We start from the raw sequence: 144,179 nt of genomic DNA, 5'->3' as shown, positions 1-144,179 counted from the left end.
TCTATCTCTTCAGGTACTAAACTATGAGAAGCATATTCATTCTTAATCTACTCTTTTTAGTAAAGTATTTATTCATTACTGGATAGAAACTGAGATAAATGGAGACGGAAGGGGGGGATTGAGAGAGAAAGAGGGACACCTGCACAGCTGCTTCACCACTTGTGAAGGTGTCCCCCTATCGGTAGGAATTGGGGCTTGAACCCAGGTCCTTGTGAAATGTAATGTGCTCAACCAGGTGTGCCACCACCCAGCCTCCCTTAATCCACTTTTCATCACCTCCGAAGACTCAAATCACTGCTCTGTGCTCACAGGTTTTATCTTTCTGATATCTATAGTCAGTCATCCTCAGGTCTCATATTGCAATTTGATACATTTTGTTTTGCCATTTAATCCTGACTGTTTACTTACTTGTGTGTTTTAGAGCTTGTTATAAAGAGTGTCACCCCTTCAGAGGTTTTTGCCTGGTATTTGCTACTTTTGAAGCTCAAGGCAACTTTACATAATGATTTGAAGTCTAAAGCTGCTCCGCTCTTTCTAATCTGAAACTGCTCATTTGTTTTCTCATGTGTTATTCTCCATCAAAGGGAAGGTAAATGGGGCCCAAGAGATGGTTCACCTGATTGGGTAGAGTGCATGCCTTCTTACTAAGGTAGCTCTTGTTGGATCCCTGCACACCCATGGAGCATTACAGAGAGTGCCAGGGATGCTTCATTGATGGTGACTAGTGCTATGGTGTACACCAGCTGTTCTATTCCTCCTTCACTCAAAACAATAAAAAGTGAAAAATAATGGCTACTAACTCATAATACACATTCCTGATAACCTAGGATCTTTTTTTTCACTTACAGAAATATTTTATTTATTTGCTTTTGATTAGAGATACACACATTATAGATAAATGTGGGGGGGTCGCAGAGCATTGCTCTGCTCTGAATTATGATGATGCTAGGAATTGCACCAGGGCCCTCACAGTCTGAGGCATGGAGTCTTTTGCATAACCATTATGCTCTCTCTCCAGCCCTACCCTAAATTCTTTCCCTGATCCGATACATTTATCAAACTTATGGTGCTCTTTCTCTGTATTATTCACTACAATATCACTGATTTCCCGAAGAACATTAAGTGTGGTTTATATCTGCCAATGGTGAACCTCGACTCATGATGGATAAGGACCCTCAGGCTGAGGTCTCACTGCTACAACTAGAAATTCCAGGAAGACCTCCTTTCAGTCTTTTTTTTTTTTTTTTTTTTTTTTGCTCCTAAGTAGGACAGTGCCTTGGGCTTATGGCTGTCTTTTTTTTTGTGTGTGTGCAGATGGCAGCTGGCAGCACAGTGGTGTGTGTATCACTGCTGGTGAGGAAGTACAGAGAGGTCTGGGTTAATGCTGGCTGACTTCAGGATTAGGGGGAAATGCTCGACCTCTTCTCAGGAGACGCTGTACCCTTCTGAGACATCTCCTTTGTCAGTGCTCTTCACACTGCCAGAATAATAAACCAGTCGCAGCCCCTGCCCTGGGTCTTGTCGATACCAGTACATGACAAAATGGTTCATATGCTGGGAGCACTCCAGAGTCATCTCGTGTCCTGCTTGTGTGATACGGTATCTTGGCTTCTGGATGACAACGGCAGCATCCAGGGAAACTGTATAGAGGAAAAATGACAAGGGTTAAGAATCCTATAAAAAGCATTAGGATCACTTGTTCCTGCAAGGAAAAAGAGAAAGGCTTGGGACCAGGATTGTGCAAAGCCCTGACAGAGGTTCCAGTTGAGCCCAGAACTAACTCACCTGCCCCCAGGAGACACAAGATGACACTAAAGAGACTGGAGCTCATGGCAGAAGCAGGTTAAGAAGGACGTTGTCCCAGCTAAATGCTCAGATCCAGGAGACAGGAGAGGGAGCTTGGAGGCTCTTCAGCAATGGGTGGGTGCCATGTCACTTCCCCTCCAGCCCCCAGATGCTCCAGGTTTTGATGCTTTGTGACTCAGCTGAGGAAGAAGGTCTACTCCACCCATCATCATGACTGAGGGCTGCCTGCAGGGGCAGTGGGGTGGGGTTTGCAAGCAATGAACTGAGGTGTGTCTCACACCCTTGGCTTCCTTGTTCTCAGGCAGTTGTGCATCTGTCTGCACCTGCCTTTGCTACCTCATACAAATCCTTCCCCAGTGGATCTCAGGAGAGATTACAGTAAGCTTCTGCCTCTTTCAGAACTGAAACTAGTCAAACCACAAAGGACATCTTCAAAGCCCTCCTGATGCAGGGTAGGCGCCTAATCTGTGTTGAACCTTCTCCTCAGGCAGTTTCTGCCAAAGCTCGGCACAGTGCCCCACATCTCTGTGGAACTTCAGCGCCATCTTGTGGGTCATCGCTGAATTTTCATCATTATTCCCTCAGCAATGACAAAGTAAAGTAGCTGTTACAAGAGTCACATGGCATCTATCAGAGGCCATGTTTAAACCAAGCATAAGTAAATGAATAATGCAGAAAGAAATAATTGTGTTTGTTTGAATTGGCACACCTCATATGTTTGTCTTAATCATTTTGTAAAGCATTTCATGTTTTGGCTATTGCAAATTGTAATGCTATAGGTGATTTCACCTTCTTCACCCCATCTTGCATGGAGCTTGAAGGAATCATGTGAAGTGACATAAGTCAGAAAGAAAAAGATGAATATGGGATGATCTCACTCATAGACAGAAGTTGAAAAACAAAATTGAAAGGGAAAACACAAAGCCAAACTTGGACTGGAGTTGGTGTCTTGCCCCAAAGTAAAAGACCTTGGCGTGGGAGGGAGAGTTCAGGTCCTGGAACATGGTGGCAGAAGAGGATCTAGTGGTGCGTTTATTGTTATGTGGAAATGTTATGCATATACAAACTATTGTATTTTACTCTTGACTGTAAACCATTAATTATCCAATAAAGAAATGTAATAAAATAAAATAAAAAATTGTGCTACTGTGAACATAGGTATACACAGATAATTTTGGGTGAATGCGATTGGTTCCTTAAGGTGTTTCCCCAGGAGAGGAATTTCAGGGTCATAGGTAGGTCCACGTCTAGATGAGAGTTCTTTTACCGTCACCTATCAGGTCTGTAATTAATGTATTCAGTCCCACTGTCCCTAGAGAACATTCATGGCTCCTGGTGGCCATTTTTTCCATTTTTTATTTGTGTAAGACAGAGGGAAACTGAAAAATTTGAGTGATAAGGGGGAAATAGTGAGTGAGAGAGAAAGACAGACACCTGCAGACCTGCTTCAATACTTGTGAAGTGTCCCCCCTGTATGTGGGGAGTGGGGACTTGAACTCTAGTCCTTGTGTTTAGTACACTGTGCATTTAATTGGATGTGCCACTGCCCAGCCCCTACAACATTTGTATTTTCAGAGTATGTGTGTGTTGCCTCAATAGGCCCATCTATGGATCTCTCAACTGTCTTGGTAGCAAGATGGTGGCTTCCATGTTGCACAAGGCCTATTATCACACAGATACACAGATATAGAATGGGGTTAGCAGGATGGAAAGACTAGAGAGTAAGATAATGATTTTAATCTTTTTTTCATTACCAGGGATCCATTGCTTCAAGCTGACTCTTTCAAATAGAGAGTGACAGAGACCAAGAGGCAGAGGGAAAGAAGGAAAGTATCACAATATTAAAGTTTTCCCTGTTGTGATGGGGTCAGGCTGGAATCCTGGGTGCATGCATGGCAAAGCAAACACTCATGTCAGGTGGGATATCTGGCTATGCCCGTGCTGTTTTTATTTTTATGTTTTATTTAATTCATCATTTGCCTTGCCAAGTACAGCATACACATTACCATGCACAAGATCAAGAGTTCAAGCTCCTTGCCCCCATCTGCAGAGGCAAAGCTTCATAAGTAGTGAAGCAGTGCTGTAGGTAACTCTCTTTTGTCTTTTTACTCCCCATCTATTTCTATCTCTACTCTATTATCTCTTACCTTCTATAAAAAAATGGCTAGGGGCCAGGTGGTGGTGCACAATGCACAAGGAGCCAGGTTCATATCCCTAGAGGTAATGCTTTGCAAGTGGTGAAGCAGTGTTTGGGTGTCTCTATCTCTCTGTCTCTCTCTCCCCTCTTAAATTCTCTCTGCCTCTACCCAATAAATAAATAAATACAATATTTAAAAATAAAAGGCTAACAGAATGGAGGACTTATGCGGACACCAAGTCCCAACAATAATCCCAGTAGCAAGAAGAGACAGAGTCATTTGCTTATTTATTTTTTATTTATTTAGAGAGAGAATCAGAACATTATTCTGAATTGGGACCTCACACTAGCCAGTCCAATGTTTTACTTACTGCACCACACCCAGGCATCTCTCAAATGTTGGTTTTGTAGAGACATCATATTCATGTGAGCTATCTGCTTGTCAGGAATGACTGCTTTTAATTGGATAAATGAATGGGGCCCAAAAATACAGTCTCCCAGACCAAATCAAATTGATGGAGTTTACTGTCAACAATATTTATACCCCTTACCCATATTAGGGAGCTACTCTCTTCCCTGATCCAGCTTTCTGTCCCTTTTCCAGCCATAACATCATCTCCCCAGACAATAACTTGGATCCACCTGCATATCAAATTTCAGACTCAGGGGGAAAAAAAACTAGTATAGCCACAGGCCCTTTGGAATATAACTAAGATATGCCTACTAGCTGTCTACAAAATGGATTACACCCCCCCCCCAATACTTAGTCTGCACTATTCCAGCCTTTAGGTTCATGATTAGTCAACAATTTGTTTGGCTTTGTACGTTAACTCTCTTTTCAGCCACCAGGTTCCAGATACTAGCATAATGTTGACCAGACTTCCTTGGACAAACGATCCCACCAATGTGTCCTGGAGCTCCACTTCTCCAGAGCCCCACTCCACTAGGGGAAGAGAGAGGCAGGCTGGGAGTATGGATCAACCTGTCAAGCCCATGTTCTGCAGGGAAGCAATTATAGAAGCCAGACCTTCCACACCTTCTGCCTCCCACAATGACCTTGGGTCCATACCCAGAGGGATAAAGAATAGGAAAGCTATCAGGGGAGGGGATGGGATACAGAGAGCTGGTAGTGGAATTGTGTGGAGTTGTGCCCCTCTTATCCTGTGGTTTTGTTAATGTCTCCCTTTTATAAATAATTAAAAAGAGAGATAAGAAATTTCAAAAATGGAAATATAAATGAATAGTCTCAGTTAAAAAAAAATAGTCTCTAGTTGCACAGAGTCTTTCACTTAGGAGAAAAGTTCTCTTAACTCCATGTTATCCTGTCATGTTTTTCAAAGATAATAGCATTTGAACCATGGGCCTCATATAGTTTACAGTCAGTCCTGTGCACATCACATTGAGTGTCAAGTCTGTGGTCTCCTTCTGAGCACAGTCTCATATCCTGTTCTGGGGGAGTCAGCAGCCCCAGAGCTGGACAGGAAGACACAGACACTCTGCCACAACCAGAGGAGGAGGCTGACATGACCACAAGCATAAACCCTTAACTGAGACTGGAGTATCCACAAGTGTCCCCACATCTGTGTCCAGAACTTCTCTCCAACAGGAAAGAGGACATACAGCATAGAGAGACTCAGCAAGGCCCAACCAGGAAGAGGGCTCTTTCTTTCCACCTCTGCTGGGAAACCCATCACTATAAATATATTCCCACAGCCTATACAGAGAGGGGAGTGATGTTCTGAATTTGAAGTCAGGTTATCACTTTTGGTGGAAGTAGACAAGAGCATTAAGCTATAGAAGCAGAACATGGATCCCAGGAAAATATTTCTGCACCATGTCTATTTCTTAATAGATATCCATCCTGCCATTTACCTGAGGTCACATGCTCTCTTCTTTAATATGTGAGTCACAATCGTGTTTTGTTTTTCTTTACCAGAGCGTTGCTCAGCTCTATATCTATCTGTCTATCTATCTAACTATCTATCTATCTATCTATCTATATGTATATATATTTGTTCTTTTCCATACTGGAAATGCAATCATTCATCTCAAATGCTCCTTGTCTTTTAAACTTCCCATTCTGTCATCTGTGTCACTGTAAACACATCGAGAATCCCGTCCCCACACACCCTCGGTGAAAGACACCCCATGGTATAGGTATAGATTCAGACGCTGGTTAGACTGCAGGAATGTGCAGCTTCTTGTCAAAGGATGGATCATGACTATTCTTTATCTTGTGTCATAAACACCCTGAGGCTGTCAGAGAAGAGAGTGGGATACTCACATAACCTGCATGGTCTTCCCTTTCTGTCTCCAGGAGCAGGAAAGAGGAGACAAGAGAAGGAGCAGTGACATGTTGTAGGAGTAGGGGGACCATAGGTGTTAAAGAAGAAAATTAATTAATTAATTAATTAAATTTTGCCTTCAGAGTTGCCACTGGGGCTCAGTGCCTGCATTATGAATCCACTGCTCCTGGTGGCCATTTTTCCCCATTTTTTTTATTGAATAAGACAGAGAGAAATTGAGACGGGATGGGAATACAGAGGGAAAGAAAGATGCAGACCTGCAGACCTGCTTCATGGCTTGTGACACAGACCCCCTGTAGGTGACAAGCAGGGGCTTGAACCCTGGTCCTTGTACACCATGATGTGTATGCTTAACTAGACCAGACTCCTCTATCAGGTTTCAGATACAGGCTTGGTTACTTCCCAATTAAACAAAAAGTAGATGGTTCCTACTTGCAAGCTGTTGAAAGTTTGGAAATATTCTATCTATGTATGCAGCAGAGAGCCTGTCCTCCCTTCCAGGCTGAGACAGTCTGCTGTCATCACTTCCTGAGCTGGGCAGGAAGGTTTTTGTGCTCCAGGCTGTGGCTGGTGCAGGGCTGTGCTATGCTGCTGGCACAGAGATACAGGGCTGAGTCCTCCAGCTCCAAGGAGCTCACAGTCAGCTCAGAGCGATGATCCTTGAGTTGTCTGAATGTGAACCTGTTAGGGACATTCCCTTTGTCTATGTCTTTCCCGTCATAATAGTGAACCAAGAACTGAGGGCCCTGGCCCTGAGTCTGTTGGTACCAGTATGCACAAAGGTATCCAGACTCATAGGAACAGTTCAGGGTCACTGGCTGTGTTTCTGCTTTGACCAGATATCGCGGCATTTGAGTAACTGCAGGACCCACTGAACCTGTTACGTAGGAGACAGAGAAGTTGAACACAGACAGATGAATAATTTATTGCTGAATTCTTACCCAGTGTAGGCTTGTGTCTAGTAGGCACAGAGTCCAAAACTCACCTGCTCCCAGGAGACACAGAGCCACACAGCAGAGAAGCCTGAAGACCATGACAGCCTCAGAAATCAGACAACTCCCTGTTCAAGGTGGACCTAAAGCTCTCCTCTTCCTGCTGTCCTGATCGGATCATTTGCCTCTGATGACAGCACTGATTCTACTCTAAATGCAGTCTGTGTCCTTCTTTTTATAGTCCCTTGGCAGGTGACAGGTTTGTCTCCTTTCTGTGTCCTTCCATGTCTGCAGAATCCTTAGCAAAGTATAAGTGGGGCTGAACACTGTCCTCATGTAATTACCTATACCTTTTTCTTTCTCCCTGTCCCAGTCTGACACTAATTTCTCCACCCCACCTGCTTGTTCTCCAGCTCCCAGACCTATCACTTTTCCTGTAGACTCAGGATGGTGGAATTCCAGACATGTCTGCCCTCTCTGGGCAGTGAGAGGTCTGCAGTTCCATGTATCCCAAGGTCCCCTCAATGAGCACAGTCTTCCTTCCTAAGCAGACATACAGACTCTACTTCACAAGTCTTTTTTTTTCTTTCTCTCTCACATACCCCAGGATGTCTGCAGTACTCTGGGTTCACAGCGCTCATTAGAACCTACTGGGAAAAAGCCCATCCTCTGAGAAGGCAGGAGAATATACCCACAGAATGAGAACATGCTCAGATTCAGGAGTAAAATAAATAAATAAATCTATAACCAACACACCCCAACTAGGGAACAACTCCCCTAAGAAGCAGGTATATTCCAAAGAAATTTGGAGATCATGTCTAGACTGAAAGAAGATTTGAGACCAATTGTCTCAATCTGTGCAAATCCATCCTGCACTGCATCAAATCAATCTTGTTAATTACATTTCCCAGAATTCACTTTCCCTTAGATTCAGGGAAATAGTTTATCAGGGAATCATCTGGTTAAATCTGGAATAAAGAATTTTTTTTTTAAGTCACCCTTATTCTATGAAGGCTGGGATTAGAGAAAGAGACATATTGACAGAAATAAAGTGTCAAAAGACCAGGGGCATCCTTGTCCTTCAACCTGCCTCCAGGTTATCTTCCCAAATGTTGGACAACAGCTACCCAAGGCAGTGAAGTCTGGGATAGCCTGTCTAAATCCCACCACAAACTGTCGCTTCCTGATCTGGGCAGGAAGGTTTTTGTGCTCCAGGCTGTGGCTGGTGCAGGGCTGTGCTAAGCTGCTGGCACAGAGATACAGGGCTGAGTCCTCCAGCTCCAAGGAGCTCACAGTCAGCTCAGAGCGATGGTCCTTGCTGACCTGCTCTACCTTGAAGTAGGCAGGGAGTTTCCCTTTGTTCCTTTCTTGGCCATCATAGTATTCAACAAGGAACTGGGGGCCCTGGCCCTGGGTCTGCTGGTACCAGTACACAGAAAGGTGTCCAGATTCATAGGAACATCTCAGGGTCACTGGCTGCCTTCTTGCTCTGACCACATATTTTGGAGTTTGAATGACTTCAGAATCCACTGATCATGGTGGGAAGAAGAGAGTCAGAAATCAGTGAGAGACACAGGGGGAAGTCTCCTTCAACAAGCATCACCCTGGAAAGTTTGTTTCTATGGCATGGAGAAGCCTACTCCAGTGTCACATGGAGCCCAGGACTTACCTGTCCCCAGGAGACACAGGACCACACAACAGAGGAGTCTGGAGCCCATGGCAGCCTCAGGGACCAGACAGCTCCCAGCTCAGGGCGGGTCTACAGCTCTCACCCTCCTGCTGCCCTGATAGGAACATTTCCTCTAAAGTCACTGCTGTGATGTCATGCTTCCTGCAGACTGTGTCCTGTTCTCTGTGGCCCTTGCAGGTACCAAGGTTTTTACTCTCTGTGTCCTTCTGTGCCTGTGTAGGCTTCAACTAGTGCTGACTGTGTTGACTGCAGCCTGGACGCTGTCCTCACATGAATACATACACCAAGTTCTCTTCTACCCAGCTACAAACCCTTGCTACTCAGTCCTGGTGTCTCCAAATCCCACTCCTCCTTCCTGTGCAGGCTCAGATTGCTGGGGGCCAGCCCCAGCCAGTTATTTAAGGTACCTTCAGGAAAAGGGGAGTTGGCATTGAAGAAATGAAGTGAGTGAGGTGTCAGCTGCTTTAAGTTCATAAGAGAAGCACCTCTGGCCTCTGCTGCAGAGGTTTATTTAAATACTTTTGCCTGGATACAGATGACATCATGTATAATTGTTTTCATTAGCACCAAGGATACAGTTGATATCATGTAAGATTGTTTTTATTAATATTAAAAATAACTCCAGACATTATTATCATTATAGGTATGTTCTTGAAAGTTTCTTTGGTCTTGAGGCAGCCAGCCCTCCCCTAAGTTTAGACCATCTGTGTAGCCTTGTTGTGACCAAAATAACTTCAAACATTGTTCCCTGTGTTTCAACTATCTGAGTTGGTTAGCATATCTTTTCTGGAGCTCCATCTAACAGCTTTTCTTCTTAACCCATTCTTGGATGAACCTAACTAAGTAACACATTTCTAATATCTAGCAAACTGTCTACCTAGAGAAATTGTCTGCTATAAAGTAAGCACACACCATGAGGACTCTCTTCTGGCTAATCTTTGTATATATGAGAGTTCACTAACTTTTGCCTACATCAGAGTTCACTAACTTTCACCCATTAACCCTTATATTAGCTATTTAACTACACAACCTTTATATTTATCACAGATATCTGTAAAGGAAGGCAGAGGGTCTATAGGTGAGGGTAAGCAATAGGGCCTTCCTATAACTAGGTGAAGACCACAGTCTGTCGCTCATACTATAAGCCACCTGTAATTCTGGCTTTTGGTCTGAGTCCAGCTAGTTGAGAAGCTGTAGTTGTGTCAAGTAGCTCTTTTTCTGAAAGCCTTTCAATGGGTACAACATATGCCATATTTTTTTCCTTTTTATTTAAGAAAGCATTAATTAACAAAACCATAGGGTAGGAAGGGTACAACTCCACACAATTTCCACCACCCAATCTCCATATCCCACCCCCTCGCCTGATAGCTTTCCCACTCTCTATCCCTCTGGGAGCATGGACCCAGGGTCATTGTGGGTTGTAGAAGGTAGAAGGTCTGGCTTCTGTAATTGCTTCCCCGCTGAACACGGGCGTTGACTGGTTGGTCCATACACCCAGTCTGCCTCTCTCTTTCCCTAGTAGGGTGGGTCTCTGGGGAAGCTGAGCTCCAGGACACATTGGTGGGGTCTTCAGTCCAGGGAAGCCTGGCCAGCATCATGATGACATCTGGAACCTGGTGACTGAAAAGAGAGTTAACATACAAAGCCAAACAAATTGTTGAGCAATCATGGACCAAAGCTTGGAATACTGGAGAGGAAGTGTTAAGGGGATACTTACTGCAAACTCTAGTGTACTTCTGCTTTCAGGTATATATTTTGTAGTAGTTTATGGATACGTGTTAACATATGATCTCTCTCACAGAAACTGGTGTATATCTAGGTTTTGGGACTTTGTTAGAAAGTGAACCACCTGAGATGGAATTAGAGAATACTATGAAAGGAAAGGTCTCACCCAAGTAATGAAGCTGAAGGGTTGTCATTCCACATGTGAAGTCTCTGGACACAGTCTGAAGTGAAGCATGTTGAGGTGGCAATCGTTGCATTGATTAGGTTGTGATTGGCAGATGCAATATTATTTGATATGGATTGGGAGAGGCATACGGGAAAGTGGGCCCTATCCAAGGGTTCCAGGACTGGGGGAAGTAGAGGCTCTATAGTGGAGATGTGAGGTTCCTGCTGTCTTAGGGTTCAAAAAGACAGTCGATAGTTAATGTTATCATCACATTAATTGGTAATTGGGTTAACTTTGAAAAGTCCTTTTGTTAGGGTTTGCTGTACAGTACCCAGTATCTTGTATATAGCTGTGCTATTGGTTGCTTCTGATCTACTTGGTCTAGGCTTTTGAGAGAGTCTGCATATCAATTACATAGCCTATATATTAAAAAGATTCAGTTTGTGTTTTAAAAAACTTTAAGACATACAATTAATTTTCCCCCTCTTGTATTAATTAACTAATGATTTATATGACTACATTTTACTAGGAGTGTACATAAACACCATTCCCACCACCGAAAGACTGTGACCCATCCCTCCCACCCACTCCCACCCCCCACTGGCCCAGGAGGCTGCATGTATACCCCTCACCACAGGGCTTTTACTTTGGTGCCCTACTTACAATTTGGTCAGGTCCTGCTTTTAGTTACCCTTTCAGATCTTCTTAACTTCTGTTGATGAGTGGGATCATCTCATACTCATCTTTATCTTTCTGACTTAGCTCACTTAACATAATTCCTTCTAGCTCTGTCCAAGATGGGTCAGAGAAGGTGGGTTCATTGTTCTTGATAGCTGCATAGTCTAGGCCGTTTTTAGTCTTGTTACATTCACTGCCATCATTGCTGACACTGTGTACTTCCCCTGGGTATCTCTTTCTATTGTCCCCAGGTGTATCTGTTTATTTTCAATATAGTCAATAAGTCCTCAAATTATAAATGCAATTGAAAACACATAGCGGGAGTCGGGCGATGGCGCAGCAGGTTAAGCACACATGGCGCAAATCGCCAGGACCTACATAAGGATCCCAGTTTGAGCCCCCGGCTCCCCACCTGCAGGGGAGTCACTTCACAAGCGGTAAAGCAGGTCTGCAGGTGTCTGTCTTTCTCTCCTCCTCTCTGTCTTCCCCTCCTCTCTCCATTTCTCTCTGTCCTATCCAACGACAACGACATTAATAACCACAACAATGTTAAACAACAAGGGCAAAAAAAAGGAAAATAAATAAATAAATAAATAAACAAATAGCTTCAGTTTAATCTAGAACTTCCTGCTCTGCAGTAGGTTGCAGCCTGTTCAGACTTTGGTAACAGACGTGACGTCACCTCCGCATTACACAAAAAGAATAGTTTCAGTTCGGTTCTTGCTTGCCTGGACTTTGTCTGACAGTGGCCATGACTCTGCCTCCATCATCAAATAACTGGTCTCCTTGGCACCTCTACCCTTCCCTGGGAAGTGAGAAGTCAGTGTTAGCTCTGTGTCTATCACCTACTCTATGAACTCAGTCACTCCTGAAACAAACAGAAAGCCTTGAGTTTCCTTAGCCTTCCCAATATGATCCAATCTCTCCACATCAAGCAGAAATCTTAGACAACTGTAGGTCCACAGTGCCCCCTAGTAGCCTACAATGTGCAATCTTATTTTGTGCAATTGTGTCAAGACTCACAAAAAGAAGAAGAAGAAAAGAAGAGAAAGAGGACGAGAAGGAAAAGGAAGAGAAGAAGGAGGAGGTGGTGAAGAAGAAGAAGAGGAGGAGGAGGAGAAATAGAAGAAGAAGAAGAAGGAGGAGGAGGAGGAGGAGGAGCAGAAGAAGGAGGAAAAGGAGAAGAAGAAGGAGGAGAAGGAGAAGGAGAAGGAGAAGGAGAAGGAGAAGAAGAAATATTTTCAAATGTTTCCATGGGTCACAAGATGAGTTTCAAAGCTAAGTTGACCACCCATCCTAGAGATTCCCTATCAAGACCCAACAAGTGTAAGAATTAAAATATTATATTTATTTTCCTGTTAGGACTTTTGTATGGATAAAATCTAACAGAGGGATTGATATAAGAGGTTCCTCTATCCATATGTCTCATTCACTGATTCAATCATGTAATAATTCAGTCTGTGTTAGGACACTCACTCTGCTCCAAGCACAATTATTGGAAAGTGTAAGAGTCACACAATTTTCTGGCAGGGCAATAGTGCAGCGGGTTAAGTGCACAAGCTCCAGCGCATAAGGATCTGGGTTCGTGCCTCTGACTCCCTGCCTGCAGGTGGGTAGGGAAGGGGGTCGCTTCACAAGTAGTAAAGCAGGTCTGTAGGTGTCTACCTTTTTCTCCCCCCCCTCTGTCTTCCCCTCCCCTCTCAACTTCTCTCTGTCCTATCCAATAACAAAAACAAAGGCAACAAGGGCAAACACAACAAAAACGGGGGGGAGGGGGAGGATGGCCTCCAGGAGCAGTGGATTTGTAGTGCAAACATAGAGCTTCAGTGATACCCTGGAGGCAATAAATAAATAAAGAACACGCTTCCCTTAAAAAAAATAGTCACAACAATTTAAAACTCAGTCAGAAATATATTAGGAAACTGTCATCTTTCAAAAATGCTGTTTTTAACAGTTAAGAGGCACAGGACACTGGGGAAGTTAGCAGAGGTAAAATAGCCTCAATGAGGTGAAGAAGCTGATAATTTATTCTAGCTGAAACTCAGGTGGGAAGGAGCACTAGCCAGGGGTAGATTCATTTCCAAAGCAGAGGTATCAGCCTTTGTAGTTCCTGATGTGGGAAGGGATGGGACATTATGGGAGAACACACTGGGCAGGTGCACCGTGTAAATGTGATGACAGCAGTGGACACAGTGCCTCAGAGGTTCTAGAATCAGGTCCAGACCTGGCTGAGATGCTCTGGAGACAATCTGGGAAGCCAAGTGTACACTGTCTGCACAGGTCACAGAGAGCTCAGAGTCCCCTGAGCTGTGCAGTCTGCAAAAACTTCAGTGAGTGCCAGGGACAGGGCCTCCATGCTGTCTTGTGCAGAAGAACATGGTGATGCAGCACCATGGGTTTCTGCTGGCACAGAAGTACACAGATATCTGGGAACGGAAGTCTATTGCATATGATCTTGTGATTCTGTACCTGCCAGGAATTCTCCTGAGTCAGTGAATCTAGTTAGGAGTCAGTAAGGAATCATCTTAAACCCATGTCCTAGATCTTCTTGATGCCAATACATAGTGTTTTGTTTCACATTCTGGAATGTGGGGCTCAGAATGATCCCAGAATAAACCAGGTCAGTGGCAGCTGGAGGTGAAATTGTTGGAGACACACTGGAATGTTTTGACAACAGGATCTTCAGTTGTCACCCAGGAAAGGAAACTCACCTAGGACTCACCTGCCCACAGAAGACAGGAGACCATGCAGCACTGGAGGGTGGCCCTAATGGCAGCACAGCTTGAAGGAGGGGTCTCCACTGTGTGTGACACTGAGGGTGAAGTGGACCTGGCAGGGAGTCATCCTGAAATGTCACTCCCCCTATTCAAACCCCAGAGCCAACTTGTCACATGGGGCCATACCCCTTCCCCTGGCTTCTTCTTCTAGCATTTGCCCTTCTTCCATAGCCAGTCAACAGCGTCAGGTTGAGCCTAATGTAAAGTTTCGAGACCTCCTTTGAATCTGGAGAGGTGGCAGTCATTGACTATGTGGGTCATAGTCTGTCTGTAGCCGCAGGGGCAGTTCGGGTCGTCTCTGGCTCCCCAGCGATGGAACATAGCGGCGCACCGGCCATGGCCTGTTCGATAGCGATTGAGGAGAGCCCAATCATAACGTGCTAGGTCAAAGCCGGGTTGACGCTTGCAGGGGTCTGTGATGAGGTGTTTGTTCTTTACCTCAGCTGACTGCCAACTCTGTTTCCAATAGTCTGGAACAGAGAAGTTCAGTGTAGGCATAGGGGACCAGATTGGGTGACGACGAGACGTCAAGCGTTGGACAGGGTGGGCGAAGATATCCACGTATATTGGCAGGTCCGGTCGAGCACAGATGTGGGAAATGAACTTAGATGATGCCGTATCCCGACGAATATCTGGCGGGGCGATGATGCTAAGAACTGGCAGCCATGGAACCGGGGTGGAACGGATGGTTCCAGAAATTATCCTCATGGAGGAATATAATTTGGAATCGACCAAGTGGACATGGGGGCTACGGAACCATACTGGGGCACAGTATTCTGCAGTGGAATAGCATAATGCCAGAGATGATGATCGTAGTGTGGAAGCGCTCGCGCCCCATGAGGAGCTGGCCAGTCTTGCAATGATGTTATTCCTCGCGCCCACCTTTGCTGCAGTTTTTATGAGATGTTTGTGAAATAACAGGGTGCGATCGAGAGTAAAACCAAGATAGACTGGCTGGGCTTCATGCCGGATTCTCGTATCGTCAAGCTGCACATTAAGCTCACGCGAGGCCGAGGCATGGTGTAGATGGAAAACAGATGATACCGTTTTTGCAGTGCTAGGGATTAGTCGCCATTTTTTACAGTAATCAGATATCAGAGACATGTCTTTCGTGAGTGTTTCCTTGAGGATGTCAAAGTTGGATGCCTGAGTTGCACAGCAGATGTCATCAGCGTAGATGAACTTCCTTGAAGAAGTTTCTGGAAGGTCATTGATGTAAATATTAAATAGCATTGAGCCAGAACAGAGCCTGATCTGTTCCCCTGGCTGATCAAATGGAAAAACGCTAATAAGCACAAAACCATGTGAAGTATGAATTCATCTGGTGGATGTCTGTTTTATCTATTTATAAAGCAGCATATACAAACTATGTTTTATATTTAATATATATTCATATTATTGCAGTGCTATCATTCTTCATTCAGGATATATTTACACACATTCCACAGTTGGTTCCAAGACTGCTATCTGATCTCAAATTATTAGTATACTTCCTAGATAGATCTCACAAAGGATGTAGCAAGGGCACTGTACCATGTTGTTGCCTTAAAAAAAAATTTATTAGTAATTTAATAATGATTAATAAGATTATAAGAAAACAGTGCTACAATTCCATACAGTTCCCACCACCAGAGTTCTGTGCCCCATCCCCTCCATTGGAAGCTTCCCTATTCTTTATCCCTCTGAAAAGTATGGACTACATTTTTTTTAATTTTTATATTTATTTATTTTCCTTTTGTTGCCCTTGTTGTTTATCATTGTTGTGGTTATTGCTGTTATTGTTGTTGGATAGGACAGAGAGGAGGGGAAGACAGAGAGTGGGAGAGAAAGACAGACACCTGCAGACATGCTTCACCGCCTGTGAGGCGACTCCCCTGCAGGTAGGGAGACAAGGGCTTGAACCAGGATCCTTACACTGGTCCTTGCTCTCTGTGCCACCTGTGCTTAACTCTCTGTGCTATGCCCGACTCCCAAACTAAAATTCTTTATGGGGTGTAGAAGGTGGAAGGTCTGACTTCAGTAATTCCTTCTCTGCTGGACCTGGACTTAGGTCAGCTGATCCATACCCCTAGCTTTCTTCCCACATAAAGTCCCCTAATTTCATCTATTCTATCCCTACCTTTGGTTTCCTGTTTATTTAAAAATTTGTCCTGCTTTATATCTTACCACCTTCCAGCCACAAAGTTGCAGATGCTACTGTGATACCATTCTGACTTCTCTGGGCAGAAGACCTCACCTATGTGTCCTGAAGTCTCACCTCTCCAGAGCCCTACCCCACTAGGCTAGATAGAGACACATTGTTGCCTTTCTAATCAGAACTCATTTCCTAATGTATTGCTTTAGCTTTGCACAACTTCAGGCCCTAGTCTGGATAATTCAGGGCCCCTGAAGGCAGGAGAAGTGGGCACGGACTCTAATGTCAGAACCACAGGAGGAAACACAAGACTTATAGTCCAAATGACCATGGCTTAATTCCCACTTTTGCATCCTTATAATTCTTTGATTTGATTAAATAACTTAATTAATGAATAAGTTCTCTCCTATTTATAATATAAAATGTAGGACCAGGTAGATAGCATGAAGATTACACAAAAAGAGTGTCGGGCAGTAGCCCACCAGGTTAAGCACACATAGTACAGAGTGCAAGGGCCCAGTTCGAGCCCCTGGCTCCCCACCTGCATGGGCGTGACTTCACAAGCAGTGAAGCAGGTCTGCAGGTGCCTATCTTTCTCTTCCCCTCTCTATCTTCCCCTCCTCTCTCAATTTCTCTCTGTCCTATCCAACAACAACAAAAATGGAAAAAATGGCCACCAGAAGCAGTGTGTTCATAGTGCTGGCACCGAGGTGTAGCCATAAACCTGGAGGCAAAAAAAAAGTATGCAAAAATATTCATGCTTGAATTGAACAGTTTTCTTTTTTTTAAGTTTACAAAAATAACTGGAAGTATATTTTCCAAAGCATATTTGGTTTTCCTCTGGCACATAGTAATTTTTTTTCCAAATTACATTCTTTAATTAGCATAAAAAATATAAAAAAAAAAACCATTCCTTCTTCTATTTATTTATTTATTTATTTATTCTCTTTTGTTGCCCTTGTTGTTTTATTGTTGTAGTTATTATTGTTGTCGTTGTTGGATAGGACAGAGAGAAATGGAGAGGGGAGGGGAAGACAGAGAGAGGGGGAGAGAAAGATAGACACCTGCAGACCTGCTTCACCACCTGTGAAACGACTCCCCTGCAGGTGGGGAGGCGCAAACCGGGATCCTTAAGCTGCTCCTTGAGCTTTGCGCCACATGCACTTAACCCACTATGCTACCTCCCAACTCCCCATTCCTTCTTCTTGTCTTTGAGTCTTCCTGTAAGATCAGTTTTGCACTGCTATAATTAATGTATAATTATGGAAAAAACATGTTTATTAGAAAATAAAAATATCTGTGTTAAATATTGCCTGTTTTATTACTGACCTTGAAACTGCCAAATGCGGGGCAAGAGAGTGACACCCAGTGGAGCACATACATTACAGTGCACAAAGACCCAGGTTTGGGTTCCCAGTCCCCATCTGCAGGGGTGATGTTTCATGAGTGGTGAAACAGTGTGGTAGGCATCTCTCTCTCTCTCTCTCTCTCTCTCTTCCTCTGTATCTCCCATTACCTCTCAATTTCTTTCTGTCCCGATCCAAAATAAATACATATTTAAAAACTTCCAAATGCAGGTTACAAAGTTATTTCCATTCTATATTTTCTTACAGAACATATGGCACCAGGGGCCTGGGCATTGGCACACCTAGATAAGTGCACTTAGTACAAGGACTTGGGTTTGAGGCCCCAGATCTGCACCTGTAGGGGGGGGGACACTTCACAAGTGGTTAAGTAGATCTTCTGGAGTCTATCTTCCTCTCTCCCTATCTCTCAACTTCTCTCTGTCCTATCTAATAAAATGGGGAAAAAATGGCTGCCAGGAGCAGTGGATTCGTAATGCCTGCACCAAGCCTCAGTGATGTGTAGGGAAATTGTGAGGATGTGGTTGAGCTTGGCAAGGTTTGACCTGATATCCTGTCAGTTTCTCTCTCTCTACTGAGAAGTCAAGCAAGGAGAGACACAACCCTTCAAGATTTGTCTCCTCTTATCAGACTCCCTGCCTCACAAAGCACCCTGCATTCCTGATACTATGGCCTGCTCCCTTATTATCTACATAGTCACTGTTTTGCCTGAAAGGTCTCCTTCCTATTTCCCTGCAGGGTATTAGTAATCCTACCAGTTAAATCCCTAACAACAGTTGCTAAGGAAGTCCCTACCTTTCCCAGCTCCCTTTCACTTTTCTTCACCCTTTTCCTAACTATGTATGGTATTTTCAAGCCACTTCCATTTCCTACTTGCCTCTTCTGTTTTCTGGCCTCAAGGAGCACGTGTGCTTGGACCAGCAGGCTTCCGGCCATTGCGGTTTGTGCCATGTGGCTTAACCAGGTGTGCTACCACTGGACTCTAGGGCGTTCTGATGAATAAAGATTTGAATGGCCTCACCACCATGAGCTTGGTTCCTGGGTTATCTCTATCTCTTGCACCACTAGCCTGACAATAATAACCCTGGAGGCAAAGAAGAAGAAAAAAGAATACACGGTACAGAAACATTTGTTGAACAAAAGCAAATAAGGATTGGGGACTGGACAGTGGTACATCTGGTAAAGCACACATTCAAGCCCCCACTCCCCACCAACAGGTGTCTATATTTCTCTGTCCCTCTCTGTCTCCCCCTCCTCTCTCAAATTTTCTGTCCTATTAAATGATAATAGAAAGGAACACACACACACAGAAATAGTGAATTTTTAGTGCTTGCGCCAAGCCCCAGAAATAACACCAGAGGGAAAGAAAGGAAGAAAGAAAGAAAGAAAGAAAGAAAGAAAGAAAGAAAGAAAGAAAGAGATAAAAAGAAAGAAGGAAATAAGGAATTGAATAAAAAAGCTTTTGATTTACTCTCACTCCAATTCACTAGAACATTTTTATTACCTATCATCCCATTCACTTTGCTGAAAAACTAGGAAAACATCTGGTAATCTGGTATCTACATAACTCCCATGAATGATTTCACAGCCTTGGACCATGCTATGGCTTCATACAGGAAACTGAGTCTTCTTGTCCCAAGGACATTTTAGGATATTCAGTATATGCAGTCTCATGGCCCTTACAGTGTTCAGGGGAGAGGTGAAAATCACAGGAGATACATGATCTTCCATGCCATGATCTGAAGCAGGAAAGAGCAAACAGATGCTCTGTGGGGGAGATCAAGGGAGATGACAGGTGTTAAGGAGCAAACTTGAGTTTGATTCTTACTCTAATTGCTTTTTTAAAAATAATGAGCCTGGAAGAGTTAGTTCTGCCTAAATATATAAATGGGAAAAGAAAACATATCTTACATGATTTATGTACCCAGAAAAACACAAAATATATGTAAGTGTCAGTGAACTTGTCCTATGTCTGGTAGGATTAATTCAGTCTGCCTTTCAACCCCCTCCCACCTACCCTGCATCATTTCCTGAGCTGGGCAGGAAGGTTTTTGTGCTCCAGGCTGTGGCTGGTTCAGGGCTGTGCTAAGCTGCTGGCACAGAGATACAGGGCTGAGTCTTCCAGCTCCAAGGAGCTTGCAGTCAGCTTAGAGTGATAGCTGTCTTTAAACTGCTGGACTGTGAACCTGTCAGGTAATTTCTCTTTGTTTCGCTCTTGGCCATCGTAATACTGAACCAAAAACTGAGGACCCTGGCCCTGGGTCTGCTGGTACCAGTACACATAAAGGTGTCCAGGCTCATAAGAACATTCCAGGTTCACTGACTGCCTTCTTGCTTTGACCATATATTTGGGGGTTTGAATGACTCCAGAATCCACTGAGCCTGTTGGGAAGAAACAGACAGGAATTGAGTACAGGCACAGGAATGTCCTTTTGCTGAGCCCTCATTCCTGGAAGGCAGGATTTCCTGCACGGCAAATCCTACCCCAGAATCACACTGTGCTCAGGACCTACCTGCTCCCAGGAGACACAGGGCCACACAGCAGAGGAGCAGGGAGCCCATGGCAGCCTCAGGGACCAGACAGTTCCCAGCTCAGGGTGCATCTATAGCTCTCACCCTCCTGCTGTCCTGACAGGACCAATTGACTCTGATGTCACTGCTTCAGTGTTTCCCTCCCTGTGGGCTGTGCCTTGGCCTCTGTTCTCCTTTAGCAGATCATAAGACTGGCTACTGTTTACATCCTCTCCGGCCAACCACAGGTGGTTGGGGTCAGAGCATTGTCTCCATGTGAACACATAAGCTTGCCCTTCTCTGCACCTGACGCTCACTATTCAACCGGAATCACTGTACCTGTACTTCACTTCTTTGCCTTACTACTCATTCACTTTTCCACTTGTATGCAGGTTCAGGAAGATGTTCTCCTAGGTGTGTAGAAGGCTAAGAAGCACCTTGCCTGCCCTCACCATTAGGGACTCCCTAGCACTCCATTATCTCAGACTTCTTACCTGAATCAGGAATGGAGCCCTTCCTGTCCAGGACCCCCCCACCCCACCCCCACCCCAAGTTACCAGTTTTATTTTGGCTTCACAGCAACTCCAAGTGTAGAGCCCATAGTCTCAGGGACTTGACTCCTAGCTAAATCTTCAACAAGTAAATGTGTTTTCCTTTTGTGTAAATTTCTATCAGATACTTCCTGCCAAGTTGAAGCCCCTGGTCTCATAGATCATGAATAACTAGAAAATAAAAGATCAAGTCACCAAGATATAAAGTCCTTCCATCAAATACTTATTCCACGGTCAAGTCAGCGTAACGTATTAGTTAGCAAGGTGCTCAGTTTATTTCTTTGAGATGAAATATTTCAAAGTGAAAATCCATTTTTTAGTTTGAAGTCATGCATTCCAATCTGTGAGTTTGGAAGTTACATTCATCATGTGTTAAACTTGCCAGACTTGGCCTAGTCAGAAGACAGAGCTCTGTAGTGAAGAGACCATTTTTAGAAGTCAATATAATGTCAGAAGAGGTTGGGTCTCCTTGCTTATGATGCGGCAACTTGAGGGATTCAGGGCAGCAGACTGCAGGCGTACATGAGTATGAGCACTGGCATCTTAATCGTAACTGACTGTAATCAGAAAAGGATTGCCCTAAGCTTTGATAACTTTTAGAAGCAACACTGCATATAATTGACCAAGAGATATATTGCCAAAAATATATGTATTAACTAAAGGACAATTATTGCCCCTATGACAACCTTTATTAGAGCCATCAAACAAGTAAATGTCTCCAATCACTGAGGCTCAGTGCTGGCACTACAAATCTACCACTCCTGGTAGCCATTTCTTTCTTTCTTTCTTTCTTTCTTTCTTTCTTTCTTTCTTTCTTTCTTTCTTTCTTTCTTCCTTCCTTCCCTTCCTTCTTTCCTTCCTTCTTTCTTTCTATCTTTCTTTCTTTCTTTCTTTCTTTACATTGGATAAGACAGAGAGAAATTTAGGGAGGAATGAGAGATAGAGAAGGAGAGAAAAAGATATACATTTGCAGTCCTGCTTCACAGCTTGTAAGGCATCCCTCCCCCGCCCCCCCCCCCCACAGGTGGAGAACAGGGACTTGAACCCAGATCTTTGCAAGGGCAACTGTGCTCAGTACTATGGGCCATTAATCAGGTGTGCGACCACCCAGCCCCCTCTCATTCTTTCTGTTTCTTTTCTCCCTCTTTGACTCACACCTATTACTAAGAGAAAAAAAATAGCCAGGAGCAGTGAGTGGAATTGTGCAGGCATGAAGGCCCAGCAATAAAATCCTGGCAAAGGAAGGAAGAAAGCAAGGGAGAGAAAGATAGAAAGGAAATTAGCCAATTAAGTCACCAGAGTTGGCATCCTCCCCTTTTGCACACCTGTTCAACATCTGGCCTTGTGCCACCAGCAGCTCCTGCCTTCTGCATGTGCACAAGCTTCCCTCCCCAGTGGAGAGGACAGAGAGGTGGGAGAGCATTATGAGACCAGGAAAAGTTCACTTTGAAGAGGGGATATGCTAACTCAGACCACATGTCCATGGAACTTGACTGCACATGTGCAGCTCACAGACTCTGATTCTCCCTGAGAACCACTCAAGCTCTTTTTAGAGAATCCACTTTTACTCAACTGTTCCTGCCCTGACTGATGACCAACAGGAATGTCCTCCACTCAGTCCCTGGGTGAGGGCCCCTGGGGACCTTGGGACCAGGGGAGAAGTCTTTTCTTTCTTTCTTTCTTTCTTTCTTTCTTTCTTTCTTTCTTTCTTTCTTCCTTCCTTCCTTCCTTCCTTCCTTCCTCTCTCTTTCTCTCTCTCTCTCTCTTTCTTTCTTTTTCTTTCTTTTACTGAGCACTGATGTTCAATTTTTGTTTTTCAGAGCTCAGGTCTATGTTTGTGTCAAGGATTGAACCTGGAACCCTGGCGTCTCTGATATGAAAGGCTTGTTTTAAAAAATAGCAATTGTGATATCTCCTTGTCATGGCTTTATCACTTTGTTTTATATTTTTCTAGAGCCCAGCAATGATTTTTACCTCATCACTAAGAATAGTTTCCTTTTTATTCTGAGGCATTATGTATCATAATTTTAAAATATTTTATTTGTTTATTTTAAATATAGACAGGGGAAAGTTGAGGGGGAGGGGGACGTAGAGAGAGAGAGAAAGATACTGGGGGGCCATGTGGTGATGCACCTGGTTAAGCACATATAGTACTAAGTACAAAAACCTGTGCAAGTATCCAGGTTCAAGTCCTCATCTCCCCACCTACAGGGGGAATGCTTCACAAGTGGCATAGCAGATCTGCAGGTATCTTTCTCTCTCCCTCTCTGACTCCTTTTTCTCTCCCAGATTAATCATTTTTAATTATTATTTATATTACTATTGATTTAGCATTTATTTACAAAATAAGAGGGGCAGGGGTAGATAGCATAATGGTTATGCAAAAAGAATCTCATGCCTGAGGCTCCATAGTCCCAAATACAATCCGCCATATCACCATAACCCAGAACTGAGCAGTGCTCTGGTAAAAAATAAAATAAAATAAAATAAAATAAAATAAAATAAAATAAAATAAATAAGAAGGATCCAATTCCACACAATTCTCACCACCGAAGTTCTGTGTCCCCATTATCTACTGGAAACTGCAGTGGCTCTCTCGAGGACACAGATTTTTTTTTCTATAGTCCTACTTTGTCTTCTTTCTAAGTCAGACATATTACTACTTCTGAACATCTTTCCTTTTTTCAATTTCTCTCTCTGGGTCCTGAAGGAATTGGAGTTCAGAGCCCTCTAGACATCTTCCTCTTGCATTTCCCCAAACTCTGAGAGTATGAACCAAAGTTATTTATGGAGTGCAGGAGGTGGGAGTTCTGGCTTCTGTAATTGTTTCTCTGCTGGGCATGGCTGTTGACAGGCCAATCTGTATTCTACTTTTTGGTTCTAGTCTACAATAGATCAACAAGGCATATCTGAAAAATCTGGGATACAGAAATAAAATACTGTTATTCTTAGAATGACTGTGTGGTCAGATAATAACAGTGACCCACAGGCATGGAAGTGTCTAATAAACCTAGGTTGACCTCTCACTTCAGAACTGGGTCTTAGTTTGCCTTATCATAAATGTGAACAAGTTCATAAATGTGAACCCCCAGAGGTGCCATTCCTCAGAGTCATAAACTCCCCACTGGACACACTCAGGCCCCTGGGTGACAGGACTCACTTGGGTAACTCGCCTGCCTGCAGCTGTAGCTGTAGCCTGCCCCCTGCACTACAGCACCCACAGCTCTATCGATGCCCTCTAACTGCTAGCATCTTCCTCCCACCGCTCCTTCCTCTGTTCCTACCACATCTGTACAAGGTTGAATTCCTGCACTAAGTAACTCTCCTCATAATAATTTTGGTGGGTCTATTTTTATTGGTGTAATTTTGACTAATAGAAGCTTTGGTACCACACATTGCTTTAAGTAAAAATTCCCTTAAACTGTGGACATTCTTTCTAAGGTTACTGGCTACATTCATCAGGGTGAAAGAACAGGGCTGAGCTGACCAGTGACATGTGGCCCCACAGCAAGAGAGTAACAGGGGAAGGTGGGAGATGAGAAAGTGCTTCCTTCTGGAGCTGATGATCCATCCACTTGTAGCACAGGCAGGAGTGAGCAGTACAGAGAAGAAGGGCCATGCCCAGGGCAGAGACCTCAAGCTCTAGAGATTCTGAGACAGGACAGGATGGGGCATGATGAGTGACAAGCAGTCTCTACCCTTCCCGGAATACAGAGGCTGGGTGAGTGGTACAAACAAGACAGAAAAAATGGAGACATCTCCACTGCAGCTCTGGGGTCACCACTAGATTTTGCTGAGACTGCCATAAGGATAATCTCAGGATCAATTCACGTAGACTGCATTAACAAGGTACTCACAGCTCTGAGATTCCCTGAACTGAGTATCTACAAAGAGACCAACTAAGCCCCAGGCGCTGGGCCTCCCTGGCTTCTTGTGCAGAGGGGAGGTGGTGGAGCAGCGCTGTGGATTCACTGCTGGCACAGAAGTACACTGATGTCTGGGAGGGAGCAGCCGACTCCAGTGTGAGGAGGAAGAGAATTGTATCTGGTCTGGAGACATTGTAGCCATCAAGGACCTCTCCTTTGTCGGTGTAAAATGCACCAGGTGAGTAGTGAATCAGCCTCATTCCCTGTCCCAGGTCTTGCCTATACCATAACATAACATTGTGGTTCATGTCCTGGAAACATCCCAGTGTCATTCTCTGTCCTCTCCTCAGGATCTGGGATTTGGGAAACTGGATGAGACCACCATTCACCAGACCTATGGAGAAGAAGGTAATATTGCAGACAGAAAAAGAGAAGTAGCAAGTTGAGGTCTTGAAACTGTCACCTGTGAAAGGAACCCCTGCCTGGGACTCACCCGTCTGTAGGAGATAAGAAGCCACACAGAGGAGTGTGATACTCATGGCTGGAGCAGAGCAAAGAGAGAGGTCTCCTGTGTGTGTGGTGCTGAGAGGGGAGCAGGCTTTGTGGGGGATCATTGTGAGATGTCATTCCCCTTGTCTGCATCCCCAAATCAGTTAGTTGTATATGGTCACTCCCACTAGTCACTTTCTGAGCTGGGCAGGAAGGTTTTTGCTAAATGTTGCTAATGCAGGGCTGTGTGTTGAGCACAGAGATACAAAGTTGAGTCTTCTAGATCCAAGAAGCTCATGTTCAGCTCAGAGCTATGATCACTGAACTGAAAACACTGGACCGAAGACAGGGCAGGGAGGTTCCCTTTGTTTCTCTCTTGGTCATTATACTAGTCAACCAGGAACTGTGGCCCCTGGCCTGGAATCTGCAGATACCAGTACACTAAGAAGTGTTCTGATGTATAGGAGCATCTCAGGGCCACTGACAGTCTTCTTGCCTTGATCACATAACTTGGGGTCTGTGTGAAACCACAATCCACTGATCCTCTTGGGAGGAGACAGAGAGAGGCTGAGCACAGAACCAAGAATAATCACCTGCTGAGCCCTCCTCCCTCAATAGGCAGTGTTTCCTGCATGACAAAGCCTATCCCAGGCTCACGTGGAGACCAGGATTCACTTCCCCCTAGGAGACACAGGGCCACACAGCAGAAGAGCCCGAAGCCTATGGCAGCCTCAAGAACCAGACAACTCCCAGGTCAGGGTGACAGCTCTCATCTGTGATGTTTTTGATTTGATGTCACCCTCCCTGAAGGCTCTTGCTTGGCCTCTGAGTCCCTTGGCAAGTCTTAAGATTGTCTAATCTTAGTGTTCTCTCTTGCCCTCACAGTCCCCAGATTCTGCATCTGCATATACATCTTCTAAGCCAATCTGTCAGTTCTGGCCTTCACTATCCATCTCTACTTACCCCACCTCCTCCTCACTTCTCACTTCCTGTGCTGTCAGACAGGTGACTTCTTGGTGAAGACTGAGGTTGCAGACTGCTCTACACTCCCTGGGCAGTGAGGAGTCTGTGTTCTCTACATATGTCTCAGAACCTGCTCAGTGAATTCTCATCTCCCCTCTGAAGCAGCCGTGATGTTTGGAGTTTCATTAAGCTATCTGAGACTCTCCATTCATGGAAAGGAACCTCTCTTTCAGCAATGTGTGCCCGCAGCACCTCCTGGTGGCCACTAACCCACAGTCTCATAGATCAGTAGAACCATCTAGTAAATTGGAAGAGGAGCTCCTCTTTTTAATGCTGTAATCCCACAGTTCTCCTGTCTGCCACACACAGCACAGAGGGAGATCTGTAGCAACTACAGAGTGCAATCAAATGTTATTTGATTTTTGAGATGGGAAAGAATGAGACAGCATAGGGAATAATGGTGTTTGTAGGGATCAATCAGGCCCCAGACAATGAATAACACTTTCTGCCTTCCACCACCACCAGGTTGCCCAATTTTGATATTCAGGTTCTTGTGATGTGCTATCCTGCACTATGTATGAACCAAAGTGCTTGGTAAGTTAAGGGTGAAAAAAAGATGATTACTGGTAGAAAGAAGCGAGGAAGTCTGCTTTAGTATGTTTATAAAACTATTTTTATTGCTTTATATCTTACTGCCTTACAGCCACCGAATTGAGAATGCTACTAGGATTCTATCCTGACTTCCCTGGGTAGAGGACCCCTCCACTGTGTCATGGAACTCCACCTCCAGAGCCCTACTCCACTAGGGAAAGATAGAGATATGCTGGGAGTATGGATCAACCTGTCAATGCCCATGTCCAATGGAAAAGCAATTACAGAAGCCAGACCTTCCATCTTCTGCACCCCCAAAATAATTTTGGTCCATACTTTCAGAGGGGCAAAGAATAGGGTATTTTTCTTTCTTTTTTTAAAATAAATGTTTTATTTTTTATTAGTGCTTTAATAATGATTAACAAGATTGTAAGATTAAAAAAAAAGATTGTAAGATAACAGGGACACAGTTTCATGCAGTTGCCATCACCAAAGGGATGAGACACAGAACTCTGTTGGTGGGAAATATATAGAACTGTACTTCTGCTATCTTACAATCTTGCTGATCATTATTAATAAAATTAATTATTTACAACTATTTGGAATTAATCAATAATGATGATCAATATTTTTAAAGAATATCTAATGACTGTTCCTCAAGCTTAAAAGTTTAGTGCTCTATCCATGGTGCTCACCACAGACCACAGCAATGCCATCTTTAAAGCAACAGAGATGAGCCAACTTGCTTGGTAGATCCCCACATCATCCCAACTGTCACTTCCTGAGCTTGGCAGGACTTTGTTTGTTTGTTTGTTTGCTTTTGTTCTCTAGTTACCTCTAATGCAGGGCTAGGCTAAGTTGCTGGCACAGAGATACCAGGCTGAATCTACCAGCTCCAAGGAGCTCACTTTTAGCTCAGAGCAGTGTTCTTTGAACTGCAGAACTGTGAATCAGGCAGGGAGTGTTCCCTTTTCTCCCTCTTCCATTATAATACTGAACTAGGAACTCAGGACACTGGCCCAGAATGTGTTGGTATCAGAACACAGAGAGATGCCCAAATTCATAGGAACATTCAGGGTCACTGGCTGTCTTCTTGTTCTGACCACATATTTTGTCATTTGAAAGACTTAAGAATCCACTGGGATTGTTGAGGAGGAATCAGAGAGCTAAGCACAGATAAAGAGGAAGCTCTTGCCAAGCCCTCATTGTGGACAAGCTGCGTTTCCTACTCCAGGCTCACACTAAGCTCAGGAATCACTTGCCCCAGATGACACAGGGCCACACAGCAGAGCAGCCTGGAGCCCATGGCAGCTCCCAGATCAGGGAAGGTCTCACCTTCCTTACATCCCTGATTGGATAACTTGATTTTGATATCACTGCTGTGATGTCACTACCCTACAGTCACAGTCCCCGCAAACTGTGCCCTGATCTCTGTAGCATTTGGCAGGTCCCAATGTTAATTACTCCTAGGCCTTTGCCTGTCTGTTCTGCTATCCAACAGGTGGTGGGTTGGTCCTCATATGACCATGTACTCCTTGTTCTCCTCTTTTTGTCACAGCTTGACACTCCGTATCCAACTCTGTTGAATCATAAGTCCTTAATCTTCACTCCCCTGCAGGTTCAGAGAGGTGACGTCTTTGTATTAACTCTGTGTGTCTCAGACTCACTCATCTATATATCTAATATCCTCTCCAAATCAAGCATGGAGTCCTTGTGTCTAAAAGGAACCAGAATCAGAAGTGTCCTCACCTCTCCCCTTGCAACCTCGAAGCACCCTTAATACCCTACTTCAATATTCAATCTGGCTGATGTAGCCAGGTACTTTCAGTCTGTCCACAGCCAGTGGAGGCATCTCTTATCTGAGCCAATAGTTGGGTCAAGCATTTATTCAATTGAGTTTAGTGTCATAAGCAGAGTGATTCAGACCAAGCTGCCTGATAATATCAGGGGTGTGCTAAGATGAGAGTGAGAGTATTTTGCAATTACCTGTCAGGAGATAGTCAGACATTGTACTCATGTGTCAGCAACTATACTGTGTCAGGCATTAAGCCAGACCCCCACACACACACTTTGCTCCATCCTCCATTGCTGACACTATGGCCTATTTATATAATCATAGTTTTGCCTGAAAGATTCACCACCCATTACTTTGATCTTTCTTTCTACCTTGAGACCAGCCCTGCCTGCAGGGTAACATCAATCACACCAGTTTAAACCATCACAACAGTTGCTAAGGAAGTTTCCAGAGTGCCTTTTTCCTTTCTCCAGTCCCTTTTCCTAGTCATTTCCATTTCCGACTTGCCACTTCAGGTTTTATCCTATAAAAGTCACTTCTGTTTCTGGTTTCTCTCTCTTTTCTGTGCCCCGACCTGGAGGAGGGCAGGCATGCAGACAGGGAGGCAGACTCCAGCCATCGCAGTTTGGCGCCATGTGGCTTAACCCACTGTGCTCACACCTGACTCTGGGGCTCCCACAGGAATAAAGAATTGTATTGCCACGCTGCCACAAGTTCCTGGTCTCTCTCCCACGACGCAAGCCCAGCAATACTGCAATGCATTAACCCACCATAATGTAAAAATTAAGGGGAGTGAGTGGTGGTGAACCCAGTTAAGTGCACATAGTACTAATCATAAGGACTCACGCAAGGATCTGGGTACAAACTCCCTGATCCCCAGCTGCAGGGAAGTCGTTTCACAAGCAGTAAAGCAGGTCTATAGCTGTCTATCTTTCTCTCTCCCTCTCTGTCTCCCTTTTCTCTTTCATTTTCTCTCTGTCCTATCCAATAAAGTGGAAAAAATAGCTGCCAGGAGCAGTGGATTTGTATTGCCAGCACCAAGTCCTATCAATAACCTTGGAGGCAAATTAATTAATTAACTGATTAATTAACTAAATAATTTAAAAGAGAAACATCCCTTCAGTTTCCAACACACACAAAACAAAGCCATAGGGCATGTAGTTATTATCACTTGAGACTCTGTGTATATAAAGAATTATATAGATATCTCTGTAATTGATTCATCCATCATATGCCATTCATTCATCCATACGTCAATTGATTCAGTTATTTATTCATTGTCCTTGTGGGCCATTCCCATGTAAGTGAAGTTGCCACAGTTTTTTTTCTAAAAGATTCAAATCAAATTAGGCAGACATGCCATACAAATGATCTGAAACATCTAGCAGTTCTCAATCACCAACTAACAGGCTCATGACACCAGGAGAGCAGATTGGAGTGAATCCAACTTCACAGGGAGGTGAGCAATGCTTCACTATGGAGCTGATTTAGATCAACGTGAAGCACAATTAGGAGTGAACACCACAAAGAGTTCAGATTCAGTGCAGAAGAATCAGCCTTTGAAATCTTTGAGATGGAAGGGATGGGGCACACTGAGAGGCTAGAATTGAGGTTGGAGTGCAGAGGGCTGGTGGGTTGTATAGACAAGACAGCAGAGATGGAGTCAGACCTGCCTGAGGAGTCCTCGATTCCCCTGGCATACCTGAGTACATGCTGCAGCACTCAAGGTTCTTTGAGCTGAGAAGCTTGCAAAAACATCTCAAGAAGTCTTACTGCAATACCTCACTTTTTGTGCAGAGAGGAAATGGTGGTGAAGCACTGTGGATAAACTGCTGGCACATAAGTACACAGATGTCTGGGAAGGGGTAGCAGACTCCACTGTGAGGGAGAAGATCTCCTTCTTTGACCGAGAGACACTGTACCCTTCAGGGACGTCTCCTTTGTCAGTGGAACCATAAACAGGGGAGTAATGGATCAGTCTCAGTCCCTGTCCTGGGTCTTGTCGATACCAGAACATAGCATCATGGTTCAAATCCTGGGTACAATTCAATGTCATGTTCTGTCCTTTCCTCAGGAGCAGGATGTTGGGGTTCTGATTGATGCCAGCATTCGTCAGACCTGTGAAGAAGAAGGTGATGTGGGAAACACAGCTGAAAGGCTTATGTTTGTGTCTAGCTATTGTCACCCATTAGAGATGTACTTCCCCTTACCTGCCTGCAGGAGACAGAAGGACATGCAGCAAAGGAAGGTGACACTCATGACAGGTGCAAAGCAGAAAGGAGGGGTCTCTTGTTTTTATGTGGTGCTGAGAAGGGAACAGGCCCTCCAGGAAGTTATTCTGAATGTCACACTTCCTGACTGTGCCCCAGAGCCATCTAGTCACGAGGGGACATGCCCCTCCCCTATAAATAAAAAAATTAAAAAATGTCAGATGAACATATTAGAATCACTTGTCTAATCTACACTGATCTTACAAGTCATTCTTAACTTTTCTGTGCAACAACTTACAACTTTGTGTATATTTTGTTCCAGTGATACAACTCTTCATAAAACAGATTTTGGGGCCTGGTGGTGGTGCACACAGTTAAATGCTCACCTTGGCATGTGCAAGGGTCAGGGATCAAGCCTCCAGCCCCTACTTGAAGAGGAGAAGCTTCACAAATGGTGAAGCCATTTTACAGGTGTATCTTCGTCTTCATTTATATTTTCTTCTCCTCTCAATTCTTTATCTGTCCTGTCAAAAAAGAAAGAAAAAAAAGGGAAAAGTGGCCAGCAGTAGTGGATCTATACTACAGGCATCCAGTCAAGCAATAACCCTCGTCGAAAAAAAAAAAAAAAAAGCAAAACACAAAGAGTTTATTCACATAAACGTTGCTATCGCTTTGAATATAAATAAATATAATTCATGGTTTCCTCATACTTAACACTCCTGTATCCCAAATAGGCCAATATATTTTTACCATTTTTTCTTTTTATTCCTTTCTTTCTTTCTTTCTTTCTTTTTTAATCACCCCTGTCTTATTCTCTTCTACCTGCATAAGTCTCTCAGAGAAAGGGTTATTCATATCCCTGTGTGTGTTTATGATGCTGGTCCTTCAAGCACATGTGATTTCATAGCACCATGTACTGATTTTTTAAAAAGTTTTATTTTAAAGAGAGTGAAAGGCAGATCTATGTATGGGGTTTCCCTTGGCTCCGAGGTGCTCCTGTGTGGTACCTGGGTCTGAAACTGGACTTTGCTCATAATTAGAGTCCCTGACACAGTATAACCTGCTTTTTGACTCATGATTATTATCTTTTGAGTCATTTTTTTTCTGTGAATGTATATTCTGAAGCTGCTGCTGATGGTCATTAGTGCATTAGATTTGGAGCACCTTCTCTTTCCTCAGAACTTTTCCTCCCTTTCACAGGTGAGATAAGAACAAGCACAGCTCCTCACACCTGTCATTCATGTTTGGGAGGAGGGTGAGATGAAGGCTTCATTGGTGCAGATTTTGTAGTGCTGCAACTGTGCACAGATGGGGGGAACTTGAGCGATAGAAAAGGACTCCTGTATGAGTGAAAAGCACTCTGTGTTTGAAATACTCATTGAATTTAGATTCTCTCTCTCTCTCTCTCTGGAAGTGAATGAGGGTGTCAAGGCACAAACAAGGCATTGATCAAATTCTCAGATAAATGATGTTTGGTCCCACTGCTGTTTTCTAATAGGTATTTGATTTGGCCAAGTTACTTGACTTGAAGCAGTCCCCCATCATTATTTTTAGGAGTTATTTTTATCTGTTTCCTAGGATAGAGAGATAGTTGTGAGTGAGAGAGAACCCGCTGCACCTCTCACATTCATGCAATGTCAATATTGAGGGAAAGGAGGTGCCTGGAAGGTACCGCCCCCAAAATGGGAGTGGTGACAGGTGTGGCTTGGAGAGGTGGAGGTGGGGCTTGAGTGTTTGAAACTAGACCTGTGGGTGTGGCTGCCTCTCTGCACAGGTCACTATGTGAGAGCATAAGCTCTCAAGGGCTTCTCTAGCTTTCTCTCTGCCTCTCTCTACCTACGTGGGCCTCCCATCAAGACGTTAGTAGGGGGCTTCTTTCTCATGATCTACTTGCATCACCAAGTGACTCTCTCTCCTTAGGTCCCAAAATGAGTAAGCTGTTTTGGGGGCTTTCTCTCTTTTTTTTCTCACTCCCCATTGGGCTTTCAGCTATAGGTGAATGTCTCATCAATGTGTGAGTAAGAGAACTCCTAGGATTCTCTCTCTCTCTCTCTCTCTCTCTCTCTCTCTCCCCCCCCCATATCTCTCTGCCTAACATGTGAATGTTCTCAATTTTCCCAAATAAAGCTTAAAATCCATGAAAAGCATGCTGTCTTCTCAAGTCTTTGTTAAGATAATGCTTGACACACTTTCCAAATGTTGGCGAAACAAGTGCCTGTGCCACCTTTCCCCCCAATGCATCAGGATTGGAACCTGAGTCTCAGACAGACAAGTGCAGTCTCCATGAACCAAACCACCTGTCTGGTCATTGCCCTTGTCCTTAAAATGTAAACTGTGACACTGGTGGTGGGTTCAGTAGGAAACCTTACTCTGTAATCTTATTGTTTTGTAAACCATGATTAAGTCACTAATAAAAAAAAAATGCAAAGTATAATTTCATCCACCATGTGAGGTTTTTACCTGAAAAATAATTAAAACATATCTAAATTAGAGGAAAAGTTAAGATGGCTGAATGAAGACAACACTTAGGGGGGCTAAGTGGTGGCCCACTTGGTTGGGCACAAATGTTACAATGCACAAGGACCCAGGTTCTAGCCCCAGGTCCACACCTGCAAGGGGAAAGCTTTTCAAGGGGTGAAGTAGTGTGGCAAGTGACTTTCTGTCTCTCTCCCTTCTCTATCACCATCTTCCCTCTATTTATTGGCTGTCTCTACTCAATAAATAAATAAATAAATAAATAAAGATTAAAAAAGAAAAAAGGCAACACCTAAGCTGACTCTCCTTAAGAAATTTCTTTAAATCCTGGCATCTCTGAATGGACCTGGGGTTTCCAGGCCAGTAGGAGAGAAACTATGGGGTGGGGTGGGGTGGGGGTGGGGGTGAGGACAAAGATAAACCAACACAGTGGAAAATATAATCATTTATGAATTGGTGAATGAGTTCTGAGAAGTACAAAGGTGAGCTGAGCAGTCAATTTTCTACTGCACCCCCAGGGCCATCCCCAAGCTCAAAAGTGATTTCTTTGTCAAGAATGAGCAGCCAGTGAAGCAAAGATCCCCTACAAAGAGAAATCCTTCTGGGAGGATTCCAGACACCTCAGACCTCAAACTCGTTTAACAACTTCTGAGACAAAAGCAGAGAAAACAAAAACAAAAAACATTCTGAGGAAGGAAGTCTTGTCAAGCAGCTTTCTGTCCCTAGAGAACTCTTTGGGGGAAGAAAATTGAAAGAATACATTGTCTGAAGAAAAAATTGCCTTGAATATTTCCTGCTGCCTGAAGCCAGAGGATTGAATTTCCCAAGGAATGCCTTTTCTGCTACATAGCCTAGTCCTGCCTAATAGATCCAGGGCAGAGACTCTCTGAGGCATCAGCCTGCCAGCAGGCCAGTCTGACTGTTAAATCAGATCACAGTGTGATCTGATTTAACACCCTCCCCCAGATGTGAGCCTCTTCATGTTCTGCTAGTTTGCTGACTCCCTTTTCGATCTCTGTGTATACTCCTTGTATTTGCAGTGGTCAGCCATTTTTTGGTTATGTTTTCTTCTTTTTTTTCCTTTTTTTTTGGTTTGTTAGTTTGTTTTTATTTTTACTACTGTAAAAGATTCAGGGTGAGGAGAGGGGCTTTCAGGTCCTAGTGCATAATGGTAGAGCAGGATCTAGTCTGGGGTGAGAGTGTTTTGCAGAAAACTGAGAAATTTACACATGGGCAAATTAGATGTACTGGAAACCACTAATCCTCCAATTAAAAAAAAAACATTTAAATTATGTACTTTGATTTGTGTAACACAAACTTTCTTTTCCTCATGTGCCCTTTGGCAGGATCAGTTTTAAACTTTTTTTCATGACCTCCAAGTATGTGCCAACGTGAGGCAGACAAGTCAGTTAACTATTGTACATTCAATGAAGAAGACCTTGAAAATAATAAAGGTGAGGCATATTAATTCTTTTACAGATGTACTGAAATGATAGAGTGGGATCAGAGTATTATTCAACTTTGGAGTATAGTCATGACCAGAACTTAACAGGGGACCCCTGTTCCTCAGGAATGCAAGTCTGGTGCTCTGTTATTGCTCAATATCCCCAATCCTTATTTTTATTCTCTATTTCATATGATAGATAATGGTGTAAAATGAAGGGAACCAGAATGCTTGTCAAATTAAATAAATTAAAGAATATATAGAGACCACTCATTAATCTCTAATTTGAGGTAATTTCTACTATAACTGTTCAATGTACTTTGCCTAGATATACCCCATGGCCTTAGCCGTTATTCAGGGAAAGAACATCTCTGGGAGTCGGGCTGTAGCACAGCGGGTTAAGCACAGGTGGCGCAAAGCACAAGGACTGGCATAAGGATCCCGGTTCGAAGCCCGGCTCCCCACTGCAGGGGAGTCGCTTCACAGGCGGTGAAGCAGGTCTGCAGGTGTCTATTTTCTCTTCTCCTCTCTGTCTTCCCCTCCTCTCTCCATTTCTCTCTGTCCTATCCAACAACGACAACAATAATAACTACAACAATAAAACAACAAGGGCAACAAAAGGGAATAAATAAATAAAATAAATATTTTTTAAAAAAGAACATCTCTGAGCAGCCTACTTGTCTATCTCTAAGAACAGCATCAGGGACTGGACAGTGGTGTATCTGGTTGAGTATACATATCAGACTGTGCAGGGTCTCAGGTTCAAGTCCCCAGGTCCTACCTTGCCCTGGCCTGTGGGGTTATCGACGGAAACCTAGGGTAGGGGGCGAGAGAATGGAGGGGACAAGAGACATGAAGAATGAGAGCAAAACAGGTTTCTGATCAAGCTCTGAAAATTTTATTTTGCAGCCGAATTTTAAGCACACACCATGAGGAAGTTCTGCTAAGGTAGTGGGGGGAGGGAGGTGGGTGAGCAACTTTCCAAACAGTTAGATGGTAATCACAGTTACAATGATCAGAATGTCCGTTCAGCGGTTATGTGAGAGACTTAGCTAAGGTTTTGGCTCCCGGCATGTCCTCCCTTTTTACAATTTAAGTGATGCGGCAATTGAGGGTAAAAGCTAGGAATCTAATCAAGAGATAAGGAGGCATTAACCAGAGAGGGGAAGTATTGACCTGATTTCTCCCACGGGGTAAATATAGAACTGATCTTCCCACATCTTATACCGCTCTTGGTGTCTTTTTCGGGAGGGGAGGAAGAGCCACTATTTCTAAGGTGAGGAAAACTCATGAAGAAGAGTTTTGATGACTGACACCAACCTCCATGAAAATCAGGTTTGCTTCACGGGGGACTCAGGCAGACTATAGGGTCCTCCCCCTGCAGTGCTTAGCCCTGCACCCCTTACCGGTGCCCACATCATGCCAAGGCTGGTGTGCATAAATCTGAGTTTTATGCAGCTCCTAAAAGAGGTGTATCACCCTCAGGTTCAGCCAAGCCTCTGTCAGCCAAATCAAGTCTGTGGTAATATATTTGTAAGGGTTTCGATGCCAAGGAGTCAATTTGTTGTTTTATAAAGCCAATAATCTTATTAAAAATAAAGGGTTCCAAGGTAATCATTAACAAAAGACTAATCAGGGGTCCCATAAGGGGCATCAAAATGTCCTAGTGCGCCACCAGCATGTTGGTATGCATGAGACCCCTTCTGTTTCATTTGGTTTAAATCCCCCCTGCTTAACACTATTCTATTTACATAACCACTTTATTCTATTTACATAACCACTGTTAACAAGTTCCACCCTCCCTCCAGGGCATTTGTGGTTCAGTGATAGGATTCTCGCCTCTGCCCCCTCTTTGTCACACTTTGATTTTCACCAGTCACTTTTCTCTCCACCCTCTCTATGTCACATCCTGTTTCCACCTTACTTGGCAAGTATATATAAAGACAGCATTGTGAGTTTTACGGTACTGTACTTTGAGTTTAACTTAGCTCGTCTTAGATTGTGCTGCGTCCTGCATGAATAAAGAGATACTGCGTACAACCCAGCCATGAGTCCCTGGCCGTCTGTTACCCGCCCGTGAAGCCAGCCCATTGAAAACAACATAACCTGTCGAAAACACCAGCAAGTCTAAGTGAAGCAGTCAGTGGATGTGATGTCCAGGGGAAGAAACACAGCACGTCTGGTCCTCTGGTGGTCAGCGCCAACTGATGAAATTTTTCTTCTTCATAGAGGGTCAGCTGTGGAACAAGCAAAACTAGGAGGCAAGGACCAGGTAGAGAAGAATTGACATGAAAATATAGGGTGGTGTTGTACCAAAACACAGAGGAGGTGCATACACATTAGAAGTCAAGGTGAGGTTCCTTGAACATGAGGAATATTTTGAGAAAAGTGAGAAGTCAATAAACATATAAGGATGAAGTCAGCAGTGGTAGGTCAGCAGAAAGAGAAGACTTGGATAGGCTGGTGAAGTTAGCTGGAGTATATGCTGCCATGGCATCCTTTGTGGTAAGGACTTGTCAACAGGGACTGTGGATTTTGCAAGATCAATAATGTCATTCACCATAATAAAAGGAAAAAAAAATGGACATCCAGTGTTGAAAAAAGAAAAAGAAGAAATGTGTCTCTATGGCTGGGAGAGTGGGTGGCTTTGTCAATGAGATATAATAAATGGACAATTCAAATTTTTATAAATATTAAAAAGGTTTAGTATAATTACTTCATTGACACTTTAGTCAACTGAATATTGGGGGGTGCATTCCCCTTCTTTTTTATTTATTTTTTGAGCTTTTAATGTTCTAAAGGAAACAAAAATACATGGATTGGATGTCTATTGAAGCAAAACAGAGCATATATGAGTCCTAAGGTTTCTGAGCTTTTTCTTGTTTGAGCTGTAGCCCACATAAATTTAGAAAAAGTACCAATTGAGAAAAAAATGTTTTTGTTTACTAAACATGGGCAGGTGAAATACATCAATCTGCCAGAGAGCATTGGCTTTTATCAATGGGGATTAATCTTAAAAGTCTGAATAGCAGGATCTTAATTAAACAATGTAGGAGCCAGTAAAGTGTTCTCACTATGACAGGTCAAGTGTTAAAATTTTAAGAGGCTTGTAAAAAAAATGAGAGAAAAAATTTTAGGATATGAGTGACTTTAGGAGTCATCACACACCCATAAATAAAAAATGAAAAATGTTTAGCTTTAAATCTTACCATATGAGCAGTCAGTTCTTCATGTATAGATGTACCGATAATTATTTACTTAGGGAGAGAACTTGTACCAAGTTAGTTGATGATCTAATGGTTAGAATTGGCTTAAGTTTTTTCATATGATTTTAGAAGGCTCTTTATTAAAATATACCAATATGTTATAGAAAGTCAATACCTAATGTGTTGACATGATAAAAATGTTTACCATTTTTTAGCATTATTTTAAACTGATTAGACAGTTTAAGCACACTATTATAACTTAGTTTATTAAGATCTTTACTCATCACAAAGCTATCATGAGTAAGCATAGATATAAAATTCTTAATAGATTTTGCTCATCCTTTGATCCAGGCTGTGGTAATCTTCCTGATAACTCCTCCTCCCCCCTTCACTGTCACTTCCTGAGCTGGGCAGGAAGATTTTTGTTCTTTAGTTGCTTCTGGTGCAGGGCTGTGCTAAGCTGCTGGCACAGAGATACAGGGCTGAGTCCTCCAGCTCCAGGGAGCTTGAAGTCAGCTCAGAGCTATGGTTGTTCTTGAACTGCTGGACTGAGAACCTCACAGGGAGAGTCTTCTTATCTCTGACTTGGCCATCAAAGTACTCAGCCAAGAATTCAGGACCCTGGCCCAGAATCTGTTGGTACCAGAATACAGAGAGGTGTCCAGATTCATAGGAACACCTGAGGGTCACTGGCTGTCTTCTTAGCTTGACCACATATTTTGGGACTTGAGTCACTTCAGAATCTACTGGGCCTGCAGAAGAGGAGACAGAGAGAAGTTGAGTAGAAACACAGATAGGAAGAGATTTCTTGGTGAGCTCTCATCATGGGCAGATTTGTGTCCCTGGAATGGAGATTCATGCCCCAGTCTCACACAGAGCCCAAGACTCAACTCACTTGTCCCCAGGAGACACAGGGCCACACAGCAGACGAGCCTGGAGCTCATGGCAGCCTCAGGGACCAGACAGCTCCCAGCTCAGGGCGGGTCTACATCTTTCACCCTCCTGTCGCCTTGGTAGGACCATTTCCTCTGATGTCACTGTTCTCATGTTCCCCTCCCTGAAGACTGTGTCCTGTTCTCTGTGCCCTATGGCCAGTCTCATTTGTTCCTTTCCCCACAGTGTACAGTTTTCTGAGATCCTCATACAAACACACAAATGTCCTCATACAAAACACAGGTGGCTTTCTCCTCTCCCTGCTCCAGTATGCCACCCATATCCCAGGCCTGGATTAACAAATTACTTTACCTACCACTTCCTGTGCAGGTGGAAGAGAGACCTCTTAAGTGCAGACTTTGATGAAAGCACATACCACTTTCCTGGACAATGAGGAGTCAGTGTAGTTCCACACACTCCACTCAGTAATCTCACATCAGGAGCTATGAATTAATTCCTTTCAACTATCCATTTTTGGTCTCTCACAGGATTTCCCATGACCCCTCCACTTCTATGGGACTACAGTGCCTCCTAGTGGCCAATATTTCACAACTTTGTTAAGTAGTATCTATCTGTATTGAGATTTAAAATCCCCTGCAACCTCCCCTCCAACTATCCTCTAACACTCAGCAGAGGTGCAGGCACAGGTACAGGTACACACACACACACACATACACACACACACACACACACACACACACACACACACATACACACACACACACACTTATTAGAATGTATACCCATACTACCTAATTTTAGGTTGATTTTCATGTTTGCCCTAGCCAGATGAGGAAAAAAAAATTACATGAACCAACATTTTGGGTTAAAGAGAAAATTGTTTCCCCACTGCGATTAACATGCTAAAGTGAAACTACTACATTGAAAAGTTTTTCTGATTTATCAAGTCTAATTACCTTCATATTTTCTATGCCCTTGTGTGCTAATAGCAGATAGTAACCTGTTGAAAAGCTTTCAAAGGAAGGTTGACACCTATCTTGAAAGGATGTAAAATTGCACCCTTGAGACAATGGTCTTGTAAAACACCAAGAACACTTCATCAACAAATAGGAGAGTTTAGATAGATTCTGTATATCTGGTTTATTGTCCCAAATATTGGTCACAGTGAGTTCTCCCTCAGGTGCTTAAGTGAGGACTCACAGAGGTGTTACCACACCATGATGGCTGCTTCTCCATCTGCAGACCTCCATACAGATTCCTCCAGATTGCAGTCACATCACAGACTTGACCCACCCTGGCCAGCTCCTCCCCTTTAACTACAGCTCGTCCCACTGCATTAGGGCCTCCAGACACACTTTTTTTTCTTTTAATTACCAATGAGGATGTCCAGGGGGCTAGGTGCCAGCACTACAAATTCACTGATCCTGGCAGCCATTTTTTTTTCCTTCTGTTTTTGTACTTCATTGGATCGAGAGAAATTGAGAGAGGAAGGGGAGGTAGAGAAGGAGAGAGAAAGATAGACAGAAACCTGCAGACCTGCCTCACCATTTGTGAAGTGCTGCTTGCTGCAGGTGGGGAGCAGGAGTTCAAACCCCAGGGTCCTTGCTTAATCTGGTATGCCACTGCCTGACCCCTCCAGACACTGTATTATTATGCAAATTTTATTTTTATGTTTGTCATTGCTGGTATTTCACTGCTCAGGGCTGACTTTGTCATATAGAAAGACAGAATGAGAGAGAAAGGCACCATAGCACTGAGGCTTCCTTCAGTAAAGTAGGAGCCAGGTTCAAATGCTAGCTTTATGCATAAGAAAGCAGAATCTCCCACTGTCCCTCAACCCAGTGAGCTATCATTCCAGCTTAATACACTAACGCTTGATTGTCCTTCTGATCACCATCTATACCTGCTTCTTCTGTCTCTCTTACTCTTGTGCAAGACTTACTTTTTGTGTGTCCCTCCTTTTTTTAAATTTCTTGTTATCTTTATTTATTTATTGGATAGAGACAGCCAGAAATAGAGAGGAAGGGGTGATAGAGAGGGAAAAAGACAGAGAGACACCTGCAACCCTGCTTCACCACTTGCAAAGCTTTCCTCTTGCTGGTGAGGAACGGGGGCTTGAACCCTGGTCCTTGTGCTTTGTAGCATGAGTACTTAACCAGGTGTGCCATCACCCAGCCCCTGTGTGTCCCTCTTAACACTATCTGTGGATCTATATTTTGTGGGTGGGCACTTGATCAATACTATATATTCTTAGTTAATTTGTTTTTCCTTTCAGTGTTACAGAAAAGCACCTTTTCAAAGAAATGTCCAAATGAGCTAACTTCTATTAATGTAAATAAGAGACTATGAGAACTTAACAGAAACCTTTGTCTTTGCTACGGAAATGATAAAGCACTTCCTTCAATAACTGACATCTTTGCTCAGGAAGGCATTAGCTATACAAAGGAAAGGTAGGTCAGTAACACCAGTCCATATCCATGAAGAGGAAGTTGACTTTGAAGTCCCCAAGATAAAAATGAAAAGACACAGATGCCTGGTAAGAAATGATGGTAGACAGCTATGACCATAGACTGTGAGTTCAGACTGACAGGGACTCAGAGTTTACACAGCTCCTATGCTAACTGTGAATGCTTATAGGCCCTGGGTTAGATCTCTGGGACAAACAGGTAAGTGTCTGTATATACTTTCTTCAAGGTTAGGAGTTACTCTTTGTCCTAACCCAGCTTTCCTGGCCTCTTCTCAGCACTGAGACCTTCTTCCCAGACCATATTTTTAGTCCACCTGCATGTTAGCTATCATACTCAAGAAAAAGTTACTAAAGTCATGGACCCCTAGAAATACCTAAAATAAACTTCTTAGCTTCTCTCTGACCTAAAGTCCCTAGTCTCATCTGCTCTATTCTTATTTTTTGGTTCCTGTTTATTGTTTGATTTGATGGTTTTTGTCTTGATTTATATCTTAGCTCTTTTCACCCACCAAGTTGCCAATGAAACTTGCAACCAAGTTGCAAATTCCCAACTTCCCTGGGCAGATGACCTTAACAATATGTCTGGGAACCTCACCTCTCCAGAGCCCTACTACTCTAGATAAAGACAGAAACAGGCTGGGAGTATGGATCAACCTTTCAACTCCCATGTTCAGCAGGGAAGCAATTACAGAAGCCAGACCTTCTACCTTCTGCACCCTAAAGAGAATTTTGTTCCACACTCCAAGAGAGGGGTAAAGAATAAGGAACTCTGAAATGTTAGGGGAAGATGACCAGAGGACTCGGAACTCTAATTACATCACAACCTGTAGAGAGAAGGGGAAAAAAGGTAAGGGACATTCAGATGTAGCAATTGACTTAATGTAGGTATGACTTAGAAAGAAGGAGGAGGCAGGGTCATAGGAAAAAAAGGGAGGGGGCAAATATATATAAATTTAGCTTTGCCGATAGCAGTACATTTGATTTAGATTTGTGTCCTGGGAACATTTCAGTGTCATGCTCTGTCCTGTCCTCAGGCTCTAGAATTTGAGGCTCTGAGTGACATCAGTATTCATCAGACCTGTGGAGAAGGGGGAGCAGATGTTACAGACACAACAGAAAAGGCTAGAAGCAAGGACTTGAAATAATCATTCCTGAGAAGGCCCTCTCTCAGGACTCAGCGGCCTGGAAGAGAAATGCGGTCACACAGCACACGAGGAGGAAGCTCATGTCAGAGGAGAATAGAAGGGTTTTCTGCATGTAAACGTTGAGTGGAAAGGAGCTGGTCTTGTGAGGAGTCATTAAGAAACATCACACTCCCTTCCTGGACTGGGTCTGTCACAATAGGCCACGCCCCTTCCATGACACCATTAATTGCATAATAAATCAAATGTCAAACATAGCACCTGTCTCAGTTCACAGATTTACACTCAGGGGAATGCTAGGTTTTAGAAAGTAGAGTCTAAGAATTTGGGGCATTGAGCATCATGCTCACCGTAGATAGAACATTATTGAAATTGTACAACTCCACACGTTCATCTTCAGACTTCCCTCCTCCTCTCTAAAAGACTAGTCCAGGGATACTAATAGAAAGACCATAGATGGATGACTCTACCTCAAGCAACAGTTTAGTGACTCTTTGCAACTGATGCCACTGGGCCTTAATAATACCATCTGCCAGGGTAACTGTACAGTAAACATCAAGGTTGAACCATGAATCATAGAGATCAAGCAGGTGGACATCTGTACAGTATATAGGGTTTCAAGATGTGCTCTCCTCCTGAGATGCTGGCTGTACTTGGTACATCTCTGTATTCTGGATTTTGATGAGTCAGGGCCCAAGGAGACAAAAGACACTACACTTTGATCCAAAGGAGGAGACTGGCACTGTTGTCATAACCAAAAAGTCTTGATTTGGGGTTCAGTAGAGTGTAATTATGATGCTGAGGTAGTTCTTCCCTCAGTTCTCTGAAGAAGTGAGGCAGGGATTAATTTACATTAAATCTTTATCATTAAATCATCTTGACTATATGCATATCAGAGAAAACATCCTATTTTATTTTATTTTATTTGCATCCTGAGCTATCACTAGAGCTTGCTGCCAGCACTACAAACACACCTCTCCTGACAGCCTTTCCCCGCTTCTATTTGCCTCCATTTTTTAAAAATAGGGCTAAAAGAAATCAAGATGGGAGGGAAAGTTACAGACTGAGAGAGAAAGATAGACACCTGTAGACCTGCTTCACTTCTTGTGAAGTGTCCCCACCACACAGGGGGAACCAGGACTTAAATGCAGGTCCTTGCTGCAAGTAGTGTTTAACAGGGGAGCCACCACCTGGTATCCAGCAGAGAAAGTGTCCTTCATCCTGGACTGAATCTGTCTACCTGCATCCACCCTCTCAACTCACACTTCCTGAGCTGGGCAGGAAGGTTTTTGTGCTCCAGGCTGTTGCTGGTGTAGGGCTGTGCTGAGATGCTGGTCAGAGCTGAGTTCTCCAGCTCTAAGGAGCTCACACTTAACTCAGTGGTGGTCATCCTTGAACAGCTGGACTGTAAATCAGTCAGGAAGGTTGTCCATACCCAACTCATGTCCATCAATATAATAAACCAGGGACTAGGGACCTTAGCCCTGGGTCTGCTGGTACCAATATACATTGAAGTGTCCAGATTCATAAGAACATTTCAGGGTCACTTGCTGACTTCTTGCTTTGACCAGGTGTTTGGGGGTTTGGATGATTCCAGCATTCCCTGGGCCTGTTGTGGAGGAGACAGGAATTGAACAAAGATACAGCTACAGAGGGAAATGTTCTGCTGAGCTCTCATCAAGGAAGGGTCATATCACAGGCAAAGTTTGCCTCAAATTGAGCCCAGGACTCACCTTCTTCTACCAGGAGACATAGGGCCACACAGTAGAGAAGCCTGGAGCCCATGGCAGCCTCAGGAACCTGATAGCTCCTAGCTCAGGGCGGGTCTATACCTCTCACAATCCTGCTTCTCTGATTGGACCATTTTCCTTTGATATCACTGCTAAGATGTCACAGGTCTGCTGTTCTACTCCATGTAGACCCTGCCCTCCTTCTGTGTCCCTTGGCAGGCTCCAGAGCTGTCTGCTCTTTTTGTCTTGCCCTATGTGCACAGCCTTCAACAAAGGTGGGTGATAACTATACACTGTCCTCTTATAAACAAATGATCTTTTTCTCCCCTGCCTAACCTAGCCTCATTTAGACTCTCAATATCCAGCCCTTGCTCCACAACTTCTTCACACCCTCCCTACCCAACTCCTGCATAGGATCAGAAGCTGGCCTCTTAAATGTAGACTCTAGTCAAGGCATATCTATGTCTCACTGTTGTTAAAATTCGGAGGCTCCAGCTGGCCAGGCTAGCTTCACGGGCGGGTAACAGAGATGACCAGAGACATACGGCTGGGCAGGGAAGCTATATTTCTTTATTCAGGAACAACGATTCATAAACTAACCCAAACTAATCACCAAACAGAACTCTGTTGCCTCTTTCCCCCGTGGCGGCGCCAAGCACTCTCTAACTCTAAAACTCTGGAACTCTCCCGGGGTTCCCTGGGGTGGGGACAAGCGGGCCCACGAAAACTAGCAGGACTGAACCAATTTTCTTGGCAGGGGGAGAGCTAGAACAACCCAATGTAAAGCATACAACATCTCACTGGATAGCAAGGAGTCTGTATAGCTCCATGTTTCCCAGAAATTGTTCAGTGAACTCAAAAGATATCCAGGTAACATTAATGTAGTTATGATATTTTTTAACTTTTTAGTAGGGCCATTAATGGCCTACAGCTTATTGTAAATACAGCAGCTGGTATATGTATAACATTTCTCAGTTTTCTGCATACTACTCTAATCTGCCACCTAGGTCCTCCTTCACCATTATGCTGTAAGACCTGAATGGACATAGTGGTGATGAAAAACAGACTCTCATGCCTAAGACTCCAAGATCACAGGTTCAATCCCCCACACCACCATAAATAAGAGCTTAGCAGTGCTCTGGTACAGATAACAAATAAATAAATGCCACCAGGGTTGTTGCTGGGGCTCAGTACCTGCACTCAAATCCACCATTCCTAATGTCCATTCATCCAGCCTTGTTTCCCTTGATTTAATGGAATAGAGAGAAACTGAGTGGTCAGGGTGCGCGTGTGCGCGCGCGCACGCGCACACACACACACACACACACACATGCACTTACAGCACTTACTTCACTACTTGTGAAGCTTCCTTCCTGCAGGTGGAGAAAGGCACTTGAATCAAGGTCTTTGTTCATAGTAACATGGATGCTCAACCTGATTCACTACTGCCTGGTCAGCTATGAATTCTTTTACACCATCTTCTCAGGGGCCTTCTCGCCATTGAAGTGCAACACTCTGATTCGGTGGGTCCACAGTGCCTCCTAGTGGCCAGCAGTCCACAATGTTATTAATAACTAAATGAAGAACAGAAATCCCCAGTAAATCACAGTCCTACAATCCTCTATCTTGCCCTTTCTCCCCTCAGAATACACTATTTATTCTCTTATATGCTATCTATGATACTCGAATGTATCTAAGATGACATTGTACCCTATGTGCACTCTGGATCTCCTCACTCTCACCAGTTGTCTTGGTTCCATGGGCTCCAGCATAATAGAAGCTCAAGAAAGTGTCAAAACCAGAAGACAGAGCCCCTGCTGTCATCCCATTTACCTGACAGAGATAGTGACCAAGAAGAGGAGAGTATATAGAATCCAGAGAGATACGTCCTAAGCAGGACTTGGATAGTCCATTATACTTTTTTCATTATGAAATAATTTGCCTAGGCAGCAGATGCACTCAGAATAGGATTGAAGAAAGCAGCTATAATGTGAAATAGACTTAACTCCAGATAACTGAATCTGTAAGAGTCCACTTTGTGGTAGGTTACATATATAAGACTGAATGAAATCAGATTTTCCCAGAATAAGGCTGATCCAGTACTCATATGGGATTGACCTCACTGACAAAGGAGAAGTCTCTGACAGGTACACAGACTTCAGATAAATCAAACTTTTCCCTTACACTGGAGTTGGCTGCCAACTCCCAGGCATCTGTGTACTTCTGTGTCAGCAATGAATTCACAGTGCTGCCCCATCACCCCTCTCTCCACACAAGAAGCCAGGGAGGCCCTGCACCTGGGCTCAGTGAGTCTAGGGTTGCTCAGTTGGGATGAACCTGCCTTCAGAGTCTCAGTGACTCTGTCTCTGTCTTTGCTGTTCTGTCTTACAGGGTTGATCTTGCCATTCTACTGCACCTGCTTCATCTTGTTTCCCTCCTCTTTGTTATTTCTTCCACTTTGATCTATGACTCGAAAGGCCCTTTCCTCTGCTATGAACATGGACAGATGTCTGTGAATTGTCCTTAATTTGTCTAGTGATAACTCCCACTCTACTTCAGCTTGAGTGAAATTATCAGCTTCTGAAGGAAGAAATTCTTTACCACCCTTGATGAGCTAATGTCTCTCAGACAAGCTCCCGTGGTCTCATGCACTTGATATCTGGTCAGAATCAGGCTATTAGGAAGAGCTCAGCCACTTCTCTGATTATTTTTTTCTGCCTGACAAGATTTTAATCTGTATGTTTCAAACTGTGACCTGCATTTAATTAAAATGTCTGGAATTACAAATGCCTATCAACCAAGAGTAAATGAGGGATGAGAATGAGTGATGAAAGATGCATGGATTGCAAAATTAAAAAGCCCAGGACCATTCTTTACATTTTCTAAGATCTAATTTACATTGTAAGAAATCTATGTCTTAATTGCCATGGTTCATGTCTTGGGAACATTTCAGTGTCAAGTTCTTTCCTGCCCTCAGGATCTGAAACATTGACAGCTGAGTGACACCAGCACTCACCAATTCTGTGGGGAAGAAATAGATGTTGCAGACACATAAACAACTAAGATATCAGGACATGAACCTGTCATTTTTTTACCGGGATCCTGCCTACAGAAGACAAGAGTTTACATAGCACAGGCAGGTGTAACCCAATGGCAGGGCCTAGCAGAAAGGAGGGATACTGAGACAGGAGAGGACTCTAACTTCCTGGGCCCCAGGAAAGTGCTGGGACAAAAGAGATATCCTTTCCACCAGAGGGTCAAAAGAATGCCCAATGAATATCTCAGATGAGGAGAATGTAATTGTCTGAAAAGACACAAGTCTAACAAAATTTAGCTCTTTCTGAGCTTGTAGTTTCATATATAGATGGCATCCTTGCCATGCAAATTTTTTAATGATACATTGACTTTATTCTCCTGAATATTTCTTAGTTTTGAGTCTTAAAGAAAATAGCTGTGGTTTCCTGAGAACTTCACAACTTCTCTCCAACACTCCAGGGTTCTATTATGATTTGATTACACCACCAACATCTTCTGTTGATGTTTTACCTACCTGGTCCTCTGTCTAGGAGCTATCCCTCAGGGGCAGGAATATGACTATTTGAGCACTTATTTTCATATCTTTCTGGTCAAGTCACTGAGGAACAGAACCAGTTTCCAGCTGTAGCACCTTCACATTCTCCACAGCCCTGCTGTTAATGGATGTCATGGTACAGCAGCAGCCATAAGAAAAATAACTCACACCTGTCACGTACCTTTCTTCATGGCAAGACAACGGCTTCAGTGTTGCAGATGACCTAATGGCACAAAGTATTCATATGTATCAAAAACTGAGGTCAGATCCCAATGTAATTTTTCTTTCTTTTTTGATACATTGTGTTGACTTCTGAAAAATGACTCCCATTAATGGAATAAAAAAACATAATGGAAATAAGATATTCAAAAACAATATTGTTTTCACAGAATCTTGCACGCAGAATACCATGCATTTGGTCCAATGATCTGCTGTCAGAATATTCAAATTCCCCATGATGTTTGAATCAAGGGACCACCAATTATGACGCAGATATGTACATAAGATACCTGACTTTCAGTGTTTCATCTTTGGTCACCTGTCATTAGGATGACTTTCCTTTGTCATAACTTCATGTCCTGGGGTAGGTGGGTGAGTGAGAGTCCACAGGGTCAGACATAAGGAGTCTGGGCTTTTCCCTATAATCACAAGTCTTAGACTGAAGTCTGGACAGTCCAGGAGTGGTTCTAGATTTTTCTTTAACAGATAAAAGAAGGTCACACAGTGGGAAGACTACCACCCAGCAAGACAAACAGAAAGAGGGTTTTTCATCTCCACTCCCATCACCAGGGGAGGGAGAGCCAGCCAGTGTGAAGTGAAGCAAGGCTACAGATCTGCAATGGAGGTAGGTATCTCCCTTCACAGAACTATCTGTCAACGTAGAATCATAAAAACAGACTTAGAGGGAGTCAGGCGGTAGGACAGCGGGTTAAGTGCATGTGGTGCAAAGTGTCAAGGGCCGGCATAAGGATCCCAGCTTGAGCCTCTGGCTCCCCACCTACAGGGGGGTAGTTGCTTCGCAAACAGTGAAGCAGGTCTGCAGGTATCTATCTTTCTCTCCCCCTCTCTGTCTTCCCCTGCTCTCTCCATTTCTCTCTGTCCTATCCAACAATGACGACAACAATAACTACAACAATAAAACAACAAGGGCAACAAAAGGGAATAAACAAATAATTATTTAAAAAAACAGATTTAGAGTTAGAAATAACAGAGTTCTGGAGTTGGGCGGTGGCACAGCTGGTTAAGCGCAGGTGGCACAAAGTGCAAGGACCGGCTTAAGGGTCCCGGTTTGAGCCCCCAGCTCCCCACCTCTAGGGGAGTCACTTCACAAGTGGTGAAACAGGTATACAGGTGTCTGTCTTTCTCTCTCCCTCTCTGTCTTCCCCTCCTCTCTCCATTTCTCTCTGTCCTATCCAACAACAATGACATCAATAACCACAGCAATGTTAAACAACAAAGTCAACAAAAGGGAAAATAAATAAATTATAAAAAACCTTATATAAAAAAAGAAATAACAGGACTAAGTTCCTAATTTTGTTATTTAATACCTGTTTGATTTGTCAAATTATTATTTTATGAACTTTCGTCACTTTTAAACATAAACCCATTGATGCAGTTTTTTTTTAATTATCTTTATTTATTGAGATAGACAGCCAGGAATCAAGAGTGGAGGGCAAGATAGATAGGGAGAGAGACACCTGCAGCACTGCTTCACCACTCGAAAAGCTTTCCCCTGCAGGTGGGAATGGGGGCTCGAACCCAGGTCCTTGCTCTTTGTAACATGTGCAGTCAACCAAGTGTGCCACCACAGGGCCCCCAGTTGATGCATTTTCTATCTCTGTTTTTCTCCGATAACTAAAGTTGAATAAAGATTGCTATTTGACATACAGAAAATTGTCACTGAGTAATTGCATTATTTGTTCTGTGAGACTTCTGTCAGCAGGTTGAAATATGTATATAGATTGAAACACTTTGCACTGCTTACTTATGTTTGACATGCATGCATTTGACAGATAGTTTCCAGAAATACAGCCAAATATCTATGGCATGGATTAGCATTTAATACTGAAGCTCTATGAGCTCTCAAAGGCAGGGAACATAACTAAGGCTATTTCCCAGGATATGCATGCCTTATTTCCTGATTGGAGCTAGAAAAATAAAATGTGTGTGAAAATTAGGATATATAAGGGAAACTGTCACTGCTAGTACACAGAGGCAGGCTGTGGTCACTTAAGGAAGTATGGTGATAAAAAGCTACAAAGTGTCAGAAGAAATAGAAATGAAAGTCACCTTGTATCTTCACTGGGTCTAGGTTATCTTCCTAATTTCTGGCCACACAAGATCACCACTTGTGATTGCCTCTGGATTAACAGAATTGTCACAGCTCAGTAACAGAAGTTTCTCCATTGGCATATTCCCTCAATACTTCCTTTATCTCTTTCCAGGGTCATACCTTTACTTGGATACACTAGTAATTTGCCTCCAGTCGTACCTTCTCCACCAAGGCCTCTACAGCACAGACTCTTGACTGTCCCTCTGACAGCCCAGTCTTCCTTCCACAGGCTTTTCTCCGGATGATCACAAACTCATGCAATGTCTATATGCTATCAGAAGAGTCTCGGAGGCCCAGTGGTAGCATGGTGGATTAAGCACACATGGTGCAAAGTGCGGACCGGCTCAAGGATCCTGGTTCAAGCCTCAGGCTCCCCACCTGCAGAGGGGGTTGCTTATAAGAGGTGAAACAGGTCTGCAGGTTATCTATCTTTCTCTCTCCCTGTCTTCCCCTCTTCTCTCGATTTCTCTCTGTCCTATCCAACATCAATGACAGCAATAACTATAATAACAAAAACATGGGCAACAAAAATGGGAAAAATGGCCTCCAGGAGCAGTGGATTTGTATTACAGGCACCAAGCCCCAGTGATAACCCTGGAGGCAAAAAAAAAAAAAAAAGAAAAGAAAAAGAGTCTCTTCTTATTATACACTTAATGGCACTATTTTTCACTCATGAAAACTGTGTGTATTTAATAAAAGTGATACTGAAGAAATAATTTTTTCCATAAGTAGATAAATTGAAGAAGTCTAGAGGGAAGAAGACACCTGGATAGTCTGTTCTTGTAGTCATGGAGATCAGAGGAGCCTTAAACTGTATGAAGCATCCTCTGCTAGAAAATTTGCATCAGGATCTTTTCTGAGCCCAGCAACTATGAGTGTATTAGATCTCAGCAAAGGGAGGTATGTCTAGGACATTTCTATCATAGGTTTCCAGATTCTGCCAGTATTCATCATCTCTCATTCATTGATCATTTCTCAAGCATTCTTGATTGATAGGTTATCACTGGCCCAAGTATTGGTAAATTCAGGACACAAGGCATAATCATGAAGTCAAATATCCAGACAAGTAGAAAAACATCCACACTTATTTACCAGAAACTTCCAGCAGGAGAAAAATTGTCTGACAAACAGTCATGTGACACCATGCACATTCATCAGAGAGTGGTGAGGAAACAAACGTTTGTGTTCAAGCTAAGACACAAGCTGGCATGAGCACTCAAAGGAAGCTCGTGGCAGTCAGCCCATGCCCAGTTCAGAGAAAATAGTCTTTCAAGTTATCAAAGATCAAAAAGGCAGTCACACAGATAAAGGACATGAGGTGTGGGTGGTATAGAGAAGGAGAAAGGGTTTCTTAACAAATCAAAGATAGAGATAATAGCAGTAAAACTCTAGGTCCAGAGCAGATTGAAATATTGAACTCAATAGTTCTCAGGCGCAGGGCCTCCCTAGCTTCTTGTGCAGAGAGGAGGTGCTGGTGAAGGGCTGTGGACGCACTACTGGCACAGAAGTACACAGATGTCTGGGAGGGGGAAGCTGACTCCAGTGTGAGGGGAAAGTTCGTTATATTAGGTCTAGAGACATGGTACCCTTCAGGGACTTCCCCCTTGCCATGGAACCCAGTGCCAACAGAGTAATGAATGAGCCTCAGTCCATGGTCCAGGTCTTGTCGATACCAGAACATTTCATCATTTTCCGTATCCTGGATACATCCCAGTGTTACACTCTGCCCGGCCTTCAGGATCTGGATTTTAGGGGACTGGGTGATACCAGCACTCATCATACCTATAGGGAAGAAGGTAATATTGCTGAAACAACAAAGGCTGCAAAGTAGGATCATGAAACTGCCACCCATAAAATGAACCCTGCCCAGGACTTACCAGTCTGCAAGAGAAAGGAGGTCACACAGCACAGGAAGGTGATGATCATGGCAGGTGCAGGGCAGAATGGAAGTCTCCTATGTGTGGCGTTCTTTAGGAAGTCATTCCGAGATGTCACTCTCCTTGACTAGGTCCCAGAGCCAACCTGTCACAATAGCCACACCCCTCCCACCAGAGTGTTAAAAAATGCACATCCCTAGTGAAAAAAAATACATCTGTCGACAACACAAGTATTACACAATTTTCTTAACCTCTTTGCATCAGGAACAACATAGTGGACCTTCTTGTGGGCCTCTACAGGACCTTGTCCTCAACGTGGGTCACCATTGGTAGGGACTGCCCCATTCTCCAAAGGGAGGGTGGGTAAACTTACTACCCCACTCCTGTACTCAGTGCAGCCTAGAATGTTTCTAGCTATGACTACAGAATGTTAGCTCAGACCTACGGGAATGCAGAGCTTACACAGGCTCCTGTGCTGAATATGGACTCCAAATCAAATTGATGGAATTTATAGTTAAAGATATTTATATACTATTCCTATAATTGGGAGCTACTCTCTTACCTGATACAGCTTTCTAGTCCTATTTCCACCTCTGACACCATCTACCCAGACAATATTTTTAGCCCACTTACATGTTAGCTTCCAAGCTCAGGCAAAGATTAAGAAAGTCATGGGCCCCTTGGAACATACCTAAAATAGACCTACTAGCCTTTTCCAAAATGGAGACTCCAACTCTCACCTGTTACATTCTTACCTTTAGATTCCTGATTATTTACCAATTTGTTCTGCTTTATATCTTAATATTTTTTCAGCCACCAAGTTGCAGACATTACCATGATGTCAACCTGATTTCCCTGGACAGATAACCTCACCAGTGCACTCTGGAACCCCACCTCTCCAGATCCCTGCTCCACTAGGGAAAGGTAGAAACAGAAACAGACTGGGAGTACGGATTGAACTGCCAATGCCCATGTTTGACTGTGAAGCAATTATAGAAGCCAGACCTTCCACCTCCTGCACCCCATAATGATCCTGGGTCTATATTCCCAGAGGTTATAAAGAACAGGAAAGTTTTCATTGAAGGCGATGGGATAAGAAGTTCCGGCAGTGCAGAATGTGTGGAATTGTACCCCTCACATTGTATGGTCTCGTTGATCATTATTAAAACAATAAACAAACAAAATAAAATTAAAGTATGTCATTAAGACTCATAAGATTTGTAAAAAAAAATAATTCTATTCAAGGAAGGGCACATATTTAGTTACACATTCTCTTTACATTTACATTATATTGCAACCTACATTGTGCACCATATCACATTCTTTACATTATATTACATCTTCATCATGAGGACCATATTTGTGTACTTGAACTTACACGCATGACTCACTAGAGGAGATGCAGATTATACTTTGGTAACCTCATGTTCTGGGTGGGCTGGTATCCGGGTGAGTGAAGATCAAAGACACAAAAGTCAGAACCAAAGGATGAATCTGGTGTTTGATTCAAAACAAAAGTGTGAGCTGGAGGACTTGTCAAGTCTATAAATGGGGTGACAAACTGGATGAAGTTACTTCCCCTCAGATGTATAAATAAGAAGGATAATGCATGATTAACGTGACCTACTGAGCATAAAGCATTTAAATCTTACAAAATCAATAAAACAAGTAAATTGAAATGATCATTCTTTTTATTTAATGTAGTCCCACTAATTCTTTGTAATCAAAATGGCATTATATTCTTTGGGACAAAATGGGTTTTTGCTCATTTGGATAATATAGGTGATTTAAATACATGAATTTACAAAATGAATTCAGACAGAAGAATAGTCAAGTATTTCTAAGGCTTTATGAGAATTGGATTGTGGATACTATCTGGGGAAGAAGTGATGATAGATATGGTATGGAACTCTACCTTGCAATCATATAATCTCATAGATCACTATTAAATAATTAATCATTAAAAAACTCATCTAGTAGACTCAGAATGAGCTTACCTAGGAGCCTATCTGCTTTGTCCACATCTAAGCCCCCAGCACACTGCATGCACCAGAGTCATGCTATGGTTTTTCTCTTTTATATGAAACTCTTACGTGTGTCACAAAACGAATCTTTAAAAATGAAGTAACAATGCAGTTGTCTGAGAGACAATGTTTCAGAGTGAAAGGAATATGGCTCAGAAGAAGGTCCAAGCTATAGCAAGCTCCCTTATTCTCTTTCTGTCTGTTTGCTTTCCTCATCTGAAAATACTGTTTGGAAGCAATGAGATAAAGCTGGCATAAGCCCCAGTGGCACCAGCACACACACACACACACACACACACACACACACACACACACACACACACACACGAGAGAGAGAGAGATCTACTCTATAAGCATCGGAGATTCTGTTTTTTCTGGCATCTCCCAACCTGACTGTCACTTCCTGGCCTGGGCAGGAAGGTTTTTGTGCTCCAGGCTGTGGCTGGTGCAGGGCTGTGCCATGCTACTGGCACAGAGATACAGGACTGAGTCCTCCAGCTCCAAGGAGCTCACAGTCAGCTCAGAGTGATGGTCCTCGGACTTCTGCTGCACTGAGAACCGGGCAGGGGTACTTCCTTTGTCCATCTCTTTCCCATCACTATACCGAAACAGGAACTGGAGACCTTGCTTCAGGGTCTGTTGGTACCAAAACACATTAAAATGTCCAGTTTCATAGGAGCAGTTCAGGGTCACTGGCTGGCTTTTTGCTTTGACCACATATTTGGGGGTTTGTGTGACTGCAGAATCTGCTGGGCCTGTTAGGAGGAGACAGACAGAAGATGAGCACAGACACAGAGGAAACCCCATCATCTTGTGCAGACTATGTTTCTTATAGTGTAAAGCCTACCAAGCCCAGGACTCATACCAAGCCCAGGACTCACCTGCTCCCAGGAGACACAGGGCCACACAGCAGAGAAGCCTGGAGCTCATGGCAGCCTCTGGAAGCAGACAGCTCCCAGGTCAAGGCGGGTCTACAGCTTTCACCTTCCTGCTGCCCTGATAGGACCATTTCCTCTAAGGTCACTATTGTGTTGTCTTTGATTTCCTTGTCCTCTTTTCTCAGGCTGTGTCCTGGCTTAAGCAGCCCTTGACAACTCAGAGTCCTCTACTTGTCATGTCCTTTCTTGCCTGTAGAGCCAGTGAAGGGCAGCATGTATACAGAGCCATCCCTGCCTTCCACACACACCTGGCTTTTCTCTGCCCAACTCATAACCCAGTCCTTCTGTCTTGGCTTTTCACCCTCCACTTCCTGTGCAGGTGACTTCCTTGGTGCAGAGGTCCTAGGCATGCCTACCCTTCCCTGGCAGAGTAGTCTTTGTTAGATCTGTGTTTCTCAGACTGATTTAACGACCTCTGATCCATCTCATGAAGCAGTTACGAACTCCTGAATTTCCTTTTTTAAAAATTGTATTAGTGACTTAATATTGATCCACAAAATTATGCGATAATAGGGATATAATTCCACACCATTCCCACCACCAGAGTCTACATCCTCTTTCCCTCCACTGGAAACTGCTGTGGTCTCCCAAGGTCACAGATATGTGCTGACTATAATTTACATTATTATTTGTATATATTCATATATACTTGCCCATTTTCCCCCCTATAATCCTGCCTTCTCTTCCCTTCTAAGTCTCAGCTACACCTATTATTACTTCATAATGTTCTTCCTTTTCCCCTCCTCTCTCCTGGTCTTGATGGAATTGGAGTTTACAAGATGCTCTAGTCATCTCCCCCTATCATTTCTCCCCCTCTCTGGGAATATAAAACAAATTCTTTTTTTGGGTGCAGAAGGTGAGAGTTCTGGCTTCTGTTATTGCTTCTCTACCGGACATGGGTGTTGGCAGGTCAATCCATACCACCATCGACCTCTTTCTGTTTTTCCCTAGAGTGGTAAGGCTCTGGAGAGGTGAGTTTCTGGAACATATTGGTGAGGTTGTCTGTCCAAGGAAGTCAGGATGGGATCATGATATAATCTTTAGCTTGGTGGTTGAAAGGCTTCAACATATAAAGTAAAACTAAATGATTGATGAACAAGAACCAAAAAGTAAGAATAGAGCAGATGAGAAAGGGAATCTTAGGGTGGAGAGAAGGTCGGGGGCCCATGACTTTCATAGTTTTTGCTTGAGTTCGTTAGTTAACGTGGAGGTGGACAAATATATTGTCTGGGAAGATGGTGTTAGCTGAGAATAGAGCTAGAAAGTTGGATCAAGTCAGACAGTAGCTCAAAATCTTGAAGAAAAATCTATGAATAAAATTAACTGTTCAAGCCCATCCATCTGATTCCAGGCCCATATATATTTATATTTATCACAGGAGTGTGTGTAACCTCTGAGTCCCTGTCAGTCTGAGCTCACAGTTCACAGCCACAGCTGGGAACATTCTAGGCTTTACTCATTTCAGGACCAGTCTTCCTCAGGGTAGAATGACCTAGTTTCCCTTCCGAGAATAGGACAGTCTCTACCTTTGCTACTTTATTGTGAGGGCATGTTCCTGGAGAGGCCCACAAGTCCTGAGTTTCCTTAAGCTGCCTGTTTGGGGCTATTCTCTCCACACTTGGCAGGAACCATCCACCAGTGTGAGTCCACAGTGCCTCCTAGTGGCTGATAATCTACAGTCACACAGATTTGCTTATGTGCTAATTTGAAGAGAAATCCCTTCATTATTCTCCCTGGAAATCATCCAGCTACCATACTCCCAAACACACTAACAATGTGGGATTGCATTTTTTTCCTTTTTTTTTCTGTTTGATATCGTTGTTGTGGTTATTATTATTCATATAACTGTTGTTGGATAGGACAGAGAGAAATGCAGAGAGGAGGGGAAGACAGAGAGGGGGAGAGAAAGATAGACACTTGCAGACCTGCTTCACCGCTTGTGAAGTGACCCTCACGGCAGGTGGGGAGCTAGGGGCTTGAACCAGTGTCCTTAAGCCAGTCCCTGTGCTTTGCATCATGTGCTCTTAACCTGCTGCGCTACCGCCCGACCCCCTGGAATTGTATTTTCAATCCACCTCATGCTAAACCATGAAGACAAATGATGTTTTAAACCTCAGTTAAATTTAGAGGAACAATAGTTTCATCACAGGAATTTGTGTCCTAAGATGAAAGGACAAGTCAGAGTAGTTAAGACCATTCACATAATAGTTGGTTCTCTCATGAGATTCCACCTGGACACACCATAAGCTGTAACTTTTCCTGGTTATTCAGATCCATGTAATTCTATGCATGTATATTTCTACACTAAGTTAACTGGGTAGGGGAAATAGCATAATGGTTATGCAAATAGATTCTCATGCCTGAGGCTCTAAGGTCCCAGGTTCAATCCCTTTGGGTAAATAAATGCCCAGCAGAGAAATTGCTGGATCACAGACAAGGTCTATTTCTAGCGTCCTGAAAAATCTCCAGTGTTTTCCACAAAGGTTGGACCAATTCACACATCCACTAGTCGTGCATGAGTGTTCCCTTTTTCTCACATTCTCTCCAACAGGTGCTGTTTCTGTCCTCTCTAATGTATGGCATCCTCCTGAGTGTAAAGTGGCATCTCACTATTGTCTGCATTTGCATCTCTCTGATAATCAGTGACTTCCAGCACTTTCTCATTTGTCTGCTGGCAATCTTGGATCTCTTCCTTGGTGAAGTTTCTGTCCATGTTCTCACTTCATTCGCTTCATTTTCTTTTTTCTTTTCTTTCTTTCTTTTTTTTTTTTTTTTTTTTGGTGCATAGCTCAGTGCGTCCTTTTTGTATTTTGATTGTTAATCCTTTGTCTCAAGTATGTCATAAAAGATATTCTCCCACTCTGTAGGGCGTCTTTCTGTTCCGGTAATGGTACCCTTTGTTATGAAGATTTGCAGTGTGATGCAGTCCTGTAGATTTATTCTTGTTTTTCTTTTCGTTGATGTTGAATTTTAGTCTTTCAAGACATTTCTGAAGCATAGATCATGAAGTGTTTTGCCAATGTGTTCTTCTATGTTATTTGATGGTTTCTTTTCTTTTTTATTTTTCTTAATGTTTATTTATTTATTCCCTTTTGTTGCCCTTGTTTTATTGTTGTAATTATTGTTGTTGTTGTTGTTACTGATGTCCTTGTTGTTGGATAGGACAGAGAGAAATGGAGAGAGAAAGGGAAGACAGAGAGGGGGAGAGAAAGATAGACACCTGCAGACCTGCTTCACCTCCTGTGAAGGGACTCCCCTGCAGGTGGGGAGCCGGGGGCTCGAACAGGGATCCTTATGCCAGTCCTTGCACTTTGCACCACCTGCGCTTAGCCCACTGCACTACCACCAGACTCCCAATAGTTTCTTGTATAATGTGTATAACTTTGATTCACTTGGAGTTGGCTTTTGTGGTTGTCCAATTTCATTCATTTGCATGTTTTAATCCAATTTTTTCATACACCATTGTTGATTTTCTTATCTCCATATAATGTTTTAAGCCCTGCTGTGAAGAAGTAGTTGTCCATAGGTATGAGGTCTTATTTCTATGATTTCAGTTCTCTTACACTGTACCTATTTTGGTTCTAGTATCAGGCAACTTTGATGACAGTAACTGTAGTATAGTGAAGTCAGGAAGTGGAATACCCCTAGACTTGTTCTTTTTTCTTAAGATTGCTTGGGCAATCCCAGTGACTTTTGGTTCTAGATGTAATTTTTTTATACTCAAAACATAGTTTAGGACTAATGAATATCTAGATCAGGCCATCCTAGATCAGAATCCATTGACAGGAAAACAAGTGTACCTGAGAAAGAAGTATGGAGACAAGTGAAAGCATGAAATGGATGTGAGATCAATGTCTCTGGCTGCATCTGGGAGGATTTGTCTGGCTCTAGATTATATTTAGTCCACCTTGATGAGACTTAAAATGGGCAGGAAAAATTGCTTATTTGGACGCTGTGCTCTTTGCCACGCATGAAACCTTGGTTAGAGCTCAGTCCTCATAACGCTATGGTCTCTTTCAGTTTCTTTTTTTAATCATATTTATTTTCCCTTTTGTTGCCCTTGTTTTCACTGTTGCTGTTGTTATTGATATTGTCGTTGTTGGATAGGACAGAGAGAGAGGAGGGGAAGTCAGAGAAGGGGAGAGAAAGACAGGCACCTTCAGACCTGCTTCATGGCCTGTGAAGCGACTCCCATGCAGGTGGGGAGCCAGGGACTGGAACCGGGATCCTTACACCGGTCCTTGTGCTTTGCGCCACGTGCACTTAACCGCTGCGCTACTGCCTGACTCCCCTAGACAAACACCTGCAGACCTGCTTCACAGTCTGTGAAGCGACTCTCCTATAGGTGGGGAGCTGGGGGCTCGAACCGTGATCCTTACGCTGGTCCTTGCACTCCATGCCACGTGTGTTTAACCCACTACGTGCCGGGATAGCCTGAGGGTACTTCTTCCCGAGCTAGTGCTCTCTGGGTTGGAGAGAACTCAACTGGAGCTGATCTAGGCTGCTGTGTGGGAGAGGGATCAGGAACTCGTGCTGCACCAACTTCCGCAGGAGATACACTCTGGAACTCTCGGAGCCGGAAAGCAATTTCCAAGTGTCTTTAATCAGAAGAGCAGCTGTTTTTATACTCTCCAAGTAGGGTGGAAACAGGATGTGATATAGAGAGGGTGGAGAGAAAAGTGACTGGTGAAAATCAGAGTGTGACAAGGAGGGGGCAGAACAGGCGAGAATCCTATAACTGAACCACCAATGCCCTGGAGTGCTTTATGTAAAAGTGATTTATGTAAATAGACCAAACCTTTGGATCAGTAAAATCCCTATATAGGCATATGGTTAAGCAGAAGCCAGGGGGAGATGGCAACTACCCAACATCTCCCCCTTTCTTTTTAACTTTTTGCCATAGTATCAGGAGTGTGGGGCACTTTGTGAGGCAGGGAGACTGATAAGAGGCACACCTTTTTTGGGGTTCTACTGTCCCTCCTTGCTCAACCTCTCCGTGGAGAGAGAGACTAACAGGATTGACACACCCCTCAGGCTCAGGCCCTTCCAAGCTCAACCATATCCTCACAATTCCCCAACATCTTCCTCTTACTTAATGGCCATATATAACTGGGTCAATGTCTGTAAAAGGCTTCATCTCTGTCAGGGCAATAGCAGTGTAGGGGTGAACGGAAACCTGTTGGGAAGAAAGCAGAATGATAGTGTGTAAGTGTCTTTAAAAAGAACTAGCACAAGACGGAGGGATAAGTAAGAGTAGCAAGAGACAGAGTGAGCCTGATGGGTGGAGGAGTGGGGGCCTGATAAGCCGAGGGGCTAGAGGGGTGATCTGGCATTGCAAAATCCCGAGTCAGCCTGCTACAGTCATTCTTCAAGAAGTCCAGGAGTATAAAAGGAGTGTCCAGCAAGTTCTATAGAAGCATCAGTCCAATGTCAACGGCCAGGAAATAAATGCCACACGTCTATCTTGATGGAGGAGGACGGCCACCGGAACTTTTCTTCTCTGTAGAGAGTGACCTGGAACCGCCAAAACATGATGGGCGAAACAGAAGCAGGAAGAGCAGACACCGATGGTTGAGAGAAAGGCAGTAGGAAAGTCTTGTCCTTCGGAGTCTGTGAATCAGGTTCTCCAGATCGTGTCAGGTCACATCACGGGTTTCTGGGGATGGCTGTAATTGTGGGTGATGTCAGAGGTCAGGGATCCAAGATGGATTTCTGTGGATTCTATATGAGCAGATGCTTCTTTATGCGAAGGCTTGTCATAGCTGTAGTCAATTACTTATGAAAAAACTTTGTAACAAATTAGAAGTTTACTACAATTGATAACTCAATGATTATAACTGGTTTAGGTATCTTTATAATTTTGTGTAAAGGTCATCTTACGTGACCTCATGTAGCAGTCTTTATATAGCAAAGTTTTCATACCGAGTTTAAGTTACATATATTGATTCTTGACTATTTTTACATTGGGTTTTTAAGCAAACTCAGGTTACTAGAGTTAACACATTTTAGTGACAATTTTTTTTTTTTTTGGTACATTTACAATATCAGATTGATGCCAAATTTGTTGTGGATTAATTTCCACAAGATAGCTTACAGGACATTTTTGGGGGCCCTCCAAAAATGTCCTGTATAGAGAATTTGTATTTTAACTTAGGAGATGATGAATTGTCACATTGAATATTTAGAGTTTTACCTTAAACACTCAGTTACTTAAATGAATTGATTTTACCTCTTCTCATAAAAATGTAACTTCGAAGTTACGATTTAACTGTCAAGTTAATGTTTACCAAACTTGAAACACGCATATTAAACATATAGTTTATAACACACAGGAGGAGAAAAACTTGTAAATAAGATATATCATTTCAAATGTGAATTTAGAACTACTGTCATAGTTGAACCATCTTTACTCACACAGTTTAAGACTAAACATTTCATATTGATATCAAGACTTAAAAAAGAAATCAAAAGGGGGAATGAACAATTTTTGGACTGTTTCTGGACGTCTCCAGAAACCATGGCTGCGTCCAGCCGTTTGATATAAAGTCAGTTAACTTTCAGAGTACTCTGAGCACAATGGGTCATACAAAAATTTTGGTCACTCAACTCACTCAATTTTTTTTTTTTTTTCACTCACTCACTCACAAAACACAACTGGCCAGTCATAGCATAAGACATTCATTCGGGGGGGGGGGGGAGAGTTCTGTGAATCAGATTTTTTTTTTGATTCTGCCATGCTGTATTATGGATCCTGGGGTGCATCCTGTAGCCAGTCCTCTTGCAGCCAGTCTTCTTGCAGTGTTTCTTGTTCTTCAGGGATATCAGCACCATCATGTGGGTATTGCCGGACATGGCGGGCAGGAACCCAAACAGGCTTGGAGTAATTTTGTGGAAAAATACATGCGAAACCCCTCCCCATAGTCAACAGGGGGTCAGGTCCTTTCCAAATTTTATCAAGTGGGTCTTTCCATTTGACTTTAATAGCTGGGAGGGTGGGTGGTGTTTGCCAATGAAGAATTATAGGAGGTTGGTCGGAGTTTTTGTAAATATTAAAGAGATTTAATGTAGTTAAGGCTTTTGCCAGCTGGATATTAGGGGGGTACATTTCCCCTTTTTCTTTATTTAATTGAGCCTTAAGAGTTTGATGGGCCCTCTCAACAATGCCTTGTCCCTGTGGATTATACGGAATGCCTGTAGTATGAGTAATGTTCCAGAGGGAACAAAAATCTTTAAATTGTTTGCTGGTAAAAGCAGGTCCATTATCCGTTTTAAGTTGAAGAGGTAAGCCCATTACAGCAAAACAGGAGAGCATATGGCTTATAAGCTTTTTTGAGTTTTCTCCAGTCTGAGCTGTAGCCCACATAAACTTAGAGAAGGTATCAATTGAGACGAACACATATTTTTGTTTGCCAAAGTTAGGTATGTGGGTAACATCAATTTGCCAAAGAGCATTGGCTTTTAAACCTCGAGGATTAACCCCTAGAGTCTGAATAGCAGGTGTTTTGATTAGACCTGCACAGGAGGAACATGTAGCAAGAATACGTTTTAACTGTGGCAGAGGAATATCAGGAAATCGAGCTCGAAGACCTTTAAGATTAACATGGGTTAGGGAATGAAAGTCAGCAGGATTAGAGACAGAGGCTAGGAGAATTCCTGTGGAGGCAAGGCGGTCAGCTGCAGCATTCCCTTCGGACAGGGGACCAGGAAGAGGGCTGTGGGAACGTAGGTGCTGAACATACAGTGGATGGGTTCGAGAACAGAGCATAGAGGCAATTTGAATTAAAAGAGGAGAAAGTGGGTTGTCATCAATTCTTACATAAGATCACGCAAGCCATGGAAGTAAGTTAACAGTATACACACTGTCAGAAAAAAGGTTGAAGGATTCTGGTACAGCTTTTAATGCAAGGAAAACAGCATAAAGTTCTTTGTACTGAGGGGAATTATCAGGAAGTTCAGTAAAGAGAGGTTTGGGGTATTGCTGGTCTGGATAATATATAAGGGCAGCAGCTCCCTTTTTCCACCATCAGTGAACACTGTAGGAGCAGAGGGGATGGGATCTCGAGAGAAAAGTTTAGGTACTAGTAGAGGCAACAGAGGTAAAGAAGCTATCAAATTATTAGAGGGAAAATGATTATCTAATTGTCCTGGAAAACCCATTAAACTTATGGCAAAACGAGAATGGTGGCGTATGAGCCATTCTGTATCAGTGAGAGAAAAGGGAAGAATGATTGAATCTGGTTCCCTTCCTAAGACCTGAACCGATCTGTTTCTTCCTTGGCGAACCATAAATGCTAAGGCATCAATCTCAGTAAGGAGTCTTGGAGCTCCGCCTACTGGCGTATGAAGCCATTCGAGAACGCCATGTTTCTGCCACAATGCCCCCACTACCGTGGGGGTGGAGTTAAAGATTAGAAGATTTACTGGAGAGGAGGGGGAGAATCGAACGAGGTGCATGTCCTGGAGAGCCTGGTTAACTTTTTCCAGTGCCAAGGATGCTTCGGGGGTTAACATACGCTTTGAGGAGGGCTGTTTGTTTCCTTTTAACAGATCGAACAGTGGTTGCAGGCAGCTCGTAGGCAGATAAAGATACTGCCTAAGCCAATTCAAATTTCCAAGAAAACTTTGTAAAGAAGCAAGAGTGAGATTAGAAGGAAAAGTAACACAAGGTTTTAAAGGACGAATCTGCGTTAGGGAAATCTCTGAGCCTAAGAAAGATATTGGAGGGATTAGCTGTATCTTCTCAGGAGCTACATTAAGTCCACTTCTCTTTAAGGCAGGGATTAGAAAATCACGTAGGGCGGAGAGATCTGTATCTAATTCTCCCCATATTAACACGTCATCCATATAATGAAAAACCTTAAGGCCCTTATGAATATATGGAAAAAGGGCAGATTTAACAACCTCTTGACAAATAGTAGGACTATTAGCCATGCCCTGGGGCAGTACCACCCATTCAAATCTATCGGCAGGGCTGGCATTATTAATAGAAGGAACAGAGAAAGCAAAATGTTTACAATCTTGTGGGTGTAAGGGAATAGAGAAAAAACAATCCTGTATATCAATAGCTATGATTGGAATTCCTGTGGGAATTGCGGAAGCAAGAGGCAAACCCCTTTGGGGGGAGCCCCAAACCTGCATGGTTTTATTAACTGCACGAAGATCTTGGAGGAGGCGCCATTTTCCTGAGCGCTTTTTAATTACAAAGACTGGAGTATTCCATGGGCTCCGAGAATGACGAATGTGTCCCAACGATAACTGCTCTTGGACGAGTTTTTTTAAAATTTCTAGCTTCTCCCTAGGCAAAGGCCACTGTTCCACCCAGACAGGCTCATTAGAAAGCCAATCTAAGCGGGGAGTTCTGTTACGAACAGTGGCAGTTAGTATTGGGGGTGCTGGTTGGGTCTAGCAGTCTCACAGGAGTGAGTGTGGTGTCCTGCAGAGGTGTCTGAGGATATCACTACATCTAAAGATTCCAGCAAGTCTCTTCCCAATAAATTGGTGCTTATATCAGCTATTAAAGGCTGAAAGCGTCCGGTAGTCCCTTCTGGATCTTCCCACACAAGGGAATCTCGTGTGCGGAATGCCTGAGTCAATCCTCCAACACCATGTAAGCGTGGTCCTGGGAGGAGTTCCCAACTCTGGGGAACCTCTGCTTGTCTTAATATTGTCTTATCTGCTCCCGTGTCAATCAAACACTTAAAAGTAATATTACCAATCTTTACTGTCATAGTTGGGTGACCCCTTTCTAAAACAGGGGTGGTCCATAAAATCTCAGGCTCTGAATTCAAGCTGTTCTCTTGCTCCAGCCGGTTATTTCTATGCTGGAAGTTCCCACATACCACGGGTTCCTCCTTCTGCTCACCCTCTGTTATTGTTACTTGGCGTGGTGGGTATAGCGACGGATTGGGTCCCAAGCTGGGCTTCTGTTTGTGGAAGAAGGGCACAGCACCAAGCGGGCGACCTGCTTCCTTCCCTCTTGGGGGCGGGGCTAAGGGAAGCCCCATACCTAGTTTAAATCCCTGTTTACATTTGGCAGAGGCGTGCCGTTCCTATGGAACCTCGACCAACAATCTCTCCTCCAGTGAAATCCTTTCTGGCATCTGGGACAAGGCATTCGTGGTCTCTGATTCCCTGTCTGGAGGCGGGGTTGCCCTGATTGGAGGTGGGGTCGCCCTGACTGGAGGCGGGGTCGCGGTCTATTTTCTGGACATTGGTTACGCCAATGCCCTTGGCGACCGCACTGAAAGCAAGCTCCTTTTTGCTTATGTAAGGTAGCTGCATAGGCCTGTAACATAGGTCCTTGAAAAGAGCTTGATCTGAGTTCCTGTGTAGCTAGAATCCAAGTATCTGGGTGTTCGTTTTTAAGAGTGATACAGGCCTGTCGAAAATGCGGAAGCATTCCATCCCAGACTATGGATCGCAGAAGGAGAAAACGAGCGTCAGGATTATAAATCTTCCTTTCCAAACTCGACTGGACCCTGGCAATGAATTTAGCGAGGGATTCATCAGGTTCTTGTTGCAGGGAGAGAATGGGGGCTGAGGCTGCTCCCATGGGTGGTGTTAATCGCTCCCATGCTTTTAATGCACACAGGCGTACTTGATCAAAATACCCCGCTGGAAACTTGGCTTCCGCCTGTTGAATCCCTGTTTCTAATTGGCCTGTTCCAAACAATGCATCAAAATTACCCTCTGGCTGATTTTGAATATTTTTCCGCGATTGTTGTAAACATTCATCGCGAAAGAATGCCTCCCATTGCAGGAAGAGGGGGCCTGGGAGCGTAGCACGAGTCATATCTCTCCAATCTTGAGGGGTATTAAGGTTCTGAAGCAGGCCTTGTAAAATGGACTTGGTCCATGGGGCATGAACACCGTCATCTTTGATAGCCTGGCGTAGTTCCTTCAGGTCTGTGGCGGAATATGGATACCAGGCCTGAGGTTTTTGTCTATTGGGGGCAACATTGACCGGAAATGTGTGGACTTCCTCTGATAAGTGTGTAGTGGTAGGAGGAGTCACTGAAGTGGAAGCTTCTGGACAAGTGGCCGAAGAAGTGGTTTTGGAGGCTACAGGAGAATTCGGACATGTGTCTATCAAAACAGGGTGGGGTGAAGAAGCAGCCGTGGAGGCAGCAGGAGGTTCCGGACACGTTTCTGCCAAAATGGGGGTGGCCGAAGAAGTGGCTGTGGAGTCCAAAGGAGAATTTGGACACGTGTCTGCCAAAATAGGGGCCTCAGGGCAAGATGCCAAAATAGGGGCCTCAGGGCAAGATGCAGAGGAATTAGGGTGGGTCAAGATCACGACAGGCCTTTGCTTCTTCTTGTTTTTAAGGTGCTGGTTAAGTTCTATGATTACTTCCTTTATCTCTTGGACCTCAGCCTCCAGGTCCTTAAGCCTTTTGAGAGGTTGCCCTATATATCCCTTAAAAGCTGCTATGATGATCAACAGGATATAAGGTGAAGCCCCGAGAAAAATGTCCCAGATATATAAAAATTGTATACTGGAAAAAGAATGCAGGATTTGGAAAAGATTTTCCATGGTGGAAAGATCTCCGGAAAACAATAAAAAAGAAAAAAAATCACAGTGCCTTAACACAATATTGCAGATACCCAAAAGGTGTGTACTTATCTAAGATGTCTTCTTGTAAATCTGCTGCTTACGGGTCCCTGTTCCGGGCGCCAGATGCCGGGATAGCCTGAGGGTACTTCTTCCCGAGCTAGTGCTCTCTGGGTTGGAGAGAACTCAACTGGAGCTGATCTAGGCTGCTGTGTGGGAGAGGGATCAGGAACTCGTGCTGCACCAACTTCCGCAGGAGATACACTCTGGAACTCTCGGAGCCGGAAAGCAATTTCCAAGTGTCTTTAATCAGAAGAGCAGCTGTTTTTATACTCTCCAAGTAGGGTGGAAACAGGATGTGATATAGAGAGGGTGGAGAGAAAAGTGACTGGTGAAAATCAGAGTGTGACAAGGAGGGGGCAGAACAGGCGAGAATCCTATAACTGAACCACCAATGCCCTGGAGTGCTTTATGTAAAAGTGATTTATGTAAATAGACCAAACCTTTGGATCAGTAAAATCCCTATATAGGCATATGGTTAAGCAGAAGCCAGGGGGAGATGGCAACTACCCAACAACTACGCTACTGCCTGACTCCTCTTTCAGTTTCTATCTTTGCATCTCTGTTTCTCTCTATCTTATAATAAAAGTGGGTCAAGGGCACGCCCAGCAGAGTGCACACATTACCATGCACAAGGACCCAGGATCAAGTCACTAGTACCCACTTGCATGGAGGAAGTTTCACAACCTGTGAAGAAGTATTTCAGGTGTTTCTCATCCTCTTACCCTTTCTGTCACTCCCTCCCTTTCAATTTCTTTCTATCTATACCAAGAACTAAAATGAAGCGGGGGGGGGGGAGGGGAGATAAAGGAAGAGTGGCTGCAAGAAACACTGGATTTACCATATAGGCTTGGAGCCTCAGTGGTAACACTTGTGCCAAAAAAAAGAAAGAAAGAAAGAGAACAAGGAGGAGGGAGAGAAGGAGAGGAGAAGAAAAAAGAAAAGAAAAACGCCAGGGAGTCGGGCGGTAGCACAGCGGGTTAAGCGCATGTGGCGCAAAGCACAAGGACCTGCTAAGGATCCAGTTCGAGGCCCTGGCTCCCCACCTGCAGAGGAGTCACATCACAGGCAGTGAAACAGGTCTGCAGGTGTCTATCTTTCTTTCCACCGCCCCCCCATCTTCTCCTCCTCTCTCCATTTCTCTCTGTCCTAACAATGACATCAACAACAACAATAATAATAATAAACAAGGGCAATAAAAGGGAATAAATAAATGAAAAAAAAAGAAAAAACCTGAAAATTGCAGTTCTCAGAATATTCATTCTTCTGTGTTTCTTGCTATATTGACAATGAGATATTGATGTCAGTTTTGGGACGGGACTATGCAATAGAACATTCACCAACTTCTATTTACAGTTATGTATGTAGACCATGAGATATGGGTGAAGATAAGTACAGAGGCTTTTAAACGCCAAGGATGTCCTGTCACTCAGTGTTTGCTGTGGGCCCATTTTCTCTTTTCAAATCTTATTTTTCATTCATTTTTTAATGTATTAGTAGCTTAACATTGATCCACAAAATTATGAGATAATAGGGGTCTAATTCCACATTATTCCCGCCACCAGAGTTCTGTGTCCACATTCCCTCCATTGGAAGCTACAGTAGTTCTCCCAAGGTCACAGATATGAGTTGAATATTATTTTTTTTACAACTACCTGTCTGTATTTACATATATTTGCCCTTTTTTTTTTCATGTTTGCAGTCTCTCTTTCTTTCTAAGTTACACCTACAACTATTACTACTTTTGAATGTCTTTCTTTTTTCCCTCTTCTTTCTCTGGGTCCAGGTGCAATTGGAGTTCAGAATCCTGTTTATCTTTCCCCTGTCATGTCTCTTCCAGTGGGAGTATGGAACAAAAATCTTTTGGGGCTGCAGAAGGTAGATGTTCTTGCTTCTGTTATTGCTCCTCTGCTGGATATGGACATTGGCAGGCAGATCCATACTGTTTGCCTGTTTCCTTCCTTCCCTAGTGGGACAGGGCCCTGGCGAGGTGAGGTTCACATTGGTGAGGGACACATTGGTGAGGTCCTCTGCCCAGGGAAGTTGGGATGGAATCATAGTAACATCAGCAACTTGGTGGCTGAAAGGGAGTAAGCTATAAAGCTGAACAAAATGATCGTTGAATAGGAATCAAAAAGTAGGAATAGAGCAGATGAGAATGTGGATCTTAGGTTGGAAAGAAGTGAGGAAATCTATTTTAGGTATGTTTCTAGGGGCCCATGGCTTATAATATTTTTAATATTTATTTATCTATTCCCTTTTGTTGCCCTTGTTCTTTTTTATTGTTGTTGTTATTTGATGTAGTTGTTGTTGGATAGGACAGAGAGGAATGGAGAGAGGAGGGGAAGACAGAGAGTGGGAGATAAAGTTAGACACCTGCAGACTGGCTTCACTTGTGAAGCGACCTCTGTATGTGGGGAACCCGGGGCTCGAACCAGAATCCTTATACCGGTCCTTGCTGTTTGCACCATGTGTGCTTAACCCACTGTGCTACCGCCCCACTCCTGACTTTCATAATTTTGCTTGAGTTTGATAGCTAACATGGAGGTGGACAAAAATATTGTCTAAGATGGTGTCTGAGTTGAGAATAGGGCTAGAAATTTGGATTAGGGTAGAAAGTAGCTCCCAAACTTGAAGAAAATTTATAAATAAAATGAACTGTTTACCCTATCAACCTGAGTAAGGGCCCATAGTATATATTTATATTTATGTAAAATATAACATTTATGTTAAATTTATATAAATGAGATATTGAGCACAGGAGCTTGTGTAACCTGTGAGTCCTTGTAGGTCTGAGCTCGCAGTTCATGGTCACAGCTGGGAACATTCTAGGCTGCACTCATTTTAGGGCCAGTCTTCTTCAAGTGGCAGAGTAGGATGACCCAGCACCCTTTTGAAGAGTTGAGAATAGAGCTAGAAAGTTGGATTAGGGCAGAAAGTATCTCCCAGTAACTTGAAGAAAAAAATCTATGAATAAAATGAACTCTTTACTTGAGCCAGGGTCCATAATGTGGGATCATATCCCTACTATCTTACAGTCTTATGAATCAGTATTAAATCAGTAATAAAAATTTTAGGGGAGTCAGGAGGTAGCACAGTGGGTTAAGCACAGGTGGCACAAAGTGCAAGGACTGGAGTAAGGATCCTGGTTCGAGCCCCCGGCTCCCCACCTGCAGGGGAGTCACTTCACAGGCAATGAAGCAGGTCTGCAGTTGTCTATCTTTCTCTCCTACTCTCTGTCTTCCCCTCCTCTCTCCATTTCTCTCTGCCCTATCCAACAATGACAATGACATCAATAACAACAACAATAACTACAAAAAAAAAAAAGGGCAACAAAAGGGGAAAACTTAGAAAGACAGGTATGAATTCTCACTTACTAGTTTTAACCATGTGCCTCATGTTTAATCATAGTAAGCCAAACTTAGGCAGTTTCTCTCACAGACTTTCTGGTGAAATAATATTAACCTATATAAGGCATAGTTCTGATTAACACACTGGAGCAGGTGGTTATCACTAGGGTTAAGAACACCCTCTTGGTAAGGCAATTTTGCTAACTAAACCTGAGGAATAGGGACCAAGAAATATTCACCTTGCATGACATTCCACCCAATGCAAGAAAAAAAAAAAAAAAGAGTGACTATAGCAACAATCATTCCAGTAACTTACGTTACAATTCAAAGGAAATAAAAAATTCTTTGGAGGAAAAAAATAAAAGGTGAACTCACAGGGAAGCACCCCATATAGACTAGTGTCCAACTAATGCACGTCCATGGACCTTCCTGTACTCCCAGCAAGGTCCCACATGTGTGCTAAAAACTGTGTCCTCTTACTTCCCTGTGACATTCCTCTGTTCTTTTCCAAGAACATCACAAGAAGATTTCTGGCAATCCCGTCTACCTTCTCTCTCCCCCTAGACCTCATTCAGCAATTTAGCAAGGGCTAAATCCTGTAATAAATTCCACTCCTCCAAATAATTCTGCTGGGCCTACTTTGTTGGCATGGGTTTAATAGAGATGTGGGTAGTATGAGTCATTTCAAGAAAGAATCTTGTAAAGATAAAGGAAACTGGCAAATGGTTTCTCTTAACTAACAATGTTTATTGTGGAGAAAGAACCTGAAGGAAATATAGGACCCGTGAAGGCAACTGTTCATGCATCACAAAAGGGAATTAGGTCTATAACCATGTAAGAGATACCCTGTCAGTTCCCAACATCCACTAAGCACAAAAAGAAAATGTCAGAGTGTCTAATTCTGTGTGAGTAACACATGATTTGGCAATTTCTATAATTGATTGAACCATGTATTTCATTTTACTTACATTATTCATTCATTCTTTCTTCTATCACTGATTGAGCATTCATGCTAAACCAGAGGCGTGTGTGTGTGTGTGTGTGTGTGTGTGTGTGTGTGTGTGTGTGATAAATATACTTGTCAGAAATTTTGATCTCAAAAGTTTAAATCCCAGACAGATAGAAATAAATATCAAGTTGAAAATGTCCTGCACTGCTAATTAATCATGGACAAGACACGTGGCTTCTGAGGAGAGCTCATCCAGGGAAAGTCAACTTCAGCAGGGAGGTGACAAAATATTTCTCTGGAGCTGAGGATTTGTTCTGGCTATATTCCAAGCTGTTGTGAACACTGCTCAGAGGACAGCCCATGCCCAGGTCAGAAGAATTATTCTTTGAAGGTTATGAGATGGGGAGGGATGGGGGACCATGAGTGGAAAACACTTTAACTCAAAGAGAGGACAGGTGAGCTGTGCGGATAGAAAGCAATGATGGCAACATCTCATACCCAGGTCTTGAAGTCATCCAGCCCTGACTAAAAAAGCCCTGGAGATGGCAATCACAGGCCTTACAAAGTCATAGACTCCCTTCTGCTGAAAAATCTAAAAATGAAAACCTTAAGCCCCAGATGCAGGCCCTTCCTGCCTTTTTTTTTTTTTTATGCCAAGTGGGAATGGTGGGGCAGCGCTGTGGATACACACTGCTAGCACAGAAGTACACAGATGTCTGAGAGGGGGAGCCAACTCCACTGCGAGGGGGAAGTTCTCCTTCCTTAGTCGAGAGACTTGCAGCCATCAGGGACATCTCCTTTTCTAGTGATACCAGTACCAATAGAATAATGGAGCAGGGCGGGGGAGACAGCATAATGGTTGTGCAAAGAGACTCTCATGCCTGAGGCTCCAAGGTCCCAGGTTCAATCCCCAGCACCATCATAAGCCAGAGCTGAGCAGTGCTCTGGTCTCTCTCCCTCTCTATATATCTCTCATTAAAATAAATAAATAAAATATTTTAAAAAAGATTAATGGAGAAGTCTCAGTCCACGTCCTGGATCTTGTGGATACCAGTATATAGAATCAGGGTTCATATCTTTATTTATTTTTATTTTTATGTATTTATTCCCTTTTGTTGTCCTTATTCTTGTAGTTACTGTTGTCGGATAGGAAAGAGAGAAATGGAGAGGGGGGAAATAGAGGGGGAGAGAAAGATAGACACTTGCAGATTTGCTTCACCACCTGTGAAGCAACTCCCCTGCAGGTGGGGAGCTGGGGGACATGATTCATATCTTGGGAACAACTCATTGTCACTGTCTGTTCTGTCTTCAGCAGCTGGAACTTGAGGTTCTGAGTTACTCCAGTGTTCACCAGACCTGTGGAGATAGAGAAGATTTTAACGCTCAGATGAGGAGGAAAGTCTGACTCTGGGCCCATAAAAGAGCTCTTTTTCCTCACTCACCTGCCTGCAGGAGACAGGATACCACACAGAAAAGGAGTGTGATGCCCATGGCAGGGGTAGAGCAGAAGGGAAAGGTCTCTTGAGTATATGTGGTACTATAGGCAGAGCAGGCTCTGCAGGGCGTCATTCTGATGTGTCACTCTTCCCAGACTGGGTCCCAGAGCCAACCTGTCAGAAGGACCATACCTCTTTCACCACAGGGTCCAATAGAAATCCGGGTTCTCCTCCAGATGTGCTAGCTTCTTTTTTGGTGCAACCTCATGTCTTGGTCTGGGTAAGTCTTGATCCCCAGGGCAGAAAAGGAGGACAAACACTTTCAAGTCAGAACCAACAATGTCTGGTGTCACTGTAGACATTAGCCTTGAACTAGGACTAGCAAGTCCACACGTGGTCCCATACCTGTGCCCAAGACTTCTCTATATAAGTAGCCAGGACACAAGGTGGGAGAAAAACACTGAAGCCAGGCAGGAAGAGGTATCTTCTTCTTCTCCAATCCTATCTCCTGGGAATTCCACCTCTGCCAAGACTTCACTAGAGCCTGCTAGTCTGACAGAACAACAGTGACTGACTGTGGGACAAGGAATCTCTGCGGAAGTGAGTTGCAATATCAAGTTACAAATAAGGGAGTGGGACAGACTAGGGTTTGACTTCTACTTCTGCAGCCTACTAGTTACTGGATCTGGTTAAGTTATTTAACTTAACATTGGAAACAGTTTTCGGGAGTCTGGCGGTAGCGCAGCAGACTAAGTGCACATGGAGCAAAGCGCAAGGACCCCGGCATAAGGATCCCAGTTCGAGTCCCCAGCTCCCCACCTGCAGGGGAGTCACTTCACAAGCGGTGAAGCAGGTCCGCAGGTGTCTTTCTCTCCCCCTCTCTATCTTCCCCTCCTCTCTCCATTTCTCCCTGTCCTATCCAACAAGGATGACGACAACAACAACAGCAATAATAACTACAATAATAAAAAACAACAAGGACATCAAAAGGGAAAACAAATAAATAAATATAAAAAATTTTAAAAAAGAAAACAGTTTTCACATCTTTAAAGTAGACTTGCAATGGGCTTTGAGGTTCTTCTGAGATAATCAACTAATTATTTTGAAATTACATACTTTAACTGGCATGTACCAGTTCATCCTAGCACAACTATGCTCCTTTATTTGTGTTTCTCCCCAGAAAATGAGTCTTTCAGGTCCATAGCTGCCCTAAACCATGTGGCATTTGTCCACAGTGTGACACCAGGGCAGGAAATTGTAATTGTACTTTTTTTTCCAAAGAACATATTGATTGATTGATTCTGGGTTAATAAGATTTTTTTTATGGATAAAATGGAAATATTGACAAGAGTATAGGATAAAAGGGGTACATTTCCACACAATACCCACTCCCAGAGCTCCATATCCAACCCCCTCCCCTGATAGTTTTCCCATTCTTTATCCCTCTGGGAGTATGAACCCAGGGTCATTGTGGGGTACAGAAGGTGGAAGGTTTGGCTTCTGTAATTGCTTCTCTGTTGAACATGGGTGTAGGCCGTTAGATCCATACTCCCAGCATTCCCATAGTGGAGCAGAGCTCTGGGGAGGTGGGGCTCTAAGAAACATGGTGGGGTCCTCTGCCCAAGGAAGTCTATACTTTTTGTCAGAAAGAGGTTAGTGGACATCCTTGTCCTTGAGTCATATGTTCTTTGAATTCATCATAGATGAGATCAGGATACTCACACAGAATGAATGATCTTCCCAGTCCTGTTAATTAGACCAAGAAACTGGAAGAAATTAGAGAACAGCTCTGTAGCATGAAGATAATGGAAAACTCCTGATGAGAAAAACTAATTGAGTTCAATTGATTTTTTTTTTTCGGTCAAATAAATTTAAATAGGAGCCTTAGGAAATAGCTTAATATTTTGTGTCAAGTTAAACCAATATTTACATCTATTGTTTTTATTAAGCATTAAATCTCACCAATTTCTACAAGCAGTAGAAAACTTGTCCTCTGAGTTAGTTTGTCCACTGAGTAAGTCTGCCTGACAGTCGCCCATCTTCTCCCACCTCCTCACCCCCACCCCCGCCATGTCACTTGCTAAGCTGGGCAAGAAGAGTTTTGTGCTCCAGGCTGTTGTGGGGCAGGGCTGTGCTGGGCTGCTGGCCCAGAGATACAGGGCTGAGTCCTCCAAATCCAAGGAGCTCACAGTCAGCTCAGAGCAAGGGTCACTCAATACCAGGACTGAAAACCCATCTGAAAGGTTCCCCTTCACACTCTCCTGGCCACTGAAATACCGAACCAGGAACTGGGGACCTCAGCCAAGAGTCTGTTGATACCAGAGAACAGAACGTTCAGGTGTCCCGATTTGTAGGAGCATCTCAGGGCTACTGGCTGTCTTCTTGCTTTGACCAAATATTTAGGGACTGGAATGACTGCAGAATCTGCTGGGCCTGTTGGGGAGGGGACATATAGAAGCTGAACACAATCTTTTTGAACCCTGACTGAGGCCTAATAATTAGCAGACTGGTGTCTGACATGGAAAATACACCCCAGAGTCTCACTGAGCCCAGGAATCACCTGTCTCCAGGAGACATAGGGCCACAGGGCAGAGGACCCAGGAGCCCATGGTAGCCTCAGGGACCAGACAGCTCCCAGCTCAGTGTGGGTCCACAGCTCTCACCCTCCTGCTGCCCTGATAGGATCACTGCCTCTGATGTCACTGCTCCTGTCCTTTCCCTGCTGGCTTACTTCTGTACCCCATTGGCAGGTCCCAAGATTATTCACTCTCTGTGCCCTTCCCCTCCTGCCTCAATCAAGGTGTGGGTGTCTCCACTCTGTCCTCCTATAAACACCTGTATTTGTTCTCCCCTGCCTATTCTAGCCTGACACTCCTCACCCAGCCCCTTGCCTCACCTACTCCCTTATACCCAGCTCCTGTGCAAGCTCAGGAGAGGCACATTCACTACAAATGCCGGTCAGATATTTCTATGCCTCCTTGTGGCCCAGTTACCACTGACATCAAGAGGCCTTCAGGGGACAGTCATGTAGCTCTAAATTACAGTGGAAACATTCTCTCTTGATCCCTCCACCCCCTGACAGGGCCCCTCCTGTGGTTCCACAGTGCCTCCTAGTGGTCAACAACTTACAGTCCCATGAAGTAGCTTCTATGAAAATAAAAAAAAAAAAAATGCACACACACTTACATCACTGCTTCCTGAGTTCCACACTCACAACTCCACTGCTCTACTGTTTTCCAAACTGAATCGATTTGAAGCAAAAATTCAAACTCATCCTTAACCAACAGCAGCAGCAACATATCTTATAAGCCAGCATTTTGGTTTGAAGGGGAAATTTGTGCAACATTTCAGCAATGGTATGCTGGATGAAATTGAGAAAAACTTTAAAAATTCAGGGCAGAAAATCAAATATGAAGATCTCAAGAATATCCTGCCTCTGCATACAGGGATGTGGAGGCTACATAGGTTCCTGTGCTGAATATGCCCCAGATCAAATCCATGGGGTTTACAGTTAACAATATTTAGATACTTTCCACATATTTGGGAGCTACTGTCTTCCCTCATAAAGATTTCTAGTCCTTTTCCAACTATGACACCATCTCCACAGACAATAACCTGGGTCCACCTGCATATTAGCTGTCAGGCTCAGGTAAAAACTAGTAAAGTCATGGGCCCCTTGGAATATACCTAAAGTAGACCTACTAGCTTTTTCCAAAAAGGAGACCCCAAATCTTCATCTGCAGTATTCTTGCCTTTAGGTTCAGGATTAGGCAACAATTTCTTCTGCATTATCTTAACTCTTTTTCAGCCACCAGGTTCCAGGTGCTACCATGATGCCAACTGGACTTCCTTGGGCAAACGACCCAGACCAGATGTCTTGGAGCCCTGCCTCCCCAGATTCCTGTCCCACTAGGGAAAGAGAGATACAGGCTGGAAGTTGGATAGACCTGCCAACACCCATGTTCAGTGGGGAAGAAATAACAGACCAGACCTTCTATCTTCTGCACCCCATAATGATCCTGGATCCATACTCTCAGAAGGATAAAGAATAGGAAAGCTATCAAGGGAGGGGATGGGATATGGAGCTCTGAGGATGAGCATTGTACCCCTCTTATCCTATAGTCTTGTCAAAATTTCCATTATATATATAAAAGTTAAAAAAAAAACAAAATACAAAAGAATAGCCTATGGAGTCAGGTGGTAGCTCAGCGGGTTAAGCACATGTGGTACCAATCGCAAGGACCAGCATAAGGATCCCAGTTCGAGCCTCCAGCTCCCCACCTGCAGGGGAGTTGCTTCATATGTGGTGAAGCAGGTCTGCAGGTATCTATCTTTCTCTCCTCCTCTCCTTCCCCTCCTCTCTCCATTTCTCGCTGTCCTATATAACAATGATGACATCAGTAACAATAACAATAATAAATACAACAATAAAGCAAGGGCAATAAAAGTGAATAAATAAATAAACAAATGTTTTTTAAAAGAATATCCTGCTTGCAAACACTGGAATCCAAGCTCCTTGTGATGTGTCTGATCCAAGAATTTCCAAATTCTCAATTTTATTAATTGTCAACAAATTTCAGACAGTTCATTTTTAAAAAGTGGCTTGATATATATTATTATTATATTTGAATTTGTGGGGTCTTGAAAAGATACACCCTACCAGCTATAACCAAGGTAGGTTCAGGGGGACAGGCATTTTCCAGCATGATCAAGTAGTGGCTAGTTGGCATTCTTACACTAAGATGAATCTCTCGTCTCTACTATTTTCCCTACTCAAAAATTTGAAAAATACAGGAATCACGTGGTGGCATACCTGGTTAACCGCACATAGTGCTAAGCACAAGGACCCACAGGATAATCTGGGCTCAAGCTCCTGGTTCCCCACCTGCGGGGGAGGGGGATGCTTTTCAAGAAGTTAAGCTGGTGTCTGACATGGAAAATACACCCCAGAGTCTCACTGAGCCCAGGAATCACCTGTCTCCAGGAGACATAGGGCCACAGGGCAGAGGACCCAGGAGCCCATGGTAGCCTCAGGGACCAGACAGCTCCCAGCTCAGTGTGGGTCCACAGCTCTCACCCTCCTGCTGCCCTGATAGGATCACTGCCTCTGATGTCACTGCTCCTGTCCTTTCCTTGCTGGCTTACTTCTGTACCCCATTGGCAGACCCATAAGCAGGTCTGCAGGTATCTCTCTTGCTCCCTCTCTATCTCCGCTTCCTCTTTCAATTTCTCTCTGTCCTATACAATTTAAACAAAAAATTAAAAAAGAGGGAAAAAATGGCTGCCAGGAGTGGCACTGAGCTCCAGATATAAACCTGCTGACAAAATGAAGAAAAGAAAGAAAGAAAGAAAGAAAGAAAGAGATAAAGGAAGAGAGAAAGAGATAAAGGAAGAAAGAAAGAGAGAAAGGAAGAGAGAAAGAGAGAAAGGAAGAAAGAAAGAGAGAAAGAAAGAAACAGAGAAAAGGAAGACACAACTAAAAGTCATATAATGTGTTCTCCTTACTTCCATGCTAGAGTTCTTCAAGAACACATCTGAAAATCAGATAGGCAAGAAAGTGAATGTACACTATTATAAGAAGATACTAATCATGCAGGAGATAAAATGACAGAAAAATACAAAGTGTCAAAAGAGCAAGAAAATCCACGTCACTTTGTGTCCATTTACCTGCTGAAATATTGCCCACAGCTTGTGGACCTTTACCCTGGGCCCCCAGATAGGCCGCCACACAAAATGAGCTGCATCTCTGTCTGCAGATGTCTATGGACCTAGCTCTGTCCCCATTCAAGGTCACGCCAGGGGCTGGATACAGTCTCATACATTCATTTCCCAGACACTGCAACCTCTGCTCATGTAGGTGAACTTCCAGAGGTGACATCTGACTGTCTTTCTGATAATCGGTTCATTCAATCATATTTTCCCTGGAGCCTCTTTATGCTTATGCAGGGTCAAGTTCCCCTGATAGCTGCCTCTTCTACCTGTAAATCGGGCAAACCTACTTCATCCATGACAACCAACACACGGAGTGACAGGTTTTCTTAGTTTGTTTGTCTTTTGGTGTTTTAATCAGAAACACTATTAAACAAAGTTTTAAGGAGGAATTCTAGAAATGTATTAATTATATAAGTAAATATACTGCAAAGTAGTTTTGGGGGGGGGTGGAAAAGAAACTTGTGAAGGAATCTATCCCTATCATCACACAGGGATTCTTGCAAGCAAATCAAATCTATTCAACAGGATCCAAAATAAACCCCAGTCCAGCATTTTGTATGAATTTCTCTAAGTTGATCCTGTATCAACTTGGGTGAAGTGTGAGCTAGAATATCTGTATAGCTGGCCTGGTGTATTCACTGTTCATAATTCCTCCTCTGTCCATTCTGTGCTATACATAGACACTACTATGCCAGGCATTGTTGTAGGAACAAACAAGTTATAACTTTGCACCCATGGAGTCAAAAGTCAAAGATCAAGGCAGGCATATGGATAATCAGATAACTGCAAACATTCAAGAGGACTTAAGGCAAAAAAATTGAAAAGCACATGCTAGATGCAAGTTTCAGAGGAGTTCAGCTTTAGCAGAGAGGGGAAAGATGTTTCTTTCAGGAACTAACAATTTTCTCACAATTGGAGTGAGTTCTAAAAGCAGAGCTAGTGCAAGGACCCTGCCCATGTCCTGTTGGTATGCTTCTGGGATCTCTTCTGTTAACATTGCTTGACGTTGTGGTCTTTCTGTTACATTGGTTTGGTCTCACTCCCCCTGCCTCTGGGAGATTTGGTTTAGCCCTTGCTGCTTGCTGGTTTGGAGCTTCTCCCTCCCCCCCCCCCCCCACCCTATGTACTTCCTGAGTTCCTGATGCTGGGGGGGGGCGGGGGGCGGGGAGATGGAGGAGCACATTGTGTGGTGATTAGGTTGTTTGCCCTCTGGTGAATAAAGATTAAACTGCTCAGCTCAGCCAGGAGTTTCTGGTCATCTGTTACCTGCCCATGAAGCCATCCCGGCGAAAACAACAATGTCCAATGCAGAGAAAAATCATCTGTGAAAGCATAAAGAGTAAAGGGCCAGGTGGTGGTGCACCTGGTTAAGTGCAAAGACTACAGTGTGCAAGGACCCAGGTTCAAACCCCTGGTTCCCACCTGCAGGGGGAAATATTCAGGAATAGGGGAAGTAGAACTTCAAGGTTTGTCTCCATCTCTATCTCCCCCTACCCTCTCGATTTCATTCTGTCTCTATACAATAATAAATAAAAATTTTTTAAAAATCATAAAGATGTAAAGAGCAGGGATCAGAGATGGCAGAGAGCACTAAAATTGAGTAAAATATCAAGTCTGAGCTGTGTAACTGCAGACAATAAAGCTGGAGACTTCTCCACTGAGGCTCTGGGGCAGCTCCCTGCCTGGCTGAGCAGCCCTGGACTCATGAGCCCCAGGTGCAGGGCCTCCCTGACTTCTTGTGCAGAGAGGAGGTAGTGGGGCAGCGCTGTGGATAAACTGCTGGCACAGAAATACACAGATGTCTGGGACAGGGAAGCCGATTTGACTGTGAGGGGGAAGCTCTCCATCTCTGATCGAGAGACACTGTAGCCATCAGGGGCATCTCCTTTGTCAGTGGTGTCAATCCCAAATGAGTAATGAAGCAGCCTCAGCCCATGACCTGCATCTTGTCGATACCAGTACATTCGATCGTGGTTCATGTCCTGGGCACAATCCAGTGTCACATTGAGTTCTGTCCTCAGGATCACAGATTTAGGAGTCTGAGTGACACCAGCTTTCACTAGACCTGTAGAGAAGGAGATGAGGATGAAGGTGCAGACTTAAGAGAAAAGCTGAGCTCTGGGTCTTGAAATTGTCACCCAGGACTCACCTGCCTGCAGGAGAAAAGAGACACAGCCCAGGAGGATGATACTCATGGCTGGTGTAGAGCAGACAAGAGGGGCTGCTGTGTGTGCTGAGCCTGTCGGGGACCTTAAGCTACAGGGAGTTATCTGAGGCTCCGTGTGCCTGCCTGTGCCCCAGAGTCATCCTGTCATGTGGACAGGAACCCTCCCTTCAGGGAGGCTAATGAAATGGTGTAAAAACAACACATTCAAAAGTGAAGTGTGCATTTTCCTGTTTGAGACACACCTTCCCTCTCTCTTAACCTCTTTATTAAACACTTTGCAGATCTATGCCCACTTCATTTCTATATTCTTATAATCATTAGTTTAAAATACACACATATTTCTAGGAGATGCAGCTCAGTGAAAACTCAGCTTTATTATGTATTGTAGAACTCTTGTTTCCTGTTTCCAAAATCCTTTTTTATTATTTGTTTAATTAGTCACAACCTTCTTTTTCTACTTATTTTTCTTTCTTTCTGCTTAACCAGACACAAAAAGCTCAACTCTAATTTATGATGGGGTTGGGGATTCAACCTATGACCACTGGGCCTTAGGCATGAAAGTCTGTTGTATAAACCACTGAACTATATCCGTGGTCCAGTCACAATCTCTTAGTGTCCTCCTACCTACATTGGTCTTCTGGTTATTTGCCTGCAAATCCCATGGGCAGGATCATCAGTTTTTTTTTAAGATTTTTTAATTAATATTTATTTATTTATTCCCTTTTGTTGCCCTTGTTGTTTTATTGTTATAGTTACTGATGTCCTCATTGTTGTTGGGCAGGACAGAGAGAAATGGAGAGAGGAGGGGAAGGTGAGAGGTGGAGGGGAAGGCAGAGAGGGGGAGGGGAAGACAGAGAGAGGGAAAGAAAGACAGACACCTGTAGACCTGCTTCACTGCCTGTGAAGGGACTCCCCTACAGGTGGGAAGCGAGAGCGGGGGACTCAAACCGGGATCCTTACACTGGTCCTTGCACTTAACCCGCTGTGCTACCGCCCAACTCCTGGGATCATCAGTTTTGAAGACTAACACTCACTGTTTATGGACTCCTTTCCAGGAGAGTAGGGGCATCTTCACTCATGAGAGCTCTTTCTACTTTGTGTCTTGAGACAGGAATAGAAAAGCACTCATGTTAACGACTTCCTTGCTTATTTTATATTTGGAGGGGGAATGAACAAGGTCTGGCTTGAAAGTGCATGAGGACACCAGTGTAAGCAGAAGTATAAAAATGTCAAGAGAGCAGTGAGCTGCTGGGTATCTAAAAATGATCTAAGATAACTAAGACAGCATATCTCATGGAGTGATACCAATTCATGAACAATGACACAGATCAGGATAACAACAAAAAAGTGGAGCCCACATGAATAATACCACAGGACTCATTCCACCAGTTTTGGAATGAGTCCTGTGGTATTATTTATATTATTATTTATATTATTATTTCCTGTGGTATTATAATTTATAACTCAGCAGGACACTCACTGAGTTATAAATTCTGCTGCTATTGTGTTTAAATCTTAATAATATCTGAATAATAGCTGCCACTAATTATGTAATTGAACCTGTGCACACAATTTTGGGTTTCAAAAATATCTCCTCTGGGCAGACTATTTGCCTCTGACATGATTGTTTAAAGACACCCTTTCTGGAGACAATGTGCTGGTCTCTGAACCATGTCCCATGATGTCCACTCTCTCCCCTGTCCTCCCATGGCTGCTCATCCCTCAGCTAAGGTTGCCTGGGGGCTGCCCTCTGTTCTCACTTGACACCTTGCTCTCTGTCAGACCTGCTGAACTCCTGAGCCAGATTTCAAATCCTGCTACCTTCCCAGTCTTACAGGTTCCCTCTCTGGTTACAGAGGAGTCTACATTCTCTGGGGAGTGAGGACACAATCAGTTAATTTAACCTCCTTCCTGAAAAAGCTATGATCTATGAGTTTGACAAACACCATCTCCAGGTCCTCCCAGGACTTTTTATGATGAATTTAGCTCTGTGGGTCCACAGTGCCTCCTAGTGGCCAAAAATCCAGACTGTCGAGAATTAATTGCTTTTATCTCATGCAGAACAGAAAATTCCTCTACCTTTGCCTGGCAACACTAAAGTAACCCCCAACCCCCAACCCCCGCCATACACACACCCATTCACATGTGTCCTGTACTTCTCTTCAGAGCCTAACTTACTTGAGAGTGATATTCAAATTGACCCTCAGCTAGTGGCTACAAAAACACTTGCAACATGAGCAAGCATTTCAAGTTAGAATGGAATAGTCACTGCACAGTCAATGGGTGTGTTAGGATGAAATTTGCAATACCCAGCATTCCAGGCCATAAAACAATGGCCAAGTGGGGAGGAGAGGGCTGTGCTAAAAACACTATATCACTAACATTACCTATTTTATTTTTCTGCTGTATTTTATTTTTATTTACAAGGGGGGGAGAGAGAGACAGAAAGAAAGAGAGAGAACCAGAGAGAGAGAGAATCAGGGAGAGCCAGAGCACTGTTAAGCTCTTGCTTATGGTGGTGCAGGGGATTGAACATGGAAGCTCAGATGAGCCGCAGGCATGAAAGTCTTTTGAAGAACCATTATGCTATACCCCATCATCTTCTGTTTTATTATCCTCAGATGTCAGATAGTGCAACATGAAGGATATTTTGTATATATTACTATATATGTGATTTTTTCCCCCAATTTTAAAACCAATGACTTTGTCAGTTATCACTAAGGTAATGAGGCAGATGTCTAATTCACACCAATTTCCCGGAGGATTTTCTACATCAGTTATGGATTCTAAAGACATCTCTTTTTCATTTATCCATCCAAACATGAAAGTGTATCCTTGTTGGAGATTCCCCTTAGGTCACAGATTCACCTGAGCCCAGTAATTAGAACAGAGATTTGTCCCAGGTGATGCTAGTTCTCAGCAATTATACTTCTACAATTGTCTCACAATTCAGTCACCACTCTTCATGCATTCCTGTCTTCATTCACACTCCTTCATCATCATTAAACCTTCACTTGCTTTTTGATAGATATGTGTGCACACACCAGGCATTTTTCAATTTTATTTATCTATTTATTTATTATTGTAGAGACAGAGAAAAATTGAGAAAGGAGGGAGGAGAAGGAGTGGGAGAGAGACAGAGAGACAGACACAGCACTGCTTTACCACTCATGAAGCTTTCCCCCTGCAGTTGGGGGACCTGGGGTTTGAACCCAGGTCCTTGTGCACTGTAGTATGTGTGGTTAACAAGGTGTGTCACCACCTGGCCCCCTAAAATAAGTCATAGGACTGAGAGATAGTGCAGGCTCCTAGAACATAGAGCATGTCTTTCTTGTGCCTCAATAGTCACAAGTTCAGTCTCAAATATCCCCATAAATCAGTTCTGAACAATGCTCTCTCCAATCTTGCCCCGGCCTGTGGGGTTATCAACGGAAACCTAGGGTAGGGGGCGAGAGAATGGAGGGGACAAGAGACACAAATAACTAGAGCAAGACAGGTTTCTGATCAAGCTCTGAAAATTTTATTTTGCAGCCGCATTTTAAGCACACACCATGAGGAAGTTCTGCTAAGGTAGTGGGGGGAGGGAGGTGGGTGAGCAACTTTCCAAACAGTTAGATGGTAATCACAGTTACAATGATCAGAATGTCCGTTCACAATGATCAGAATGTCCGTTCACCGGTTATGTGAGAGACTTAGCTAAGGTTTTGGCTCCCAGCATGTCCTCCCTTTTTACAATTTAAGTGAGGCGGCAATTGAGGGTAAAAGCTAGGAATCTTATCAAGAGATAAGCAGACATTAACCAGAGGGGTGAAGTATTGACCTGATTTCTCCCATGGGGTAAATATAGAACTGATCTTCCCACATCTTATACCGCTCTTGGTGTCTTTTTTGGGAGGGGAGGAAGAGCCACTATTTCTAAGGTGAGGAAAACTCATGGCGAAGAGTTTTGATGACTGACACCAACCTCCATGCAAATCAGGTTTGCTTCACGGGGGACTCAGAGGCGGACTATAGGGTCCTCCCCCTGCAGTGCTTAGCCCTGCACCCCTTACCGGTGCCCACACCATGCCAAGGCTGGCGTGCATAAATCTGAGTTTTATGCAGCTCCTAAAAGAGGTCTGTCACCCTCAGGTTCAGCCAAGCCTCTGTCAGCCAAATCAAGTCTGTGGTAATATATTTGTAAGGGTTTCGATGCCAAGGAGTCAATTTGTTGTTTTATAAAGCCAATAATCTTATTAAAAATAAAGGGTTCCAAGGTAATCATTAACAAAAGACTAATCAGGGGTCCCATAAGGGGCATCAAAATGTCCTAGCGTGCCACCAGCAAGTCTAAGGGAAGCAGTCAGTGGATGTGATGTCCAGGGGAAGAAACAGCACGTCTGGTCATCGTCGGCACCAACTGATGAAATTCTTCTTCTTCATAGAGGGTCAGCTGTGGAACAAGCAAAACTAGGAGGCAAGGACCAGGTAGAGAAGAATCGAGATGAAAATATAGGGTGGTGTTGTACCAAAACACAAACAGAGGAGGTGCATACACATTAGAAGTCAAGGTGAGGTTCCTTGAACATGAGGAATATTGGGAGAAAAGTGAGAAGTCAATAAACATATAAGGATGAAGTCAGCAGTGGTAGGTCAGCAGAAAGAGAAGACTTGGATAGGCTGGTGAGGTTAGCTGGACTATATACTGCCATGGCGTCCTTTGTGGTAAGGACTTGCCAACAGGGACTGTGGATTTTGCAAGATCAATAATGTCATCCACCATAATAAAAGGAAAACAAACATGGACATCCAGTGTTGAAAAACAGAAGAAAAAGAATATGTCTCTATGGCTGGGAGAGTGGGTGGCTTTGTCAATGAGATATAATAAATGGACAATTCAAATTTTTGTAAATATTAGTATAATTACTTCATTGACACTCTAGCCAACTGAATATTGGGGGGGTGCATTCCCCTTCTTTTTTTATTTATTTATTGAGCTTTTAATGTTCTAAAGGAAACAAAAATACATGGATTGGATGTCTATTGAAGCAAAACAGAGCATATGACTCCTAAGGTTTTTGAGCTTTTTCTTGTTTGAGCTGTAGCCCACATAAATTTAGAAAACGTACCAATTGAGAAAAAAAAAATGTTTTTGTTTACTAAACATGGGCAGGTGAATTACATCAATCTGCCAGAGAGCATTGGCTTTTATCAATGGGGATTAATCTTAAAAGTCTGAATAGGAGGATCTTAATTAAACAATGAAGGAGCCAGTAAAGTGCCCTCACTATGGCAGGTCAAGCGTTAAAATTTTAAGAGGCTTGTAAAAAAATGAGAAAAATTTTAGGATATGAGTGACTTTAGGAGTCATCACATACCCATAAATAAAAAATGAAAAATGTTTAGTTTTAAATCTTACCATATGAGCAGTCAGTTCTTCATGTGCAGATGTACCTATAATTATTTATTTAGGGAGAGAACTTGTACCAAGTTAATTGATGATCTAATGGTTAGAATTAGCTTCAGTTCTTTCATATGATTTTAGAAGGCTCTTTATTAAAATATACCAATATGTTATAGAAAGTCAATACCTAATGTGTTGACATGATAAAATGTTTACCATTTTTTAGCATTATTTTAAACTGATTAGACAGTTTAAGCACACTATTATAACTTTAGTTTACTAACATCTTTACTCATCACAAAGCTATCATGAGTAAGCATAGATATAAAACTCTTAATAGATTTTGCTCTTTAGAACTCTAATATGGCAACTTAAAAGGCTAAAATAAAACCTCATAGCTTAAATATTTAAAATAATAATTTTGTTAAATCAGGATTTGCCAAAACAAATCTATCAGACCAGAAGCACCATGTATTACCTTAATTTATCAAGAATAAACCTCTGACAGTGTCTTAAAACAAACCAGATAATTTTTTGCTCTCTAAAAGAACTGATTAAAGTTTGACATGTAGAATATGTACTCTCAAAAGCCAATTATTTCATAATTTTTGTAGTTTTTCTAAATAGGGGAGTTATCTCAGTAACAACTTTATTAGAAGGAGTAAGTCACTGTAAAAGCAAAAGTAACTAACTCATGAGTAAGATTTAAAAATCTCTTAACAAGTTTTAAAATAAAAGTTTTAACCGGAACATTTTTGTCTATATCAGACATAAAACTCTCTTAACTTTTTACCTAGTCTCTCATGTTTTAATATCTAGAGTTCATTTTCAGGGAAACCAGGGGCATACTTCTTGAATAAAATGTAAAAAGGTTAGCTAAAACATCTATACAGCTCTACATTAGGCCGCCCCATATTTATTTGATAAGTTTTATTTGGAAAAAATTTTTTTTACATATCTTATTTAAATTAAACCTCATTTTTCAGAGCAAAAGCCTCTGGTGTTAGATAATTAACATAACCATTGTGTTATCTTTTACTAACCCAAGCCAGTTTTGCCTGTTTAGTTGAGAAAGTATTTTAAAAACAATTTTAAGTAAAATGTTAAACTTTGTTTGTTAGGATCTTTGCTTATCACAAAGCTATCACACCCTTAGGGCAGCTATGAATAAGGGTGAATAAGGGCACAATTTAATTGATCTTTCACTTTGATTTGGATAGGTAACTTAAAAAGCTAAGATAAACCTCATAGCTGAAAATGTTCAAAATAAATTTTTACTGTTAACATTTCTTTTAGATGACCATTTTACTCTAAATAATTTTGTTGAATCACATCTATCAAATGAAAACTTTTTATCAGGCCAGGAATACCACATTTAACCCGTTTTTCCTGGCAAGACCACTGCTGTACACTGACTGGGTTATTAGAAAGCCAGTTCAAACATGGAATTAACAAATTAACAAACAGTGGCAGTTGGTATTGGGGTGCTGGTAAGATTTACAATTCTCACAAGAGGGAGAGAGACTGCAGGGGCATTTTACCATGCCTAGAGATCTCAGAAAATCTTTTAACTAATGAATTGAAGCTGATATTAGCTATCAGAAGGACAAAACTGTCTTATATTTTACTTTGGTAAAGGTGTGCCAACTTTATGAGTCAGGATCTTAAAAACCACATTTAGCTTAACTAAATCTTATTTAAAACTTAAAGCAAACTATTATTTTGGAGGGTTAACACATATTAGTGAAAACAAGGTTAGCACAGACTTAAAACAGACATTCTTGGTGAAAAAAAAATTTTTTCCATAGCTCACAGCCACTCCCACCCCACCCCGACCCCAGGAGGGGCGGGTGTGGCTAGAGGAATGACTGACTGCAGTCTTTGCCAATCTGTGGAGCAGGAGCTCTGTGATGTGATTGGCTGCACGGACAGAACAGGTGGGCTTAGTTTACTGCGCATGGAGAAAAATCTTTAAAATTATTTTTCTGGGCTAAGGTACATTTTTAGAGTTTTAAAGAAACAAATCATTAAATTTCTATCAGAAGTGTGTACTGGTTCTCTGATTAATAGTTTTTAAGTTAGAGCTCTGGTGGTAGCCAGAGGGAAAAGCTGGATTTTTTTTTTTTTTTTTTTTTTTTGCTGGCTACTTTTAAGATAATGCCAAATCAAGAGCCCACAGTTCTTTAACTCATTGTAAATGGTCTCGTTTTTCTTCTACTAATTTTCTAAGGGAGGCTGTTTTTTGTGCTAGTTGAGTTTTAGCCTTGGTGGTGTCGGCCAAGTCAAGGACCAGAGCACAAAACGGAGGGGTGGTGGCATAGGGAGGCGGTCTGGACAAAGAAGAGCCTAGGGGTGGCTGGTCAGGAAATATGATATTTGGCCATCTCTTCATCAAGGGATAAGGCCTCTTCAAAAGAAAGACTATCATCAGGCCCATCTTTGGCGGGGGGTCTTAAGGTTGTCAAAGAGGGGTAAATCTTAACAGGAGGGGACTTAGCAGGAGCCGTTTTGATCTCAGCAGCCTCAGGGGTGGGGTCTCCTGAATCAGGCATGGGAATAGAGACAGACTCACAAACAGAAGGTGGCCGGGAGTGTCGTTGTAAGACTTTTTCTCCCTCTCTCATGACTCCCTGTACATCAGGACAATGTTTATGGACTTTGAGTATATCATTTACTAAATTCTAATAAGAAAAAGCCTGGACTGGAATCTTTTCTGGACCAAAGGTCTCATAAAAATCTCTTAAACAGTTTCCTACTCTAGCCCATCTTTTTTCATCAATAATCTCTTCTAAGGGGAACCAAGGATAAACATCACTCACAAAATAAAAAAAAAACTTCTTGAGATCCTTTTTCTTAACCCTTACTCCTCGTGTCTTGAGGGACTCTTTGAGGCCCTTAAGCAACAAATCATGTTTATACTCAATGCTTGTCCCATAATTGCGTTGCTCTTTCTTACCTCAAAACGGATCAATCTCACAGATGGGTGAATCTGCGGCGATCACCATGCGGATCTTCACTCACTCTGGGCTAGAGCGGCGATCCAATGCGAACCTTCACTCACTCCTTCTCTGAAGTGGTGGTCGTATGCTCCTTGGTCGACCATCGGGGAGCAACGTTCTCTCGGACCCCAGACCCAAAAAGGCCCCACGTCAGGCGCCAGGTGCCCCGGCCTGCGGGGTTATCGACGGAAACCTAGGGTAGGGGGCGAGAGAATGGAGGGGACAAGAGACACGAAGAACGAGAGCAAGACAGGTTTCTGATCAAGCTCTGAAAATTTTATTTTGCAGTCACAATTTATGCACACACCATGAGGAAGTTCTGCTAAGGTAGTGGGGGGAGGGAGGTGGATGAGCAACTTTCCAAACAATTAGATGGTAATCACAGTTACAATGATCGGAATGTCCGTTCACCGGTTATGTGAGAGACTTAGCTAAGGTTTTGGCTCCCAGCACAATCTCACACTCTCTATTTCTTCTAGTTACAAAAAATGAGAAATGTAAGTAGTTCTTTTAAAATAAATTCAAGTCACTGCTTAAACACTAATGGATCATAAATCAAAACTGAATGAAAAGTAACTAGGGATTTCCAAAGGAATTAAATCCAAACACCTCGCAACAACACTGTTACATGTGAGCTTAAGAATTAAACCTGGACCTCCCGTGATACCCGAATACTTCCTTCTGGAATGAAGATTTGCTCAAGCTGAAGCAAAGGTAGCAGTGAGCACTAAACAGACACAGAGGAAACAGACTGATGTGAAGCAGTGAGGCTGGAGCGCAGAGAGCATGTGAGCTGTGTCACACTGGACAGCAAAGCTGGAGGCACCTTCACTGAGGCTCTGGGGGCAGCTCCCTGCCTGGCTGAGCAGCCCTGGACTCACTGAGCCCCAGGTGCAGGGCCTCCCTGACTTCTTGTGCAGAGGGGAGGTGGTGGGGCAGCGCTGTGGATAAACTGCTGGCACAGAAGTACACAGATGTCTGGGAGGGTGCAGCTGACTCCAGTGTGAGGGGGAAGCTCTCTGTATCTGGCCTGGAGACCCTGTAGCCCTCAGGGACCTCTCCTTTGTCAGTGACACCAGCACCAACTGAGAAGTGGATCAGTCTCAGCCCCTGTCCAGGGTCTTGCCGGTACCAGTACATGTAGTTGTGATTCATTTTCTGGCCACATTCCAATTCTGTTTCCTGTCCTGTCTTCAGGATCTGGAATTTGGGGCTCTGCATAACACTGGTTTCCACCAGGCCTGTAGAGAAGGAGAGTCAAACATTGCAGATACAGTGACCAGTCTGAGCACTTGGGACCTTGAAATGGCCCCCTTGAATGGACCCAGCCAGGAGACTCACCTGCCTGCAGGAGACAGGTGGCCACACAGCAGAGGAGGCTGATGCTCATGGCAGGGGCAGGGCAGAGAGGAGGGGTCTCCTGTATATGTGGTGCTGAGCAGGGAGCAGGCTTTGCCGAGAACCATTCTGAGGTGTCACTCTCCCTGACAGAGTCCCAGAGCCAACCTGGAATAAGGGCCACACCTCTTCCTCCACAGGGTCCAATAAAAATGTCTGCAAATTACAGTTTAGAAAGAAAGAGTGTTTGGTCAAGATGTCATGTGTCCTTCAAGTCACTCAACTTCTTTAGTAAAGAGCTTTGGAGGAAAGGAAGAAAGGAAGAGAGAAAGAAGGAAGGAAGAAAAGAAAGGAAAGAAGGAAGGAAGGAATGGAAAAAGAAATGAGTTTTGGTGCTAGGACGACTAGTCCACTGCAACTGTTGGTCATTTATTTGTAGAGACAAAGAGAAGCTGACAGTGTAGAGACAGAGATATAGAGACACCTGCCACCCTATTCCTCTGTTCAAGAAGCAATCTAGTGCAGGTAGGATCTTGGGATTGAACCTAGGTCCTTGGATATGGTATCATTATGCACACTATATCTATGTATCACTAGTCTCTCAAGAGTTGTGTCTTTATGCTTGTTTCAAGTGTAGTTTTTACACAAAATATATTTTATAGGTTTAAATGTGCTATAAAACAAAGGTCAAAGTAAATGTTACAAGTTCAATCTTCTAGACATTACACTTACAAATGGGTAGAACAGTTGTTTTCATGTTATATTTTGCATATACTGCAATTGTACATGGTATATGCCCCAAATATTTGCAGATACACTTTATGAATGAACTGTTTCTATTTCTTTCCAGTGGGGGCCAGGGTACCATTTACATTGCTTGTAAATTCCCTGTACAGCAGGAGAGCACATCTGGGAAATTCTTAACCATACAGACTCCATGAGATACATCACATTACTTGGGTTTACACAGTGGTCACAGGGAAATAAAGTGGCTCTTAACCTGAGAGGGTCAGTGGATATTTCTTGTTTTGAGTGATGTATTCCTTAAAAGTCATCGTGAAGAGGTCAGGCGGTAGTTAAGCAGTTTAAGCGCACATGGAGTGCAGCACAAGGACCGGGGTAAGGATTCCAGTTGGATCCCCTGGCTCCCCACTTGCAGGGGGGGTCGCTTCACAAGCAGTAAAGGTGAAGCAGGTCTGCAGGTGTTTATCTTTCTCTCCTCCTCCCTGTCTTCCCCTCCTCTCTCAATTTCTCTCTGTCCTATCCAACAACAACAGCAGTAAAAACAATAACAATGACAACAGCAACAAGGACAACAAAATGGGGAAAAAAATGGCCTCCAAGAGCAGTGGATTCGTGGTGCAGGCACCAAGCCCAGCAATAACGCTGGAGGCAGAATTAAATCAATCAATCCTTAAAGGCATTGTGAAAGAATTTATGCTAATCACACAAGAAGAATTATCTTCCCAGTCCAGGAGGTGGTGGCGTCCCCAGGGTAGTGCACCTGTTACCATGAATAAGGGCTGGGGCTCAAGCTCTGTACCCAACTACAGTAGAAACCTTCACAAGTGGTGAGACTATGGTGCAGGTCTCTCTCTCTCTCTGAAATTCTATTAAAATCAAAGTAAAATAAGAGATCACCAGTAACAGTGAAGTAGTTATATAGTTATTGTACTGTATCAATAACTTAGTGGCAAGAAAAATTTCTGAAGAAGAGGAAGCAGATATGGACACCCCTCTATGGAATGAATGTACCATATATGTAAACATATAGATGGGGGGAGTGGAGCACCTGGAATGATGTGCCCATAGTACTAAGCACAAGGATCTGGGTTTCAGGCATTGACTCCCCACCTGCAGGGGGCATGCTTCACAAATGGTGAAGCAGGTCTGCAAGTGTTTCTCTTTCTACCTCTCTATCTCCCCTCCTGTCTCAAATTTCTCTCTGTCCTATAAAATAAAATGGAAAAAAAATGGCAGTGAATTTGTAGTACCGGCACCGAGGCCCAGCAATAACACCGGAGGAGAAGAAAGTCAGAAAGGAAAAGAAAGAAAGAAGGAAAGAAAGAAAGGAAGGAAGGGAGGAAGGAAGGAAGAAAGAAAGAAAGAAAGAAAGAAAGAAAGAAAGAAAGAAAGAAAGAAAGAAAGAAGGAAAGAAAGAAAGAAAGAAGGAAAGAGATGGGGGGAGAGACTGTTTCATTACTTACACTGTGGATACTGAACTATGACCTTGAGGACATCAATTCTTCTAAGTTATATCAACAGGTAAAAGCCATTCTTACTTTCATGATTTCAGAAGCATTAACACATAACACCTCTATAATCAGCAGAGAGACTGTTTTCTGTCCCAGGCTGTGTCAGTCTCCTGCCACCCCCAGGCTCCCATTGTCACTTCCTGAGCTGGGCAGGAAGGTTTTTGTGTTCTAGGCTGCTGCTGGTACAGGGCTGTGCTATGCTGCTGGCACAGAGATACAGGGCTGAGTCTTCTGGTTCCAGGGAGCTCACAGTCAGCTCAGAGCGATGGTCATTGCTGAATTGCTGGACTGAGAAGTTGGCAGGGAGAATTCCCTTCTCATTCAGTTGCCCATTGTAATACTGCACCAGAAACTGGAGGCCTTGGGCCTGGGTCTGCTGGTACCAGTACAAGGCGTAATGTCCAGATTCATAGGAACACTTCAGGGTCACTGGCTGTCTTCTTGCTTTGATCAGGTGCTTGGGGATTTGGACAACTTCAGATTCCACTGGGTCTGTTGAGGAGGAGACAGAAGTTAATCACAGACACAGGAAAGCCTCCCTCAGCAGCCCACATCCCCCCCCCCCCCCCCCCCTGCATCATAGGTTTCTGAAATGGAGAGGCCTGTCACAGACTCATATGGAGCTCAGGACTCACCTGTCTCCAGGAGACACAGGGCCACACAGCAGAGGAGCCTGGAGCCCATGGCAGCTCCAGGGACCAGACAGCTCCCAGATAAGGGTGGGACTACAGTTCTCACCCTCCTGCTGCCCTGATAGGACATTTGCTTCTGATGGCACTGCTGTGATGTCACTGTTTTACTGCTCCAGTCCCTGCAGGCTGGGCTCTAGACTGTGTCCCTTGGCAAGCTCCAACATTATCTACTGTCTATTCCCTTCCTCAGCTGTACAGCCCCTCAACCAATGTTGCTTTGATTTCATTTGACCACATGTACCTTGGGGGCCTCTTTTGGCCCCTGCCTGCCATTCATTAACCAGCCCTCAGTTCTCTAATCCTTTCAGCCCTCCCTTTCACTTACCGGTTCTAGGAAATCCTTCCTGCCTAAGGGCTCCCACCCCTTTATGATGCCCACAGCTCTCTGTGTCCACAGTGCCCCCAAGTGGCTAAAAAGTCCACAGTCTCATGACAAAGAATGAATAATGGTCATTCCTATTCTTTTCCTTCCTGGAAACTGGAATGTGAATTTTCCATAAAAAGCACCAAGTGACCGAGGTCTGTAAGAGGCTACAGTGCAGAAACATTCAAAGTATCTTTCTTTGGTCACAAGGAGGGATCAAGGGATGGTCTCTACTCTTGAGTCCCATGTTCCTTGAAGTCAGTCAGGTTTGGAAAGTCACGTAAGGTGCATGATCTTCCTACTGTGATAATCTAGAGGTGGGAAGAGAGAAAGATGAGGGGTCAGCTCTGTGGGTGCTGGGGCCTGGGGTGCTTGCAGATGTAGAAAAAGAGACCTGACTCCTTTTCTTCTCTGAAAATATGCAGTTGGGCAAGTCACTTCATCTCAAGCAAACGAACGGTTAAAATAGACAGCTGCATGTCATGATTCCTCTAATTTTAAAAACCTGGCATCATAAGGGTCACAGAGGTTCTTCTTTTTTAAAATTTATTTATTTATAAAGGGTCACAGAGGTTCTTCCCCTTTCCCAGGCTGAGCCAGCACACTCACGTGACGCATCTGTCACTTCCTGAGCTGAGCAGGAAGGTTTTTGTGCTCCAGGCTGTGGCTGGTGCAGGGCTGTGCTATGCTGCTGGCACAGAGATACAGGGCTGAGTCCTCCAGATCCAAGGAGCTCACAGTCAGCTCAGAGCTGTGGTTGTTCTTGAACTGCTGGACTGAAAACCGATCTGGCAGTTTTCCTTTCTCCATCTCTTCCATATCTGTATACTGAACCATAAACTGGGGGCCCTGGCCCTGCGTCTGTTGATACCAGTAGACTGAGCGGTGTCCAGATTCATAGAAACATCTCAGGGTCACTGGCTGCCTTCTTGCTCTGACAAGGTGTTCTGGAGTTTGTGTGACTCCTGTACCCACTGGGCCTATTGGAAAGGAGACAAAAAGAGACTGTGGGACACCACAGAGGAAAGGTGTCCTGCTGAAGTCTCATCGAGGCAGGCTTGTGTCTCTGGCAGAGGTCCTACCCCAGACTCACACAGAGCCCAGGACCCACCTGACCCCAGGAGACACAGGGCCACACAGCAGAGGAGCCTGGAGCCCATGGCAGCCTTAGGGACCAGACAACTCCCAGCTCAAGGCGGGTCTACAGCTCTCACCCTTCTGCTGCCCTGATAGGACGATTTGCATCAGAAGTCACTGCTATCTCATCACTGGTCTGATATTGCCCTCCCAGCAGTCTATGTGCCTTGTTCTCTGTGCCCCCTTGGCATGTACCAAGCTTATCCTCTGTGCACTTCCCTGCCTGTACATTTCTAAATGTTTTATCATAGAGAACTTCTTAATAGTATCTGAGTCTCTAAAATAAGCTCAAAATTTATGTAAATATCCAAGATTTGTTTTTCTTTCCAATAGGAACTGACACATATTATTCTTTTATTTTTTTAAATACACCTCACCATGAATCAGGAATTTTGTTTCCACCAAATGAAAGACTTACTAAGAAGGTTGGAATCTAGATAAATTGGGTGGGAGGTTTATTAGGTAAAATTACACAGAGATTGTAAATTCCAAAATATATGGAATCAAATACATGTTATACTATTTCCAGCAACCCCCAAGGACATCTGAGACCTAGAATGGGAACGTGGATGGAATGGAAGGCTGGCAAAGTACTTATTGAAAGGGACACTGGTGGGACCAGGGACCAGATAAAGTATCTCATGAGATCTTCCCCAGTGGTATTGAGTGATTGGCAGACACTTGAAGCATTAATTAAATCTTGAACATGTCTGCCCTGCATTCTGCTGCAGGCAAGGGTTCAAGACTAAGACTAAGGGGGCCGGTGGTTGTCCATCTGGTTGAGCAACACACATTACAGAGCTCAGTGACCTGGGTTCAAGCCTTTGGTCTCCAACTGCTGGTTAAGAGGAGGATTTACCAGCCTTTCAAAGGTGTTGCTGGAGTGTTCCAGGTGGTTATGCAGCCAGTTAAGGATACATAGTCCTATATGCAAGGACCCCTCAAGAATCAAGGTTTGACCTCTCACTCCCCAGCTATAGCGAGGATGCTTCAGGAGAGGTGAAGCAGGTTTTCAGATGGTGCTCAGTCTCTCTCCCACTTTATCTTCCCATTGCCAAATTTCTCTCTGTCTCATCAAATTAAATGAAAAACAAAAACAAAAACAAAAACAATGGCCAAGAGGATTGGTGAATTATTAGTGTCTGCACCAAACCCTGGGGGGGGGGGGGGGCGTTCTGCAGGAGTCTCTCTCCTTTTCAACCTCAACCTTGACCTCTCTCACTCTCTACCTAATATTACTATCTTAGTTTCTCTGTTTCTATCCAAACAAAAAAGACTAAGCCTAGATATGACCTGTTGCTGTTAGCACATGGAATCCATGAACACACAGGCAGGATTCTGCTCAGAGATGTCTGTGTGAGGAGCTCCAGGAAATGGGGAGCTGAGCCCTACTGAGTCCTGCTTCCTGCAGCTGCCAGCAGGTTTGTGCACAGGGAGAAGTGGACTGTGTGGGGCTGTGTCTCTGTGCTGGCACAGAGGTACACAGAGGCGTCTTCTGGCTTCACGGGGTCCACTTGGAGGTTCAAGTGGGAGCTGTCTGGGCATTCAGGCAAGAAGTGACCAGGAACTGTTATTGTCAGTGAGTTTCTGATAATTGAATGTGAACATGAGTTCTAGTGGCTTCTGAGCACTCTGTCTATACCAGTACATAGCATTATGTCCCAGGTGCTGTTCACACTTCAGGGTGGCTTTTCCTGCCTTCACCATCACCAGGTATTTAGGCATCTGGGTAATTCCAGTGTCTATGGAGGCCGCTGGAAAAAAGGGACAAAATTCAGTTAATGTATAGAAAAAGGATTGTTGTTGTAGTCACAGACAAAATCCTGGCTTCTGAAGAAAGGTCATTTAAATCCAAGACTCACCTGCTCCCAGGAGACAGAGGGCCACACAGCCCAGCAGCCAGCTGTTCACGGTAAGGTCAGAACTGGGAAAGAATCATCTACCCAGGATGCCCTGGGCAGGGGCTGCACTCTGGTGTTCCTGTTCTTGGTTGGTGGTTTTGTGTGTGTGTGTGTGTGTGTGATGTTATTTGCACATCTGTAGAGGACAAGATATGCATATTAAGTATCCTAGGCCTTCTGCAAGGTTGGAAACTACCACATTTGAGAGATGCTTTGGTTTTGATTGTGTTGTCAGCCTCGTTCTCTCCTCTCTTAAAATATGTTTATTTCACTAGCAATCTACCATTCAGGGTGTACCTTTCCACCACAGCTACCGACACCTTTTTGTCTGCTTCCCTCCATACCCATTCTCACAATTAGGTTGCTTTTTTGTTTTTGTTTTTTTGTTAAGTTCATCTGTGTTGATCCTCTCTATTCCATATATCAGTTAAATGATCCAGTAATTACCTTTCACCTTACCTATTTCACCCTCACATAATCACTTCCAGTTCATCTAGTTATTCCCAAAGGATAAATTATCACCTGCTTTTTAAAAAATTATTATTATTTACTTTGTATAGAGGCATAGAGGAATTGTGAGGGAAGGGAGATAGAAAAGATGAAAAAGAAGGAGGGAGTTTAGAGGAGAGGAGGAGCGAGAAAGAGAGATAAAGACAGAGGGAGACTCCTGCAGTTGTTTCACTGCTTGTGAAGCCTTCCCGGGCAGGGGGACTTGAAGCTAGGTTCTTATGCTCCGACTGTGCTCAGACCAGGAACACCACCACCAGTCCTGTAATCTCTTTCTGCAGAGTACTAGTCTACAGTTACAGCATCACAGCTGACATGCACTTAGGTTGCTTCCATTCTTTGACTATTGTGAAGAGTATAGTTATGACTATACCCCTTCCAACTAGTGTTTTTATACACAATTAATTTAAAAAGATAAATTAGGCTCCAGGTGTGGGTGCACGTGGTTGAGGGAACATATTATAATGCACTTGAACCCTGGTTCAAGTCCTTGGTCTCCACTTGCAGGGGGGAGGCTTTCTAGTGATGACACAGTGCTGCAGGTTATCTCTCTCTCATGCATCTCCCTTATCTCTCTCAATTTCTCTCTGTCTTTATCTAATCAATCAATCAATCAATCAATCAATCAAGAATATGCTTAAAGGTGAATTAGGATTAGCCAGGCAGATGCAGCCCTTTGACTTTTGTTCTTTTGCTAGTCATACAATCTCCCATTATTTCCCCCTTGAAGTGGCTTCCATCCATTCCAGCATGGTCAAATAAAACAGTCATTCAAACTAGAGGATGGCTGTGTTTCTCAGGCCCTAAATCAATGGGCTCCCTTTGCCTGGCTACGTGGAGGAGCATGACTGGGAGGATGGTGATGACTGCCTTCTGAGCCAGTGCCCATCACCAACCATTAACCATGCTGGGTGCAGATTCTAGGAAGAGGGCAAGGGGGACTATCAAGGACTAATCCCTTCTCAGTCCCTGAAGTGAAGGGTGTGGGGTGTGGCTGGGCTTAGAGCAAGCACATGGCTGATATATATAATTTCCTTTGTAGGAAAGGGGATTTATTTGAAGATGCTTTTAGTTGGGTATCTTTGAGATGTCTGCTGGTGATACACCAGCCTAATATAAGAAAGGAGCCTCAGGGAGTTGGGCTGTAGCACAGCGGGTTAAGCGCAGGTGGCGCAAAGCACAAGGACTGGCATAAGGATCCCGGTTCGAACCCCGGCTCCCCACCTGCAGGGGAGTCGCTTCACAGGCGGTGAAGCAGGTCTGCAGGTGTCTATCTTTCTCCCCTCCTCTCTGTCTTCCCCTCCTCTCTCCATTTCTCTCTGTCCTATCCAACAACGACAACAACAATAATAACTACAACAATAAAACAACAAGGGCAACAAAAGGGAATAAATATATAAAATAAATATTAAAAAAAAAAAAGAAAGGAGCCTCAGTGCAAGGGACTTCCTCCTTCTTCCTTCCCATCTCTCTTTCCTCTCCTCCTCCCCCCCCCCCATCTCAGGTGGTTCAGTGTAGCCATAGTGTCTCCTTGTGGCCAAAGCTGAGAAGTGTGTGATTCTCTAGCTCATGTTCTTGACAGTTTAAGAATCTGGACCTACCCTTCAATCCACAGACTGTGTGCACCCAGCCATAAGAGTATGAAAAGCAAAGGAATGTGGCATCTGTAACAATGAATATAGCAGCAAAAAAAACCAGCATTCCAAGTTTATACAATAAAAATAAAAAAAGATTAATGAAGCCCCTGTGGAACTCAAGAGCATTATTTTTCTAACCAATTCTCAGTGATCAACAACTAAGAGCAAGCTTCAAAAGTGAACATGCTGGGCCCTGGGAGTGTATCACCCAGTAGCCTGGAACACACATGCTACCATTCATAAGGATCCATTTTCAAGTTCCCAACTGACCTGGGGAAACTTTACAAGGAGGGGAGCAGTACTGCAAGTTTATTTCTCTCCCCCCCCAATCACTGTGTGTGTTTGATGCCACACTCCTCACCTCTTACGTCAGGGACTGAAATGGTATCATTTCAGCAGCTCTTTTCCTCTTTTTGCAGTACTGGAATTCAGACCGAGTCCATCAGTTCTGCAGATGGCTTTCCAATCTGGGCGTAGCCTGCCTGTTCTATTGCGCTACATAAATTCTTAGTTGATATGCACAGTTCTTGGAATATCATCAGTCCTCTTAAAATGGATGCCTATGCCATTATGACGTTTTCATTCTAAGACAGGTGCAGACACAAAAACATCACAAAGAAGAATGTCTGTGATTTCTAAGTGGTTTTTAGCTGGTATTAAGTGCACAACAAAATACATTAAAACGCAGAAGTAAATATCTCCATCAGTTCCTGCACTCCAATTCCAGCACAGAGGTCACTACTAAAGGCTCTCCAGACGTCAGCTCTGATGAAAGCCATGGGAAGTGTTCTGATACACATTAGTCACTGGTCACCTTTACAAACCATCCAAATATTGGGGGAAATGCCAATAACTCAATTCAAACAGTTACATTAATTAATTGTATTGTGAATATTTCAGTAATTTCCCATCCATTTGAACAATAATTAACACAAATTTGATGCAATAGTTTTACAGGGGGATATTCTCTATTAGCTATCACAAATCAATAATGTCAACTTTTCCTGATGAGAAAAAGAGACATGATTACTGAGGGTAGGATTAAAGGAAGACCTTAGCTAGATCCGGAGTTCCAAACTTAAAATTAGTGTCAGTCTTATAAAATTATAAACATTAAGCTAAAACACGTACACTCCTATGTAGCCCTGTGTTCATAGCTGCACTATTCACAATAACTGAGAAATGGATGCAGCCTAAATGTCCAGTTAGATGAGTGGGCAAAGACTTTATGGGCCATGCATTCACTGAAGCACTGCTTCACAGTTATAAAGGTGATATTGTAGCCTTTGGAACAAGATAGATGGAACTTGAGAGACTGTGCTTACTGAAGTAAGGAAGTGAGAGACCACTGCCAAATGGTTTCACTTATGTGTAAAATATACTTAAGGGAATCACAGGAGCTTGCTGAAAAAAAAAACCCCAAAATTCAAGTCTTTTCTAATATTTTATTAGAACTATGGTGATTAAGGGGGACAGGGGAATAGGGGGAGGTTGTAAATACTTGGCGACAGGTACAGTGTGAAATTATACCCTGTGATTTTATAATTGTATAAGCCTTATTAAATCACTAAAAATCAAACTTATTTTGCTCTAAAACAGAGACACATCCAGTAAGGTAAGCTTGGACATGAATCTGTAAAATAAGCACATGGTGTCTAGTTCCGTCCTGTCCTTGAACTCACAGGCAGGATTCTGCTCAGAGATGTCTGTGTGAGGAGCTCCAGGAAATGGGGAGCTGAGCCCTGCTGAGCCCTGCTTCCTGCAGCTGCCAGCAGGTTTGTGCACAGGGAGAAGTGGACTGTGTGGGGCTGTGTCTCTGCTGCTGGCACAGAGGTACACAGAGGCGTCTTCTGGCTTCACAGGGTCCACTTGGAGGTTCATGTGGGAGCTGTCTGGGCATGCAGGCAAGAAGCGACCAGGAACTGTGCTATTGTCAATGAGTTCTTGATTGTTGTAGTAAAACATGAGTTCTAGTGAACACTAGAACTAGAGTTCTAGTGAGCACTCTGTCTATACCAGTACATAGCGTTATGTCCCAGGTGCTGTTCACACTTCAAGGTGGCTTTCCCTCCTTTCACTGTCACCAAATATTTAGGCATCTGGGTAATTTCGGGGTCCATGGAGACTGTGGGAATAAGAAGATTTAGTGTTGTCTGCGACTATTCTGTGAAGAGAGCAACATGCACAGTCCATGCACAGTGGTGTCTTCATTAGCCCCAGCACTCACCTGCTCCCAGGACACCAAAGACCACTGCACAGAGGATCCTGGAGACCATGGTGGCCTTGGACAGGAGGGGCCTCCTGTCTTATGCTCAGGTGTCTGGTCTCCTAGATGTATTTCACTGGTTGAAAGGTAAGTTATCCTCAAAATGTCACAGTCTCTGTTAGTTTCTACACCACCCCTTCCCTCTTTCCATTTCCTGCGTTGCTCTGGGACCTGACTGGTGGCTTTGACCTTGCTTGAGTGCTCAGAGGAAGTCATCCCTCTATCCGTTGCACAAAGAGGTTTCTTAGAAGGGACTGAAAGGTGGTGCACCCGGTTAAGTGTACACATTACATTGCACTAAGACCCGGTTCAAGTCCCTGGTCCTTACCTGTGGGGGGCCGGGGGGTAGGGGAGCCTCAAGAGTGGTGAAGCAGGACCTTAGATGTCTGTTTGTCTCTCTATCCCCCCCTCAATTTCTCTGTCTTTATCCAATAATAAATAAAGATAATTTTTAAAGAAGAGGTTTCTCCTCCTTCTGAGGAAGCATCTCCAACCATTTTCTATAGAAACCCACTTGGGATTTTTTTAATCCACTAGATATATATTAAATGCATACAGTATACTGTGTACTACTCAAGAATCAGGAGCAAAAACGATTAAAGATCCAAGAGTTCTTTCATAGGAAGAAAACTAACAGTATTCAATCAAATACTGCTCATCTATAAAACAGATAAAATTCTGCCATTTTCAATATGGATGACCTACAGATGATTATATTTATTAAAAGAAGTCAGACAGAGACAAAACACCACACTATACCACTTGCAGACAACGTAAAGAGAATATATTAAAGAGACTATAAACAGGTGAATTAAAGCAAAAATGAACAGCTAATGATCACGAGGACAGAATGAGAGTGTCCATAAATCAAATAAAAAGGGACAAGCTTATAATGAATGAAAGTTTTAATGATGAACTTTATGTGACATATACACATGTTGACTCTCACTAATGCCCAACTGAAACTCATTTTTGTTATGACACAATGTTAATTCAAAATGTTAGGGAGATTTATTTTTTAAAGATTTATTTATGAGAGAGAGGGAGGGGGAGGGAAAGAGAGAGAGAGAGAGAGAGATCCAGAGCATCACTCTGGCATATGTGATGCCAGGGATTGAACTCTGTAGCTCATACGTATAAATCCTGTACTTAACCATTGTGTCACCTCCCTAATTTATGGTTTTACTTTTCAGGTGAGAAAAAGAGACCATCATGGAGAGTAGAATGTGTTAATTTGTCTAATATTTTTCATCAAATTAATGCTCCAGGATTGTATGTTGAAACAGTATATCTGCATTTGGGTGTAATCGATCGTAGGTGTCTAAATCACTACATTTACATATTTCTCATGTCCTCATTCATAAAATCTAAATAAAGGGAAAACAGGAAATAATTATCTGCAAACTCCCTGAAACTCAGAAAAAAACTTGAATTGATGAAGATGAACTCCTTTCAGGTAATTTACCAGGACACAATCCCATCACAATGCTTAGTGGGTTGCTGTTACTGAATATGATTGTTCAATGAATCACTAAATGATTGAATGTAATGGAAGTAGAGAATTCATATAGCACCTATGTCTAACTGATGAAAAATTTTGACTCAGGGTCTGAGACATAATTCCTAGCATAGTGTGTGTGTGTGCCTTGTACAATGTAGGTTTGAGCCCCAGTGCCACATGGGAGATGTCATGGTAGTAGAACATAAAGAAATCTGATATATTTTCTTGTCTCTTACACCACACTATCTTTTTATATAAATGAAAAAAAAATATCAGAGTCATGAAATTGTACATATACATGGCCCTGGGAAAAGAAAGGATGGAAGGCAGAAAGGTATAAAGAAAAGAAAGGAGTGGGCCAGGAAGTAGTGCAGCGGGTTAAGTGCACATGGTGTGAAGCTCAAGGACCTGTGTAAGTATCCAGGTTTGAGCACCTGGCTCCCCACCTACAGGGGGGAATCACTTCACAAGCAGTGAAGTAGGTCTGCAAGGGTCTATCTTTCTCTTCTCCTCTCTCTGTCTTCCCCTTCTCTCTTGATTTCTCTCTGTCCTATCCAACAACAATGACAGCAGTAACAACGATGATAAACAACAAGGGAAACAGAAGGGAAAAAATAGCCTCCAGGAGCAGTGGACTCATAGTGCAGGCACCAAGCCCCAGCACTAACCCTGGAGGCAAAAATAAAAAATAAAAAAAGAAGGAAGTAAAGGAAAGAAGAGAAAGAGTGAGAGAGAGAGATCTTCAAAATAAAACATGATTTAGATTTTTATAACTCTCAGTTTGTTATCGCATGTTTGTGACCAAGTCTTTCTATGGGAAGGTGTTTCACCAGAGAGAAAGACACAAGAGGAACTCGTGGGGGCCTGGTAATACAATTCTTTATTAATGCAGATGTTCCAGAGCGGGGTGCGAGCACAGCGAGTTTAGGCTACATGGAGCTAGCAAGAGAGCCTCCTCCCACTATGCACACCAGCCCTTCTCCAGGTCTTCTCCAGGTCAGGAGGCAGAAGAGAAACAGAGCAAAACCGGAACAGCAGCAGGCTTATAGGGTAAAAACGGAAGTAGCAAGTCAGGAACGGGATTGGCTTGGAAAGGGGGTGGAGAGAGGCAAAAGGCATGCTGGGAAGGTGGAAGTATCCTTAGCAACTGTTGTGATGGTTTTAACTGAATTAACAATACCCTGAGGGGATAACATGGTGGGGATCTTTCAGACAAAACAATGATTATGTAAATGGACCATAGTGTCAGCAATGGAGCATGGAGCAGGAGGCAGGGCTGGCTTTAAAGTCAGACAGGAAGGGTCATCTCCAATCACTGTATCCTAACTGACATTAAAAATGCAATTATCCCCTGAGCACTAAGCTGCTTTTTTTGTTTGTTTGTTTTAGATCACTGATCAAATGAACTATAAATGGGTAAGAACAGACTGTTATATTGATGAATATCCCTGAGAAAGAGATTAAATCAGGTTAAGTAGAGAATATCACCACTAGACTACATAAATACAACACTCTGTGAATTTAAAACTGGTGGAGAGGAAAGATTTAGGAGAAAAAACACAAGTATTTCTCCTTGAAATATATTACATCACAATGAATGTGAGAGTGATTGGCACTGATGAGAAAGAAGAGAAGTAAAGAAGAGTAGAGGACATATTCAAAGAAATCAGAGAAGAAAGTTTTCCACACCTGGGCAACATCCAAAACAAGACATTCCAGAAGTTGATTGAACATAAAACTCATACAGCAAGAAGCATCATCCTAACTACATCCAAAAGTAAGGACAAGGATAGTAAGTGAATGGAACCCACTCATATCAGTGCAGAACATATAGTCTTTAAAACCAATAATGCACATCCCTCTAGCCACTGTCACTGGTCATCTCCATTAGGAACAACAAAATTGACCCATCTGTGGGCCCCATAGGGCCTTGTCCTCAGTGTGGATGAGCAATAGTAAGGAATGTCCCATTCTCCAGAGGGAGGATGGACAACATACTCTACCTACCACCTAAGCATGATGGGACCTGAAATTGGTGCAGCCTGGAATGTTCCTAGCCATGACCACAGAATGCAAGCTCAAACCTACAGGGATGCAGAGATTACATAGGCTCCTGTGCTGAATACAGACCCCAGACCAAATCAATGGGGTTTATAGTTAACAATATTTATACACTTCTTCCATATTTGGGAGCGACTCTCTTCCCTGATCTAGCTTTCTAGTCTTTTTTCCAACTATGACACCGTCTCCACAGACAATAACTTGGATCCACTGCATATTAGCTGTTAGGATCAGGCAAAAAATTGTAAAGTCATGGGCCCTTGGAATATGCCTAGAATAGACCTACTAGCTTTTTCCAAAATGGAGACACCAAATCATCATCTGCAACATTCCAGCCTTTAGGTTAGTGATTAGTCAACATTTTTTTCTGCTTTGTATCTTAACTCTTTTTTTTTTTTTTTTTTTTTTTTTTTTTAGTATATGTGCTGCCAAAGCGAGCACTTAACTCTTTTTTCAACCACCAGGTTTCAGGTGCTACCATGATGCCAACTGGACTTCCCTGGGCAGACGACCCCAGCTATGAATCCTGGAGCCCCACCTCCCTAAACCCTTGCCACACTAAAAAGGGAGAAAGACAGGCTGGGAGTATGGATAGATGCCAATGCCCAGGTCCAGCAGGGAAGCAATTACAGAAGCCAGACCTTTCACCTTCTGCACCCCACAGTGACCCTGGGTCCATACTCCCAGAGGGATAAAGAATAGGAAAGCTATCAAGGGAGGGGATGGGATACGGAGTTCTGATAGTGGGAATTGTGTGTACTTGTACCCCTCTTGATAGTCTTGATAGTCTTGATTGTGTGGTTGTACCCCTCTTGTTAGTCTTGTCAATATTTTCATTTTATAAGTAAAAAAAAATAAATAAAATTATATAGATCAAAAGGGCAGGGGTACTGAGATGCTGGGCAACAGTGAGGAGGGAGTAGCAGTAAAGTGGGAGCTGTGTAACATACGGACCCAAAGCTGGAGGCATCTCTACTGAGGCTCTGGGGGCAGCCCCCTGCCTGGCTGAGCAGCCCTGGACTCACTGAGCCCCAGGTGCAGGGCCTCCCTGACTTCTTGTGCAGAGGGGAGGTGGTGGGGCAGCGCTGTGGATACACTGCTGGCACAGAAATACACAGATGTCTGGGAGGGTATAGCTGACTCCAGTGTGAGGGGGAAGCTCTCTGTATCTGGCCTGGAGACCCTGTAGCCATCAGGGACCTCTCCTTTGTCAGTGATACCAGCACCAACTGAGTAATGGAGCAGTCTCAACCCATGACCTGGGTCTTGTCGATACCAGTACATTCCATCATGGTTCATATCTTGAGTACATTCCAATGTCACATTCAGTCCTGTCCTCAAGATCTGGTATGTGGGTGTCTGAGTAACACCAGCATCTAGCAGACCTGTGAAGAAAGAAGTGATGATGATATGATGATCATGATGCAGAAAGATTGAGTCATGGATCTTTAAATTCTGATCCATGCAAAAGGCACAGCCCAGGACTCACCTGCCTGCAGGAGACAGGAGACCACACAGCACAGAAGGGCAATGCTCATGGCAGGGGCAGAGCAAAAGGAGGGGTCTCGTGTGTGTGTGTGTGTGTGTGTGTGTGTGTGTGTGTGTGTGGTGCCAAGAGGGGAGTGGACTCCTCAGGAAGTTATCAAAAACGTTACTCTCTTGGTCTGTGAATCAAAGATATTGTCACATGCCCACTGTCCTGCCCCCAAAGAGGCAAATGAAAGTGTATGCAAATTATCACATAAGAAAGCAAAGAGTGCATTTCTCTAATTGGAACTATGAGAAAGCGAGTTTACCCAGAGGCTTTGCTCAGAGCTCTCTCATTTTAAAAGTTCTCCATTTTTTCAGGTGGTTAGACAGAGGCCACCTGACTCCTCAGATATTGGGAAACTCCTTCTTGCTGAGCACCCAAGGCCAGCTGGCTCTTCAGATGTTAAGAGACTCCCTCCTGCTGAATGCCCCAAGGACAACTGTTTACAAAGAGTGAGATTACAGAACTCACACAAAACAAAACAAAACAAACAAACAAACAAAAACCTTTGTCCCTCTGCCCCTTGGGATAAGAGTGGCCATCCTGTTCCTGACCATTATAAAAAGAGATGAGGTTGAAGATTCTGTCTCTCTCTCCCAGGCAATGGGACCACTTTTGGCACTCCAGCTTGGGGGGAGGAGGGAACCCCTCAGCTCTCCTGAGGTCCTGTGTGTCAGTTCCTGTGTCTTTACATGTGTAAATTGCTATAATGGCTATTCTATGTGCTTGTATAAATAAATACTTCATCTTCCTCTACGTCCTGTGTGGGCCTCAGTTTGTCTTAGTTTGTAATGGGTATGATCAGAAGCAAAGCTTAACAGAACATGCATGTCTTTTTAAGTTATTCTATTTTATGCAAGAATTTTTTGGCAGAGACAGAGATAACTCAAAAAGGAAGAATGAGAAAGAGAGGACAAGACAGAGTCTCAGGAACTGGCTCCCTTGGTTCATTGCACAAGTTACAATGTGCAAGTGCCCAGCTCAAGCACCTGTCTCTCAACTGCAAAGGAAAAGTGTCACAAGTGTGAAGCAGGGCTACAGGTGTCACTCTTTCTCTTCCCTCCCAATTTCTCTTTGTCTCCATACAATAATAGGAAAAAAACTAAGAAGATAGACATATTGGGGGGGGGGGGGAGAGAGCAAGAGGGAGAGAGAGAGGGAGAGAGAGAGAGACCTGAAGCATGGCTTCACTATTCCTGAACCTTTCTACCTGCAGGCAGGAACCAGGGGTTTGAACCTGAACCTTTACACTTTGTAACATGTATGCATTACCAGGTGCAAATTCTTGGCTCTTCACTTTCTCTCTTAACCTGTTTTGCAAAACAGTTTGTAACTATATGTACACTGTGTGTGTGTGTGTGTGTGTGTGTGTGTGTGTGTGTGTGTGAATGTTAGTGAAATGTTCAGCTTTCTAGTGCATTTTAGGAATTTTGTTCCATTACTAAAATCCTTTTATGATTTTATAAAAAATATTATTTATTTATTTGTTACTGGACATAGAGAGAAAATGATAGGGGATAAGGAGCTAGACAGGGCGGGAGACAGAGGGATACCTGCAGCCCTGCTTGACAACTTGTGTAGCTTTCCCCTTGCAGGAGGGGACCAGGGGCTTGAACTTGGATTCTGTGCACTGTAATGTGTGTGCTTAACCAGGTATGCCACCACCTGGTCCCTTCATTCATTTATTTGGTCACTACCCCCTCATCTTTTGTCCCCCCCCCTTTTTAGGAGGGCATTGTTCACTTTGGTCTTACAGTGGTGGTGGTGGGGCAGTGTTGAGCCTGAGCCTGGAACCTCTGAGCCTCAGGCATGAAAACATTTTGTAAACTACTGTGATCTCAACTATCAAGTCACCATCCTCCTAGTGTCATTCTACCTGCATTGGTTGTCTAGTTATTTTTGCCATTCTCAGGAGCAGGAATATCAGCTTTTGAAGACTCATTTGATGTGATTCCTGTCCAGCCTCTATAGAACCAGGACTGCCCAGGTCAGTGTTCACTCACCAGAACTCTCCCTTCCTCGTGTGGTGGAACAGGGCAGAATATCACTCACATCCGTTACTCTCCTATTGGTTTTTAACATTTTTCATGGAAGCATCAGACATTCTTGTTGGGTAGTTGCCATCTCCCCCTGGCTTCTTCTTATCCATATGCCTATATAGGGATTTACTGATCCAAAGGTTTGGTCTATTTACATAAATCACTTTTACATAAAGCACTCCAGGGCATTGGTGGTTCAGTTATAGGATTCTCGCCTGTTCCGCCCCCTCCTTGTCACACTCTGATTTTCACCAGTCACTTTTCTCTCCACCCTCTCTATATCACATCCTGTTTCCACCCTACTTGGATAGTATAAAAACAGCTGCTCTTCTGATTAAAGACACTTGGAAATTGCTTTCCGGCTCCGAGAGTTCCAGAGTGTATCTCCTGCGGAAGTTGGTGCAGCACGCGTTCCTGATCCCTCTCCCACACAGCAGCCTAGATCAGCTCCAGTTGAGTTCTCTCCAACCCAGAGAGCACTAGCTCGGGAAGAAGTACCCTCAGGCTATCCCGGCATCTGGCGCCCGGAACAGGGACCCATAAGCAGCAGATTTACAAGAAGACATCTTAGATAAGTACACACCTTTTGGGTATCTGCAATATTGTGTTAAGGCACTGTGATTTTTTTTTTCTTTTTTATTGTTTTCCGGAGATCTTTCCACCATGGAAAATCTTTTCCAAATCCTGCATTCTTTTTCCAGTATACAATTTTTATATATCTGGGACATTTTTCTCGGGGCTTCACCTTATATCCTGTTGATCATCATAGCAGCTTTTAAGGGATATATAGGGCAACCTCTCAAAAGGCTTAAGAAACTAGAGGCTGAGGTCCAAGAGATAAAGGAAGTAATCATAGAACTTAACCAGCACCTTAAAAACAAGAAGAAGCAAAGGCCTGTTGTGATCTTGACCCACCCTAATTCCTCTGCATCTTGCCCTGAGGCCCCTATTTTGGCATCTTGCCCTGAGGCCCCTATTTTGGCAGACACGTGTCCGAATTCTCCTTTGGACTCCACAGCCACTTCTTCGGCCACCCCCATTTTGGCAGAAACATGTCCGGAACCTCCTGCTGCCTCCACGGCTGCTTCTTCACCCCACCCTGTTTTGACAGACACATGTCCGAATTCTCCTGTAGCCTCCAAAACCACTTCTTCGGCCACTTGTCCAGAAGCTTCCACTTCAGTGACTCCTCCTACCACTACACACTTATCAGAGGAAGTCCACACATTTCCGGTCAATGTTGCCCCCAATAGACAAAAACCTCAGGCCTGGTATCCATATTCCGCCACAGACCTGAAGGAACTACGCCAGGCTATCAAAGATGACGGTGTTCATGCCCCATGGACCAGGTCCATTTTACAAGGCCTGCTTCAGAACCTTAATACCCCTCAAGATTGGAGAGATGTGACTCGTGCTACGCTCCCAGGCCCCCTCTTCCTGCAATGGGAGGCATTCTTTCGCGATGAATGTTTACAACAATCGCGGGAAAATATTCAAAATCAGCCAGAGGGTAATTTTGATGCATTGTTTGGAACAGGCCAATTAGAAACAGGGATTCAACAGGCGGAAGCCAAGTTTCCAGCGGGGTATTTTGATCAAGTACGCCTGTGTGCATTAAAAGCATGGGAGCGATTAACACCACCCATGGGAGCAGCCTCAGCCCCCATTCTCTCCCTGCAACAAGAACCTGATGAATCCCTCGCTAAATTCATTGCCAGGGTCCAGTCGAGTTTGGAAAGGAAGATTTATAATCCTGACGCTCGTTTTCTCCTTCTGCGATCCATAGTCTGGGATGGAATGCTTCCGCATTTTCGACAGGCCTGTATCACTCTTAAAAACGAACACCCAGATACTTGGATTCTAGCTACACAGGATCTCAGATCAAGCTCTTTTCAAGGACCTATGTTACAGGCCTATGCAGCTACCTTACATAAGCAAAAAGGAGCTTGCTTTCAGTGCGGTCGCCAAGGGCATTGGCGTAACCAATGTCCAGAAAATAGACCGCGACCCCGCCTCCAGTCAGGGCGACCCCACCTCCAGTCAGGGCGACCCCACCTCCAATCAGGGCAACCCCGCCTCCAGACAGGGAATCAGAGACCACGAATGCCTTGTCCCAGATGCCAGAAAGGATTTCACTGGAGGAGAGATTGTTGGTCAAGGTTCCATAGGAACGGCACGCCTCTGCCAAATGTAAACAGGGATTTAAACTAGGTATGGGGCTTCCCTTAGCCCCGCCCCCAAGAGGGAAGGAAGCAGGTCGCCCGCTTGGTGCTGTGCCCTTCTTCCACAAACAGAAGCCCAGCTTGGGACCCAATCCGTCGCTATACCCACCACGCCAAGTAACAATAACAGAGGGTGAGCAGAAGGAGGAACCCGTGGTATGTGGGAACTTCCAGCTTAGAAATAACCGGCTGGAGCAAGAGAACAGCTCGAATTCAGAGCCTGAGATTTTATGGACCACCCTGTTTTAGAAAGGGGTCACCCAACTATGACAGTAAAGATTGGTAATATTCCTTTTAAGTGTTTGATTGACACGGGAGCAGATAAGACAATATTAAGACAAGCAGAGGTTCCCCAGAGTTGGGAACTCCTCCCAGGACCACGCTTACATGGTGTTGGAGGATTGACTCAGGCATTCCGCACACGAGATTCCCTTGTGTGGGAAGATCCAGAAGGGACTACCGGACGCTTTCAGCCTTTAATAGCTGATATAAGCACCAATTTATTGGGAAGAGACTTGCTGGAATCTTTAGATGTAGTGATATCCTCAGACACCTCTGCAGGACACCACACTCACTCCTGTGAGACTGCTAGACCCAACCAGCACCCCCAATACTAACTGCCACTGTTCGTAACAGAACTCCCCGCTTAGATTGGCTTTCTAATGAGCCTGTCTGGGTGGAACAGTGGCCTTTGCCTAGGGAGAAGCTAGAAATTTTTAAAAAACTCGTCCAAGAGCAGTTATCGTTGGGACACATTCGTCATTCTCGGAGCCCATGGAATACTCCAGTCTTTGTCATTAAAAAGCGCTCAGGAAAATGGCACCTCCTCCAAGATCTTCGTGCAGTTAATAAAACCATGCAGGTTTGGGGCTCCCCCCAAAGGGGTTTGCCTCTTGCTTCCGCAATTCCCACAGGAATTCCAATCATAGCTATTGATATACAGGATTGTTTTTTCTCTATTCCCTTACACCCACAAGATTGTAAACGTTTTGCTTTCTCTGTTCCTTCTATTAATAATGCCAGCCCTGCCGATAGATTTGAATGGGTGGTAGTGCCCCAGGGCATGGCTAATAGTCCTACTATTTGTCAAGAGGTTGTTAAATCTGCCCTTTTTCCATATATTCATAAGGGCCTTAAGGTTTTTCATTATATGGATGACGTGTTAATATGGGGAGAATTAGATACAGATCTCTCCGCCCTACGTGATTTTCTAATCCCTGCCTTAAAGAGAAGTGGACTTAATGTAGCTCCTGAGAAGATACAGCTAATCCCTCCAATATCTTTCTTAGGCTCAGAGATTTCCCTAACGCAGATTCGTCCTTTAAAACCTTGTGTTACTTTTCCTTCTAATCTCACTCTTGCTTCTTTACAAAGTTTTCTTGGAAATTTGAATTGGCTTAGGCAGTATCTTTATCTGCCTACGAGCTGCCTGCAACCACTGTTCGATCTGTTAAAAGGAAACAAACAGCCCTCCTCAAAGCGTATGTTAACCCCCGAAGCATCCTTGGCTCTGGAAAAAGTTAACCAGGCTCTCCAGGACATGCACCTCGTTCGATTCTCCCCCTCCTCTCCAGTAAATCTTCTAATCTTTAACTCCATCCCCACGTAGTGGGGGCATTGTGGCAGAAACATGGCGTTCTCGAATGGCTTCATACGCCAGTAGGCGGAGCTCCAAGACTCCTTACCGAGATTGATGCCTTAGCATTTATGGTTCGCCAAGGAAGAAACAGATCGGTTCAGGTCTTAGGAAGGGAACCAGATTCAATCATTCTTCCCTTTTCTCTCACTGATACAGAATGGCTCATACGCCACCATTCTCGTTTTGCCATAAGTTTAATGGGTTTTCCAGGACAATTAGATAATCATTTTCCCTCTAATAATTTGATAGCTTCTTTACCTCTGTTGCCTCTACTAGTACCTAAACTTTTCTCTCGAGATCCCATCCCCTCTGCTCCTACAGTGTTCACTGATGGTGGAAAAAAGGGAGCTGCTGCCCTTATATATTATCCAGACCAGCAATACCCCAAACCTCTCTTTACTGAACTTCCTGATAATTCCCCTCAGTACAAAGAACTTTATGCTGTTTTCCTTGCATTAAAAGCTGTACCAGAATCCTTCAACCTTTTTTCTGACAGTGTGTATACTGTTAACTTACTTCCATGGCTTGCGCCATCTTATGTAAGAATTGATGACAACCCACTTTCTCCTCTTTTAATTCAAATTGCCTCTATGCTCTGTTCTCAAACCCATCCACTGTATGTTCAGCACCTACGTTCCCACAGCCCTCTTCCTGGTCCCCTGTCCGAAGGGAATGCTGCAGCTGACCGCCTTGCCTCCACAGGAATTCTCCTAGCCTCTGTCTCTAATCCTGCTGACTTTCATTCCCTAACCCATGTTAATCTTAAAGGTCTTCGAGCTCTATTTCCTGATATTCCTCTGCCACAGTTAAAACGTATTCTTGCTACATGTTCCTCCTGTGCAGGTCTAATCAAAACACCTGCTATTCAGACTCTAGGGGTTAATCCTCGAGGTTTAAAAGCCAACGCTCTTTGGCAAATTGATGTTACCCACATACCTAACTTTGGCAAACAAAAATATGTGTTCGTCTCAATTGATACCTTCTCTAAGTTTATGTGGGCTACAGCTCAGACTGGAGAAAACTCAAAAAAGCTTATAAGCCATATGCTCTCCTGTTTTGCTGTAATGGGCTTACCTCTTCAACTTAAAACGGATAATGGACCTGCTTTTACCAGCAAACAATTTAAAGATTTTTGTTCCCTCTGGAACATTACTCATACTACAGGCATTCCGTATAATCCACAGGGACAAGGCATTGTTGAGAGGGCCCATCAAACTCTTAAGGCTCAATTAAATAAAGAAAAAGGGGAAATGTACCCCCCTAATATCCAGCTGGCAAAAGCCTTAACTACATTAAATCTCTTTAATATTTACAAAAACTCCAACCAACCTCCTATAATTCTTCATTGGCAAACACCACCCACCCTCCCAGCTATTAAAGTCAAATGGAAAGACCCACTTGATAAAATTTGGAAAGGACCTGACCCCCTGTTGACTATGGGGAGGGGTTTCGCATGTATTTTTCCACAAAATTACTCCAAGCCTGTTTGGGTTCCTGCCCGCCATGTCAGGCAATACCAACATGATGGCGCTGATATCCCTGAAGAACAAGAAACACTGCAAGAAGACTGGCTGCAAGAGGACTGGCTACAGGATGCACCCCAGGATCCATAATACAGCATGGCAGAATCAAAAAAAAAAAAAATCTGATTCACAGAACTTCCCCCCCCCGAATGAATGTCTTATGCTATGACTGGCCAGTTGTGTTTTGTGAGTGAGTGAGTGAGTGAGTGAAAAAAAAAAAAAATTGAGTGACCAAAATTTTTGTATGACCCATTGTGCTCAGAGTACTCTGAAAGTTAACTGACTTTATATCAAACGGCTGGACGCAGCCATGGTTTCTGGAGACGTCCAGAAACAGTCCATAAATTATTCATTCCCCCTTTTGATTTCTTTTTTAAGTCTTGATACCAATATGAAATGTTTAGTCTTAAACTGTGTGAGTAAAGATGGTTCAACTATGACAGTAGTTCTAAATTCACATTTGAAATGATATATCTTATTTACAAGTTTTTCTCCTCCTGTGTGTTATAAACTATATGTTTAATATGCGTGTTTCAAATTTGGTAAACATTAACTTAACAGTTAAATTGTAACTTCGAAGTTACATTTTTACGAGAAGAGGTAAAATCAATTCATTTAAGTAACTGAGTGTTTAAGGTAAAACTCTAAATATTCAATGTGACAATTCTTCATCTCCTAAGTTAAAATACAGATTCTCTATACAGGACATTTTAGGAGGGCCCCCAAAAATGTCCTGTAAGCTATCTTGTGGAAATTAATCCACAACAAATTTGGCATCAATCTGATATTGTAAATGTACCAAAAAAAAAAAAAATTGTCACTAAAATGTGTTAACTCTAGTAACAATAGTCAAATAGTCTAGTAAAAATAGTCAAGAATCAATATATGTAACTTAAACTCGGTATGAAAACTTTGCTATATAAAGACTGCTACATGAGGTCACGTAAGATGACCTTTACACAAAATTATAAAGATACCTAAACCAGTTATAATCATTGAGTTATCAATTGTTGTAAACTTCTAATTTGTTACAAAGTTTTTTCATAAGTAATTGACTACAGCTATGACAAGCCTTCGCATAAAGAAGCATCTGCTCATATAGAATCCCCAGAAATCCATCTTGGACCCCTGACCTCTGACATCACCCACAATTACAGCCATCCCCCGAAACCCATGATGTGACCTGACACGATCTAGAGAACCTGATTCACAGACTCCGAAGGACAAGACTTTCAATCATCGGTGTCTGCTCTTCCTGCTTCTGTTTCGCCCATCATGTTTTGGCGGTTCCAGGTCACTTTCTACAGAGAAGAAAAGTTCCGGTGGCCGTCCTCCTCCATCAAGATAGACGTGTGGCATTTATTTCCTGGCCTTTGACATTGGACTGATGCTTCTATAGAACTTGCTGGACACTCCTTTTATACTGCTGGACTTCTTGAAGAATGACTATAGCAGTTCATAGAACTTACCGCCAGCTGACTCGGGATTTTGCAATACCAGATCACCCCTCTAGCCCCTCGGCTTATCAGGCCCCCACTCCTCCACCCATCAGGCTCACTCTGTCTCTTGCTACTCTTACTTATCCCTCCGTCTTGTGCTAGTTCTTTTTAAAGACACTTACACACTATCATTCTGCTTTCTTCCCAACAGGTTTCCGTTCACCCCTATACTGCTATTCCCCTGACAGAGATGAAGCCTTTTACAGACATTGACCCAGTTATATATGGCCATTAAGTAAGAGGAAGATGTTGGGAAATTGTGAGGATATGGTTGAGCTTGGAAGGGCTTGAGCCTGAGGGGTGTGTCAATCCTGTTAGTCTCTCTCTCCACGGAGAGGTTGAGCAAGGAGGGACAGTAGAACCCCAAAAAAGGTGTGCCTCTTATCAGTCTCCCTGCCTCACAAAGTGCCCCACACTCCTGATACTATGGCAAAAAGTTAAAAAGAAAGGGGGAGATGTTGGGTAGTTGCCATCTCCCCCTGGCTTCTTCTTATCCATATGCCTATATAGGGATTTACTGATCCAAAGGTTTGGTCTATTTACATAAATCACTTTTACATAAAGCACTCCAGGGCATTGGTGGTTCAGTTATAGGATTCTCGCCTGTTCCGCCCCCTCCTTGTCACACTCTGATTTTCACCAGTCACTTTTCTCTCCACCCTCTCTATATCACATCCTGTTTCCACCCTACTTGGATAGTATAAAAACAACTGCTCTTCTGATTAAAGACACTTGGAAATTGCTTTCCGGCTCCGAGAGTTCCAGAGTGTATCTCCTGCGGAAGTTGGTGCAGCACGCGTTCCTGATCCCTCTCCCACACAGCAGCCTAGATCAGCTCCAGTTGAGTTCTCTCCAACCCAGAGAGCACTAGCTCGGGAAGAAGTACCCTCAGGCTATCCCGGCAATCTCTGGCTTGAAATTACATAACGGCGAACATGAAAACAGATGTGTGGAGACACAGGGAGGTCAGTGGAGTGCAGGTACCTAAGATAAATGATCTGTGATAATTAGCGCTATCACATCTGATGGAGACATCACCTCATGGAGGATGATAGAGATGAGTATAAGAACCAAGAACGAGGAGCCCAAAGGAATATTTGTAGACTACCATATCCACCACAGACAGACATTCACTGAGTTATAAGTTATTATCCCTGGTGTTGGAATCCTAATAATATTTGAATATAGCTCCCACTCATTAGTAGCTGAATCTGTGCACACAATTTTGGGGTTTCAAAGATGTCTTCTCTGGGTAGGCAAAATAGGTCACCTGAGAAGCAAAACCAACTTATTATGAATAGGACCCAGCTTGGGTAGTAAAGCTCTATATCACTAGAGGAAGTTTAGGTGCTGTGAGATCTCTCCATATCTACCTCTCTGGCTGGGGTAGATAGCATAACAATTATGCAAAGAGACTCTCATGTTGGGACTCTGAAGTCCTAGGTTCAATCCCCTGCACCACCATAAGCCAGAGCTGAGCAGTGCTCTGGTAAATAAATAAATAAATAAATAAAACAAAAAAAAGGAAAAAAAAAACACTTATCTAATATACCTCTCTTGGTCTGAAAAAGAAAGTCTTGAATAATGAAGCACTGGCTATACAAAATTATAATGAAATACATGAACTGTCCTCTTGTTGTGCTTTACTTACTGGCCACAATCTCATCTCCCTGCTCTGGGTGAATTTGGAGCTCCTGGGATTGCATAGAGGGTCACAGACACTCAACTCAGAATCAAGGATCCTTCCTGTGTTGCAGCCTCCAACACAAGCATTGGATTGGGCAGGGGAAGCCAAGACGATTTTTTCGCAGCATGTATCTCAACAGGAATTCCAGCACCTAATTTTCATTGTATCTGCAGTATTGGCATAAATCACCCATACAAGCAGCAGAGATTCTGTCCTCTGCATCAGGCTGAAACAGTCTGCAGGCAACACTCCCCAACTGTCACTTCCTGAGCTGGGCAGGAAGAAATTTGTGCTGTAGGCTACTGCTGGCGCAGGGCTGTGCCATGCTGCTGGCACAGAGATACAGGGCTGAGTCCTCCGGCTCCAAGGAGCTCACAGTCAGCTCAGAGCGATGGTCATTGGACTGCTGCTGGACCGAGAACCGGGCAGAGGCATTTCCTTTGTTCATCTCTTTCCCATCACCATACAGAAACAGCAACTGGGGGCCCTGGTTCAGGATCTGCTGGTACCAGAACACATAAATGTGTCCAGACTCATAGGAACAATTCAAGGTCACCTGCTGTCTCCTTGCTTTGATCAGGTGCTTAGGGGTTTGAGTGACTTCAGACTCCACTTGGCCTGTTGGGAGAAGACAGAAGCTGAACACAGACACCAGGATAAACTTTTACTGAGTCCTCCTCAGAGCAGGCAAGGTGCCCTGCATGACAAAGAACTACCCCAGGCTCACAGGGAGCCCAGGACTCACCTGACCCCAGGAGACATAGGACCACACAACAGAGGAGCCTGGAGCGCATGGCAGCCTCAGGGACCAGACAGCTCCCAGCTCCTGGCAGGTCTAAAGTTCTCACCCTCCTGCTGCTCTGATAGGAACATTTTCTCTGATGCTATTGCAGTGATGTCACTGCTACGGTGCCAGCCTCCCTAGACACAACATGCTGGCCTCTGAACTCTTGTGTGTGTCCCCAGTTGTCCCCTCCTCTCTTTCTCTTCTGTGGCTGTGCACTCCTCAGCAGAGGCTGGGTGGTAGCTGAGCTCTGTCCTCATGCCACTTTGCTTTCTGTCAGATCTGCTGAAGCCCAGATGCAGACTTATCACCCTGATGTCTTCACCCTCCTACAGGCTTCTAAGGTGGCTGCAGAAGAGCCCATGAGGCATGAGGACTGTGTTAACCCAATGCACCAGGTGCACTAAGTGCATCAGTCTCCCAGCTAAAAAATGGATTCTGTCAAACACGCTATGGAGCCCCTCACCCCCACCCCACCCCAGTATGCTCCATGAAGCCCTCAGCTCTGTGGGTCTACAGTGCCTCCTAGTGGCCAAAACTCCAGAATGTCAAGAATTACTTGCTTCTATCTCACCCATAAATAAGTCCCCGCCTACCTTTACTCCCACAACCCTAAAATTCCCCTGCACCCACACCCACTCACGAGCATCCTGTAATTCGCTCCCAAAGCTGAGTGCTTTAGGATAGATCTTCAAAGGTATCCTCAGCAATCAGCAGTCAAAGACCACATGAGCAAGCACTTCCTTTAGAGTGGAATAAACACTGCACATTCTATTTTGTGCTAAATGGAAGAAGGGCTTTTTTTTTTGTCAACGTTAGAATTTTATTTATGAGCTGAATTGAGTTCCTCTTTATCTTTTTTTATTTATTTCACTGATTTTTTTTTTTTTTTTGTAATTTATAAAAAGGAAACACTGAAAAAAAACATAAGATAAGAGGGGTACAGCTCCACACAATTCCTACCACCAGAACTCCCTATCCCATCCCCTACCCTGATAGCTTTCCTATTCTTTAACTCTCTGGGAGTACAGGCCCAAGGTCATTGTGGGGTGTAGAAGGTGGAAGATCTGGTTTCTGTAATAGCTTCCCTGCTGAACATGGGAGTTGATAGGTCGATCCATATGCCCAGCCTGTCTCTCTTTCTCTAGTAGGGTGGGGTTCTGGGGAAACGGAGGTCCAGGACACATTGGTGGGGCTGTCTGTTCAGGGGTCTGGTTGGCTTCATCTGGAACCTGGTGGTTCAAAAGAGAGTTAATTATACAAAGCCAAACAAATTGTTGACCAATCATGGACCTAAAGGTTGAAATAGTGCAGATGGAGAGTTGGGGGTGGGGGTTCTCCAGTCTGTAGACAGCATATTTTAGTTATATTCCAAAGGTTCTGTGGCAATACTAGTTTGTTTGTTTTTTTTTTTCCCTGAGCCTGAAATCTGATATGCAGCTGGATCCAAGTTCTTGTCTGGGAAGAGGGGATTTCTAACAATTCAGGTCATAAAAACAAGAGATAGGTGGTGACTTCCTGTAAAGTCAGATTCACAAACATCTCCTATTTCATTTTCAAATGTCAGTTATTGAAACACATAAGATGTTTCATAGATTTCAATGTATATATGCATATATAAGTCTATAAATATATGTAAATCTTTATATACAAATATATAAATTTCTGAAATTTAGAAGCACATGACTCCACCAGTTACATATGACCTAAGAAATGAAGCAGATTTCTCATTCACACCCATTACTAAGAAGCAGCTCTGTTCTCATTCCTAATTTGACTGATATATCTTCTTTTAATTAGCCCATCCATAACACGAATGTATATCCTTGTTGGAGATTTTCTATCACGCTACTGAGTCACCTGAGTCCAGCAACTAAAACATAGATTTGCCCCAGTGAATGAGAATTCTCAGCAAGTAGATATACATTCACATAGGAGGTAACTGTCCAGAGCAAGTCACAGAGCTGAGAGACAGCTCAGGCTGTTAGAGCACAGAATGTGTCTGCCGGGCACCAGAGGTCAGTGCTTCAGTCTAGAACAACACCTGGTATCAAAGCTAAGAGTTGCTCTGGACAATATCACTCTCTCTATTTCTCCTAAACAAAATCCATAAGCAGATCTTATAAAAAGTAGGTCAAGTCATAGCTGACATATTCACAGAGTTTGAAAAATGGCTGCTGAAAAGTCATTGGAAATTTCCAAAGGACCTGAATCCAACCAATTTATAAGCACACCATTCCATGTGAGTTTAAGAGAGATTTGGACCTCATCAGGGAGGCAAAGATTACTTCCTTTAGGAGTTGAAGATTGGCTCAAGCTCAAGTACATGTAGCAGTGAGCACAACACAGAGGAAACAGACTGATGTGAAGCAGTGATGCTGGAACAGAGAGAACATGTGAGCTGCATCACACTGGACAGCAAAGCTGGAGGCATCTTCACTGAGGCTCTGGGGGCAGCTCCCTGCCTGGCTGAGCAGCCCTGGACTCATGAGCCCCAGGTGCAGGGCCTCCCTGACTTCTTGTGCAGAGGGGAGGTGGTGGGGCAGCGCTGTGGATAAACTGCTGGCACAGAAGTACACAGATGTCTGGGAGGGTGCAGCTGACTCCAGTGTGAGGGGGAAGCTCTCTGTATCTGGCCTGGAGACCCTGTAGCCCTCAGGGACCTCTCCTTTGTCAGTGACACCAGCACCAACTGAGAAGTGGATCAGTCTCAGCCCCTGTCCAGGGTCTTGCCGGTACCAGTACATGTAGTTGTGATTCATTTTCTGGCCACATTCCAATTCTGTTTCCTGTCCTGTCTTCAGGATCTGGAATTTGGGGCTCTGCATAACACTGGTTTCCACCAGGCCTGTAGAGAAGGAGAGTCAAACATTGCAGATACAGTGACCAGTCTGAGCACTTGGGACCTTGAAATGGCCCCCTTGAATGGACCCAGCCAGGAGACTCACCTGCCTGCAGGAGACAGGTGGCCACACAGCAGAGGAGGCTGATGCTCATGGCAGGGGCAGGGCAGAGAGGAGGGGGTCTCCTGTGTGTGTGGTGCTGAAAGGGGAGACAGCTATATGGAGAGTCATCTGAGATGTCACTCTCCCACACTGGGTCCTAGAGCCAGCCTGTCATAAGGGCCACACCTCTTCCCATACCTGTGCTCTGCAATTAACAGTTTAGAAAGAGAGTGTTTGATCATAATACCATCTGTCCTTCAAGTCACCGTCAACTTACATATACAATTACTACTCAGCTATTAAGAAAGAAGAATTCACCATCACCTCGTCTTGGATGGAGCTCAAGGATTTATGTAAAGTGAAATCAGCCAGAAAGATAAAGATGGGGAGTTGGGCAGTAGCGCAGCAGGTTAAGCAAGCATGGTGAAAAGTGCAAGGACCAGCTTAAGGATCTGGTTCGAGCCCCTGGCTCCCCACCTGCAGGGGAGTCACTTCACAAGTGGTGAAGCAGGTCTGCAGATGTCTGTCTTTCTCTCCCCCTCTCTGTCTTCCCCTCTTCTCTCCATTTCTCTCTGTCCTATATCTAACAATGATGACATCAATAACAACAACAATAACTACAACAATAAAATAATAAGGGCAACAAAAGGGAATAAATATTTAAATAAATAAACACATAAATAAAAAGAATGATAAGGATGAATATAGGGTGGTATCACTCATGGACACAATTTGAGAAATTTGAAGAACAGAAGGGAAAACACAAAGCAGAGCTTGAAATGGATTTGGCGTATTGCCCCCAAAGCAATGGACTCTGGGGGAAGGTTAAGGGGCTTTCGGATCCTGATGAATGATGGTGGACAGCAACCTAGGACAGGGGTGAGCATGTTTTGTAGAAAAATGATAAATTCAACCTTTGAATCATTTACTGACCACATTTACTGCATTTACTGTAAACCATTAACCCCCCTAACAAAATAGCAAAAACAAATAAATAAAACATACTAAAAATGTTAACTTTTTTTTTTTGCTTTTGCTATTGCAATTACTATTGTTTAATTCTTTATTTTCTCTCAGTTTATTACTGGGCTTTCGTGCTGGCAGAACTAATCAACTGCAACTATTGGCCTATTTTTTGATAGAGACATAAAAAGGAAAAAAAAGGGAGGTATAGGAGAGATGTAGGGGTAGTGATGATGGAGAGAAAGAGAAACCCACAGCACTGCTCCCCTGCACATGAAGCTCCACTCTGCTTGCAAGTAGGATCCAAGTATTTTCTAAATATAGTTAAAGTGTGAAGATTGTGTATGTTCTTTCAGGGCAAGTGTAACATTTATATCACATGACCGTTTTGTTACCTGCAAACCTGGAAAGCACATCTAGAAAATTCTTCCTCATGCAGACTCCATGAGCTACATCCCATAGCTTGGATCTGAACAAGGGCTACAGAGAAGAAAATTGTATCTATCTTTTCTGTACAGGAGAGGATCTGTAGATATTTTTTAACCTTGTTGGTATGCTTTTAAAAACCCCTTCTGTTTCATTTGGTTTAATCCCCCCTGCTTAACACTATTCTATTTACATAACCACTTCATTCTATTTACATAACTGCTGTTAACAAGCACCACCCTTCCTCCAGGGCATTGGTGGTTCAGTGATAGAATTCTTGCCTGCTCCGCCCCCTCTCCTTGTCATACCCTGATTCTCATCAGTCACTTTTCTCTCCACCCTCTCTGCGTCGCATCCTGTTCCCACCCTACTGGGCTAGTATATTTATAAGGACAAGATTGTTTGTAGTTTTTAGGTTAGCCTAGCTTGGTACAGATTGTGCTGTGTCCCGCATGAATAAAGAGATACTGTATACAACCCAGCCATGAGTCCCTGGTCGTCTGTTACCCGCCCATGAAGCCAGCCCGACGAAAACAACATAACCTGAGTTGTTTGTTTCTTTTTTTTCCCCTTTTGTTGCCCTTGTTGTGGTTATTATTATTGTTGTTGTTTATGTTGATGTCATTTGTTGTTGGATAGGACAGAGAGAAATGGAGAGAGGAGGGGAAGACAGAGAGGGGAGAGAAAGATAGACACCTGCAGACCTGCTTCACTGCCTGTGAAGCGACTCCCCTGCAGGTAGGGAGCCGGGGGACTCGAACCGGAATCCTTACGCCAGTCCTTCCTTGAGCTTTTTGATCCGCTGCACTACCACCCGACCCCCTGTTGTTTGTTTCTTAAAGTCACCTGGGAAGATGTTGTGATAATCACATAAGAAAATCCGTCTTCGTAGTCGTGATCTGAAGTGGGCATGTGGTGCAACACACATTCCAGTGCACGTATGACCATGTGTGAGACAGGGTTTCAAGTCCTGCTCCCAGTAGCAGGAAGGGAGAAGCTTCACAAACGTTGGAGCAGTGCTGCAGATCTACAGATCTCTCTCTCTTTCTCTCTCTCTCTCTCTCTCTCTTTCTCTCTCTCTACCGATCTATCTGTCTATCTGTCTGTCTCTCATGCTCTTTCTCCCTCTGCCTCCCCCTCTTTCAAAAGCAAAGTCAAAAAAGAAATGTTCAGAAGGAACAGAGAAGTCATCATTCAGGCACTAAGACCTTGCAACAAATGTGTTGGCAAAATAAATAAATGAATAAATAAATTAAATATATAAACTCTGAACCAGAAAAGAGGAAGGAGAGGAGGGCAACCTTTCTTTTTTCCTTTTTCAATTTATTTTTTTTAGTGATTTAATAGTGATCGACAAGATGGTGGGATAAGAGGAGTACAATTCATACAGTGTTTCCACTTTATAAATAAATTAAAATAGACTTGTTACTTGCGCTCAGGTATTGAAGTATTAACTTCTAAAACTGGTATAAGCAGGGGAGATAATTCTTATTTTCATAACTTCTGAAACATTAACACACATCACTTTAATAAGCAACAGAGATGCTGTCCTCTGTCCCAGACTGAGCCAGCCTTCCTGGATGTCCCCCCCACCCCCAACCCCAGCCTTCATCACTTCCTGAGCTGGGCAGGAAGGTTTTTGTGTTCCAGACTGCTGGTGGTGCAGGGCTGTGCTATGCTGCTGGCACAGAGATACAGGGCTGAGTCCTCCAGCTTCAAGGAGCTCACTGTCAACTCAGAGTGATGGTTCTTGGACTTCTGCTGGACTGAGAACAGGGCAGGGAGAATTCCCTTCTCATTCAACTGCCCATTATAATACTGCACCATGAACTGAGGGCCCTGGCCTTGTTTCTGCTGATACCAGTATACGTAGTTGTGTCCAGACTCATAGGAACATCTCAGAGTCACTGCTTGACTGGGTGCTTTGACCAGGTGCTTGGGGGTTTGAATGACTTCAGACTCCACTGGACCTGTTGGGTAAGAAACAGAAATTGATCACATACATAGGAAAGCCTCATTCACCAGCCTTCATGCTGGGTGGCTTGAGTTTGTGACATGGAGAGGCCTTTCACAGTCATATATGGAACCCAGGACTCACCTGCCCCCAGGAGACACAGGGCCACACAACAGAGGAGCCTGGAGCCCATGGCAGTGCCAGGAGCCAGACAGCTCCGGGAAGGTCTACAGCTCTCACCTTCCTGTTTCTCTGCTAGGATCATTTCCTCTGATGTCACTGCTATGATGCTACTCACCATTGTGCCCCAGCTGGACAACGTTTTCTAGCCTCTGTGCCCCTGGCATGCACTATTTGTTCACAGCCCTTCAACCAAAGTTGCTTTGTGTTCATTTGACCGCCTGCACCTCGCTCTCCTCTCCCTAACCATGCCTGGCACTCAGCATCCAATCTTTAGCTTCCTGACCCTTTCAGCCTTCAGGCTCTAAGAAATCTCTCCGACCCGGAAAATGATAAGGGAAGTAAACCAGAGACTCCATACCCTCATTCCACCAGGACCCAAGGCATTTGTCACCAGCTATCTTGTTTTTATACCATCACTGAAAGGGAAGGGAATCTGGAAAACATTAGAGGAAGCTAGACTCTGCTTTGCTGTTTCTCCCAGACCTTGGGAGAATAATGTGGCTTCTAACAAAGGCAATGAGATGCAGAAATAGTATAATATTACACTATTTAGTAGTGGGAACTGTATAATATTATATCCCCACTATCTTAGAATTTTGTAAATCAAGAATAGTAATGATGATGATAATTACAATATCCCTACCCTACAGGCACCCTGCTCTTTTTAAGATAGTTTAATTCTGTGCATCCACAGTGCCCCCAAGTGACTAAAAGTCCACAGTCTCAAGAACTGGAATCTTTTTTTTTAAATAGTCTTTTTTCTAATTTTAATTTATAAAAAGGAAATACTGAAAAAACATAGGATAAGAGGGGTACAACTCCATGCAGTCCCCACCACCAGAACTCTGTATCCTATCCCCTCCCCTGATAGCTTTCCTATTCTTTATTCCTCTGGGAGCATGGACCCAGGGTCATTGTGGGATGCAGAAGGTGGAAGGTCTGGCTTCTGTCATTGCTTCCCCGCTGAACATGGGCGTTGACAGGTCAATCCATACTCCCAGCCTGCCTGTCTCTTTCCCTAGTGGGGTGGATCTCTGGGGAAATGGGGCTCCAGGACATATTGGTGGAGTTCTCTGTTCAGAGAATCTTATATCTAAATGAAAAACAGAAATGTTCTCCAAAGTTTAACTATGGTAACTCCTAATCTACTCCTTCGCCACCACTACCACACATACATTGCACTCACACCCTACAATACACACATAGACACACACACAGACACACACACACATACACAGACACACACACACAGAGACACACACACACAGACACACACTCACACACAGACACACACACACACAGACACACACACACTCACACACACTCACACACACACACTCACACACACACACAGACACACACACTCATACACACTCACACACACACACACAGACACACACACACAGACACACACAGACACACCACTCTTTCATCAGATGCACTGATTTATGGCGCATGCATGTTCTATTTACCCATAAGTAATGGTGACGAAGACTGTTTGAAGAGGACTGTCTAACAAAGTTATGGGATATGTATTCCATGGAATACTACTCTGCAATCAAAAAGCTTTTGTTTCCTTTGGGAGAAAATAGATGGAATTGCAGGTGATAATACTTAACTAAATAAGTAAAGAGATGATATACAATTACCTGTTTCACTCAGATGTGGAATCTAGTCATCGGATATACTTGAACTTGCCAAAAATGCAAGTAAGTAAGTAAGTAATTTTATTCTAAGGCTTGTGAGACCTATGATGGTTACTTTTAGGAGATAGATGGATGGGGAAATAAAACTTTGGTGGTGGGTGTTATGTGGGATTATACCTTGTAAACTTACAATCTTGTAACATACTATTAATAACAAATAAAAAAAAGTTTTACGGGGGTTGGGCGGTGGCGCAGTGGGTTAAGCGCATGTGGCGCAAAGCGCAGGGACCGGAGTAAGGATCCCGGTTCGAGCCCCCGGCTCCCCACCTGCAGGGGAGTCGCTTCACAGGCGGTGAAGCAGGTCTGCAGGTGTCTATCTTTCTCTCCCCTTCTCTGTCTTCCCCTCCTCGCTCCATTTCTCTCTGTCCTATCCAACAACGAATTGCGTCAACAAGGGCAATAATAATAACCACAACGAAGCTACAACAAGGGCAACAAAAGGGGGGAAAAATGGCCTCCAGGAGTGGTGGATTCATGGTGCAGGCACCGAGACCAGCAATAACCCTGGAGGAGGAAAAAAAAAGTTTTACAAGAATTGTATGAAATAGTTTTCATCTGGGAGGACAGGCAGTGGAGCACCTGGTTAAGCGCACCCATTATAGTGCACAAGGACTCAGGTTCAAGCCCCTGGCCCCCACCTGTAGTGGGAGAGCTTCATCAGTGGTGAAACAGGGCTGCAGGTGTCTCTCTGTCTCTTTCCGTCTCTATCTCCCTCCCCTCTCAGTTCCTCTCTGTCTCTATGATTTATATATATATACATATATACAGTAAATTTATAATATAGATAAGGTTGGTGAAGTTATCTTTCAATTAATATGTTACGTATTTCATAGAATTGCAAAATTATGAAATCATAGAATCCAAAGCATTTTCTGAGATTTCTGCCATGTCTCAAAGACATTTAAAAGCATGGCTGTGATCCAGGAAGTAACATAGGTAGAAAAGAAAAAATAGCCAAGACATCTGTTAGAGGGAAAGATGGCAGGGTCAATAGGGCCAGAATAGTGTCTCATGAGAGATTCCTCCTAGCTGCTGGCTGATTGGTTGCTGATTGGAACAGGAACTAGAATGTGGTCATGTCTATGAAACTCAGCTGTAGGAACAACCCTTTCAGGACTAAGCCTGGACAGGAAGTGTTGGTATCTGCACATGGCATCTAGCACTCCTGTCCTTGAACTCACAGGCAGGATTCTGCTCAGAGATGTCTGTGTGAGGAGCTCCAGGAAATGGGAGCTGAGCCCTGCTGAGCCCTGCTTCCTGCAGCTGCCAGCAGGTTTGTGCACAGGGAGAAGTGGACTGTGTGGGGCTGTGTCTCTGCTGCTGGCACAGAGGTACACAGAGGTGTCTTCTGGCTTCACAGGGTCCACTTGGAGGTTCAAGTGGGAGCTGTCTGGGCATGCAGGCAAGAAGCGACCAGGAATTGTGTTATTGTCAAGGAGTCCCCGATTTTCATAGTAAAACATGAGTTCTGGTGGCTTCTGAGCACTCTGTCTATACCAGTACATAGCATCATGTCCCAGGTGTTGTTCACACTTCAGGGTGGCTTTTCCTGCCTTCACCATCACCAGGTATTTAGGCATCTGGGTAATTCCAGTGTCCATGGAGGCTGCTGGGAAGAAAGGGACAGATTTCAGTTAATGTCCAAAAGAGGATTGTTGCTGTAGTCACAGACAAAATCTTGGATTCTGAAGAAAGGCCATTTAAATCCAAGACTCACCCGCTCCCAAGAGACAGAGGGCCACATAGCCCAGCAGCCAACAGTCCATGATGAAGTCAGAACTGGGAAAGAGTCATCTACCCAGGATGCCCTGGGCAGGAGCTGCACTTTGGTGTCCCTGTTCTTGGTTGGTGGTTTTGCCTGTGATGTCATTTCCTTCAGTCTCCCCAGATCTTAATCATGCCTTATAGAAATTCTGACAGAAGCAGTCTTTAGAGGCAGGAGGGATAATCTTCCTGGAACACAGGAATTGTATGTACAATGTACATGCAAGATACAGCAACTACCAGATCTGCCAGTTTTGGACTCTTTCTCAAAGAATAAATTAAAATGTACTTATTTTATCAGCAATTCCTTATTACGTAACAAAAACAATAAGATTGCAGGTGTATAGATTCACAACAAACATACCACCAATATTTTGTATGTTATTCTCTATAGCCAATACAGTTCTTACAAAATCAGAGAGAATGCCACATTGCTTGATTATGTCTTTTACGTAATTTGCTTGGATTATTTATAGTCCACATATGAGTGAAGCCATCCAGTAGTTGTCTTTCACCTTCTGATTCGTTCCACCTTCACCAACCTAATCACCTCCAGTTAATCCAAATTGTTCCAAAGGATACAGTACCATCATTTTTAGCTGTGAAGTACTGGTTCAAGAATACATGAATATTTTTTTGCCCATTGATGGGCATTTAGGTTGCCTCCATAATTCAGCTATTGTGAACAGCACATATCAACATGGGTGTGCATTTACACCTTCATGTGAGTGTTCTTATATCCTTTGGATAAATAATTTTACAAAGTAAGTTAAAATTTTCCAGGGAGAGCTGCTCCCTTGATAGTTAGTATTGCTTCAAATAAAGTAGTAAAAGAAGGAAAGAAAAAATATATATATTACAGAATGTGGTGTGTGTGTGTGTGTTTCTGCGTCTATCCAGGTTACTTAGTCACACAAGGAACTCCCTCACAGGGCAGTTGGCTATGTCCCTCAGAGCCTAAGCTTCATGGAGTTCCTTTGCACAACTCTGTGGAGGGGCTTGATTAGTGGGAGGGAAAAAATGTTTTCTGGTACACTGCTCATCATTAACAATCAACATGTTGTTTAGGGAGGGTATATAGTGTGAACACGGAGTCAGTCTTTCCTGGCTCATGGTTGTTCTGATGAAAATTATCCCAAAAGATTGGCATTCAGTTGTTTAGTTTCTGAATTTGTTATTAGCCATGCAAAGTAAAGTTAAGCGAAAAGGCTCAGAGGATAGGTTTCCCGACAGTTTGGGGGCCAAAAACCCAGACTAAAACCCAAGGTCAGTGACCAAGACGAAGACCCCCCCCTTGTCTGGGATCTGCTCCCTTTATAATCCCCTTAGGCCACACTGGTGCCCACTTTTCATTGGCCCAGTGGAGTAAACTCTTCCTCCTTCATTTCGTGCAAAAGGAAGAAGGGGCACCCGTCACCAAGTGACTCTCCACTTCACACGTGCAGACTCAGTGAGAACAAACTACACTGGAAATATGCTAGCATGCACCCCAGTTCCATGTGTGCAAACCTAGCAAGAACAAGATGTACTCCCCAGGACCCCCTGTGTCCTAAATTTCCCCTCAACAATGTGAGGTTCAGACTCTGGGAAAAGGGCAGAGATGACCATCAAGGGATAAGCCCTTTCCAGTCTCTTGAATGGAAGGGTGTAGGGCTTGACTTGGTCTGGAGCAAGCTAAAATCTATCACCTGTAAGAGGAAGGGAAATTAATTTGAAAAGGATCTGCTTTGATATATTTGAGAGGTTTGCTAGGTATGCACAAGACTAATAAGAGAATGGAGCCTCAATGCACTGGCCTCCCTCCTACAAACTCCCACACTTTTTCTGCCTTCTGCCTGCCCTCAATGTGAAAAGCTCCAGGAAATGGGGAGCTGAGCCCTGCTGAACCCTGCTGAGCCCTGCTTCCTGCAGCTACCAGGAGGTTTGTGCACAGGGAGAAGTGGACTGTGTGGGGCTGTGTCTTTGCTGCTGGCACAGAGGTACACAGAGGTGTCTTCTGGCTTCACAGGGTCCACTTGCAGGTTCAAGTGGGAGCTGTCTGGGCATGCAGGCAAGAAGCGACCAGGAATTGTGTTATTGTCAGTAAGTTTCTGATAATAGTAGTGAAACATGAGTTCTGGTGGCTTCTGAGCACTCTGTCTATACCAGTACATAGCATCATGCCTCAGGTGTTGTTCACACTTCAGAGTGGCTTTCCCTGCCTTCACCATCACCAGGTATTTAGGCATCTGGGTAATTCCAGTGTCCATGGAGGCTGCTGGGAAGAAAGGGACAGATTTCAGTTAATGTCCAAAAGAGGATTGTTGCTGTAGTCACAGATAAAATCTTGGATTCTGAAGAAAGGCCATTTAAATCCAAGACTCACCCGCTCCCAGGAGACAGAGAGCCACACAGCCCAGCAGCCAACAGTCCATGGTGAAGTCAGAACTGGGAAAGAGTCATCTACCCAGGATGCCCTGAGCAGGAGCTGCACTTTGGTGTCCCTGTTCTTGGTTGGTGGTTTTGCCTGTGATGTCATTTCCTTGACAGTTTTACTCGACCATATTCATAGCTTATATAGGATTTGATTGAAGTTGTCTGTGGGAAGTCAGAGAGCTCAGCTATGCAGTGCAAGACTTATATGTTTAATGCCCCATGTTCCCTTGCCTGTCCATTCTAGGTCCCATGCAAGCAATGACAACTGCCAAATCTGAGAGATGTTTTGACCTCATTTGGTCTCTTTATATTACTAACACATATAATAAACTCATGTTATTAGTTAATTGTAAATGTTTATTATAATTCCTGGGTATAGCTTCACACCATTTGTACCACCAAAATTTTATTTGCCTCTGTCCATAACTACCAAAGTTCTCACAAAGTCTGAGAAGTTGCTAAGCTGCTTAACTTTTTTCAACTCTATTTATATGACTTGATTATATTCCACAGACTAGTGAAACCATCAGGCAACTGTCTTTCACTGTACTTCTTTCAACTTCACATACATAATCACCACCAGTCCAACAGATGCAGCATCATCCTTTTTAGCAGCGGAGTAGTTGTCCGTGGATATATCTCATCATTTATTTATCTGTTTGTCAGTTATGAGCTGGTAGGTTGATTTCTTCCTTTCCCTGTCATGAACAACACAACTCTGAGCATAGGAATACATATATCCCTTCATACTAGTGTTTTTACATTCTTTCAATAAACAAATATTGTTTATTGAAATAAGAATCCCGGTTTGAGCCCCTGGCTCCCCACCTGCAGGGGAGTAGCTTCACAGAAGGTGAAGCAGGTCTGCTGGTGTCTATCTTTCTTTTCCCTCTCTGTCTTCCCTTCTTCTCTCCATTTCTCTCTGTCCTATAATAACTACAACAATAAACTACAAGGGCAACAAAAGGGAATAAATAAATAAATAAATATTAAAAATACAAAAGAACACAGACATTTGGTGTAAAAAATTTTTAAAAAGGAAAAAAAAGAAAAAGAGCAGGGAAGACAAACAGACAGAAAGAAAGGAAGAAAGAGAAAAAAATTATATATATTCCCTGTATCTATCTACTATTTCCCTTTCAAGGGACTTCTGTCCATGCCTACCTGGTCACATTAAAAAAAAAAAAATCCCTTAAAATAGTGGTTGAACTGTGTTCCTCAGAACCTAAGCCCCATGGAGCCATTTTGTCCATCTGTGTGAAGAGGTATGACTGGAGAAAGGATATTAGTTGTATTTGGGGCCATTACCCATCATTCACCATTAACCATGAGAGGTTCAGACTCTGGGAAGAGGACAGAGATGACCATCAAGGGCTAAGCTCTTCTCAGTCTCTGAAATAGAGGGTGTGGGACTCAATTAGGCTTAGAGCAAGCTAACATTTATCCTCTGTAAGAGGACGGGAATCTGATTAGAAAAAGATTTAGTTTGGTATCTTTGAGATGTTTGCTAGCTGTGCATCAGACTGATATAAGAATGGAATCTCAATGCCCTGGCCTCCCTCTTCCCACCTTCTACTATTCCCTCACCTCCCCTGCCCCCAATACCAGAGGAGTCAGTGAAACCACTGTACCGCTTTGTGGCCCAAACTTGGAAACATGATTTCCTAGATCATAATCTGTGGTGACCCCAGCAGGAGTTTGGGACTATTAGCATACGAATAACCTCACCCTGGGGAGGTGTTTTAGAGAAGGGGCTGTATAAAAGCACTGGACTTTGAGCGCTTCACTCCCTTTGCCTGTGGCTTCTTCTCCTGCTCAGATGCTTCTCGGTGGAGGTGCTCCAGGCATCCATCTACCATGTCTACTTCTTCTGGGAACTTCTTCTTCTAGCGTTTGCCCTTCTTCCGTAGCCAGTCAACAGCGTCAGGTTGAGCCTGATGTAAAGTTTCGAGACCTCCTTTGAATCTGGAGAGGTGGCAGTCATTGACTATGTGGGTCATAGTCTGTCTGGAGCCGCAGGGGCAGTTCGGGTCGTCTCTGGGGAACTGAACACGTGTGACTCTGCTAGCAGGTAAATTTTAGACCCCTCTACAGCCATGAGCAACCTTTACCAGAGCTGATAACTGTTTATCTTATGGGACTAAACTTTGATAACCATATTCAGACTTTATAGACCTAGCATACACTTAACCTTTGATAATAAGTGCTTGTTTTGCCTTTTACCTGTTTCACCCTTATAAACTGTGTATTGTTTAAACCAGTTCCTAGCTCTCGCTATGAATCCTTTTACTCACGCAAGAAGCCCCAACCCCCAAACCTCTTTTTAAGTTAATTTACAACAATAATCTTCTTATAAACTCAGTTTTATAATAGAGACCGGCCCTTTAATCCATAGACTCGGTGCATCTAGCCATGACGGTGTGACAAGTCAAAGGAATCTGGTATTTAAGTCAATGAAAACAGCAAAAACAACTGCCCTGGACATCAGTGTTAGTAGAACTAACTCTGTCTGAACTCCAGGAATGAAAGACATAGGGTTGTCATAGCCCCCATGGAAGAGTGTGATTTTTTACAACAAATATTCATTGAGCAACGGCTTAGAGTAAAATTTAAAGAGGCTATGGGGTAGGAGGGGAGTGTGGATGATGACCAGGTAGTTTCTTCTGAGACATCTCTAGATACACAGAATGATTGGCAGGTAGTTGACTGATGATCTAACACTGTATAAGGTTTCTGATTCCAGATTCCTTGATACTTGTTGCTATTGATTTTTTTTCTAAAGCCTCCATATTTATAGTACATGCCTGGTTGATTGTCGTAGATACCCAGTAAGTAAGGCTTCAGGCTCTCTGTCTTGTCACAACTCGCTCCCCCTCCAGGTAGAAGTATGAAGAGTGTCAGAGACTTATAAGGGCAGCCCCCAAACCTTGAGATTACACAAAATGCATCTCTGTTAACACCAGGCTCTGGCTTCTTCCCTGAAGGGTTTGGGATTTGTGTACAATAGAGTGACTTAAATAGTCCTTGAGGCATCAGAGAATTGCACCGACTAATGACATTCAAACAGACACATATAGGCTTAGCACAGTCTATATGTCTCCCACACCTTGAAAGTGATTTGTACTTTGGCAGTTGTTCCATTGTGTTTACCTAGGTATCACTGATATTCCTGTTCTTTTCAATATGTTTATCAATAAATACTTTGCCTTGACTTCTGGTCACTGGCACAACTGACCTTGTCCATCCCCAGGTATCTAGGTGCTGTCCCTCTAGACTCTTAAGATAAACTAAGAAGTGACTGGAGTTATTTTCTCTCAACCTTAAGAGCATCAAATCTCAGGGTTCTGCCATCTGGATAAGTGTTGGGCTGTGCCGCGGAGAAGAGAGAGAGGAGGTCTGGAGCAAATGGGGTACACAAATCTTTATTATTGGATCAGGAGGGGGTGGCTCAGGCCACGTGGAGTCAGCCGAAAAATATGGCTGTCCCTGCTACCTCACCACCAGGGCAAGAGAGAGAGAGAGAGAACACGGAAGTGGGAGGGCTTTATTGGGCAACAACCAGGAATGACGTGTCGGGACAGGATTGGTTGAAAAGGGCACTGTGAGAGTATCACAGGGAGTGTATCTGTACAATTCTCCAACAGATAAGGTTCTCCTACCCATGTGTTAACCATAAACTAGAACTTAAGTATGTCTGTCCTGCATTCGGCTTCAGGCACAGATTCCTTCAGGAGTGAGCCTGGACAGGACCTGTTGCTATGAGCACAGAGTCTAGCACTGCCCTGTCATCCATGGGCACATAGGCAGGATTCTACTCAGAGATGTCTGTGTGAGGAGCTTCAGGAAACAGGGAGCTGAGCCCCACTGAGCCCTGCTTCCTACAGCTGCCAGCAGGTTTGTGCACAGGGAGAAGTGGACTGTGTAGGGGCTGTTTCTCTGCTGCTGGCACAGAGGTACACAGAGATGTCTTCTGGCTTCACGGGGTCCACTTGCAGGTTCAAGTGGGAGCTGTCTGGTCATACAGGTGAGAAGTGGCCAGGAACTGTGTTATTGTCAAGGAGTGCCTGATAATTGTAGTAAAACATGAGTTCTGGTGGCTTCTGAGCACCCTGTCTATACCAGTACATAGCATTATGTCCCAGGTGTTGTTCACATTTCAGGGTGGCCTTTCTTCCCTTCACTGTCACCAGGTATTTAGGCATCTGGGTAATTCCAGTGTCCCTGGAGACTGTGGGAATAAGAAGATTTAGAGTAGTCTGCGATTATTCTGTGAAGAGAGCAACATGCACAGTCCATGCACAGTGGTGTCTTCATTAGCCCCAGCACTCACCTGCTCCCAGGACACCAAAGACCACCGCACAGAGGAGTTTGGAGACAATGATGGCCTGGGGCAGGAGGGGCCTCCTCTCTTATGTTTATATGCCTGGTCCACCCCAGATGTATTTCCCTGGCTCTGAGAGAGGTTGCCCTTGGAATGTCACTTTCTTTGTTAGTTTGTACAACACAGCTTTCTTTTTTCCCTTCCCTGCTTTCCACTGGCTCCTAACTGATGGCTTTGATCTTAGTTGGCAAGACAGAGTATAAACAGGCAGACTCAGAGGAAGTGATCTATCAGTTGATCAAGACATGTCTCAGAAACTTGCCCATGTTTTTTGCTAACTTCCTTTCCCCACTCCCTAGCCAATAACTAGTCTTTTTTTTTTCCCCACTGATTTCTACTTTATAGCATTTCCTACTACTGCTACTACTAAACTTCATGTATACTCACTTTCCCTTTGGGTAAATATTACTTCCTGTGATGTCCCCCATGATTTCAGAACAATCTGCATATGGATTTAATTCAGATTACGCTTTAGCAGGATCAATAATGGAGCAACTTTTTTAAGTCATTCTGCATTGTCTTAGGACAAAGTTGAATGTTCAGTAGGAAGCACTCCTCAGCATGTCCAGCAGGAGACAGGAAAATTACACATTAATATCTTAATCTCATGGGGGTAGATAGCACTAGTGAGACTCTTATTCCCCAGCCTCCGAAGTTCCAGGTTCAGTATCCCCCTGCACCACCATAAGCCAGAGCTAATTAGTGCCCTGTTAAAAGAAAAAAAAAATCTAATTCTCAATTAACATCTCATTTTACCAGGGTGCGAGCCTTAATTTGTAACAAATATCCACAAAACAATGCTGGGGAAGAATTAATCCACAAACCCAGAGATGTGAGCTAATGGGAACTCCTACACAATTCTATCAAGGAAGGAGAAGGTCACTGTGTGTCTCTCAATTGTATTCACAGCATGTCCAGCTAGAACAAAAACAAACCAAGTGGTCAGAGCATTCTCTTGCTTCCTTACTCCCTCTTTCTACAAACCTCAAGAGTCTGGGTGAAGTCACAGCTTCCCTAGGTGCCCCCCTAGGGAAGCACACTGACCCCCTCTTAGTCATCTAACCCCAGGCCTCCTGACAAGAGCCTGGGATGCACAGATATGCAGGGGTTTGCAGAGGAGAAGGCAGTGGTGCTAACTATAAAGGGAAGGCTTAGCAATGATTATTTTCTCCTACTGGAGTGTTGTTGGTTTAAGACTCAGAGCCAACTAACCAATGGAGTCAACACAGAGGAAATTTATTAACATGAAGGAATCACAGAAAGTGCTCATGCTCTTAAAGAATCCTGGGCCTTGAATAAAGGGAAGGTATATCTTATATAGAGGGCTGCAGGGCTGAGAGCAGAAAGCTTCCTCACAGAATTTGAGGCTGCAAGGTTAAGGGGTTGGGACTTGTCCCCATTGCTCAGTGTCTGGTTGCCTTAGTTACTGTTAAGGTTACTGTTATCTTTTCCTGCATAGCACCTGTCTGGGGAAAGTTTAGCCTCAGGACTTAGAAGCTTCATGACTTGTCAGGATAAGATAAACCACTGGGGGGAAGGTGAGAGTACCTTTCTCAAGGTCTTCTGTTACCTGGACTTCTTCCCACAGTTTGGCTAGTTAACTCTTTCTTTGCCTGGACATTCACTTTTCTATTTCAGAGAAGCATCTCCAACCATTGTTTATAGATACTCACCTACAAGTCTTTTCTTTTTTTTTTAATTTATTTTTTATTTAAGAAAGGATAAATTAACAAAACCATAGGGTAGGAGGGGTACAACTCCACACAATTCCCACCACCCAATCTCCATATCCTATCCCCTCCCCTGATAGCTTTCCCAGTCTCTATCCCTCTGGGAGCATGGACCCAGGGTCATTGTGGGTTGCAGAAGGTAGAAGGTCTGGCTTCAGTAATTGTTTCCCTGTTGAACATGGACATTGACTAGTCGGTCCATACTCCCAGTCTGCCTCTCTCTTTCCCTGGTAGGGTGGGTCTCTGGGGAAGTAGAGCTCCAGGACACAATGGTGGGGTCTTCAGTCCAGGGAAGCCTGGCCAGCATCCTGATGGCATTCGGAACCTGGTGGCTGAAAAGAAAGTTAACATACAAAGCCAAACAAATTCATCCAGTAGGTATTGATTGAACTTATATTGGTTACTTCTCAAGAATCAAGAGAAAAAAAAAAAAAAAAACCTGAACAAAAGATACAAGAATCACTTTCTCTAAAGAAAAGCAACAGCCTTCAATGGAAGACTACTCACATGAAAAGCGAGTCCACACACACACACATGTACACATAAACACATAAACAAATATGCATATATATATGTATATTTACTCCAGGTACACTGTTCAGAGGCTCTGTACAGTAGCATCAGGGAGGGCAATTAGGATCTCACACCTCAGGCATGAAATTCTACTGTGTGAATAACTTTGCTATATTCCCAGGCCACTTTGTATTTATTTAAAACATCACAGTAAATGGGAATGCCACCTTCTGAAGAATAACTGCCTTCTGTTGAATGATAATATAAATCAGATGAATTCTCTTTGTTTCACAAAGAAGCCAGCCAGAAGGAGATGCATTTGGTGACATACTCTGCAGCCATAATGTCAAAAGTTTAATAATGTTTTGAACTATGGGCTCCACTGCTGTCTATCCAACCTTGTGTACATAATACTGTGCTTGAAATCCTGGCTCTGTTCCTCATCTTCTAGCTTCACTTTGGTGCAATCTCGTGTCCTGGTCTAGGTGAGTCATCGTTCTCAGGGTTGGAGAGATGCACATACACACTAAGAACCAAAGAAGCCTAGTGTCATCACAGACATAAATGTGACCTGGCAAATCCACCTGTGCTTCCATGTCTGTGTCCAAGACTGAGCTGCATAAGGAAACAGAAGGTCACATACAGCAGGGGAGACACTCAGACAGGAAGGGGCTCTTCCTTTCCACCCCTACCTTCTTAGAATTCCCCATGTCTGTCAAGATTTTATTAGAGCAAACCTCTTTGACAGAGGTAGAAGAGTAGTGTTCTAAAGGTATTCTCTCTTTAGAGAAGGAGATGACAGCATTGAGTTGCAAATAAGGGTCTCAGAGTGGGAGAGACCAGAATTTCACTCCTCCTTTTGCATCCTAGTAGTTACAAGGTCTGGTCAAGGTATTTCACTTAAAATTGGAATCAGATGTCTTTCTTTCCACACTCTGTACCCTTTTTTCTCTGCCTGCACAGCCCACAACAAAGGTGCATGATGGCTCTGCACTATCCTCATATAAGCACAGAGAATCCTTCTCCCTGCCTGCCCTAGCCTGACACTCATCACCCAGCCCCTTCATCCCCTAAGCCAAGCTCCTGTACAGACAAATGCAGTATCTTCTGTGTAGATACTGACCCAACAAATCCATGCCTCCACCTATCCCAGCAAAGAATGAAATTAAAACATCTCCAGGAAACAGTTACATACTGTGAATTCCAGTAACCAACCCCTTCACATGGACCCTTCAGTTCTGTGGGTCCACAGTGCCTCCTATTAGTCAACAGATCAAAGCTTCATGACATAACATCTATCTAAATGAACAGAAAATTCTATCCAAATCACACTAATGAAACCCCTTTAATGAACCCCATACCCACCTCTCCAACCATTCTACTGTTATCCAAAGGTAGGTGAGGTTTTTAAGAATCAGCATTTTGGTTTGAAGAGAAAACTTGTGCACCATCCAGTTACTATTTTGAGATGAAATGGAAAGGTCTTAACCATTCAGGACATAAAAATAAATTGACGATCTCAAGTGGATCCTGCCTGCAAACACTATTTCTCAAGCATCTCCTGATTTGCCAGATCTGAGTATTTTTATAGCCTCCATTTTATTAGTTATCAACAAATGTCATTATCTTCTCATTGGGATCCAGAATAAACCTGAGCTCAGCAATTAAGACAGAACTTTCTCCATGTGTCTGCTAGATCTCGGGTAGTGTGAAATGTGACCTAGAGAATTTCTTTAGCTAGTTATAGTGCATTCACTGATCATCATTCCTCATTAATTAATTAATTAATTAACTCTTGTAAACAGGCACTCTGATACTATGCATTATTTCAGGCATTAACAAGTCAGAGCTTTGCACTTACGGAATCAGAAATCTACTCAGGCATAAAGTGATCAGAGAAGTAACTGGAAAACTTCAACAAGATTTAAGGTGAATGACTAACAAGCACATGTTCAATGAAAATATCAGAGAAGGTGTGGGGAGCCACATGTGCCCTCAAGGTTGTATTGGCATGACCACAGAGTCTTTGTTCACAGACAGCCTTGCTTAAAAGTTAAGTTCCTGCTTCTTTACACCTTAGAGTCTTTGTTCACAGATAAGTTCCTGTCTCCCAATTCCACTTCCCCATGAATCACCCAGGATCTTCTGTTGTTGTTGTGGCCAGGTGTCGGGCTGCACCACAGAGAAGAGAGAGAGAGAGAGGAGGTCCGGAGCAAGTGGGGTACACTAATCTTTATTATAGGATGAGGGGGTGGCCCAGGCCACGTGGAGTCAGCCGACAATGGCAGTCCCCACTACCTCATCACAGGGTAAAAGGGGGGAGAGCCCAGAGAGAGCCGAAGGAGCCCAGAGAGAGAAGGAGAGAGGGTGAGGGAGATTTTATTGGCCAACAATCAGGGATGACATGTGGGGGCAGGATTGGTTGAAGGGGGCACTGCTAGGATTATGCAGGGAGTGGTAAAACCTGGGGATGGAGACTGCATCAGAATAATTCCTCAGCATCATCTCCTCCTTTCCCTTTATATCTAAATGGATACAGTAAAGAGAAATGGAATGGAGCAGGCTTAAATGTTATTAAGGAGTGTCGTGCTCAGGTGGGAAGATGTAGGACTTTCTGTGGAAGAGGGAAGGCTTAAATGGCTGCCAACCTTGTGAGATTTATGTGTCCCCCTGTGGTCAACCCCTCTTTAGAGAGAGAGACTTACCTGGAGGGATTCACCTCATAGGTTTAAGCACAGCCTACTCAACCATCTCTTCACAATATCTTTACATCTTTTCTATCTTTCTATCTAGTCATAGCATAAGATGGTTCAAAGTCTGTAAAAGACTACTGTGGAGCAGAAACCTTTTGGGCATAAACCTAAATGATATAGGGACAAGTAGGGGAGTAGTAAAAGCAAGTGTGATATGAAGGGAAGGGTTGGTGTGTAAAGGAACATTCCCTGCTTGGGGGGGAAGGGGCAAAGGTACATAATGAGGGGGAGACAGGAGGGCATGACCCACCAAACAGAGGGGCTATTTGGCATTGTATAGTCCTCAAGACAACAGTCTGTAGAAGTCTATGAATTACTCAGGATAAGTCTATGAAAAACCAGCAGCGTGAAGGGAAATAAGCTGCTTCAAAATTGTGTAAAATGTCTATAGGGTATGCCAAGGAGTTTGTAACACACGGAGAGGAGAGAAATTGGTCTATAGCTGGCGGCCAGTGTTGGGTCTTTCTTTGGTTTCAAAACCACTATAATCTTCACACGACGCCAAACTTTGGGCATAGACTCAGATTCCAAGATGTGGGACAGGAATGAAGCGAGCCATTTCTTTGCCGTGGGACCCAGGTTAAGAATGAGTTCTGGGGTGATGTTATCATAGCCAGCAGCTGTTCCTGGTTTAACCCTCTTCAAAGTGTCTTCCAGTTCAGACAGTGTAAAGGGAGAGAGTTTTGGAGATGAACAAGATAACCGGAAGTGGGATGACCACTCATGGGAAATTTCTCTTTTCCAGACTGGGTCGATCTTAGCATGTTCAAATTGAGTTAGGTGACTGGCCACTGAGTTTGGAGATACGGGAGGATGGGAGACAGGAGGGGGTTGGCTACCGGCACCCAGTCTGTGAAGAAGTTTCCAGGCCTTCCTACTTGAGTGGGTGAAGTTCAGACTTTCAGTGAGTTGTTGACAGCGGGCTTGGCGTGCTGCATCCAAGGAGGCAATGAGATGGTCAGCCATATCTGGGTCGCCTGACTCATCATACTGCTTTAGTAGTTGCTCGCATTCAGCATCAAGACAAGGCGTATAGTTAGCACGTCTCCCACGAGGAATGGCTTGGGAAGCTGCTTTGAAGATGGCTTGGCGGAAGCGCCTGTAGGAATCTTCAGAGGGGATAGAGTTAATTGAAATTCCAGGAATAGATTTGTTGGTAAGATCACTGAACAGATGCCAGTTTGCTTTCCGAAAGTTCCATCTTAGTTTCTCCGAGCACAGAATCAGTGGGAGCTGGAGACCAATGTGGATGATAGCTGGGCGGTGATGACTGTGCAGGAAGATCTTGAGAACTTGTCTCGTAGCGGGAAAGGCTTGGCCGTTGACTGTGCTAATCCAGCACAGGTTGGGTGACAAGTCTTTATTCCATCTAGCACTGTGAAAAGAGCCTGGCTGTTTGGGATCGTATAATAGGGAGAGGTCATTCGCTGCAGCCCAGTCGGCTAAGATAGAGCCGTCAGCACGAGTGGAGGAATATCCCCAGTCTTGGTGATGACTATTAAAGTCTCCAACGTAAACGGCTGGGTGATTCGGGCTAGGCAGGACCTCATTATCCCATGAGGCACTGGGAGGCTTATATACATTGACGAACTGAATAGTTCCAATAGTAATGGAGTCGTAGAAGGTCGAAGAGGCCTTGTGGTAAACGTCCGCAAGACACGATTTGGTGTAGATGGCTCGGCCGTGTTTAGGATGGAGATTATAGCATATTAAATCGAATCCACTGATGGTGAATCGAGCAGCTTCATCGACTGCTATATGTGTTTCTTGTAGGCAGATAACATCTGCCTGATGCTGTATCACCATTTGACCAATAAGAACGCGTTTGGCAAAGGACAGCCCCTCAACATTAAGTTGGAGGACTCGAAGAGCAGGACCAATAGCTTGAAAGCTGTCAGGAGCTGCTTGTTGCTGGCTTTGAAAGTGACTGAGATCCATGTGGATTCAGTCGGCTAGGAAGGATCGTCAGTTTCCCCAGTGAATGAGTACTCACGGGATGCACCACGGGAAGGTCGATCCAATGCAACCCAGGCTGCTTCTGTCACGTATTGCTCATCTTACAGAGAAATTCCTATCACCCGCCCAAGCTGGTTTCCGCCCAGGAAGATCTACCTGAGAACAAGCCCTGGCCCTCTCAACTTACATTGAAAATGGATTCCAGAAGAATTTAAAGACGGGTGCTGTCTTTGTTGATCTCACAGGAGCCTATAACACGGTCTGGCACCGTGGTCTCCTAGTCAAGATCTCAAGATCCCTGCCTCCATGGGTGGCCAACACTATATTGTTTCTTCTCCAAAACAGAAGATTCCAGGTGCATCTGGGTGACAAGTCTAGCAGATGGAGACCTGTCTCAAGTGGCCTCCCCCAGGGCTCTGTTCTGGCTCCTACACTATTTAATATTTACATCAATGACCTCCCAGAAACTTCTTCAAGGAAGTTCATCTACGCCGATGACATCTGCTGTGCAACTCAGGTATCCAAGTTCGACATCCTCGAGGAAACACTCACGAAAGACATGTCTCTGATATCTGATTACTGTAAAAAATGGCGACTAATCCCTAGCACTGCAAAAATGGTATCATCTGTTTTCCATCTACACCATGCCTCGGCCTCACGTGAGCTTAATGTGCAGCTTGGCGGTATGAGAATCCGGCATGAAGCCCAGCCAGTCTATCTTGGCGTTACTCTTGATCGCACTCTGTCATTTCACAAACATCTCATAAAAACTGCAGCAAAGGTGGGTGCGAGGAATAACATCATTGCAAGACTGGCCAGCTCCTCATGGGGCGTGAGCGCTTCCACACTATGATCATCATCTCTGGCATTATGCTATTCCACTGCAGAATACTGTGCCCCAGTATGGTTCCGTAGCCCCCATGTCCACTTGGTCGATTCCAAATTATATTCCTCCATGAGGATAATTTCTGGAACCATCTGTTCCACCCCAGTTCCATGGCTGCCAGTTCTTAGCAACATTGCCCCGCCAGATATTCGTCGGGATGCGGCATCATCTAAGTTCATTTCCCAGGTCTACGCTCGACCAGACCTGCCAATATACGCAGATATCTTCGCCCACCCTGTCCAACGCTTGACATCTCATCACCCAATCTGGTCCCCTATGCCTACACTGAACTTCTCTGTTCCAGTCTCTTGGAAACAGAGTTGGCAGTCAGCTGAGGTAAAGAACAAACACCTCATCACAGACCCCTGCAAGCGTCAACCCGGCTTTGACCTAGCACGTTATGATTGGGCCCTCCTCAATCGCTATTGAACAGGCCATGGCCGGTGCTCCGCTATGTTCCATCGCTGGGGAGCCAGAGACGACCCGAATTGCCCCTGTGGCTACAGACAGACTATGACCCACATAGTCAATGACTGCCATCTCTCCAGATTCAAAGGAGGTCTCGAAACTTTACATCAGGCTCAACCTGACGCTGTTGACTGGCTACGGAAGAAGGGCAAACGCTAGAAGAAGAAGAAGGGTATGCCAGCAAGTCCGACACAAGTTTCAGTCCAAAGTAAATGGCTAGGGGAAGAATTGGCAGGGGATGAGACGCTGCATGAGGGAGGTCAGCCTCTGGAATTCTGCTTTTCTGTAGATAGCCAGCTGGAACCACCAACATGTGACAGGCAAATCAGAAGCAGGGACAGCAAGCAGGCATTAAGAAAGTTCTGTCCTTGGAGTCTGTGTATCAGGTTCTTCAGATCACATTAAGTGACATCTAGGGTTTCAGGGGGTGCGTCACTGTAGTCATGCTGTCTAGTGGGTGACATCAGGGTGTGCAGGGGTTCAGATTTTTTTTTTTGGTCATTCAACACACTCACTCACAAAACACAACTGGCCAGTTATAACATAAGACATTCAGGGAAAGGGTAGGAGAGAGGTCTCTGTGAGCCATATTTTGTAGGTTCAGCCATGTCGTATTATGGGTCCTGGGATGTATCCTGCATCTGGTCCTCTTGTAGTATTTCTTGTTCTTCAGGGATAACAGCGCCATCCTGTGGGTATTGTTGGATATGGCGGGCAGGATCCCAGACAGGTTTAGAGAAATTTTGCGGGAAAACGCATGCAAAACCCCTTCCCATGGACAATAGGGGGTCAGGCCCTTTCCAAATTTTATCAAGTGGGTCTCTCCATTTGACTTTAATGGATGGGAGGGTAGCTGTATCTTCTCAGGAGCTACATTAAGGCCGCTTTTCTTTAATACAGGAATGAGAAAATCACGTAAGGCATAGAGATCTATATCTGATTTTCCCCATATTAAAATATCATCTGTATAATAAAAAACATTAAGGCCCTTATGAATATATGGGAAAAGGGCAGATTTAACAGCCTCCTGACAAATTGTAGGACTATTGGCCATACCCTGGGGCAGCACCACCCATTCAAATCTATCAGTAGGGCTGGCATTATTAATAGAAGGAACAGAGAAAGCAAAACAATCTTGTGGATGCAAGGGAATAGAATAAAAATCTTGTATATCAATAGCTATGATTGGAATTCCTGTGGGAATTGCAGATGCAAGAGGTAAACCCCTTTGGGGGGAGCCCAGACCTGCATGGTTTTATTTACCGCACAGAGATCTTGAAGGAGGCGCCATTTTCCTGAGCGCTTTTTAATCACAAAAACAGGAGTATTCCATGGATTGGAGGCAGGATTGCCCTGACTGGAGGGGTGGTAGCTCTAACTGGAGGTGGGGTTGCCCTGATTGGAGGCGTGGTCACAGCTTATCTGTACATTGGTTACACCAATGCCCTTGGCGACCACACTGAAAGCAGGCCCCGTTTTGATTACGTGGGGTAACTGCATAAACCTGTGTTGAAGCAGGTGCCTCATAAGAGCCTGATGTAAGTTCCTGTGTCGCTAAAATCCAATTATCTTGGTGTAGGTGTTTAAGATTAAGGCATGCCTGATGGCATTGTGGTATCATGCCATCCCAGACAATAGAGCGCAGGAGTAGAGAGCAGACGTCAGGATTATAAATCTTTCTCTCTAAGCTTGTCCTCACCCTTGAGATGAAACTCGCTAATGATTCATCAGTGCCTTGGCGAAGAGAGTTAATGGAAACTTATGAATCTACATTGGGTGGGGTCACCCTTTCCCATGCTTGTGTTGCGTAGATGCGTACCTGTTCAAAATAACCAGTTGGAAACCTGGCTTCTGCCTGCTGAGTTCCAGATTCAAATGCTCCTGCTTCAAAGCATCAAAATTCCATTATACCTGTTTGTTACTACTTTCCTGCGATTATCTAGAGCATTCATCACAGAAGCATGCTTTCAATTGTAGGTAGAGGGGGTCTGGGAGTGCAGCACAAGCCAGGTCTTTCCAGTCCTGGGGGTTGTTAAGGTGGTAGTAAAAACTCCTTAAAATGGACTTAGTCCATGGCTCATGATTCCCGTCCTCCCTGACCGCTTGTGTGAGTTCTCTGAGCTCTTTAGAGGAGTATGGCTGCCACGGCTGAGGG

General features: G+C 43.8%; 3 pseudogenes and 15 gene segments (V, D, J or C); all 18 read right to left on the bottom strand.

The window, feature by feature from the left end:
* Window positions 1-1,062: 1,062 nt before the first annotated feature.
* Window positions 1,063-2,021, bottom strand: LOC132539947 (T cell receptor beta variable 27-like). The segment is given in 2 exon segments: window positions 1,063-1,640; window positions 1,786-2,021. Coding segments are annotated over 2 exon segments (261 nt in total).
* Window positions 2,022-19,789: 17,768 nt separating this feature from the next.
* On the bottom strand, window positions 19,790-20,320 carry LOC107522457 (T cell receptor beta variable 9-like). The segment is given in 2 exon segments: window positions 19,790-20,097; window positions 20,229-20,320. Coding segments are annotated over 2 exon segments (357 nt in total).
* A 4,310-nt stretch (window positions 20,321-24,630) lies between these two features.
* On the bottom strand, window positions 24,631-25,182 carry LOC103112876 (T cell receptor beta variable 6-6-like). The segment is given in 2 exon segments: window positions 24,631-25,037; window positions 25,137-25,182. Coding segments are annotated over 2 exon segments (453 nt in total).
* A 5,058-nt stretch (window positions 25,183-30,240) lies between these two features.
* On the bottom strand, window positions 30,241-31,380 carry LOC103112874 (T cell receptor beta variable 6-1-like). The segment is given in 2 exon segments: window positions 30,241-30,599; window positions 30,692-31,380. Coding segments are annotated over 2 exon segments (408 nt in total).
* A 6,865-nt stretch (window positions 31,381-38,245) lies between these two features.
* Window positions 38,246-38,763, bottom strand: LOC103112878 (T cell receptor beta variable 9-like). The segment is given in 2 exon segments: window positions 38,246-38,568; window positions 38,712-38,763. Coding segments are annotated over 2 exon segments (372 nt in total).
* A 15,486-nt stretch (window positions 38,764-54,249) lies between these two features.
* LOC103112873 (T cell receptor beta variable 9-like) lies at window positions 54,250-55,013 on the bottom strand. The segment is given in 2 exon segments: window positions 54,250-54,608; window positions 54,735-55,013. Coding segments are annotated over 2 exon segments (408 nt in total).
* Window positions 55,014-57,630: 2,617 nt separating this feature from the next.
* LOC103112871 (T cell receptor beta variable 9-like) lies at window positions 57,631-74,746 on the bottom strand (annotated as a pseudogene).
* Window positions 74,747-92,124: 17,378 nt separating this feature from the next.
* On the bottom strand, window positions 92,125-92,675 carry LOC103112870 (T cell receptor beta variable 9-like). The segment is given in 2 exon segments: window positions 92,125-92,483; window positions 92,627-92,675. Coding segments are annotated over 2 exon segments (408 nt in total).
* A 993-nt stretch (window positions 92,676-93,668) lies between these two features.
* Window positions 93,669-94,253, bottom strand: LOC103112869 (T cell receptor beta variable 5-5-like). The segment is given in 2 exon segments: window positions 93,669-94,027; window positions 94,159-94,253. Coding segments are annotated over 2 exon segments (408 nt in total).
* Window positions 94,254-95,572: 1,319 nt separating this feature from the next.
* LOC103112868 (T cell receptor beta variable 4-2-like) lies at window positions 95,573-98,620 on the bottom strand. The segment is given in 3 exon segments: window positions 95,573-95,938; window positions 96,047-96,087; window positions 98,598-98,620. Coding segments are annotated over 3 exon segments (430 nt in total).
* A 1,199-nt stretch (window positions 98,621-99,819) lies between these two features.
* Window positions 99,820-100,625, bottom strand: LOC132539732 (T cell receptor beta variable 4-3-like; annotated as a pseudogene).
* A 4,404-nt stretch (window positions 100,626-105,029) lies between these two features.
* On the bottom strand, window positions 105,030-105,645 carry LOC103112867 (T cell receptor beta variable 6-5-like). The segment is given in 2 exon segments: window positions 105,030-105,442; window positions 105,547-105,645. Coding segments are annotated over 2 exon segments (462 nt in total).
* Window positions 105,646-116,456: 10,811 nt separating this feature from the next.
* LOC103112866 (T cell receptor beta variable 9-like) lies at window positions 116,457-116,994 on the bottom strand. The segment is given in 2 exon segments: window positions 116,457-116,815; window positions 116,943-116,994. Coding segments are annotated over 2 exon segments (408 nt in total).
* Window positions 116,995-119,299: 2,305 nt separating this feature from the next.
* On the bottom strand, window positions 119,300-120,014 carry LOC103112864 (T cell receptor beta variable 6-6-like). The segment is given in 2 exon segments: window positions 119,300-119,829; window positions 119,930-120,014. Coding segments are annotated over 2 exon segments (579 nt in total).
* Window positions 120,015-122,835: 2,821 nt separating this feature from the next.
* Window positions 122,836-123,486, bottom strand: LOC103112863 (T cell receptor beta variable 9-like). The segment is given in 2 exon segments: window positions 122,836-123,285; window positions 123,414-123,486. Coding segments are annotated over 2 exon segments (408 nt in total).
* Window positions 123,487-126,183: 2,697 nt separating this feature from the next.
* Window positions 126,184-126,924, bottom strand: LOC132539731 (T cell receptor beta variable 4-3-like). The segment is given in 2 exon segments: window positions 126,184-126,764; window positions 126,876-126,924. Coding segments are annotated over 2 exon segments (630 nt in total).
* Window positions 126,925-128,763: 1,839 nt separating this feature from the next.
* LOC132539730 (T cell receptor beta variable 4-2-like) lies at window positions 128,764-129,336 on the bottom strand. The segment is given in 2 exon segments: window positions 128,764-129,179; window positions 129,288-129,336. Coding segments are annotated over 2 exon segments (465 nt in total).
* Window positions 129,337-133,215: 3,879 nt separating this feature from the next.
* On the bottom strand, window positions 133,216-134,988 carry LOC107522456 (T cell receptor beta variable 4-2-like; annotated as a pseudogene).
* Between the last annotated feature and the right edge of the window lie 9,191 nt (window positions 134,989-144,179).

This window comes from Erinaceus europaeus, chromosome 8 (assembly GCF_950295315.1).
Source record: "Erinaceus europaeus chromosome 8, mEriEur2.1, whole genome shotgun sequence".
Lineage (NCBI taxonomy): Eukaryota > Metazoa > Chordata > Mammalia > Eulipotyphla > Erinaceidae > Erinaceus > Erinaceus europaeus.
Note: the sequence above shows the minus strand (reverse complement) of the source record. Positions and strands in the feature narration are given on the sequence as shown.